This window comes from Leptosomus discolor, chromosome 9 (genome assembly GCF_034619465.1).
Source record: "Leptosomus discolor isolate bLepDis1 chromosome 9, bLepDis1.hap2, whole genome shotgun sequence".
NCBI lineage: Eukaryota > Metazoa > Chordata > Aves > Leptosomiformes > Leptosomidae > Leptosomus > Leptosomus discolor.
In genome coordinates this window covers 25,043,727-25,187,905 of record NC_141399.1, presented here as the reverse complement: position 1 = coordinate 25,187,905, position 144,179 = coordinate 25,043,727, and the positions used below count along the sequence as shown (strand labels likewise).

The 144,179-nt window shown below is 43.1% G+C and overlaps 2 protein-coding genes across 3 annotated transcripts in view; both read left to right on the top strand.

The window, feature by feature from the left end:
• Positions 1–128, top strand: part of LOC104341786 (T-cell surface glycoprotein CD1b-3) — a 5,350-nt gene extending 5,222 nt beyond the window's left edge. The window contains exon 6 of the mRNA XM_086470664.1: positions 89–128. Within this exon, the coding sequence (XP_086326790.1) occupies positions 89–128 (40 nt within the window). The remainder of the gene's footprint in view (positions 1–88) is intronic.
• Positions 129–40,210: 40,082 nt separating this feature from the next.
• BICD2 (BICD cargo adaptor 2) lies at positions 40,211–141,578 on the top strand. 2 transcript variants are annotated; one of them, XM_086470414.1, is made up of 12 exons: positions 40,211–40,450; positions 95,640–95,852; positions 99,168–99,189; positions 101,048–101,052; positions 107,318–107,335; positions 109,687–109,709; positions 119,781–119,937; positions 123,838–124,290; positions 125,272–126,291; positions 127,379–127,530; positions 139,718–139,928; positions 141,531–141,578. In XM_086470414.1, exons 1-12 carry the CDS (start codon positions 40,211–40,213, stop codon positions 141,576–141,578), a joined length of 2,562 nt encoding a protein of 853 aa, XP_086326540.1. The 2 variants fall into 2 exon arrangements, with proteins under 2 accessions (XP_086326540.1, XP_086326539.1); XM_086470413.1 differs by lacking the exons at positions 99,168–99,189; positions 101,048–101,052; positions 107,318–107,335; positions 109,687–109,709; positions 141,531–141,578 and having other exon boundaries at positions 119,785–119,937; positions 139,718–140,024.
• Positions 141,579–144,179: the final 2,601 nt, after the last annotated feature.

Below are 144,179 nucleotides of genomic sequence, written 5' to 3'. Positions count from 1 at the left end.
ATTAACACCCCTATGCATGTGGAAACTCCTGATGTGCTCTGCAAGTGACCATGAGCATATGGCATCACGTGGCTCCTGCCCACCCCAGGACAGATGGGAAGAGCCCAGATGCAGTGCAGGGGGCCTAGCCACACCCCTCATCCCAGGGCAAAACACCAGGACAGCCTCCCAACACCAACAGGGTGTCCCTGGCCCCAGACACTAGTCCTGACGGGCACCGGGTTCCCTACAAAACAGCAGGGCTCAGCCAGTGACAACACAGGCTGGGGCAGCAGTGCAGAAGGGCAAGGGAGAATCATCTTCCCCCCACTCACCCTGCTGGGGGCACATCAGCACCTCTGCACCAGATCCTGATCCCTGGGACCAAGGGATGGTGACAAGCAGGTGTGGGGCCAGCACAAAGCTTGAGGGCACAGGGAGCCCAGGCATAGAGCTGGCTGTGGGAACGGGGCTTGCCTCCCCTGTGGGAAATTCAGTCACATTGGGGCAAACCTGCCAGGTTCAGTGCTGAGGTCAGCAGCACAGAGGGGACAGAGATATCTGTGCCATGCAGGGCCAGGCACTCTGGGCATGAGTGGCAGAAAGGACATTCCTGTCACAGACAGTGGATGCAGCCCATGGCCAGGCAGCATACCCACTTGCACTGGGGGTAGAAAAGAGGGGTTGGGTCACCTGCACCACCCCAGGTGTCATGGCCATGGGAGACCACCACCTGCAGCCGGGGGAATGGCCTTGCTCCCACCAAAATTTCCCCAGCACTTGAGGCCATAGGCCAGGGTGCCCCAGCCTTCCCATCCTCCTGTATGATCCCATGAACAAGAGGCTCCCCCTTGCCTGCCCACCTCGCCTTCACCCCTCCTTGTCCTCCTTCCACTGACTCTACCCCAGCCCTGTCCCCTTCCACCAGCCCCAACGTCCCTCTCTCCCTACATATCCTCAGCCTCGTTGCTGGCCTCCTTCCTCAACCCAAACTGCTCGCTCCCTGGTTCACTTCCCCAGTCCCACCTGTCCCTCCTCTGTCCCCAGAGGTTCCTTCCTCCTCCCCACAGATCTCCGTGCCCCTAACCCGTGGTGCAAGGGCAAGGTGGGGTCCCAGGGACCCTGCACTCGTGGCTCAACACCCAGTCCAGGACCCCCAGGAGCAGCCCAAGGCCCAGCCCCAGCCTTACTGTGCCATAGTGCCCTGCCAATGGCAACCTGTACCGCACCTGATGCCACCAGGCACCAGGCAGATTCCTGGCCCTGGCCCTCCCCACCATAAGGAACAGCAGCCCAGCTGACCCACCTGGCCCAGACGCGCTCATTGTGCCCCTGTCCCTGTCCTCCCCACCCTGCCACTGTCCGTGCCACAGCCCATTTGCCAATGGTGATCCATGCTTCTCCTCGAGTCATCAGGTGCTGGGTAAATGTGGGGCAAGCTCACCGGCCTCTCACCAGCACCAGCCTATGGGGACCCCCAGTGGTCCTGTCCCAGACACCCTCCCCCAGATCCCTCCCAGCGGCCCCTGGCACCATCCAAACCCTGTCCCCCAGGGCTTCCCTCAGTCCCCCTGAACCCCAGCCACCCAGATCCAGCCCTCAGCCACCCTCACGCCCAGCACTCAGGGGCCATGGATGACCCAAGAGGGTTTCCCATCCCAGTCCTTGCCAGAACCATTCTCCCAGGCAGAGTCCGTCAGTTGCCAGCTCCAAAGGCCCCTTTCTGTCCCATCCCCTACCCTGCCGCATGTTATTCCGCTGCCATGGCATCACCCTGTGGTGCCCAGGGCTCAGGTGGTGGCCCTCTCAGCGCTGGGGGTCCTTTAGTTGGGGACTGTGAGGCTGCAACAACCTGTCCCCTTGCAGCGCCGCTCTCTGTGTGTTCTCTAAGTCCCATACCCCAGTATCCTCTGCCAGACAGAGGTGAAGGTAGCAGACAGGCGCTGCACTGCCTTTGGATCTGCAAGGAGGCAATCCCTTCCCAAGGAGTCCCGGCCTTTGCATGGGGACACTCTCCTTCCCTGAGCTGGATGAGGAGCTCAGCCCACCCTACCTGACCAAGGGGTTCTCCCACCATTGAGGACAAGCACCGTAGGCACTGTGTGGGAGATCCCAGGGGACATGGAGGAACCATGACAGCAGTCCCTTAAATACAGGAGCAGAGCGACAGCAAGGGAAAGTCCATGCAATTCTTCACCCTTGGTGGCAAGACCAGCAGCATCTGGTCCTAATGCTCACGCATGTGCTCAGCAAGCTTGACTGCATCATTGGCTTCTTCAGGCAAACCTTTGGACAGATTGTGTGTGCCTTCATAATTGGTATGTGGTAATTTAAACTTAAGCTTCTTGAACATGCCCAGCACAAGGTCCTCTGGTGCTTCTAAAAGGATATCTCAGGAATTCACCTCTCCTGCTGTCACACAATGAAACAAATACCCCAGAAAAAGGCAAGACTTTAAAAATATATTCTCTCCCAAGACCACAATGCCTTTTTTCTGCAGCCTCTGCCTTAGTCTAAAGGGCTGATGTATGGAGTCAGGTTGTGATGGAGCTGAAGCAGCACCCACACATGCCATGCATACAAACCAGAGAGAGGAGCCACAAGGCACCCAAGGAACCTCTGGGCCCTTCTGCAGGGACAGGCACTGTGGCAGGACGGGGGCTGTACCCTCCATGTTTCTGGAGGCCATGCTTAGCCCAGGAGTAGCAGTGAGTCTCTAGGACCCTTATATACAGCATCTTTCTCAGCCCAGGAGCAGTAGCAGTGCTTGGGAAGCCTTGTATGCAGCAGTGTGGCAATGAGCCAGGAGAGCAGTGGGAATCAGGGCCATGCACTCATAACACTGTGCTTAGCAGGGGTGCTCTAGTCAAGCAGCAGCATCCCCACTGACAGTATACTACTGTTAAAGAAGCACAGTTCAAACCCTAGGTTTCCAGAAGCAAATTCTCAGGCGTTGAATCTCGTAAAATAAATAACTTACTAAAATGATAAAGCAGCAGGATCAGGTCAAGCTGGGTACCTCCAGAGAGGAACACTGAAAAAATAAATCCCTGGGCATTTATACCCTTACAGTCTGTGCATCCACCCTTCACATGACCTTCACGTGCTGTTCATGCAGCCTTTGGCCCAATGGTGCTTCTGGCCTCAGATCCTCCAACACCTTCTGACTCCTTGTTCGATTCTTATTCCACTGTCTCCAGGCAGGCCATTATCTTGACTAGTTGGAGCTGCTGTTGATGTTTGTACCCTCCTTATCTTCAGGATTGTGCTGGCTCTGGAGGCTTTGACTTGCTTGAATAGATCCAAGTTCTGTACAAGTTCAGCAAATGTAGGTGAAAGTTTACAGCTTGTAGCCTAAGGCTTCAGCAACTCCAGCTACTCATGCTAAGTCAGTAAAGCTAAGCAAACAGCATACTAAACAACACAACGTTATAACTCTAAGTGATTTGTTAAAACTTACTTATTTAAGCTAAACAACTAATATCTCTTAACAACCAGCAAGGCCCTGGGATTCAGGTACACAGCTGTGTGCTCAACCAGTGCACTGGTGGAGCTCCATGGAGCAGTGGTTCCATCCCCAGGAGACTGAAACCCTCACACAAAGCAGCATTCCCATCTCTGGGGTAACGCTGGGGATGCTGGCTGACAGCAGTGTGCCCAGACGCAGTGCACCAGAGGGACTTGGGGATGCACACCTTCAGCAGTGTTTGTTTTCATCACAGGTGCACCAGCGGGTTTTGGAGCCCTTGTGCACAGAAGCTCTCACATCCCTGCCAGTCAAGATGGCTCGAGGACCTTGCATAGCATCTTTCTCAACACCACTGCAGTGGCGTGTTTCAGGAAGCCTCGTACATGGCAGTGATTCCATCAACATGAGACCGGTGATGATCAAGGACCTGGGGCCTGGCTTGTGCAGGTGACTGTGATGTCACTTGTGGCTGAGTAGCTCATAGGGCAGGAGCAGAACCCAGTTTGTGCCAGTGCTTATGATGTCACTGGTGGGTGAGTAGCTAACAAGGCAGGAGCAGTCCCCTGGCTTGTGTCATGGTTATGAGATCACTGATGACTGAGTAGCTGTTAGAGCAGGAACTGGCACCTGGCTTCTGCAGATGCTTGTGAGGTCACTTGTGGCTGAGTAGCTTCGCAGTCCTGGAGAATTGTTGCATATCTGGCTCCAGTCTGGCTGCTTCTGCAGGTGCAGCAATGGTGCAGAAATCACACCCTTTATACCAATGATTGGGGAAATTTTTATTGTACTTCTTGTGGTGAATTAAACACACATTTGTGCTTAAGTTTAGAAAGATTCAACAAACAATGCATTGGACAGCAGTGTTCTGCTAAGCTGTTCTACAAAGAACGATTCTGCCTCAAAGATACTTGTCTGCATGTCTCAGCACATGTGAGAGAAAGGCCTAACAAATGCAAAAACTACACTGCATTTTTTAAGCTAATTCAGTGCAAGGTTGTTTTGTGCAGTATGCCTATTGATCTCAGCTTGACACTTCAAACCCATCTTGGGTGAAAGCTTTTCCTACAAGTACACAGAATAATCAACCAAATTCTCTTTAACTGTCCAGTATCCTAAATACGTAATTTTGTATTAAAGCCATATTGCAAACTTGCCTAGCAGAATGTTCCTCACAAACCCAGAAAAATGCCTTTTACATCATAACTTATCACATTTTCAGGCTTGAATTAATGATTATCTTTCCTGAACTGGAAGCAATTTTGGGACTTGCCTGTGGTACTTAAGCACAACTTAAAAGAGATAATGCCAAGCATTAGGAGAGAAGCAAACACCGTGGATGAAAAACGGGGGCATAGAGATGAGCTGTGTCCTTGGAGGCAAGTCCCTACCTCCAGGATACTCTGCTGCCTGCAGCGAGTGTGCAGGGAAGGACCTGATGGCTTTCCCAGTGCAACATTTAGCTTTGATTGCTCTGTGTGAATTGTATCTGTCCTCAGCCAGGCATGCAGTAGCTTTCAGACGAGGAATGGGACTATTCCAGGGCAAAGTGAGCAATTGGGATCCCAATTCTGTTTTGTTAAAGGCAATCAGGTGAATATGTGCAGTCTGCATTGCTCATCATTTTGGTTTCTGTGCTCTTGTCTAGTTCTAATCTTGCAATGTTTTTGCTGCAGCAAAATAAAGAAAGCAGGTATTCCTCACCCATACACAGCCCTTTCCCACAGCTCAAGGTGAACAAACAAAACCTCTGGGCATATGCTGGGCAGAAGACACAGATGAGGTTCAAACCCCTGATCTTCAGTTTACAAACTGTCCTCTGCTTGGGAGAAAGAAGGAGCAAGAGGGGGGGACATTGCAGCGATGGCATTTGTCTTTCAAAATGTCCATCATTATGTGTGATGGAGTCCTGCTTTCCTGGAGATGGCTGAACACCTGCCTGCTGATGGGTAGTAGTGAATGAATTCCTTATTTTGCTTTGCTTGCACATGCAGATTTTGCTTTCCCTATTAAACTGTGTTTACCTCGACCTACAAGTTTTCTCACTTTTACCCTTCTGATCTTCCTCCTCATCCCACTGGGCAGGAGTGAGTGAGCAGTCATGTGGGGCTGAGCTGCTGGCTGGAGCTAAAACAGTGTCTCTGTCCTATGTTTAGACTAGGAATGCTTTAGAAAGAACCTTTCTTTTGGGATTTGCACAGCTCATAGTCCAGGGCAGCTGTGTCTGTGACCATGACATGGGTTTCGCTCTGTGAAGCCAAGCTATGACACAAGGGCTTTGGTCTCCCCTGTCTCCCAAGCAAAGACAGAAATAGCGTTATATTATCAAGCTCCTGTGGGACATAAAGGAAGTTTCTCAGGAAACAATTGTGTCCTGCTGCGTAGGCTTTGAACTAGCCCTGGTGAAAAAGCTGACCAGCAGATTGTCATTAGAGGACAGCTGGGCTGCAAGTGTATGTATTTCTCAAAGTTCACTTACCTGGAGGGAGGTCTGCTTTGACAGCCCTGTGACAGAATGATGTGGACTGCACAGGTGGGCATTTATAGATGTGCGTGTTCTACTTGCCAGTGGAATAATCACCTAAGGCAGAGGAGAACAGCACAGAAGCAGTGAAATTCTGGTCTTTTTCTCAAGCCAAGGAGGCAATTTCACCTGTAGCTGGCTCTCCTTAGCAGCTGCAGACAGCTGCCCACTGTCTGAAAACATATACAACTCTTTCAAGGGGTGAGCTGATTGTTTTGTACCCAGTAAGGCTGGGCAAAAAGAAAGCATGTTTGTCTTGTCTGAATGAACAGCTGGAGAAATGTTACATATGTGGTCCAGCTGCAATCTTGGTGTTTATCTTGGGAAGTCTGCAGGTGGAATATACTGGAGCCACATTCTTCCCATTCCTGGCCATGAAGAGCTCCACATAGTCACGAGGACACAGAGAGCAGATGTCTTCTGCAGGAGGTTTTGCCCCTTTAACCTGTGTAAGTGGGGCTTTGGTTTTGGTGGGATTGTGATTGAGGTAAGCTAGGAGGAAAAGCATGTGAAAGGACACCTGCATGCAACTGCATATTTAAAGCTCCTTTGCAACTAGAGGAGTTTGAGTTTCCAGCCTTGTGAAATTCCCTTCATGGGTGACTTTTTCATCCAAGAATAATACACGAGTTATACAGTGCCTTGTAGTGTCAAAGAGTAAACCCCTAAGCACAAAGGGGTTTGCAGCTGCATTGCTAAATTATCTTAAAAAGAAAGTGGCTTGCCTACCAGTATGGTTCCAGTGACTACTGGGCAGAATAAAAATAAAAACAACTTCCTGAAACAACAATGTAGGTGCCTGCTAATTAATGGTAATATCAACAATATTCTATTGTGCTGGTGCATTCTAACCCCATAAGCAATTGCTAAGCTGACTTGAAGTAAATGTAAAGAATGATTCTGTGATTTGTTTTTTTTTTCGCTTTTCCAGGAGTCCAGATGGGAAGATCACCAGCAAATGCTGCACAGTCAGTAGCTGTTACTGGTAGGAAAATGGCACCCTCCTAGCCATGGCTAAGCAGAGTTTTATAATGAAATGAAGTACATGTATGGTAGTGGTTTTCAGAAACTACTGTGGTGATATAAGCCTCTAAAAGATCATAGAATCATAAAATATCTCAAGTTGGAAGAGACCCGTAAGGACCAACTCCCTGCTCCTCGCAAGACTACTTAAAACTAAACCATATGACTAAGAGTGTCATCCAGATGCTCCCTGAAATCTAATGGGCTTGGTGCCGTGACCACTTCCCTGGGGAGCCCGTTCTAGTGACCAACTGACTTTCTCTCAGTGAAGAATCTTTTCCTAACGTCCAATCTGAACTTCCCCTGATGGAGCCTCATTCCATCTCCTCGTGTCCTATCACTAGTCACCAGAGAGAGTAGGTCAGCACCTCCCCCTCCACTGCCCCCCTTGAGGAAAGCGTAGACTGCGATGAGGTCACCCCTCAGCCTTCTCCAAGCTGAACAAGCCAAGTGACCTCAACTACTCCTCATAAGTCTTGCCCACAAGGCCTTTCACCATCTTGGTCACAACTTACTTAATGTACATTCAATTCCTGCAACCAGATCATTTATAAAAACATTAGAGTACTGGCCCTAAAATTGAGCCCTGGGAAACCACACTCTTGTGTTGTAAATTCAGTTTGCATGCAGGGATATGGTTAAAGGGATTTAGCTTTGTTACAGGGATTTAGCTTGAACATTTAAACCATGTACTGTTAGTACACAGGTGGCAGAGGCTTGGCTGGCTATGCCTAAAAAGTAGGTACAGTTTATCGTGTCCATCAAACCACAACCCCCTGATCAAGGACTGAAGCAAGAAGTGAAGAGAAGAAAGGAAGGAGCTGATGAAGTTCTGGAAGATACCCCAAGATAAGGGCAAATTGTTCAGAACGCGACAGGCTGGACCACAGTGTCTTTTAAAGACTCTTGACTATACATGGCAAATTTGAGGAGTGATTGGGACCCCTGAACGACCACCAGAAACTGTATGAGACCCCCAAGCATTCACAGATCAAGCCTCGACCATGATTCAACGTAATTCAAATTTGTTTTGAATATGTATTATCTTGATGATGAATAATGTATGTTTCTGGAACATAAATGTGACCAGCAGGTGTGCCCAGGTGTGCTTGATTTGTGGACTGATTCCACCAAGCACCTGGGCCTAAATAAAAACAATATCTCTCCTGAGTGTGTGGAATCGGCTTATTGCATACCAGGTAAAGAATCTGCTTTTAGGACAACAACACTGGTCCCTGGCCACCAGCCTGATGTAACCCCATTTACTATAACCCTTTGAGACTGTCAGCCAATTGCTCACCCAACATTTTAAAGAATTGTCTAGCTGCATGCGGGACATTTTTTCCAGAAGGATACTGTGAGAGACAGTATCAAAAGCTTTGCTAAAATCCAAAAAACCCACATCTACTGGCTTCCCTCGGTCACCTAGATGAGTGACTTTGTCATAAAAAGAAATTGTTAGTTAAACAGGACCTTCCCCTTGTTAACCCATGCTGACTGTGACCGAAGACTCCATTGTCTCTCAAGTGGTTTTCAACCCAGAATAACCTTCTCCATAATTTTACCAGCCACTAAAGTGAGACTGTAACAGGCCTGTAATTACAGGGTCATCCTTCTTTCAGGTCTTGAAAACTGGGACAACATTTGCCAGCTTCCAGTCGACTGGGATCTCTCCAGACTCCCAAGACAACTGAAAAATAATGGAGAGAGGTCCCACATTAACATCAATCATGTCTTTTGGTACCCCGGGATGAATTCCATTCAGCCCCATAGATTTATGCGCATCCAGCTGGAGCAGCAAGCCTCAAACAAGTTCAGGGTCATCTGGGAGTTTATCACCCCTCCTATCATGGTCTTCCAACACAGGGCTCCAGTTGCAAATACAGGCACAAGATAAGTACAATTGCAGACACAATTCAAGATAAAGAAACAATTAAACAAACTATTATAGATACAAGTACAGTCACAGAAGCCGTCACCCATACAATTGCAGATATGGTTACAGATACAGGTATAATTACACGTACAATTACAGATGCAAGTACACCACACAGACACAACTACATACATTTCAGATGCAGATATCACAGCATAAACCACTGCACGCATATTCAGCTACTATTGGGGATGCCTTCAGACTTTTAGTCCTCTATTCCTCCTTCTTTCATAACTTCTTTCCTCCTTCTTACCCTACATTTCCTCCTTCCTTTTCCCTTTTCCGTTTTCCCTTCCCTTCTGTTGTCCGAACAGTACTGGAGTCTGACAACATGTTACAAACAAAGCTTTATTGAGGCAGTAAGAAATAGGAGCAATAACACACCCATGCAGCCACTCACCCAATCACCAATAGCAAACACAGAACTGTAGGCGATGCTGTGGCTCCAGTGGACTGCCAGGTACATGGAACCATAGAATCACATAAGAGTTTGGAAGGGACCTTCAGAGATCATCTAGTCGAACCCCCCTGCCACGAGCAGGAACATCTATCACTAGATCAGGTTGCTCAAAGTCCTGTCCAACCTGATCTTGAACACTTCTAATAATGGGAAGTGTGCACTTCCACTTCAGCCCAGGCTGACACTAATCTTGACCTCTCTATTAGTTCATCTCTGTTAGTAACACAGATCCAGGAATGCTTCTTCTCTGGTTGGGCTGTTTTATCAACCGGATTAAGAAATAATCCTTGATGTACTCCCAAGAGACTCCTGGATTGCTTACAGCTTGTTGTGGTGCTTTTCCAGCAGATACCAGGGGGACTGAAGTCCCATTTTTAGAGGAACATGCCCTAACTCCTTCGAGACTTTTCACAGGTGTTTCCTATTGGTTTCTAACATATAAGCAGCCCTTAGCTCTTCTCTGCTACTCAAAACTCCATCCCCTCCCTCCACTGAGTGTAATTTAAATCTCCCCTGGTAAATCTGGCCAACTAGTTGACAAAGACCCTCTTGCCCTGCTTTGTCAAGTGGCTCCCAACAGCTCCCAACAGACCCAGCTTCTCAAAGGTAAATCCATGATCATAGAAATCAAAATCTTGAGTATGGCACCAGCCACACAGCCAAGCATTAACCTGCTCAATTCTTCTCCTCCTTACTCTGACTCAGAAGATGAAGAATACCACCTATGCTCCTGATCCTTTTAACATTGCTCTGCGGGACCTAAAGTCTCTTTTGATGATTCTAAGTTGTCTCCTTGCTGTGTCATTGAACCCTACATGGAATAGCAGGAGTGAATGATAATCTGTAGGCTTCATCAGGCTTGGTGTTGTGAATGCAAGCTTCTGGTAGGCAGCCAACTTCTGTAGAAAAATTCTCCAGACAGTGAATGGGTGCTTTGGCGCCTCTCAGCAAGTAATCTGCAATTACTAACACTTTATGTGCTTTTCTAGTGGCATGGGTTCTAATGCAGACAGGTCGTTGGATCAACTTGTATGGTCAGCTTTTCCTGGATTCTGTCTATTACTCAAATGCTTTTCATTCTCCAACCCCAGAGGATCGTACCTGTTGTGTAGGGGAAGTTCAGGGGAAGAAGTGTCTTTCTGTCCTGAGCAGAAACAACGGTCCAGTCTCCATCTCATGGGTTACTTGTGTCAGTCAGCTTGAGGTTGAATTCAGGCTTACATTCCCCTTGCATAGCCTGAAGGCAAGGCTGTCACTCAGCCTGGGACAGTGCACAATACCACATATCTCTCCCACTCACGTTCCTGGATACTGTGCTGCCTGTTGAGCTCCTCTTGTAATGTAGTTACTTGTTTGAAGAGGAGTTCTAGCTGGGCACATTTGCAGGTATGACTCCTGCCTTCAGGTAGCAAGGGTAGAGAGGCCTTACAGAGCGATCTTGATAGATTAGAGGAACACTGAGTAGTCATCGACCACAAGAAGTTCAACAAGGACAAATTCTGGATTCTGCACATGGGATGGTATAATCCTGGATGTACATATAGACTGGAAGACAAGAGGCTGGAGTGCTGCCCTGCAGAAAGAGATCTGGGTGTTTTGGTTGATGGTAAGCTCTATATGAGTCAACAGTGTGCCCTGGCAGCCAAAAGGGACAACTATATCTTGAGGTGCATTAAACACAGCACAGCTAACCCATTGAAAGAGTGATTGCCCCAGGTGCGGCCTCACCTTGAGTACTGTGTACGGTTTTGGGGCTCCACAATATAAGATTAATATAAAAATATTTGAATGTGCCCAAATGAGGGCAACAAAGATGGTGAATGGACTAGAGGGCATGACTTAGCAGTAACTGAGGATAGTAGATTTGTTCAGCATAGAGCAGTAGAGACTGAGAGGTGATCCCATTGCTGTCTACAACTTCCTCATGAGGGGGAACAGAGAGGGAGGTGTTGATGTCTTCGTTCTAGTCGGTCCAATGACAGGACACAACAGAATAGCTTAAAGCTGCATCAGGGAAGTTCAGACTGGCTATTAGGCTAGAGTTCTTCATTGAGAGTGTTGTCAAGCAATGGAACAAGCTCTTCAGGGAATCAGTTATGGCCCCTAGCCTGATGGGGCTCAAAAAGTGTTTGAACAACATTCTTAGTCATATGGTTTAACTTTTAGGTTGCCCTGTGTGGAGTCAGTAGTTGGACTTGATGCTTGTGGCTGCCTTCCAACTCAGTAAATTCTATGATTCTATGACAACAGCTAGGTGCTTGCTCTTTCCCTATCAGCTATTCAGCCACATATGGCATCGCAAGAACCTGAACAAGTCAAGTTTCAGCTCCTGCCCAAGTGGCTCAGCCACTGAGTCACTCTGAGTGGCTCAGCTATTCCGCCACCTGGGACATCTTGTGTACTTGCACAAGACATGCCTGCTTCACTTTAGGATGACTGTGAAGGTGACTATCTTCAGCTCAAGAAACCTCTGATATTTTAAGAAACCACACCAAAATGGCAGTAAAGCTATGGATACCTGTGCTTGTGCGTGAAGCCCAGGCTGGCAGTGGTCTTCCTGGCTTTCAAGGTGTTCCTGTGATGCTGGGTGATGGGAGTTGGAGGTACATCCTGTATCCCATTTGGAAGGGCCATCCTGTTTTTGAAAATAGGTTGGAAATTGTTTTGAAAAAGGTGTTTAGCCATGTTTCCAAGGTTGTCATGGATATATTGGAAACACCGTCAAATCAGGAGGGCTCAGCACTTGCTTATATTAAAACAAAAAGCCTTAAAAGAAAGACAGCCATGTCACACCCTTGAGAAGAAGAAAAAGAACAGCAAGCCAGGCGGGACACAGCAAAAGAAACAGAAAATCCAGAAAAAGAGGTCTTGTCCTACCACTAGAAAAGTAAATATATTTGGAAAAGGATGGCTGTCATTCCTGGCTGTTCAGAAGAATGTACCAAATCCCAGCTGGATTTGTGTGAAGTGTCCTCAGCACAGAGCAGCACTGAGAAAAGCCTATTTATTGAGGTGTCTTCACTTGCTGCTATTACAGATTCTGCACTGCTGCACTTTTCATAGCTAGATATGAGGAATATTATGTAAATCTGAACAATACCCTGCTGCATCATTGCTGCGAGACTGAAAAAGATGATGGGTCCAACCTCAGAGTCAGTGAGGCCATGGGTCTCATGAATTACCCACTGCCCTTTATTTTCAGCCAGCTGAACACTATGCTGGGGGACCAACTGAGAAGCCAGAGCAACAACTGCAACTCCTACCACACTTTCATTGAATTGCTTCTGAATTACGGCCATGACACACTGTCCATGCACTTCTCCACAGGGCTAATTCAGCTATTGCTGAGCAGCGCTTACACAGCATCAAGACCTTTTCTGCTCCTCATGCTGTCCCACCAAAGAGTGGACTTGGTGCACAAGAAGTTAGTGGGGGGGACACAGCTGGGACAGCTGATCCCAGCTGACTAAAGGGATATCCCACATGATATGATGTTGTGCTCAGTAATAAAAGCTGGGGAAAGAGGAAGGGGAGACATTTTGATGTATGATGTTTGCCTTCCCAAGTAAGAGTTATGTGTGATGGAGCCCTGCTTTCCTGGAGATGGCTGCACATCTGCCTGCTGATAGGAAGTAGTAAATTAATTCCCAGTTTTGTTTTGGTTTGCTTATGTGTGCAGCTTTTGCCTTAACTATGCTGTGAAAAATGCAGCAAAAGCCTCTCTCAAGGGAGCATTTTAATAGGATGCTCAGCGCTCAGATGTGGAAATACTTTACAATACCTTCAACGGGTGAGGGCCCATTAGTTAGTGCAACTGAGGACCTTTCTTTCTCCCATCTCCATTACATTTGCTTGCCAGGCTTGTAGGCCTGGAGATGTTCTTGATGGCTTCCCTCTTTCCCTGCCTATCCCCCTGGAGGATGTCCACAGCCAGATGATCCCACTGCAATAAATGTTCCCTCACCCCATGGACCCTCACCAGTTCGTGCAACTGGCCAGATCCGGCTCCCCTCACTGCCTCCCACACCACGCCTTGGTCAGATTGGGCTCACTGTCCGTTGCTGGCGATGGGCTCCCCCAGCCCCTCGGCTGGATGGAGGAGCCCTGTGTGTGGCTGCCACCTGCCCACACTGTGGGCATCCATGGCTGTGTCCAGGCATGGAGCTCAGCCAGTGCAGGTGCCTCGTGGGGTTTGCTGCTGGTACCACTCAGACATTTGTGTGACAGCTCTGTCCTTCTATTTGGAAAAAGCTGATCCCTGAGGCTGTGGGTTGGGATTCGGTGCGCCCCAACCCCTGGCCTGGCAGAGCCGCCCTCAGCCCTTGCCAGAGGGCTAGGCCAGTGGGCTGGGTGCAGGGCAGGCCATTTCGGGTAGAGCAGCTGCTGCTGGGCACTGGGCTGGTTCTGCCCCAACAGGGAGGCCGGGGATGTGCTGGGGGGGCATGGGGGTTGTGAGGAGGGAAGGCACTCCAGTCTTCCATGCAGAAGCAGAGGCTGGAGGTTTTGGGTCCAGCTGTCACTACTGCTGGAGCTGCTTGTCCAGCTGTCCAGGTGTGAGGGGTGGCCACCGGTTCCCGCCAGGTCTCTCGAACCTGCAGAGGGGTGCCTGTGGAGAGAGGAGCCTGCTGAGGCCCTCAGCTGCAGATGGGACACCGGGACTCTCCTGCACAGCACAGTCCAGAGCTGGCAAGGCTCAGCACCGTGGGCTGAGCTGCTGGCACACCTTGGCCAAGGGGGGCACCTGCACCTCAGGGCATCTCTGAGCAGGGAGATTCCTCCGGGAAGGCTCGCTGCTCAGGAGCAGGTGCTAGTGTGTGTCTCGTTTTCTAGGGTCATCTCATCCCCTGCTTTTCCTTGTCCTGATCTGGCTGTGCCTGTGCCTGTCGCTTCTGGGGGCTGCTCTTGTCCAGGCACAGTCACTGGGAGCTAACGCTGGCTACAGTCAGAGCAGGCTCCCGAGAAGGCAGCCTAAGAGTTAAGAGGCTAATTAAAGCATCTGACAGCAGCAGAAACCTCCTCAGAGCATTTCGGCCGACCACTAGCTCACCACTCCACAGCAGCCCGACTAGAAATGCTTTGTGGCTACGAGCAGCCATAGAAGAAAGCAATGGAGGGGGGAGGGAAGGCGGGGTTCAAATCAGCAACTCACTGCTTTCTCTTCCGCCACCACCAGTCTACAACACAGCACAGCACTATTGCAAATGTCATGTTGCAATCATGATGGCTGCTGTGCTGATCAAACAGTGCCTCAGCACATTTTGGGGACAGAATCCACTTACGGTCCTCCTGAGATTGTCATCACTTGTAGGTCTCTATCTATCCATTAGATAAAATTAATTCAGCTCTGACAAGCTCGTGGGCAGTAATTTGGCATGATCAGAACAGAAAAAAATTGCTTGTGAAGTGGAAGCTGTCCTTTTTAAGTGTACTTGTCTACCATCAATATTTGGGCTCCTGTATTAAGGCTTCTGATTATTAAGAATGTTTTAAATTAGCAATAACTAACTGCAACCATCAGCTCAGGTATGGGAGCATCAGCAGTGGGAGCAGCGGCCTTGAGGACTTCCACTGGATCAAGGCCTGACCGCAGTTTTCCACATATTGGTGGTCTAGATTCATTGCATGTTGGGATCCTCTTCTGCCTTGGTAAACTGCAGGCACTGGAAGAGGAAACGTGCAATGATATGGAACACACGTGCACATCTATGTTCCCACAGCTGAAAAGCGATATGGGTGACATTTTTGCTGAGACCTGACAGCTCTCCAAGGACAGAAAGATTCATAAATTACCTGGGCAATATCCCCAGGGCACCAAACACTTGGAAGACCTTAGGAAGGACCTTAAGTGAAAGATTCATAAATTACCTGGGCAATATCCCCAGGGCACCAAACACTTGGAAGACCTTAGGAAGGACCTTAAGTAAAATTGCATGTGGATGAACTCTTCACACATTGTGAATATTTATTCCTCTAAGGAAACAGACATCAAGAAGTTACCTCCAGGATGCGCCCAGGGCTCAGAACCAGCATCCGAGAAGGACTGCCACCCCCATCATCTAGAAGCAAGAAAATGAGAAGCATTTCCATTGCATGTTGGGCTCCACGTCTGCCTCAGTGAATTGTAGGCACTGGAAGGGAGTCAGGTAACAATGTAGGTACAGCTCATCAGCCTTTTAGCTGCTTATGAACAGAGACAGTGGTATCTTTTGGTATGTGTGTTTACCCACGCAATAGGAACAGAACTGTAAGCCTCCCCATGTGAAGCCAGAAAGCTACTTTGAGCCAAAATTACTTTTATGATTGTTTACATCTCTTGGTTACTCTTTCTGTTTGCTCCAGGCAGCTGGTAAACACTGAAACTTGTCTGAAAGCCTGTATTAAAGAGCCCAAATAGTGTTATAATTTAAATAGATACTAAGAAACTAGGGCTAGTAAGGACTGCTGATTTAACAGTGGTGAAGATGAAGACTCAGTGCATAGGTTCATGACAAAGTGCCCCGAAGTTTCAAACAGCCTTGCTGGAGCACTCTGGAGCCAAGGCCCTGTTTCCACTTCGCAGCATCTTCATCTTCACAAAGCTCATAACTCATAACAGAGCCTGGGGTGCACTGTTATGCTGGGGTGTATCACCAGTGTTGAGATGGTGAATGTTCATATAAAGGTTTGCTAGGATTTTTTTCAACTGCATTGACAGAAACAGACAGACCCAGACTGTTAATACGTACATTCACAGAATCATATAACAGTTTTGGTTGGAAAAGACCTTCAAGATCATCAAGTCCAACCTTTTTCCTAGCTCTATCAACACCACTAAACCATGTCCTTAAGTACAACATCTACCCATCTCTTAAACACCTCCAGCAATGGTGACTCCACCCATGCCCTGGGCAGGCTGTTCCAGTGCCTTTTCAGTAAAGTAACTCTTCCTAATATCCAGCCTGAATCTCCTCTGGTGCAGCTTAAGGCCATTTCCCCTCGTCCTATTGCTGAACATAGCTCCAGGGCTGGTGTCACCACCACAGTTTTGGATTTTTTGATAATGGGATGGCCTACATGGCACCAGGCCTGCTGGTGTCAGATGGGATTCACCTTTCTCAAAGGTGAAAGAGGGTCTTTGCTCAGGAGCTTGCAGGGCTCATTGACAGAGCTTTAAACTAAACTTGAAGTGGGAGGGGGATAATAGCAGGCTTGCCCATGACAAGCTGTGGGATGACACCCCATGGTTAGAGGGATGGGGTCTGGTGAGGGCACTTAGCCTGTTGCTCTGAGGCATGCTGGGTACACTGCAGCACATCTGAAGTCTTACAGAGACGAGCCAACCAGGAAACACCAGTGAAAAACCTCAAAGGATTTAAGGAGTGTTCCTCTAAGAAGGTGACATGGCCGAAAGCCCAGTTGAAGTGCCTCTACACCAATGCCTGCAGCATGGGCAAGAAACAGGAGACGTTGGAAGCTACTATGCTGCTAGAAAGCTAAGACCTGGTTGCCATTGCTGAAACCTGGTAGGACAAATTCCATGACTGGAGGGCAGCTATTGATGGCTACAGACCATTCAGAAGGGACAGGCAAGGAAGGAGGGGGGGAAGGCCTTGCCCTCTACATCAAGAAGTTGATAGAGTGTGAAGAGCTGTCTCTGAAGAATAGCCACAAACTGGTTGAAAGCTTATGGGTAAGAATTAGAGACCAAGGCAACAAAGGGAATCTTGCGGTTGGTGTCTACTACAGGCTGCCCAAGGAGAGCCTATGGACAAAACCTTCTTACTCCAACTACAGGAGGCTTTGCGCTCACAGGCTCTCATCCTGCTGGGGCACTTCAACCACCCCAACATCTGCTGGAAAAGTAGCACGGTGAGCTGTAGGCAATCCAGGAGACCCCTGGAATGCATTGAGGATAACCTCTTAAGCCAGGTGACAAACAGCCCTACCAGAGGGAATGCCATACTGGGCCTGATGGTCACCAATGCAAACAAGCTAGTCAGTGACGTCAAGATTGGAGGCAGCCTGGTCTTCAGTGGTCACTGTTGGAGTTCACAGTCCTGAGTGAAGTGGGTCAGGCAGAGTAAACCCAGGACCCTGAATTTTAGGAAAGAAAACTTCCAACTCTTCAAGGAGTTAGTCAACTGGACCCCCTGGGAGATTGCCCTCAGGGACAAGGGAGCAGAACAGAGCTGGCAGATCTTTAAGGATGCTTTCCATAGAGCACAAGAGCTCCCGATCCCCAGGTGTAAGAAATCAGGCAAGGAAGGCAAGAGACCAGCATGGCTGAGTCAAGACCTGCTGGTCAAAAAAAAAGGGCAAGAAGGAAATGCACAGGCAGTGGAAGCTGAAACAGGTCTCCTGGGAAGAGTACAAGGACACTGCCCGGTTGTGTAGGGATGGGGTCAGGAAGGCCAAGGCGCAGCTGGACCTGGACTTGGCAAGGGATGCAAAGAATAAGAAGGGCTTCTATTATGTATGTCAGCCAGAAAAGAAAGGTTAAAGAAAGTGTACCGCCCAGATGAGGAAGACTGGCAAGCTGGTAACAGCGCATCAGGAGAAGGCTGAGGTTCTCAACAACATTTTGCTTCAGTCTTCACTGGCAACCTCTCTTCCCTCACCTCTCGACTGGTGGGCCACAGGACGGGGACTGGGGAGCAAAGTCCCTCCCACTGTAAGAAGATCAGGTTCGTAACCACCTGAAGAACCTGGACCTGATGGGATGCATCCCAGTGTCCTGAGGGAACTGGCTGATGTAGTTGCCAAGCCACTCTCCACCATATTTGAAGTCATGGCAGTCAGGTGAAGTCCCTGGTGACTGGGAAAAGGGAAAGATGGCACCCGTTTTTTTAAAAGGGTAGAAAGGAGGACTCTGGAAACTACTAGCCTGTTAGCCTCACCTCTGTGTGTGGGAAAATCATGGAACAGATCCTCCTAGAAGCTATGCTAAGGCACATGGAGGACAGAGAGGTGATTTGAGACAGCCAGCATGGCTTCACCAAGGGCAAGTCCTGCCTGACCAACCTAGTGGCCTTCTCTGATGGAGTGACTACATCGGTGGACAAGGGAAGAGCTACGGATGTCATCTATCTGATTTCTGTAAAGCCTTTGACACGGTCCCCCACAAATCATTCTCTCTAAACTGGAAAGCAATGGATTTGATGGGTGGACTGTTCAGTGGATAAGGAATTGATTGGATGGTTGCATCCACAGAGCAGTGGTCCCCAGCTCGACGTCTTGATGGACATCGGTGACAAGTGGCAACCCTCAGTGTTCTGTACTGGGACAAGTGCTGTTTAGTATCTTCATCAATGAGATAGATGGTGAGATCGAGTGCACCCTCAGCAAGTTTGCAGATGACACCAAGCTAAGTGGTGTGGTTAACATGCTTGGGAGACAGGATGCCATCCAGAGGCACCTGGACAAGCTTGAGAAGTGGGCCCATGTGAACCTCATGAGGTTCAGCAACGCCAAGTACAAGGTCCTGCACCTGGGTTGGGGCAATTCCTGGTATCAATATAGGCTGGGGGATGAATGGATCGAGAGCAGCCCTGCCGAGAGGGACTTGGGCATTCTGGTGGATGAAAAACCAAATATGAGCCAGCAATGTACGCTTTCAGCCCAGAAGGCCAACCATATCCTGGGCTGCATCAAGAGCAGTGTGGCCAGCAGGTCGAGGGAGGGGATTCTGCCCCTCTACTCCGCTCTGGTGAGACTCCACCTGCAGTGCTGCACCCAGCTCTGGGGCCTCCAGCACAAGAAGGACATGAATCTGATAGAGCGGGTCCAGAGGAGGCCATGAAGATGCTCAGGGGGCTGGAGCAACTCCCCTGTGAGGACAGGCTGAGCAAATTGGGGTTGTTCACCCTGGAGAAGAGAAAGCTCGGGGGAGACCTTACAGTGGCCTTCCAGTGCTTAAAGGAGGCCTACAGGAGAGATGTGGGCTATCTTTTTAACAAGGCCTATTGCAATAGGACAAGGGATAGTGGTTTTAAACTAAGTGAGTGCAGATTCAGATTAGGTATAAGGAAGACATTTTTTATGAAGAGAGCAGTGAAACACTGGCACAGGCTGCCCAGAGAGGTGGTAGAAGCCCCATCCCTAGAAACATTCAAGATCAGGTTGGACGGGGCTCTGAGCAACCTGGTGTAGCTAAAGATATCCCTGCTTATTGCAGGGGGGTTGGACTAGATGAGCTTTAAAGGTCCCTTCCAGCCTGAACCATTCTGTGATTCTGTGATTCTATATGTTTCTGCCTCTGAAAAGACTTAACACAGAAGGATAGTGAGTGTATGACCTAGCCTCAGGTGTCAGCAGTGCTTACTGGAGAGCTGAGAAAAGAGCCTGAGCCTGCTGGTGTTTGAAAGCATGGCACACAGCTGTGAATCCCTATTCAGATATCTGAGATCATTTATTAAAAATGGGATGATAATAGGGACTGTAGAAAGCTATTTTTGCTTCAACACAGACTTTCATTTTTTCAACTACTATAATGCAAATCAGTGTAACTGAAATAGGAGCCCAAATATTCTGTCCCTTGTTCTGTTTTTCAAAGTGTCTGCAATTTCTAGTTAAGTTTTTTTGGTGCACCACTGCATTTTAGGGCTGGAAAATGTCAAAGTGATCAGATTTCAGCTGAATCAGGAGAAACATGAGCTTTAAGAGGTCATATGTGACACACTCATGGGGCTAGAATTGGGTTCCGATCTCCTCCCTTTGCAATAATTTCATACCGAAGACGGAAACCTAAATCAGCATATGCAAGCCTTCACCTCTTCTGTTAATTTAAAGGTGTACAGGAAGCAAATGCAGCACGGATCCTGCAGTGGTGATCTGCAGCAGAGCAGTAGCTTGTTCTTCACCTCAAGAGAAAGGCCTGAGATGCACAAGGGGAAGAAGTAGCGCATGTGCATTACATGAGAACTGAATGAAGGGCCATAGTTAAAGCGTGCCATTGGGTAGGTACTAGCCAATTTTTGCCAAGGCTGTTTTTGTCAGACAGGTGATACTAGGCATATCTGCTAGATGTTTCAGTTCCTTGCTTACCTGTCGTTGATAAAATGCTCTTTCTTAAAATATCAAATCCTTACTATAAGTCCAGCAAATCTAATGGATAGGTGTTTTTATGATCCGTAGAAGGGGTGACTATTTTGCTATCCATGTTTATTCATGCATGCCTCTGAACAGAACCTATGGCCAACTAGACAAAGAAAAGTGCATGCCACATGATACTTAATATGAGAGAATCTTCTGCACTATGTAGTTAAATCACTGATGCTTCCCTTTGACCACAGTTCCTGGATTACTAACCTCAATAAAATTTAATTAGAACAGCACAATAGCCGCAGAAAAAACTTGTCAAAGGGCATGAGGGCATTATAAAGTGCTGTTCCCCTTTGTAAGTCACAGTCCCTATAAAACTTGCAAATAACCTTGCAAAGGAACAGCAATGTTAAATATCAGCTTTGCATATCCTAAAAAAAAGGAGTGTTTTATATTATTTATATTTTATATTCAAGCTCTTGTGGCTAATCATGTTAATTCAGGCAATGGTTTAAGGGCTATCGAGTTAATAACAATGGGTCATCTTGCAATTACTGTCTTGAATGTTCCTGCTTAGAAAGACCTTAATTATATCTGCTCAACTTCAGAATAACTAACTGAACAAAGCTAAAATCAGGGCTTGAACTGCTTCGTTCTGTGCTCCGACTACAGAGCAGCACATCTGCTCTGTAACTAGTGCTGTGCTATTTAGGATTAGTGCAGTACTCCTGTTTACTCCAGCCAACCATACGAGAAAATGCAAGTTGTGTTTCCGTGGCTGTGCCTACAGGTAGATGCTTTCACCGCAAATAGAGTGTGAGGATTGAATGGGAAGAAAAAAAAGAGGTTGTTTACTATTCTTATGTATGTTACAATAACACAAAGACTTTTACTATTATTTGAATGTGCTCAATGTAGAGAAATAAAAGAAATGAGCTCCAGAACATTAAGTTTTTTCATGTGGAGCAATTGTGTTTGTCACCAATTAATTTTATTGCCTAAACAGAGTGCCAGTGCAATTTAGGATGTTATAGGCAAACAGGGCTCTCTGGAGAGCATGTATGCTGGCAGGGATGAGCAAGACCTTGACAAAGTAGGCAAAATATAAAGAGACAAGGTGTAAAATCTTTTTTTTGTGCTAGGATCTGAGAAATACGTGTTAGCTATGTCAGCTTATGTTCTTAAAACAAATCCATTTCTTGATGTTTTTATACAATGCATATTCATTATCCTTCTCTTGATGATTAGTTCTTTTCTCTCTTCTGATGCATATTAGCATGCAACCTCTGTCATAGTCTTCTATTGTTTCCTTTTGAGTAGGTGGTATAATTTGGGTAAGTGGTCCATGAGTCGGAGGTCTCAACCACTCCTCAAATTGACCATGTTTGGTCAAGGAACATGTCCTTGGCTCGTAGGCTCTTGGCTCGTACCTACTTTGGTCATGATTCAAAGATTATACACAATGAGTACCATAACAAATCCTGTCTTGCAGACATCTTGGACTACAACATACTGTCCTTGTTTCTGACAACTAACAGATTGGTTAATGAATACCTTAGGTCTGGAATTTTACAGGAGTATGCTAACAGCATTGGCAATACAGATTTTATTTTATATTTAATCATTTATTCCATTTGAGACTTATTTTCCCAATATAATCATTAGTCTCTCCTACTAATATTCACTAATTATAATTCTTGATATTTAAATCAAGATGGGAAAAGTAAGGGGATTTCCAAGCAATATCCTAAAATCCTAAATCTGGTGATTGCTGCAACAGCAGTGGTCAAAATCAAAGCCAGTAGCAGCTCTCGCAACTGTAATTTTGGGGGCTACACAGATGAATTTGAATGATGGAGTAAAACTGAAATCGGAAGATTTATCTCTCTTCTGTCTCTTTTTCCTCTCCCCTCTCCCCTCCTCCAAGCCAGAGGAATCTGAGCGTTTGTGCTAATACATCGGCTGATTCAGCTCTTTGGGAATTTTCCTTGTAGATGATAGAGGTCACCTTAAGTCAACTGTCAGATTCACTTGGATAAAAGACTGTTTGGAAACCAGAGGATGGAGGCACTAGCTCCCTTCAGGGACTGGGATTTGGGTTCCTTCAGGGACTGAGACTTCAGGGTGTTTTTGTTGTTGGGTTTTTTTTTTTCTGTTTGGGTTTTTTTTTAATTTCTTTTGACAATGTATGGAGGTTTCAAACAAAAGAGGACTTCAGAATACATATTGTACTTAGCAATAGCATGTTCAATTTTAATCCTCACAGTTGTGACAAACAGGGAAAGAGCATCCAACTCATTCTTGCAGTCTGCATTAAGTATGTTGATGCTGACAAACTGTCTCTCTGGGATTTACTGTGGTTGTTGTGATACAAAATTTGGAGCTTCCAAACCCCCTTGCTTTCTAACACTCCTCACCGAAGTGGGAGGCTAGGTGCGGCTGTGTAAGGATTCCGAGATGGAAACTCAAGAACAGAGTGTTATTAAGCAAGCATTCTTTATTGCAGTGCTGGGCAGAACTGGGGATGTTCCACCTTGAGTGCTCCGACAGGCTAGCAGAACACATCAATTCATATACACAAAAATCATACATATTCATCAGATTTCCTGAGAAGGGCAGTCTTATGGTGATGAGTTCCCAGAATTCATTTACACAGTCCAAGCATGCACAGTAAATTTAGGGTTAGGGTCTTTTCATCCTCCGGTGATCGCTCATAATCTTCCTTGCATTAGTTGAATCTTCCTTGCATTAGTTGAACCTTCCTTCCTGAGCTCAAGCCAAGGCTCCTTTTCTGATGCAACTTCCTCTTGTAACAAGCAGTCCTGTAGATGTTTGCTGGGGTCTCCTTAACATCTGGCATGTGTAGATAGCTTTGTCTCCTTGATATCTGGAGCTTTGTCTTCTTGGTGTCAGGCAAGATGTTATCTATTTACCAACTTTGCTCATCAAATAGCTAAAACATCCTTGTGGGGGAAAGAAAACTCAGGAAAACAAAGACACAAGTGAAACTAAACAGATCACAATGAGGCCTTAGTCAGGGATTGTCAGGGTTTAGATCTTTCAGTTATGTAGAAGAGATGGGAGAAACTTCTCTTCTAAAACCTGCTTTGGGTAGCTCCAACGTTATAACACAGTTCCTTTTTTCTCCAGAAAACACTTTGAAAAAGAGTGGGTTTTTTCTCTGACATAGGCCAAGTGTACTGAATAGCATAGAAGATTTAAAGTTCATTTTTACGTAGCCTGTAGGTCATGAATTTTCCCTGATCTACTCGTTCATCCAAACTTTGAATTAGCTTCAATGGAACTGGAGTTAGGCTTGGAAAAGATCTGGCTTAATTTTAAAAACTATTCAAGCCTATCAGCCCCACCTAAACCTCACCTTAGCATTCCTGGATGAAGCATCTGAGTTCCAAGGCATCATATCCACAGTGACCTATGCTATCAAATCAAACTTTTTTAATTTGGATACCCAGGTAGAAATCTGAGAGTTTTTCTCTGAGATGAGTTAATCCCCACCATACTGTTGCAGAAGAATTGGATACCACCATTCTAAAGAACTTTGTTATAAAACGGTGAGAATTTGAAGACGGCCTGTAGCCCAGACCTCGGTACAAAATAGCATAGATCTGCCAGACTGTCCACTAGATGGAAGTGTTATCCAGTCCCTGCATGGGGGATGTACAGGATTGCCCTTTGCAAGGGCAGAACCACCACAAAAATCCACCTCGAAGTCCCTTACTGTCTGCCTTCCCTTGACACCAGCACACTCAGCTCCAGTTTGAGCAGAGCCCAGTGAGAAGGACCCGCACAGAGACTCAGGTAGTGCTGTGTGAATGATGAGGGCAGGGAACGACACCAGCCAGTGAAAACCAAGCAGAAGACAATATTTTTTTTTCATCTTTTCCTGCTACAGTCGTCATCTGAAATCCAAGACACAGCTTTGTCCCTTTTGTCTTTTTCTGCCATTCTCTCCTCAATTATTTCTTTTTTCCTGCCCTCTTTTTTTCTTGCCTTTCAAAAGATCAAGTACCATATAAACATTGTCTTCATGGCTGTAAGGCACTGCTGGACCTGCACAGTTGCTCCTTCTGTCATAACTGCCCTGTGCTCTTCTGACACGTTTTGTGTTCCCATACTTAAATTGTTTCTCCTTTTTGATAATCCTTCCAGAAAAGCTTGGCTCTTTGAGCAATTGCTCTTACCTTTTTCTCTTTGTTAATAATCTCCACATCCTCTTTTTCCTGCACTCTTGTCTCAGGTCCGATCATGCTTACCTTCAATTGGAAATGCCCTGAGGCTAGGGAGTCTGTGTAATTACAAAAGGGATGATTAAATCTCATTATACTGAAAAAATTACAGTTAATAAAATAATGTTCTTAAGAAGCCAGGCAAATGTGTATTGAATCAATGATGCTATAGGGAGAAAGAAGAATTACTATATGACATTTTTACTTTAAAAAAAATCACTCTCAAATAAAGCTTATTTTTGTCCAAACCCTGGATAAATCCCTTATAATCTTATACTGTCTTTATTAAAAAAAAAAAACACTCTGCTTGTGGCAAGCTGCCACACAGGGTACTTTACTACAAAAGAACACCATGTGCTGCTAAAACTGTGCTTGAAACAGAATATGAGTGTTATGATTGGAAAAAAATTATAAGAGCAAGAGCCATACCCACATACAATTGAGACCATCATCAGACTAAGACAGCCTTCTTGTTAAAGGTACTACTTCAGTTATTGGCAGGGCAGATTCAACTGTCTGAGAAAGGAGCATTAAGCAGTAAGTCAAAAATGTTACTAAAGCATTTTGAAGGCTCACAATGTACTGATAAAAAAGGCTCATCCTTATCCAGTCAGTGAGGATTAACTTCAGTGACTTTACTCTAAAGTACCTCATACCCACAAACTTTTTTTTTCCTTGGATTTTTTTTTTTTTAATAACTAAATATTTGGAGGAATCATTTGGCGCTTGAACATATGATTAAACGCATTTATAGTGATGCAAGACCTACTGGCTTTCAACAAAGTAGGTGTGGAGGCATCTCTGTTCCAACGCAGCTGTTGCTTGCTGGTCAGGTCCTCGCACTTCCTCACTGCTCTGCTGAGCCCCGTCTTTTCACCTGCGTTCTGTCAGTGATGACAGGTCTTCCTAGGCAGCTGCAGGTTCCCTCCCCAAGTGTGCAACACCAGGGTTTGTCCTCTCTGACATTTGCTTTCTCACCTTCCAGTACACTGGGTTATCAGGCAGTTTCAGGGAGACCTGTCCTGGCAGCTAGGGCTGGCTGGTCTCAGGGAGACAGGAACCGCCATTGCTCTATGTGTATCTCCAAAGAGATAACATAACAAACACAAGATAGCGGATGAGTCGGGTTTAGCTGGAATAATAGTGTGTCTTGGTTTGAAAGACAGGTGTCTGCGGAGGAAGGCAGGAGCCTCCCTTGAAATGGAAAATGCAACCCCCTTCCCTCCAAATTATTATAGTTTCAAAATTAAGGGGCCTTCAGGCAAAGATATGGGGAATAGGAATAACAGTTCTTTACTAATATATATATTATATATATATATATAACACAAGGTAGGGAAAAAAAACCACAACAAACCAACCCACTGGTTTACACTGACAGAGTCAGAAATACAACCTGACACCCTGTTAGGGTGGCAGTAGCAGTCCGATAAGATGATGGCTGCAGTCCTCCTGAAGTGATGGATGTAGTTCTGTTGAAGCAGCAATCTTGTAAAAGGGTCTGGTCTTCCTCCGAAGGTCCAGTGGTAGGTAGGTAGCTCTTGTCCTCTGGAACTCCAGTGAGGGATAAAAACTCCTCTGGGAATCCCGTGGAAGAAGGCTGCTAGGGTGTTCGAGATCTCAGCTTTTATGTGGCATGGACTGCTTGGCTCCTTCCCCCCGGGCGGAGCATCTCACAATGGGATGGGGAGTCGTGAGGCAGTTCCTTAATGAGCCATTAACAGGAGATAGTCCAGAGGGGGGAGGCAGGGAGCCCCACCCAACCTGGTCTCAACAGCTCATGAAGATGGTAATAGAATACTTTTGGGGCACGTCTTACACTGTAACCTAGGACACAGTGAAACAAAGAAGCTCTGGCAAAAACGTTAACTGCAGCAGAAGGGTTTTAGGAGCATATGCAAGGTACCTGGTTATGAAGGGAAACAGATGAGATCCCACCACCAGCTGCTGCATATTTTAGATTTCCTAATTATTGCCCAAATTCTTGGGCCACCAAATTTGCACAAAAATTGTCTTCTCTCTCTTGTTTCTCTTTTTTCCTACTGTAACATCAGCACAATGAAAAGAGGGGACAGAGAGTGGAGTGGGAAATGGCTGCCACGTCACATGAAGAGACAATCCATCTCTGAGGAGCACAGAAGACTTTGTCCACATGCTGAAGTCCAAAAGGTCTGCCTGCATACAGCACAAAGCAGCAATTCCCCCTGTGCTGCCCAAGCAAAGTGCTCAGGATGTAATTCAAAATCTCACAGAGCTGTGTGGCTGCAGTAATCCTCCAGGAAAGCACAGCAGGGTGGTGAGCCCAGCCACTCCTGCTGATCCAGTGACAGGGAGACATAAAACCTGCAAAAAACAAGCATGTCCTGAGATATTTATATAGCCTAGGTATGGTCACAAACCAGGGGTCATGCAGTGAAGCCTTTGAAGTGGGAATATGAGGAATGTGAACGTGCAGAAGAAAGAATTATGGCAGCAGTTGAACTAAGGGCTTTGATGACAAAGCTCTAGTAAAGCAGGTTGTGGTCAGCTGCAAGTGTTTAATCTAAAGGTGGCATTGGGCTTTTTGAAGGTTTCTTGGACAGACAAGTAGCATGAGGGAATGGCAGAAAAGAAAAACCAAATAGAAGAGAAATTCAACTGCACAAGTATAGCTGCACAGGATCAGTCTCACTAGAAACATCGTCTATCGGCCAGGAGTGGAGAAATAGGAAAGGGCAACCTCAGCATCTGATTCTCAAAACACTCTAGTTCCACTCATTCTTAGTCATGTAGACTGTAAATAGTTCAGTGGAGTATGGGGTTTGAAGTAGGGGAACAAGGAGACCACAGTATAAAGTCTCAAGGCATCTCACAAATCTCTGACTCCCTTAGTTCTTACTGTCACCTCAGTTCTTCTCATTGGGAAATTACACTGTAACCAGCACCTGTTGCAGACCTAGGTGGAAAAACTGGGGAAAATCATCCCTTTCTTTTGCTGTTTATTTTATCAGTATTTGGGGAAATGTGGAAGTTTCAGTTCTGTCCAAGCTGAATCATTGGCATAGAAAAATCTGTAACAGTGATGTGCAGACATAGCTGTCTATAGCTAGATACTCTAGGGAGCTTGGAGCTGGCAATGTACTTACTTGTTTACAGAAGCAGTAAAAACAGACTTTTCATTTCACCCCACAAATGTTTTCTTTTCATGGAGAGTTTTGGCACACGGTAAGTGTTTGGACCGTGTAATAAATACAGCTTATATTCCCATTTTTACATTTTATTCTAACCTTGCATATAGAAGTAATGGGTTTTACATTTTTTCATTCAATTTGTCTCCTTCTACCTCATCCTTCAGTGTTTCCTTCAGAGTAACATTGGTTCTCAGGCTGAAGATGTTCATGATCCAACCTCAGCTCTTTTCTAAAGGGAATATCTGCAAGCATTTCTATGCAAATTGCAATCTTCTGGTCAGTATCTTCGAAGTGAGCAGAACTTGGGAGATGTACTTACAGTTCCCGAATATACTAATTTGTTAAAAATGTGTATGAATCTTCTAAAAGTAGGAATCCCCCTGACTTTGCCTCACCTTTCAAGGCTTGGGTGGGGAATCCATTCTCCTTTCTCCTTCCTACACTGCCACTTCAGTATTTCCTTTCTGTTTGCTTGTGCTGCAGCATCAGGACAACAGCCACAACCACTTGAGCAATCAGTTAGGAGATATTCTGAGTTTATTCTGCTGGAAAGAAGCTGTGAAGAGCAAGATATAGAAATTATATGTACCAGGCTCAGGATAATACTCTCTTTCCTCTGTTTGCTCTTTCTGGTTAGGTCAACAGGCAGTAGAGTTGGCTGGCAAGAGCTGTTGAAGCAAGGTTAGTTGTGAGCCTCCTGCTGGCATGCCTCTTCGCTAATGGCCAGAGCTCAGCTGCTGTGCACAGGAGCAGCTTTGCTTATCTTAAGGGCCAGTTTGGGGTGGTGGGGCAGCAGGTTTCTACACAGTGCGAGTCAAAAAAATGAAATGTGCTGCCTGAGTGTGCCTTTAACAGAGATGTCATCACAGTTGGCCAATTGATAGAGAGGCCATTGCATGCTAGCAATTCTGCCTAAGAGAAGGGGAAGCAGCAAAGTGGGAGATGTTACTCAGAGAGGCTGGGAGTAGCTATAGGAGACCTCATCTTCCAGTGGGATGTTGGACTGTGTTCCCTCAGATGCATCCTTCCAACCTGCTCTTCCATGACCTGGGGCTGAGCACAGGTCTTGTACCTGCTGGAAAGCCTGGAGGGGCAGCCTGTGCTGTCTGTCAAAGTCCTCTATTCCTGGACCAGGTTGTCTCCTCCAGCCTGTTCACTGTGTGCACAGCCGTTCGGTGTGTGCCTTTCAGCCAACGTTACTCAGGCAGGAATAACCTTTCTCCCAGGTCAGAGCATCTGCACTGGTTACATGCAAAGCTCCGTGAAAAGCTGTAAAACTGATGTGTTGTCTGGGAAACTGGAGCAGCAGTTAGCCTCCATGTGTTGGCCCTTTTCTTTTTTCTTTTGTACTTACAGAAGAGAAGAAAGTATATTTTGTTCCTGCTCCTGCTGCTGCAATCCATTAACTACCTTCCATTTCACAGCTGGGTGCTATTTTCCTCAGGGGAAAGCGATGCAATAAACATGCTTCAAATAATGAAAGCTCTCTACCCTGTTAATGGCTTTTTGAGTTATACCTTTGGAGAGAGATTTTCAAAGGTGCTGCACAAGGTCTGATTCCTCCCTCTACTTTTGAAATCTTTCTCTCTTCCTGTACAGGATATAGGGGTGTCTGGGTCACCCGATACAAATAACAGCAGGGTCTTGGCTTTGTCCAGCTTTCCCCTCAGATAAGTGGGCTGCAATGCCCAAGCAGATGAGTTGTTGGTGAGTACTCCCTTGAGTTACTGCTTGGCTGCTTACATCAGATCAAAAACTGGTAGGTAAAAAACTTTTTGTGGGGGAAATGTGTTGTGCTGTAGAGAAGGGAAAGGAGGTACTTTTCCTTCTCCAGAAAGCAGACAGTCATCCAACTACTAGAGAGGATAGGAGATATATTATTTGAAGAGTTCAATGAAGTTAAATTTTAGACTTGTCTCTGAAAAAAGTCACACTTTTTTCTTCGTTAAGAATACCTTTATTGCTGAGAAGAGTAATATTCTACTGACTAGATTAGGAAATTGTTATTTTATTGGATCTCCTCCTAGTTGAGTGCATTGCAACTACCTGCCAAAAAGCAGTTTCAAAGCATGTTCTCTGTACCCGGCTTATAGATGCATGTCCCAAAGTTTGCTGGATTTACTGTATATCTGCAGCTCCCACTGGCTTTAGCACTACCAAACATCCAGAGCTGGAGTGGAAATTCAAAACACAAAGCACCCAGAATCCAGAGCCTTTCCCAGAAATGAATATACATACTTCTTCGTGAAAGATGTTATACTTCAGATTTGTTACACAGCTATCCATATAAATATCAAGCTGTATAAATAGTGGCTATCTATAGTAAACATTCAAATAATCAGTATGTTGTTTTGTGACTCCTAGCTGAAGACTGGCACACAAATGCAAAGCATACTTTTCAGCAGATCATTTCCTTTCAGGGCTTTTTTATCTGCAGTTTGTATTTCATGAGTCTGACTCACCATTTTCCACAAGACAAAATGTATTTACCAGCCACTCTCAAAACCAAATTTCATATGTGGTAAGAGGGGCTCTTTCATGCTCTTAAAACAGAAATGACCCTTCCCTATACAAGTACCTTATATGAAAACAGAATGTACAGGAGCACAAGAGTTAGAATACAAACAATATAAAGTCGGTCCTGCAGTGACATTTCATTTGGTTGTGCAATGTAACAAAAGAAGGTACACTGGTTATACAATTTCCTTTAAGCTGGTTTAGTTTTAAGTTAAATGCCATGACATATGTCAAGTGCTTTTATTTGATTGTGTCAAACTGGGAGATGGTATCCCCTTCCTCATTAGACTAGCAATAGTTAAGGTGCAAAATAAAACACGGTGGTTTTTTTATTTTAATAAAACCATGTTGGCTCCTTCATGATCATGCAGACACTTAGGTAAGGAATTTTACTCATGTCAGCAAGATCTTTGAAGTTATTCAAAGATTCTATTCTGTTTGCAGAAATTGGCCTGTGGTTTGATTAATCAGTGTTGCAGTTTGAGACATACTTCTGGTCAAAACTCTGCTTTCTTTGCTCCTAGATTTGGCCTTATTTCTGACATCTCCTTATTGCTAAATGCATGTTCAAAGCCCAACTTGATGATTCCAGCTGGTTTATTTAATTTTTCTTAATGTTTATTTCTTTGCATTGAATTACACTGTCAAGCAGTGGAACAGGCTGCCCAGGGAAGTGGTTGAGCCACCATCCCTGGAGGTGTTTAAGACACGGTGCTTAGGGACATGTTTCAGTGGTGTACTTGGCAGTGCTATGTTTACAGTTGGAGTCGATGATCTTAAGGGTCTTTTCCAACCTAAATGGTTCTTTGATTCTACACTTGGAATAAATTGCCATTTTAAAGATGTTACATACAAGTACATAATTAGCTGGCCAAGTAAAACATTTGGTTTACTCTTCTCTCCACAAGAATGTCTTCAGGAAGCAATGTGACATTACTTGCCCATCTGCAACGGTCTACAGTAGGAGGAGTTTAATATTCAGTGCTAACGGGTAAGGACAAGGCTGATGGATTTAGAAATGCAGTGAGTGGCACTGCACTGTGCCAGGGACCATGTACCTTTGGGACAAAGAGGAGCTTTCCAGGTGACTGAAACCTGATCCCTTGTGTTGAGCTGAGCAAGGGGAGACAGGAAGAAAGAGATGCTCGGAAATGTGGGAAAGAAACAGAGGTTGCAAGAGCAAAACATATGGGTGAACTACTGGGGCATCTTTTTCAAGCGTGATAGATCTGGGATCTATACGGGATACCTGTATGGAAGGTATGCTTAGATGGAAACTGGAGAATGCAGGTTATGTTCTTGGCATCATGGTTTTTCATTTATGGTAGTGGACCTTCTCATAGTAACAATGGGCTATAATTATCATATAATTTGCATTCATTATTGCCTATAAGAATTGCAGGTATTCCAGTTAAGAGTAGGACCATTAACATTTCTTTTATTTGTGCTACATGTTGAATGATGATACCTGTATAAAAGTGTGAATTTCTTCATGACAGCATGATAGAGGGTTGTGGTTCTTTGGATGTGGTTTCACATCAGGCTATCACTGGCTTCCAGCTCTTCCTGTCTAACTACAAGTCTTTTTCCAGATACAGTAATGAAAGGCGTAGCTTATGCTTTGCCCAGCCTATAGCCTTTCCTGATAGAAGAAGAAAGTGAAAGCCTAATTCTATTTTTGTTTATATTTTTGCCAACAGTTTTCTTTTTTTATGTTATTAACAGCCCACCGTCGTATGAGGAGCCCTAGTCAGCTACCAGGAAAAATGGGGCACGTGCTAAGAAGAAAGCCCACCTCTTCCCTTGCATGGTTCTGGTGGCCAGTCTGCTGGGCTGACACTATGGATGGAGGCATTTAGTCCCACAGGCGTTGCTTAGGAAAAGAAGCGGCATGTCTGCTTTTCTTTTTCTATGGAATTAATTATGTCTATAGCAGCAAAGGATTTGACTGCTCTGTATAAGCATGTGCTTCTGAAGTACTGCACCTCTGGTTTGTTTATCAGTTTAAATGTAGGCTTATTCTTGTTTTTGAAGTCAGTCTGTCTGTAGAAGGGACCTGACTCTTGCTGTGCACCAGTAGTATCTCCAGCTGTATTTGTCTATAACTAGTGTGAATAGCCGCCTGCTATGCAGCCTGTGAGTGTAAACCCCTGCGAGTGTACACCCCTGCGTCTGCTTTGCAGATACACAAAAGCCACTCTGGAAAATAATTCAGACATATAAAACCGCAGTAGCTACGGAAAGTAACCCATTAAGGTCTCGTTGTTTAAATGGTTACATTTAACAAGGTGCAATTAACTTTGCGCTCTGTTTACCTGTTTTCCTGAACCTTCCCATGACGGCTCTGAACTGAGCAGTGAGGCATTTTATTATATTTTAATTGTGGATTTTATAATATCCAGTGAAAACACTGCCCATATCAACACATTAGAGTTATCCCTTTTATACATCTAACATTTTTTTAGTCGCCTGGGCTTGCCTTCTTTTGGATTTTGGGTTTTGGTTTGGTTTTTTGGTTGGTTTTGGTTTTTTTTTTGATAGCAGGTGTTTTTAATCAGTTCTGGAAAGGCAGCATTATCTGAAGGCCAGAGCAGAAGGATAGACATCAAAGGACAAAGACTAAGGTATAAATCTATTTATTTCTAACCAGATGTACAAAATAGGAACCTACTGTTACAATCTTAAATCCACACAGTAATATTTCCAAGTGCTAAAGTTGAGCCCTGCTTCAGTTACCAGCTGCTGACATTGACCACAATGATACATTTTGCTTTCATAAAACATTTTAATTAGGAATAATAAGAAGGTAATAGGAATCCAAGATATTAGTAGTTAATACAGGATTTATAGCAGATGTCAGCGAAATCTGTGAATTCTCAAAACGTGTAAGTGGAAATAACATTCTCCAAAACCCAGTACCTTTCTGTTCGGTAACTCAGTAGTTCAGTGCTAAAAGCACAGACTAATTCAGTTGGGTTCCAGAGCACGCCGTTTCCGTTACAATACCACTATCAGCGAGCTGGCTGGCTGGCAGCTTCATCCCTGCATGCTGTGACCTCTCTGTGTGCTTTTACCTCTTTCCAAAATGCAGTAACTTTGCTTCGCTACTAGCCTATGCAGCTTCACCAGCCTTCTGATTTTTTCTTTATTTAAATCTGATGCTCTTGTCATTGAGGGCCCTTATATTTATATAACAGAGGAAAATAACAATGAGCTCAGACCTAATGTGAATTATTTAGTTGATTATCTTTTAAATTAACAATATTAATGCCACAGTTAGGTTTTGCAGTGGTTTTTTTAGAAGTTTTTCCTTAATGTTATCTAGAAAATCGGCACTGAGGAATACTACGTTTAGAACAGGGCAAAATGAGTAGAGAAGGACTAACAGCCATTTCTCACCTTGTTGAGCTACTTAGCAGTGCAATGGGCATGTGGATGCAGCAGCAACAGATGTAATTTACAGCTTGGCTTCCCTGATGTGGAGAAAATGTTCTATTTTAAACTTCTGCATCATCTATTGAGTGACATTTAAGTCGTGAGGTGCCACAGCAGTGTGCTTGTTTGTGAGTAGAAAGAAACTTTTGAAAGTGACTTTTACATGAGCCTTGTCCTGAATTGAAAGCAGATCTGATGCACTTCCCAGAGGCTTGCTTTATATTAGGAACACTGGCATTGCAGGAAGATGTTCTAGCAGTGAGGAAATCATCTGACTGCAGAAATACTGCCTCGCCCTTTCTCCCAGATTAGCCCTTCAGCAAAAGTGATGGAGGAGGAGGTGCCGACAGCATCGTGGGACTCTGGCACATTGCAGGGGATTGCAGAGATGCTCTTCAAAGGCACCAAAGCTGCTCTGGTCCATTGGTGTTATAAGACCATCATCTGTGGGCCAAAACTCTGCCCCACTGTTTTTACCCACGTTACATCAATTTGGAATAATTCAACTGACTTCAGTGAAATTCCTGCAGCATGTAGCAGTGCAGCCAAAAGTAGTCTCTGGCTATGCCTGTCTCACTTCAGAGCTTATTTGAGAAGGGGGCAAATATAAAAACTTCTTTTCTCACACTAGTGAAGTAAGTAGAAACATTTCTTACTTGTACAGAGAAAAGCAAAATCTGTCCCTGATGAAGAATGTGCTGCATTTCTGTGTGTCTGCATAACTATATTACTCCCCTGCAGGTGCCCTTTGGCACCTGAGACCCTTTTGAGTTATAACAGGAAAATTAAGATGGAAGGAAAATTAAAAAAAAAAAAAAAAAAAAGAGAGAGAGAGAGAAATAGCAGTGCAATGATCTGCTTGGTTATATTGGTACACTCCACTGTGTGGGCCCTTGTTTTGCTTCAGTTTAAACATGTGCCTAAAATGATTTATCTAAAATGAAACAGGCTTGGTTTAGATCCAAAGGGTGTGTTCATCTCATCAAAAGAGAGTGAGTAATGGCAGCTCATTTATTGCTCATCGATCAGATTTGCAAAGATGATTTAAAAGGGAACATTTTCAGCAGGGTGAAGCATAAACATGATCCTTTACTGCAGTTCAGCTGAGAAGAGGTCAACCACTTGGGACGACCTGGCCCTTTCTGCAGACATCCAGGAGAAGCTTCCTCAGGTGAATGAGACCAAGGAAGAAAAATGCTGGAAATAAGAGGGCACAGCATGGTCCAGAGAAGCTGCAGGTGGCACTGAGGGAGGAGCTGGGCTTGCAGTGCAGGGGGAGTAGGAGAAAATGAGGAGATTTTTGAGGGGGGTAAAAATCCTCCCTTCCTCACTGGCTTGTTCCCTCCTGGCAGAGTAAGGAAGTATCCTGAGCATCTGCTCCATGCTACACCTGTTATTTGGACCCTCCAGCCATTCGTCTTTGGCAGCTCCTGGCAGTGGTCCAAGCTCTTATCAGGCTGGATATTCAACTGGCTCAAGGAGCAATCCCGGAGGGTTGTTGTGTTCTCCCAAATCCAGCCCAGGCATTCCATCAAATGTCCAAAGTTAAGTCGCCTCTTTCTCCTGATGCTTAGACATCTTAAGAATTAGGTTCTGTGGTGAACATCTCTTAATTCCGCTGCTCATTTCTTGCATGCACTCCAGAGTCAGAGTCAGAAAGCACTCCAGGATCTTTCTGTCAAGAACTCAGCAAAATTTTGAAAATAAATAATTTCAAGTCACTTGAGCCTTTCAGGTTCTTATTTTGAAGCATGTTTTGTTTACTAACAGTCATTACCATACCCTACCCAAACATCTAGCCCATCCCAAAGTGTTCTGACCCCTAAAGTAATATTTTTTTTCTTAAATAGAAAAGAAGAAATTTGGGACTGCTCACCAGGGTTCCTTCTGGCTGTTTCAGGGCCAGTTTAATGATTTTTTTGTTCTGATGTTCCCTATAGCTGAGTTATACACAAACGCAGTGGATAAAAGAAGAATGAAACAATGACAGGCTGTACAACTTTATTTTGCTACACTTGAACTAATCCAAAGTAAGATACAAAAAGAAAGGCATTTTTAAGAGTTCTCATGTCTGTAGTCATCCCAGATTTAGGCACAGGTAAAGTTGGCTTTCCACATTCGTTCAGCAGGGATTATCAGAAAATTCAACTTCTTCGAAGATGATTGTGCCTGCAGATACCTGAACATTCTTCAGTGCTGGATTACAGCGCCTACATGCTTTGCGGTTTGGACTCTGGTTAAATAAGACAAGCATCGCAGGGCTTTGCCTTTGCTGTGATTTTTCCACTGGGCAAAAATTTTTCTGTGGGTTAACTCCCACAAGAAGAAACACTATCCAACTTTATTTTAGTATTCAAGATGGTTCCTGTGTAAATCTATCACCTTGTGCTCGCTGATTAGCTTTAAAATCTCAGCAGGAAAAAAGACTGACAGTCTGCCACCTCCAACTATTGTGTAAGGCTTACGGCACTGTAAATGTACTTGGCCATGACACCTTGAGTCAGTGGGGTAACAGCTAAGCCTCTGCATTAATGGAGTTTGGGGACAGCAAACAGTGTCCGAAATAGGCAGTGGCCTTTGGCTATGCCCAGGAGGCAATGGACACAGGCCAGGCTGCGCTTCTGCGCTCATTATAAGCTTTTTATTATGCTGCATTGTTATCTCGAACGAAGATGGGAATCTTAGCTTTGACAATCTACTCCAGTTTTCTAAAACTGTGCAGAAATGCTTTTGAAATAGCTATAGCGATATTTATAATTGCTGCTGGATATTTGCCTTTGCATCTTGGGCAGTTTATCAAAATAATGAAGTGTGAAACCTAGCAACAAATCTTAGTTTTACGAATGACCTAGAAAACAAATAATTACCCAATGAAGTCACTTGTGCCATGACAAGCTCATCAGCTCATCTCTATTAATCCCCCAAACTGGTCAGGTCTTACAATTTACTTGTAAGCCCAGCAATATGAGGATGTGAACTGAAGCTCCATGTCCTGAGAGCAAGTCATTACATGTGGATTTCAGTTTTGGAAAGGAACGAGCACCGAAGGGTGGCTAATTTGTTTGAGTCCAGAGTTGCAGAGAAAATCCTGAGTGCAACAAAGGCTCAGAAAGTGTGAGGTGAAAGAAAACAAGCCAGTATTTGTTATTAAAAATATCTTATTGATGAACCAGTTGTGAATGGGTGGAATTAGCAATGCTACCAAGCAAGGGCAGACAAAAGAAAAACATAAAAGGAAACAGATTTGAGAAGAAATCTTAATACTATGTTTTTACATAGTGTGGATGAGAATCTGAGAGACAATGTTTTTATTTTCCTCACTTGGTACTAAAAAAGAATCAGGATGTTTAAACCCCCTAAAACCATTCGAGGTCGAACAGTGACGGTTGTGGTGGTACAGCAGCATAAATCCAGTGCAAGAGCGAAGACGCCTTTACATGAGAATTCATCCTTATGGAAATAGCATTAATTTGTTTTCACATTAATTTCATCTGGAGATGGTGAGTTATAGCTACTGCCATTTTAATGTAGGCATTTCTTAATAAACCCATGGGGGAGGCACTGTTTTGAAGGCCACCAGAGCTTGAGCAGACCAGGAGCAGGAGATGGCTCTGCCACCTTAGCTCAGCATGCCTGGGGCAGGATTTTAGGGGCAAAGGTCCCTGTCAGACCTTGGGCTGCCTCGGCATCACTCACCCTCCTTCTGGGTTTCAAGGTATTCTGAGCTGGTGCAGGATTCCCACCACAGAGCTGTATTATGGTTTGGTTTGGAAGGATTATGCTAATTTACTCCTCATTTATGATACATTTTTCTGCCTTTCTAGCACATTGGCTATGGCACATTAACTCCCAGGGACACCTGAGCTGAGGGATTAAAAGTAACTCTGAGGAAATACGACTGGCTTGAAATGTCCCTCAGTGACACTCTGCCTATCTCTTTACTGTGTTCTTCATCAGATGCACCTTCTCCCACTGAGGACACCTGTCAGAGACACCTCTCAGCATCCAAATCCAAACCTGTACAATTTTTATGAAGTAACTACCTGGATTTTAATGATCCCTTTAGGATGTAATACTAGACTTTGCCAACGCAGCACATTCTTTGGGAAAAAACAGCTGAAGACTCAGGTTTCGGGTAGAAGTTAGAAATGAGAAGGGAAAGCCAATGCAGCAGTTGTGCCCTCCAGCCGTCCCTCTTGTCCAACAGTCCATGGCTGGATCAGTGTGAGGCAGAGATACTCCCTGTGTTCTTAGCCGCTGCCAGCCTACTGCTTCTCTTAGTGGGTAACGGAAGAGAAGCGTATTTCAACAGTTTCATGTGGAATTGGGGTGCCTGGAGGTTTTGCAGTCCTGTGGCTGTATGGTTCAAATCTACTGAGGGCAACGGTGTGTTTTGCACCAGTTGGAAATGTTGTAAGATCACAGGCAGCCCCAGGTAGTGCCTAAACGTAACAGATATGGATTTTGTATGAGCTTTGGCACACGCAGTGGACACAGCTTCAGAGGAACGTGAAAACCTGACACTGTACCGACGCTGACATAATGATTACAGAGTGTGTATGTCAGTATTTTCTGGCTTAGGCCAACCGGGTATTTATTTGCTATTAACAAAAAAACTTCCCTGAGGAATTCTGAAAACAAAAAGCTAAAGGAATTTCACACACACTACCTAGGCTGAGGACATGGGCTTGCTACTTCTTAGATCCAGGTGAGTCTTTGAGGGCCACATTGGTGCTCACAGGACAAACATATCCCTGCACGTGAGGCATGGGGAGCTCCAGGTACTGTCAGGGCCCTGAAGAAAAAGTGGCCAAGGCAGTTTCATGATGAACAGGCCGTATTCAGCCATTGTTGAGTTTATTAAAGGGATAAGGGTTTGTATGTGCCATGACAGAGTGTGATGAACACAGGCAGATGTTGAAAGTAGTTTGAAAAAACCCTGCAGCAGTGAGCAAGTACATTGCTTTATGTTCTAGACCTTGTGGAGTGCTCAGACACATAATTGTTTTTATTATGTTTGGCATTTGCTTCTCAGTTCATTACCAATTGTTTTTGGCACTGGAAGAAACTCCGAGCAGTTTCTGCTGCACTGAAGGAGAGTGAAGCAGCAAGGGAGCCAGGAGAGCTCTCCTGCAGATGGGGGGGCAAAGCAGCTGCCTCCCCCACCCAGGAGTAAAGCAGAGGCACGCTCACACTGCCTTTACGGAACTGCTTAGGAATTACAACTATCAGGCCAGGAGAGTCGTTTGGCTCTGTTCAGCCTCCACCATTTTTAGAAATTAATCCTACCTGCGGTGGAGAAATGAGTATCCCAATTTCCGTGCCTCTGCCACCATATTGGACACCAATGGTGCAACACCTGATCCACGTTCCTACGGGATTGGCAACGCCTTTGTCAGGGAGGCAGTGACGTTGCCCAAGCGTTGCTGCCTCCCGTTAATGCCAGTTGAACTTGCTGTGACACTTCTCTCCCGTCAGGCAGTCTGGTGGTACGTGAGCACCTCCTCCCGTGGATGTGCTTACCCTCGGGGTGACGCTGAAGAACACGGTTTTTGTTCCCCGCCGGTGGAAGGAAAACCTCGTGAAGCAGGAACTGTACCGGAGACGTGAAACACGGGAAACAAACGAGAGGGTGCCGGCACCGGTAGCCCCCATGCTGGCCGATGGTTCCTCCCACGCCGGTGCGGCCTGTGACACTTTGAGACCCGGCCCGCGGGACCCACTGTCCGAACTGCCATTTCCCCGCCTCGCGTGGCTGCTGTCGTGCCTCCCTCGCGCAGCCCTCTCCTTTTGGGTGCTCCGCGGCTCCCGCCGCCGCCCGACTAGCAGCCGCCCCGCAAGCAACGGTGGGCGAGGGGCCAGCCGCGGGGGTGTGCCAGCGGCGGGGCGCTCGCTTCTGCATCCCCGCTCGGGCGGCACGGGGGTTAGCTCTAGCGCGGCGGCCGACGGGCCCGGCTGCTAACGGTTACACCCAGCCTTTCCCAGCGGACGCGCCCCTGCCCCCGCCGCCCCCCGCAGCACCGCTCCGCGGGCACCGCCGCCGACGCCCGGCAGGGGCCGCTCTCCTCTCCCGCCTCCGCCACCGCCCCTCGCGGTGCATGCTGGGGGTTGTGGTCCGGCGGGAGGCGCGTCCCGCGGGGCGGCGGCGGGAGCGGACTACCGGCCCCAGCGTGCCGCGGGACGCCGGGCCGGCCGTTCCTTTTGAATGATTTCACTGCGGTCGGGGCTCGGAGCGAGTTTCGCAGCGGCGGCGGCGTGGCGTGAGGGGAGCTGCAGCGCAGCGGGCGCCTCGCCAGTTGATGGCAGCCCCAGCGGGCTCTGCCATGGCCGCCCGCGGGCCGCGGCCCTGTTAGGAGCGGCAGACGGGCTGCGCGTCCGCCCTTTCGCCCGCCCGCCTCGCCAGCTGGGAGCCGGCGGCCGCCCTCGCCGCCGACATGTCGCTGGCCATGGAGGAGGAGGAGTACGCCAGGCTGGTGATGGAGTCGGAGCCCGAGTGGCTGCGGAGCGAGATCAAGCGGCTCTTCCAGGAGCTGGGCGAGACCACCCGGGAGAAGATCCAGGCGGCGGAGTACGGGCTGGCGGTGCTGGAGGAGAAGCAGCAGCTGAAGCAGCAGTACGAGGAGCTAGAGCTGGAGTACGAGACCATCCGCACCGAGATGGAGCAGCTGAAGGAGGTGAGGCGGCGGCGGGGGCCTCGGCGGCAGGTGCCCGCCCTGCGGGGCGGCCCTGGCCCGGGGCCGAGTCCGGCCGCTGTGGGTGATGAGGGCGAAGGTGGTTCGGGGAAGGCGGGAGCGGGACGGGGGTGGTGGGCTGGGGGGCCCCGGGGCTTTTGAGAGGCGGTTGGAGTGTCAGCCCACCCCCGGCAGAATTTGGAGAAGGGTGACCAGGCCTCAGTCTTGCTCCAGGCTGCGCAGTTAAACCTTTCCTTCTCCAAAATGACAGCTCTCGGGAGCGATTGACTTTCAGACTAGGCAAAAAAACCCCAACAACAACAAAACCCCCAAAACCCAACAAAAAAACCCTGAAGGCTTTTCTGCCTCAGACTCCGCTCCTGTGCCAGGGGTGTGTGGGAGGGAGGCGGGTAAATGCTTCTCTTTCTTTTCCCATCCTATCTCGCCTCAGGCTGTGTCCGGCCGGCCTCGGGGCTGCGGCGGCGAGCGGAGCCGCCTGGCTGCCCGCCGTCTCCCGGCGCGGCTCTGCCTCCCGGCCGGGGGCTCTGGCTCTGTCACCCCCCGCGGAGGGGGGCCCGGGCGGGCGGTGCGTGGCGGGGGCCGAGGCTGGGGACGGGGATGGTAACAGCCGGCGTGCCGCTGGCTGCGGTCACATACCCGCTTTTGCGGGGAGAGAGCGGTCTTGCCTTGGTGTTGATAAATTCCTTAATGCGGACCACCACGAAAATAATATAGCGGGCTTTAGTTCACACAACTTTGTTTTGGTGCAGTTCCCTGCTGCTGGGCGGCTTTTTTTTTTTTTTAAATTATTTTATTTTAGGACATTTCAGATCTAATCTGTATGGTGGAGTAAGGTTTGTCAGAAGAAATGCTGGGTTTTTTTAGGTCAACTGGCGCATAAGTTTTTCTCGTTCAAAATCTTATCCAGGTCTGGAACGCGGGAAGAGTGCTGCCTCGGGAAGAGTCCGTGCACAGATTGGTACTGGCCTGCCAGAATATGTAGGCACACGGTTAGCTCTCCTTATGAGAGCTAATCCCTTGCCAGTCTATCACATAGTATGTCCCATGGGAACTTGTTTGTCAGCCTGTACTCTTGGTCATTTTGGTGACTGTTTCTGTGCAGACGAACCCTGTGCTGCTTTTCAACTGATTCATGCCTTGCCTTGGTTGCAAAAGATCTGATACACAGCTGTAAGAGGTGAATATATGTGGATTTATTTGACCAGTGCAAACTGTATCCGACAGGTCTTTGGTTTAGCTCATTCAGTTGGAAATGGATTTGAAGTAGCATCAAAATATGCTGTTTCAAAGGGAAAGTAAATACTTGTAAATGGACTGGTACAAATTCAGTTGAACGTGTGAACACCCTCACTTCATGCATCCTGTGTGTCTTTCAGTCTTGTAACTAAAGATTTATTCTGCTTTTATTATGTTAAACACAACATAAGCAAAAAAGGTTAATTACTTTGAATTGCATGGCTATAAACTTCTTAACTAAATATCCAAGCTGAACAAATGTACCACTGTAACTAAGGCCACTTGAGACCAACAGGGTTATGGCAGTGTACAGTAGAGCAGAGATGCTACGTGGGAAGTCAAGGGTAGAGGCAGCCTTGAAAAGAAGGTGAGAGCGATAGAGTTTGTGAAAAGTCAGTAAACCCATTTGGTTGGTGGGATGGGAAACGTGGTATCAAGAGGTGAAGGGACTGGCTCAACGTCATTCAGCAAGCCAGCGCCTGAGCCATGAGTAGAAGCCAGGTTGCCTTAGTCACAGGCAGCGCTTTGTTCACTGTGCTGTGTACACTTGGGCATTACATGTTTTGGCTTTCAGCTGGAAAAAGGCTTGAAGACAACTTCTTTTCATTCTTTTAGGGCTGCAACACTTCAGAAGCTTGTGAAGGAGATTAAAAAAAAAAAAGAAACCTGCAGGATCAGCAATGATTCACTTCATTTTGCTTTTAACATTCTAAAGGTTTTGCTTTGTATGTGCATGTCCTGTTGTAATTAAGTCAAAACCTGGGAGGCAAACAATTCTGGGAGCAGCTTGAGGACTCTGCTAGTTAGCCTAGGCAGGGAAAAAGCATTGCTCCTCTAGCTTTCTTGTGATGCTGTGGGGGAATCTGGTCTACATGAGATCTTGTAAACCTTTAGCAGATGCATGAGGCATACTCTCGGAGGAGGACTTTATCTTCTTTGCTGTTTATGCAACTTCTTGCTTTTCTCAGGCACAGCTAGAGGAACATTGCATACAAGACTTGGCACCTGTCAAGCTCCAACCTAAAGGGACTCCACCTTGGGTTATCTGAGGTTGTTCTTTGGGAAGGCAGGGGATTTATGGTGGCATGTCTGACTAGAACAGGAGTGCTTTCCATCTCTTGCTTCTTCATGCAACCTTTTAAAATGCAGCAATAGATCTTGTTCCTATAGATCTTGTGTTCCTCTCTACTATATCTGGAGACCTCAGTAGCAGGAGGCCATGATATGCTGAGTGCTGTGCAGGCACACAGCAAAATTTCCTGTCCTGCTGGGTGTTGTAGATTTGGATATACTTTAATTTGTGTAATGTTATGAAGCACCCTGTATCATGTCCCTCTTCATAATGTGGGTAAATGTGCTCTGAGCATGGGAACTTTGTAGTACAGTTTGAAAGTACAGGATTTTCTGCTACAGTCATATCTTCCATAGCTTTCTGGCCGGGTTCTCCTAGCTGCCCCCTATCCCCAATTGTGGTAGAATTTCCTAGCCTTAACCTCCACAGTTTTATCCCTTTGGTAAGAGCAGATGGCATCCCGTTTTGTAAAGATGTCTGTGTACACTCAGTATTTGCAGTTCGAGGTCTCCTGGTGAAGCTGAGGAGCCTTCCTGTCCTTGCACTGAGGCTCCACACCAACCTCTTTTTAGTCAGGGTCCTTGATAAATGGTCGACTCTTCCCTGAGTTTGTCCTTTTACCTGCTTGTGTGCTGACTTGATCTCATATCTGTTGTGGTAATTTGTTCTGCGTTTTCTCTCTCATTTTCATTTGAGAGGACTAAGTTTAAATACAAACTGTCTCCCCAGGTAAACTTATCTTTGCTTTTTGTAAAAGGGAATTGATTTTGAACTTTTATAGATAAATAACAGAGTTTTCCCTAGTTCAGGGGAATAAGGTACTGGCTTTCTTGTAGTGATAATACTACATAATTTTTATTATTGTTTTTTTCCCCTCTAGGAGATGAAGTGATAGAGTTGTTTCTGTAGGTTGTGTTCAACTAGTAAGTCATCCTGTGAGCCTTTGTCTGTGATGGCACTAATTGTATAAATTATAGGGCTGCCTACCTGCCTGAGCTGGAATTTCTGTACTTATGGGGAGAATACATAGGAACAGCTCTTTGTGCGCTCTAGCTCACAAAAGTGATTGTGTGGGGATTCAGTTATTGGTGTTCCTGATGATTTGTAGGGGAATGTGGCGTGGAAGGTTAGCTTGGAAAAGGGGTTATTTGCTTTACTAAGTATTTTCGTATTGCTCTTGAGATGTCAGTTAGATTTATGTCTATTAGTGCTGTTATGAAACTGGCTGCTGTCCAAGGCTCTTTTTCAATTAGGTGGTTATATTGTATTGGTGATGGTAGGCTTGTGTTCAAATCCTTCGGAAAACATGGGCGTTATATTATGAATTATTTATTTCTGTAATAATGTCAAAATATGCAAGTAGACTTGTGACTTGTCCTTAAAGTCTAAAAAAAAGTGTCAGTACATCACAGTTAATGATTACAAGGAAGAGTGGCAATGATCTGTACATGACTCTTCATTTCTTTGTAGGGTGGCAGTGTCTCTTGTTTCTGTTTTTTCCCTATAAGGACTCCGTGTTGACTTTATGCCATGCCATGGATTCACTGTAGAGGATTCCTGGGCAGACTTGGAAGCTGTCTTTGAAAGAAACAGTTAAATAACACCTTTCTGCTTCATTTCCCGTTAAGCTAATGTGCAACTGAGGTGATGTGTCCTGGGCTGTGGTATTTGTGCTATTTGTTTGAATATACTGCTCAGGTGGAGTGTACAGTACCTGTGATCACTGATGGAAGTTTTGCTTTCCTTAATTCACTTAAATATGTTAATTGGATACGTGATACTTCATCCAAACTGGTTCAATGTTTTAACTGTGCACCTTCAAAAGTGAAGGAGAAATCGTTCCCTTTCCTGTATACCTTATATAATGCTGTGTACCTTGTAGACAGACGTTTAAGCTGGTTACTGAAGTAGCAGTGATTTTCCTCACTGGATTTATCTACTTCCAAAGCATTTTACCAATTGTGGTACTGTACTGCTGTGCTTATTTTGTGTGTAGGAACATGAGGGCAAAGAGACAAGAAATAGCTGGGCTAAAGTCACCTAACAAACCAGTGGCAGACTGGGATTAAATCCTCTGTGCTCATAGTTTAGTGCTGGATTGACCAGGTCTTTCCATTTGATCATGGTAAATAATGATATTCAGTTGTGTAGCTCTCGGGCCTCAGGTGCACCTCTGCAGCCTCCTCCTAACAAATACTCAGGTGTAATATCGATTCCTCCTGAAAGAGATGGACCGTGATGACATTTGAGATTCTCTCTAACCTTCGAGTGCTGTTAAAACCGAAGGGTTTAATGCATAAAATAAAGGAAATGGTTTTTTTAATTAGACCAGCTTAAGTGAAATTTAATTCTGCTTATACATATGTAAATCTAGACTAAAAAAAAGACAAATACAAATTGATGTTGGGGATCTGATAGCAGTTTTGCACATACTAATGGAAAATAGTTCTACTTCTGTGAACCTGTCTTGTGGATTTAATGGTGACTGTTACTTGGACTCCGACACCTGCCCACACTTGAAATGTAAGAAGAGAGCAGAACTGCTGTTTCTAGTGTAAAATCAGACTGAAAACTGTGGTTGGGGTAAGCAAAATATTCCTATGTAAGCTAAGCTTCTTATATTTTGATAAATCATAGCTGGTTTATGTTAAGAATAGAGCCACCTGTAATTTTAGTCTGATGTCTACAGTGCTATAGACACTTAGTACTGTGTTTTGGAAAAGCTACTTTTCTTATGTATCCTTATTGTGGAAAAAACAAAGCCTGAAAAGTTAAACATTCCAGTTTTTCCTGCTGTACTAGAAATAGTAACCTGTAAGGCTTCGTGTTGCTTAATTTTCTTTGCCAGTGTGGCTTGAACTGCCTTTCTTAGAAATCAGAAATAATTATTCTGAAAGTGATGATTTCAGATTATTTTCTTGTGAAATTGAGAAATTTTCTTCTCTGTCTTTTTCTGATAAAATTCACTATACCTTATTTAATAAAACAGCTGTAAGTATTTGGGTGAATGTTAAGGAACTTCTGGTGGAATTAAATTATTTAAAAAAACAAAAACAAAAACAAAACATGTTGCCACAGTAGTGGTTTTCCCTAAGATGCTGTAGTCTCAGCTGAGAGCTGGGTCTTGGTGAAACATGATGTTTTATTTTTGTTTTGTGATGCTTGTCTGTGCCTTGGCCCAGAATGAGGGCTGTCTCTGACCCTCCAGCAAACATAAGATAATTTGTTTCTAATTTTCTACATTAGATTAAACCCAAGGTTTCATGAAGGGTTGACAGTGGTAGTGCCATTGGCTACGTATTTTTTTCCCCTGGAAGCGTGGCAGTGCTGGATGTTTGCTGTCCTGGTGGAGGGGATGCAGTGAACTGCACTATGCAACTGAGCCAAATTTTCTTTATTCTTTTTCTTTTCTCTTTTTTTTTTTTTGGTTAGCAAATTTCTTTTCGTTTTCAAATTTGGTTAGTTCCCTGATTTGGGTCACAGGCGTGCTGCACATAGTTGTGCAGGTACCACCTCACCAAGAGTGTGTTACAGCAGCACCAAATAGGTGATGAGAGGAGCATCTTAAGCTGGTCTTGCTGCTGAGCTTGACAGTGAAACTGCTGCCTGAGCAGCACAAACTGTAGCTTGCACAGTGTGCGTGGGTCATTCTTGTCCGACTGCTGGGAATTAGCAGTCTTGGGGATGCTGCAGTGGCAACAGCATTATTGTGAGGTTTGTGCTATGGTAGAGGTCTGTACTGGGATGTAGTCTCTCTTGCAATGCTTTTATCTTTACCCAAATAAACTGTTCCTATTAGAGGCTCACATTTGACATCCTTCATCGTGCAGTCCCGGATGAGGGCACTTGAGAGCTGAGGCTCTGTGTGTGGGATGGAGCGTTGCCTGGCTGTTCAGAGGGCACAGCAATGAGGTCAGCAACAGGGGACAAACAGCCTCGGCAGGAGAAACATTGGATCAACTGCTGCATACTGGCAGCCTCTCTCTGCAGGTGCTGCAGGGGAAGATTTCTTCGAAGTGCTGTTGCTGAGGTATGATATGACAACCTGGAGGGCTCCTGATGGGCACCACTACGTGGTTGGTGGCCGTGTGTTCCACATCCTTGCAGCGGAAGTTTGTGCAGCCCCTGATGTGGCAGATGTCCTGCCTGGAAACTAAAAGTCTCAAATCTACAGTCTGGTGATTTGTCACATGGGGGTTTTCATGCAGCTCTGCTATATGGTCATACCCGCGGCTTCCTCATTTCAAATCACAATTCTCGCTTGCCATTTCAACATCTGCTGGAACAAACTTGCTAGTTTCAGGGGTATTAATACCCAATTTATCCTTTTGAATTTAGGACCATTTTTCTTCTAATCTGAAAGAAAATTCTAATGATTTGGAAAATTGCCTGGTTTCCCTAGGAGGGGGGCAAGTGGTTCGGAATAGCAGTTCTGAGGTCTGTGTGCTGCCCTGGAGTTAATGGGTTCACCATTTCCTCTTTCCCTCTACTGTATGTGAGGTTGTGACAAATCTGTAGCAGCGTGGGGCCGTAAGATGACTTCCAGAGGGTGATGCATCCTCCAGGCATTCATTTGCTTGCTTTCTCTGCTTTTCGCAGACCACAGAGAATTGTTTGTTCAGATCTGGTAACCCAGCAACAGAGGAATATAATGTGGTTTGAAATATGATCTGCAAAACCTTAGCAGAAGGAAGTGACATAAATAAACTTTGCCTTCCAAATGAATGCAGGAGACTCCATTTCAGAGAACAGCTGATGTTTTAAGTTAATAGCTGCAGAACTTGGCTTTTTTGTTTGTTTGTTTTCCTCTTCCTCCAGCTCTTTGTCTTCCTTCTTTCCACCTCCTGCTTTCCTTCCCCTCCTCTCTCCCAGCTGTTTTCCCTACTGTGTCTGAAATTCACACCAGGCAGTGGAGTCTGCCACCACATCCTGACATTTGTCAGACTGGCCCCACAGACACGCATCATTTTGGAGTGAGTAGATGGGACCTACCTGAAGAGTCTGCTAAAAGCTGAGGTCCATCTTGCCCATAAAACAGATGGGTTTGCCACTGGGGCTCTGGGGAAGCAGGGACACATGTAGTGACTAGAGAGTCCTTTACACAGAAAACTGCTTGGCTCTGGGGTCTGTGTGCTGGACATGGGCCTAATTGGGAATGTCTGGCCCAAACATAGTTGAAGGGCAGTGTGGGAATGGATATGATTCCTCTGCAGTCCTGTGGCCATGTTCAGCATTTGGGTTGGGGAGTGGCTGTGCCATGTTAGGACCTATACAGCTCTGGCTGAAATGAATGCCTGGTGGTGTGCTGCACTCGTGCTGTATGGCCCAGCCTCTGCAGTATGCTGCAGTGCTTTGTCTCCTTAAATCTTTTGTTTTCACCCCTTAATTGCTGCCAACGCGTAGCCTGGATCTTAGGAAGCTTACAGAGTGGTGCTGAGTGCTATGCTGTAGGCAACGTGGCAGTATTATGGTAAATTCATTAGGAAGTCTTTCCACATGTCCTGTCTGTCAGTGCTGAACAGAACTGGTCCTGTAGTTTAGCTCTTGCTCCAAGGCAGAGAAGTGTATTGACCTAATGGATGAATAAGCTTATTTCTTCAGTATTGCTACAAACCAAAAACATGTTTGAACTGCTGTCTAACCTGCCAAAATGAAACAAGTTTCATTGCTTCCTGCGCACGGAAAGTTTGTTACATCTGATTTTAGTCTTTTTCCAAGGTCAGAATCCTTTTTGTTTTCAAATGATCTATGGATGATGTTTGGAGCTTGTTTTGTTGCATGAAGAGATGACTCTAAAGTAGAAGGGATTTTCTTGCACTCCCTGCACATGAGTCTGTGTGTGTTCTGAGGGAGAGATTTGGTTGTAGTGCTCAGTGTGGCTGAATATCATGACACAAAACTGGGAGGAGTGGCTGACACACCAGAAGGCTGTGCTGCCATTCAGTGAGACCTGGACAGGCTCGAGAGCTGGACGTGGAGAAATTCAATGAACTACAACAAGGGCAAGTGTAGAGTCTTGCATCTGGGAAAGAACAACCCCATGTACCAGTCTAGGTTGGGGACTGAGCTGTTAGAGAGTAGCATAGGGGAAAGGGACCTGGGAGTCCTAGTGGACATCAGGACGACCATGAGCCAGCAATGTGCCCTCATGGCCAAGAAGGCCAATGGCGTCCTGGGGTGTATTAGAAGGGGTGTGGTCAGTAGGTCAAGAGAGGTTCTCCTCCCCCTCTACTCTGTCCTGGTGAGACTGCATCTGGAATAATGTGTCCAGTTCTGGGCCCCTCAGTTCAAGAAGGACAGGGAACTGCTTGAAAGAGTCCAGCACAGAGCCACAAAGGTGATGAAGGGGGTGGAACATCTCCCTTATGATGAAAGGCTGAGGGAGCTGGGTCACTTTAGCTTGGAGAAGAGGAGACTGAGCGGTGACCTCATTAATGTTTATAAATATGTAAAGGGTGAGTATCAGGAGGATGGAGCCGGGCTCTTTTCAGTGATGTCCAATGACAGGACAAGGGGCAGTAGGTGCAAGCTGGAGCATAGGGGGTTCCACATTAACATAAGGAAAAACTTTTTCACTGTGAGGGTGGCAGAGCACTGGAACAGGCTGCCCAGAGAGGTTGTGGAGTCTCCTTCTCTGGAGACATTCAAAACCTGCCTGGACACACTCCTGTGTGGCCTAGTCTATGTGGTCCTGCTCTGGCAGGTTGGACTAGATGATCTTTTGAGGTCCTTTCCAACCCCTAACATTCTGCGATTCTGTGACATGTCTATCATCCAGCCCAGCCCCCTCTAGCTCTTGCTACAGCTCAGCAGTGGGTGCCCTGCCAGTAGCTGTGAATAAAACTTTTTGACAGTATGATGTTAGGAAGGAAACAGAGAGAACGCATTTTCAAGCAGTCAGTATATAATTATTTTGTGATTTTCTCTGAAGTCATTTGGAGGGGACGTTTGGCCTTTGAAATGGGAATCAGCTATTGTAGGATGAATGTGACTGTCCCCAAGAGGCAATGAGCAGAAAAAAGCAGTGTCATGCAGCATGTGCCCTCAGCTTTGGTACATACTGTCAAAAGAAGAAAGATTATTTTGCCAAAACATACTTCCATAAATAAATTTTGGTCTCTGATTTAGCTGAAATCATTCAGCAGTGATCCTGATTTAAACTTTTCTCTGGCACAATTTAATCCAGTAGCTTTCTGAGACTTGTATCTATGTGAAGAAAGGCTCCAGCCTGAGTTGTATCTTAGTTGACAGTGTTCCACAGCTGTGCAACTAATTCCACTTGGCTCCCTTTTGGAAATGGTTTCATAAAGTGCTTGTTTTTAACCAAGAAGTTGTTAAAATAAAATATTCTTGGCTGTTAAAATCAGTTTAATGTTGTTCACATATATAATTTGTGAACAGGGATTGATCTGTTCATTTCCAGCTCAAATTTTCTTCTGTCTCCTTCAAATTTTATATAAATGTACATAATTTAACAGCTGTAATGTCAATAACAGTGAGGCTTGACCTATAACAAGAGGTGTAATTTTTCTGTTCATCAAATACCTATTCTTCCATGTGGTTCTGTGTGTGTCCGTCTGTGTGTTGTCATGTCCCACCCCCAACTTTTGTGGCTTCTGTCTCTGACATTTCTCACTGCAAAAGTCCATTTTACACATTTGGTAATGGTTTTCATTCTGTCACTTAGCAGTACTGAGATTTTCTCCCACATCTTTCAGCTGTGGTGGTAGGCAGAGGGTTTAAAGAAGAATTTGCATTTTGAATACAGCAACATACGTTTCATCACACTAAATATAAGAAAATGCAAACCTTTGTGCATCCTCTGAAGCATTAGTACCCTTAAGAAGGCTTTGTCCTGGCCTTGTCCTCTAGAAAAATATGCTGATTTTCTTTTCTCCCAATTATAATGGAATGATAAGCTTTGTGATCTTAAATAAATCCGAATGCTCTAGCTTTTGTCGGCCAGCTTTCTGGTCTTTCATAACAATATGGGTGGTTGTTTTTAAATTTGAATGGCTGGTTGGTTTTCAAGATGGATGAGATCCTGTCGTGTAAAAATCTGTCTTATGTGTACATAACAAGTGTAATGTGAAAGTGCAATCTTTCTTATACCGTATAGCTACATGAAATCTGCGTTGAAATAATGTCAGTGAGTTAACTGCAAGTGCATGAAAAGCAGAACATTTTGTTAAGTTGGAAAATCCCATTGCTGTGGCAGGTTTATTAGGCATTGCTTGTGTGTTTGTGGAGGCCTTTCCTCCCTGATGGGAAGGAGAAGATAAGTACAGCAGATTGCAATTTCAAGTATTACACTGGGGTTATTTTTAGTCTTGCCTCACAATTTCTTTCCTTGTGTATCTTTAATAAGAATTTTACCTTGAATCCAAACTGCTAAGATTTTTGTGTCATTGGTTTTGGCAAACATTTCTGAATTTTTTTAGTCTGCTTGTGTTAGGATATAATGGTTTTTACCTCTGGCATCAAAACCATTTCAGGTGGGCAAGAAGTCACTTATCTGTCCCCTCACGTCAACTGCAAAGGTTACATAGAGCCCATAAGGGCAGAATTGTTATTGACTTTTCCTAATTAGTAAGATCCCTCTAACATCTGATTATTCAATTGTGACAAAATCCTCTGGGACTTCAGTGGGAACAGAGACTAGTCCAGCATCACTTTGTTTCGTAGGTATGATAGTCTTGCCAGAAAAACTGATTGAAGTGAGAGGGACTTAGGAAACCATTAAGGCCTTTTTTTTCTGCAGTGTGCTGGGTTCACATGGGACATGCCAAGATCCGTGCCCTTACTTGTGCAGCAAACCTGTTCAGGGGAGACAGCTGCCCCTCTAGCCTCAAATAGTTTTTCATAGATGAAATCTGGGCTTTGTGCACTGGCTATTTATTGGCAGTGTTGCTAGTCTTAAATGCCAAGATATCAGGAATTGTGCCTTTAAAAAAAAAAATCACGCCTACAGTTTATTGAAATGAGGAAAGAGGAACGTAGAGTTAGGTTGACTTGGTTTTGTGCGCTCCTAGAGGCTTAAAAATACCTGAACTGCCCCTGCATTTTCCCCTTCTCCCGTGAAGAGGACAAATTCCTTGACTTTTAAATGCCAAATAATTTAAAACCTTGATACTCATGAGATGGTTTTGTATTTGCACGTCTGAAGTGTTAACTAAGCATCTAACCTTGTATGGATGTTTGGACTCGTAAGCCCCAGATATAAATAAATGCACACACAAAATCATGCCCTTAAGTCTGTAGCTGCTTTGAGTTTAAGGGGTGTTAAGGCTTGTGCATTCAAAGAACCTTTGTTGTAACTTTTCTAAAAACGGCAGAAAAGTGTAGTCTATGTTGTGCTCTAATTACTTACAAAATAGGAGATTTAATGGGAATGCAGATGGACCCTGAAACCTAATGACCTTTCTTCCCCAACAACAGGAAAATTACGTACTAGCATTTCCTTTGAGCTGTGCCTCGGTGTTAGGTGGGAGAGCAGGCGTGCTGCAGCATGGAAGTTCTGTAAGACACCTTCGTAAATACTTGGATTTTGTTCTGCAGTTGTAGCACCAGATTTTTGTCTTGTTTTTCTCCCTCCTTTATTTTAAATGGGTTGGGAATGTTTTATGGGCAGGAAATGGGAATGACTGTTTCGTGAGCACAGCTGTTTTAAATAAACTTAAACCAGTGGAAGGGAGTTGAACTCTCTCCTTTCGGAAACAGCCAAAAACCTCATGGAATTGGAATAGCTCTTTGCTTTTTGAAACAGCAGACTTAGTTTTTAAACTGTCCGCTTGTATCCTTAGCTTACAGCATCACAAGTTTCCTTACCGTGTCAATGAGGCTGTTAAGGATGTTTCCCTCATTAAATTTGAGAGAAAGTAAATTGAAATAAAGGGATTTTAGATTTTATGCTTTACTACTGGAGTTTAATCTTAAATTAACATGAATTCCTTTCTGAAATTCTGTTTAGGGTTGAATTTCTAGTTCTCGCTACTGTTGTTGAGGAAGAAAATATATCTAGAAATTCCAAAAATTTTATGTACTTAAGTAATAAAACTTAATGTACTTAAGCAACTCCTGATAAAACCTTAAATACAGTCCATGAGGTTAGTGCTTTCTCTCACATTTGTGCTACAGTACAGGCAATTAAATACTGAATGGATGGGACATAGCTAATTTAATGTGACCTCGGTGAACTGCATTGAGAAATCTCTTTGAACACGTCATACCTATTTGTAAACACAAATTTCCCCATGGCACACAACTAACACAATGTAGATTCCTGTTTTGCACTGGAAGTTGATAAAGCATAGATGTGTATTGAGTGTCTTGTAACAGGAGGCATCTACTTGTTTTTTTATTCCTTACTTTCTGTGTGTACACATGTATGTCTGGCAAATTCTAGCAGTATGAGAAGACTGAAGAAGCTCAAGTGTTTCTTTTTTTTGCATACAATAGCTAAACACAAGAAGAAGAGACCTTCAAGCTTCTGATCTTTTAAGAATGTATTTTGAAAGATGTTTAAGATCATTCACTTTTTCATCTGTATAATGAAAGGATGTGTAAATCATTTTCTTATGTAGATCTTGGCAGCTGCCAGTTGAGTCCGGGGAAGGGGTAAGGAGAGCAAAAATGAGATACAAACTAGCAACTGAGCTGTAACTTCACATCCTTGTTTATGCTGAGCATTATCGAAACAGTCCCCAGGACTGCTGAAACACTGTGTACAACAGAAACTTCCTGGAGCTGTGGTGATGGAGGATATTGCAGCCTAGTCTGATACCTTTCACTTTCTGCCACCCCCTTGCTCCACTAAAGTTTTGAAAAAGGTAGTGTGTCTGCTTTCCAAACACACTTTCCTGGAGAGTTTCATTGGGTCTGTGAAAGGATTTTTGAAGGCATCTTTCCCAAAGGTGAGTTGGGTAGTTGTTGAGCTGCACCTCTCGTATTCTGGCTTCTGGTCATTCTGTGCTTGCCATTGCGTGAAGGTTCGACCCTTTTGTTCAGATCCCTTCTGATTAGAGTTGTTGAATTCAATCTCTGAATTTAATATACATCTTTTTGGTAATTCAATGTGGTCTTAAAATTTCTTTGTTTAGAAGATAAAAGGGAATATGTGGAAAAGACACGTAATTTTTTTTCTCAAATGATGATGTTTCTCTCGCCCTCCTGCCTGTCCCTATATGTGTTGTGTACTCACGAGCCACGGTCTTCATGGACTTGAAAAGGATTCTCTGAGGCTGGGGTTAGTCTAAGCCAGACTGACTGGACAACAGGGTGAGTGGCAGGTAGGTCGGTCTGAGCTTACCACTCCCCACAGGAGCAAGGAGAAACTGCATTGGCTTGGTTTGACAGACATGAGCCAGCTCAAGCCTCCTTCCTGTCTTCTGGTCTTACCTTCCTGTCTAAACCCACAGGGCTTTGGTTTTGTTTTGTTACTATTGCTGCTTGTGAAATCGCTGCAGTTGGAGGGCAGAGTACTTTACGTAACCTTTATAAAGCTTCTCCTTTTTCTGTTCATGAAGGATTTTTACCAAAAGGTCTTCAGAAGTGAAGGCTTAGAGCAAAGTAAAAAAAATATTGGGAGTTTTATTTGAAATTTTAACATTACTGATCTCTTACAAGCCTGTCATATTTTTCTTAAAATGTTAGCAATTACTGTGTGTAACTGTTGCTTTCATTTGTACATGTGTGCAATGTTTTGTCTTGCATGGGTTTATTTATCTAATAAACATTACATGGTAATTTCTGTATTCATTATATTTATATTACAGCAATGCCAGGTGTACAAGCATATGCACAGTCGGCTTAAAAAGAAAATGATGAGGCTTGGCACAGGCTACTTTGTTTAAAGCATAGTTGGCAGGAAGGAATGATGTTCTGCCCCGGGACAAGGAATGTCAGACCAGACCGTAGAACTGTCTCACTGTCTGGTGACTATCTCTAAATACTAGCCAACTTCAAATGAAAGTTTATCTTTGTAAGACAGGTAAGTCAGTCAGTGGTGGAGAGCATGTTGGGTGAGCAGTGCAAGAGGGGATATTCCATTGGGAAGCTGCCACACCACAGCACGTAGCTGACTTGTAAACTGCGATGAGAGACTGTACATTCTGTATGAGAATAAGTGAGATTCACCTCGCAATGGTTCCAGACTGGGACCCCAGTTAGGAAAGGGCTCACGACATGCTGATTAGGAGCATCTGCTGGTGGGAACGTGTGTGTGCGCTAGGCTCTTCTGGCTTTCGGGTGCAAGTGGAGGGTTTGAACATAACATCTGCTACCTTGCATCTGCGGCTTTGTCAGTGGCTTCGTTTCAGCCACCTTTGACTCAAACACAATAGGCAAAATATAAGGCAGCTATTTTTGTAAGTTTCTCCTTTTAGGGGTAATAGTTCTTCTTTTTGCATGAGTACAGCCCATGTTCTCTATGTGAGTCCAACTCAGGAAGCTGTTTAAAGGTGAGCTGAAGCCAAAATATCCAAAGTAATCACTGGGAAATGAGACCGCTTGCACTTAACTGTCTGAATTAGAGCAGTGTTTGGGTAGTAGGGGTGTGTTAAAACATTTCCCCCCTCCCCCACTGGTTATAATGAAGTGTTGTTCTAAGATCCTTCAGTAATCTTAGAAATGTTTTAAGAGCACATTTGAGTCACTTGGAACAAATCCAGCTGTGGAGTTGTTTAGCTCCAGCCTCTAGTGTATTTGTGTTGCTGCAGAGCATTCCATAAAAACTACAGACTGAACCATGGCACATACATAAGTAATCACAAATACAATGTGCTGTGTTTAACTTACTTCTTCACTTTCTGTTCTTTGCCCACAGGTTGTGGAGCCTCTGTCTTTGGAGGCACTCAAAACCCAACTGGACAATGTCCTGAGCAACCTGCTGTAGGTGGCCCTGCTTTAAGCAGGAAAGTTGGACTAGGTGATCTCCAGTGGTCCCTTCCAGTCTCAACTATTCTGCGATTCTGTTATGCTGTTACTTATATATGTATGGTTTTTATGTGCTGTGCTTTATAATATGCCCCATAGTTTGGGATAGAGTTCTAAAGTTTGAACTCATTTTTATGATTCCCACCCTCCAGCTATATTTAGGCAGTGAATATTTGCTGAAGGATTGAGTAGAGTTTAGCAAGTGGAGCACATGAGTTATGTTAGTTGTTTGATTGGATTTCAGGAGGGCTGAAGGAATGCTGGCTGCTGTGACACTTGCAGCATTACTTCTTAGGAAAGGAATGCAGGAGATGGGTTGTCTTCTGTCAGTGTCAGACCTTTCACAGGCTTTATAGTTTTATTCCCACATTTAGGTTTTTGCAGTGAACCTGCTAATCGCTCTCATGTTCAGGAGCTTTGAAGCCCTCCTCTCACCCCTGCATGTGTTCTGCATCATTCTACCCTCTGTCCTTGCAAATGGCTATTTAAGTCCTAGAATGGTGTGCATGAATTATGGTCACCTTTAACTTCTGTGGGGTTCTGGGATGGGAAAAATCCTGTATTCCAGGTTTTTGACTCAAGTGAGCCATGACTGATTATACTTTCCTGTCCTCCTGGTCCCCAGTGGAGATAAGCACAGTGGAGAACTGGAGGGAAACTGTATGTAGGACTTCCGTGGCCAGTAGAATCAGGCCTGAAGGACATCTCTTAGCTTGTGACTCATCCTTTCTGAATTTTGGGAGGTTTTTAGGAAGATGAGAGCGCCTTTAGGGCTGGGATGTAGGCTTTGTGTCAGGGCTGCTGGGACAGTGGACTTGAATATCAGCTGGCCTGGAAGTTTGGATGAAAACTTTCCCGTTTAAATGTTCTGTATTTCAGTCTCTCGTGGATAAATACTAGGGTAGGTAGAGCATAGCTTTCCTGGCAGTTACATGTTTGAGACAGTCCCCCACTCAAGGACTTACAAATAAATTAACTTGATCTTATCCTCTCTGTGGAAGGAGACAAGGAAGAGAAATATCTCTAAAGATTCCTTGTTGCCTACTCATTTGACTTGGGAAACAGGCAGAAACCAAAACAACAGGAGTACAGTAAGAAATGTGGTGATGAGAGCTGCTAATATCCGCAGGTACATCTGCACAGAACGAAAGCTCTGGAGATTTACGTTAGCTGCTGGTTTGTGTACTGGTTTATAGCAGGTTCTAATCTAGCCTGTGTGGCCAAGCGCCCTAAAATATAAATGACTGTCTTGGTTTGAAAGACAGGTGTCTGGCAGGAGCCTCCCTTGAAATGGAAAGTGCAACCCCCTTCCCTCCAAATTATTATAATTTTGAAATTAACAGGCCTTCAGGCAAAGATACGGGGAATAGGAATAACAGTTCTTTACTAATATAAAAAACACAAAGCAAGGAAAAAACAAGCAACCCAGTGGTTTACACTGACAGAGTCAGAAATACAACCTGACACCCTGTTAGGGTGGCAGTAGCAGTCCGATAAGATGATGGCTGCAGTCCTCCTGAAGCGATGGATGTAGTTCTGTTGAAGCAGCGATCAGGTAAAAGAGTCTGGTCTTCCTCCGAAGGTCCAGTGGTAGGTAGGTAGCTCTTGTCCTCTGGAACTCCAGTGGGGGGAAAAGCTCCTCTGGGAATCCAGTGGAAGAAAGGCTGCTAGGGTGTTCGAGATCTCAGCTTTTATTTGGCATGGACTGCTTGGCTCCTTCCCCCCGGGCGGAGCATCTCACAATGGGATGGGGAGTCGTGAGGCAGTTCCTTGATGGGCCATTAACAGGAGATAGTCCAGAGGGGCGAGGCAGGGAGCACCGCCCCACCTGGTCTCAACAGCTCCTGAAGATGGTAATAGAATACTTTTTTTTTCCTTTTGGCACATTTTACACTGTAACCTAGGACAATGACTTATCGGGACTGAAGCAAATGGACACTTCTAATGTGATACAAAGCCTGTTAACATCAAAATTGGTCTGATATTCCCTCTGACCTCTCCATTGTTAGGGTTTGCAGGGAGCATAGTAAGGGTTTCATTCCTTTCATGCCCCCTCATTGTGTGGGACTGTAGCTGGGGAATGTGTCTTGGAATTTGGCTCATCTGGGGAGGCTTTAGGGGCTGATGAAGCCCCTGTGAGGCATCTGTTCACTTTTAAGGTTCTTGGCTCTGGGAATTGTGGCTCTGGCCTCAAAGAGCGTTTATCAACATGGTCTACCATGCCCCTTCTTGATCAGCGTGGTTGTGTATGCCCTTATTTTCACAACAGACCTGTCCTGTACTTACTCACAGTAGGCCTGAAATAGCATTAAGGTTGACACTATTTCTGTGTGCTTCACAAGGAATGTATTTTCTCATCTTATTATCATTGTTCTGTCTGGCAAGGTCATCTCCATAGAAAGTGATTAATTTGATGAAAGTATTTCTCTAGCCCTGGGCTCCTCTATTTGCTGCTTAGTACCATGCTGTGTTAGTCATGTGTTAGCTTTGTCTTGCTGCACATAATATTAGGCTTTGTATGAAGAATGTGGCCTTAATCTTCAGTGGGTCCTGCTGTACAAGGGAGTAGAGCCTCTACAAGATGTAGAGTTTATGCAGATCTGATTTTTTTTCCGTTGTCTCTTGGTTCAATGAGGCTCTAAGCTAGGTTTTACTTGTAAAAATTGCCAGACTTATCAAGAGCAGCGCAGTACTTGGTGCCTGTACTCTTCAGTGCACAGGCTTTGATTGTTTAACTCTTCCTCTTGTGTTTTAACACCAGACTTAATGCTGCCTTTGGAACTGGTGTTGCAGCAAAGCAGGGTTGCAGTGTTTTCCCATTGGTACTGATCTAGTGTCTTGAAATTTCAGGACTGGAGATGTGTATATTTCTAATTTTCTTTCTTCTTGGAGTGCAGAAAACCACTGTAATAATGGAAAAGTTATTTAACAAATTTGAGTAACATCTGTGGGGACAGCTAGAACTTCTCTTATTCCATTTCTTTAGCTTTTCTTTAACTTTGAGGCCTTCATGTGCCTGAAAACAGTGTCTGTTTATAATGCAATGAATTGCCTTGCTCAAATTCCAGCTCTAAATTTGAAATGAGCTCTTGGAGAAACAGAGAATTCTTCCTTGTAGTCTTAATAAAACGGATCTTCTTCAGTATGACACTGCATTCAAGATGGGGCACTCTGCTTCTCTCAGTTCTGTGTTGAGATTGTAGTTTGGTTTTGAATTAGTCAGGCTTTAGACATTAGTCCTGTATAGACGTGCCCAATGTTTCGTTTGGGAACAAACAGCTAGGGCAGCAGTGGCAGTGAATGCAAAGTGTAATAATATTCAAGGAAATGGTGGGGTGGGTAGCGTGCTATTAAGTGTGCCCTTAAGGACAGCCATGTGTTTGATTCTGAAAGGCTGAAGAGTGTAGCTTTAAAACTTACTTCAGTCATGACTTCTCTCTTTACCACAGTCTCTTGCTTGCTCTTCTGAAGCTGGGGAAATGTACTTTTGATCAGTTACCTCTGTGACCAGAGTAGGGCAGACATGAATGGAGAGGCATGTTACAGCAGCTCTTGAAGCTGAACACAGAGGTGTAGCTTAATGCACTACATGGCACTGTAAACATCTCGGTGTATCTGCTGTGTTCCTGCTGGGTGGCTATGTTAAATATGTATTGCATATTTGAGGTCTGGTTTCCTACCAGGCCCACTCTCTGTCTACACATAATGCCTATTACATCTTAAATGTAGTTAGTTGGCATCTGTTGGCATCAGCATCCACGTGATTGCACCAGAGCACATGGAATTGCTTCACATTTGGTCCTGGGGAGAGGGGCAGAGCAATGGACTTCATTTATGAGCATGCCAACAAGGTTATACTTTGGAGTGGTTTATTCAGCCAGATAATAATACACAAGCACTCTGAATATATAACTGCAAAAATGTATCCCTCATTAAAAAAACAAAACCAAGCAAGTCAAGATCCCACTACTGTTTGTTCTTCTAAAGTGTCTTCCAAAGTATTTTTGAGCGCAATGCCAGGCTACTTGGTGTTGAAGGGAACTTAAATGTTTAGGGAAGAATGCCCTGGGCAAATGACATGATTATTCAAGTTGGGTGTTGTTCTCAACCCACAATAGTTCAAACTAGCATGTGCTTACTTGCTGAAACCGAAGTTTAGTCATCCACTTTCTCTTCTGCAGCTTCTTGCTGAAGCTACTTACTGCTGCAGCTGAAAGAAGGTCAGACACAGTCTGCTTGCATGTGTGAAAACTAGAGAAAAAGTGTAGTTCTCACATACTGGTAAGTTTAAAACAGCACTGTTCCTTGTCCCAGCTAGGATAATTTCCCTGCCCTACATAAAGACTTAGACTGAAATAATCTCTTCTTGAATAAGAGACTTGTGTGTCTGACAGTTGCTGGTTAGCTAGATTTGGTTAATGTTTGATATTTTTAATGACTCTTGCACAGCTCTTTTGAGGGGCCATGCTTTGTGATCTTTACCTTGGAGACCAGCATGAGAGGCAAACTTTAGCCTTAGGCTAAGAAGTTGGAAGCAGTTACTGCACAAAGGGGATGAGGATAGTTGACTGCCCATTCGTATTTGAAGGGCAATGTGATTGAGCAGCTACAGGCTCCTCTCTTCCCACTCCTACTTCCTCCTGCCGTCGGTTTTGTTCCTCTTCCTCTGTTTCCTCCTGAACTCTGTTGTAGTCTCTGCCATGCGGGTTCCCTTGATCTCCCTGCTGCTGCTGTTGTCCTGTGCCACTGTCTTGACTGTCTTCTCTTACCTTTTCCTGTGGGCACATGCTCTTTGTTTCCTCCTTAAAAGATTTGCTTTCTCCCTTGCCACTGGTAGTTCTCATGGCTTCTCATCTAATCAGTCCTTTCCTAACAATTTTCTTCTCCAACTGCCAACCTCCTTGCTGAAGAGCCTCTTTCTCACCTCCCTGATTCCCCCCCATAAGTTCACATGGCTCAGCCAGCTGGGCAGCAGCATAGTCTCTCAGGCCTGTGGCTGTCAGAAATGCTAGGCACTGCCAGGCACAGGTAAGAAGTGGAGGGGGAGGAGGTTGAAGCTTGATTTAAGGCCTTGTCTATGCGTAGAGATTACTACTTTTCATTGAACTTTTTAAAAGTAAAGCTGGGTTGAGTTAAACTGTGCAGTAGGCTCCAGCATGTCCTATGCCAGCCTAAACTGGGATTATTCCAGTTCATTGTTTGAGCACAAATGTAAGACAGGCATTACTGCTGCAGCAGAATCTGTTTGAACAAGAGTCAGATTTTCCTAGACCCTGTTCTGGAAGAGCATCAGGGTTGCTCCAAATTAGATGACATTTGTAACAGACTCCTGAGTGGCTATGAGCCACTCATACTCACTTGTTTTGGCAGGGATCAGGCAACCCTACATCTGAGGTATGTTGTGCATCTGCTGCGGCAGAGCTCTTGCTGCCCCAAAATACAGCACCATGCCTCTCCCACCCTGTCACCAGGGAACGGCTGAGTGGCACAGGGGGCCGAGGTCCGTGGCGAGGTGCCTCTGCTGACCTGGCCAGACTGATACCAAAATGGAAGAAATCAGCATCTCACCTGATACGTGATCTCAGCCTGAACCAGTTGGGGCCTGGAGCTGAGCCACTGTCGGCCTGAGCCCTATGTTGTTTACATCTGAGCCCTCCAAAAGGATGCGGCTCCTCCCTGTGCAGTGTGGCAGCTTCTCTGCCCCTCTGCGCTGCTGGCTCCTCCAGATTTGCATGCCGATGAATGAGGCGTTTGTGTCTGGGCAGCTGCAGCGCCGATGGTGCCCCCTGCTTCTCCTCCCTTGCTCCACGGTCCTGGCGACCCGCTGTCCTGCCTAGGAGCTGGCTGGGGACAGCCCGGGGTGGCTGTCCTGCCTGGTGTGGTGGCCAGCTGGGGACAGCCCAGCATGGCTTTCTGCTTCTGGCCATGGAGCTGTCGCTGGCTGGTTGGAAGCTTTGCAGAATAAAGGCTTTTCATTGCTGCCTGTGTCTGCCAACTCCTATTGCAATTAAGGGGTAATCTTTTCTGAATGGTGCTAAATTAAGGCTAAATCCCTCCCTCATGCCACATAAGAGGATGAATCCCCGGTTTTCTAAAAACAGCTTATTGTTTGGGCCACTGTCCAACCGACCCGTACAACAATGGTCTGGATAACTTGTTTGTTGAGTGGACTCAAACTGTTGGTTGGTCTGTCTGCATAGATCCTACTCAGAAAATCCTGTATGGGAAATATGGAGAAGTAGAGGAGTTATTTACCACTTCCTTGTATTGCATTTGGTTTGAAACTTGGGAGAAGTTTTTGCTCACTAAAGTCCTTATCCTGGCTGCCATGGTGGTGGGGCGATGACTTTCCCTGTGACTGTATGTGGTGGGTCCATGGTGGCAGCCATCAGCTCTTCAGCCACTGGCTATGCACGGTGTAAATGTTCCATGGAAGAAAACGTCTGTGGCAGCATGCGTTGGTTTGTTTTAATCAAGGCAACTGTGAATGTAAAACCGTAGCTTAAATTATTGTTGTTTGACACAAGGCTACTGCCACAACATAAATCGTTGAGGAGGGGGGGTAACTTTTGACCTCTCTTTTGGGATTGCTGATCTGGATTAATAAACATAATATGCAACAGATTTCACCCTCTTGGAAAGGAGCGGACTGCCTTTACATCACTTAACACTAGGCTTTTATGCTTCTTTTTAGGTGAGCTGCAATGCCTGTCGGGCGAGCTGCAATTAAAAGTGTGTTTGCTTGTAAATACAGGGATTTGTTTTTTAAGAAGTACTTAAATAAGGAAATACAGTTTAGTAAGGAGGAAGGGGGCAAGAATGGGGGCATAAATTGGTGCCCAGCTCATCAGTGAATGTGCTATTGTAAAACGTATCTGGAAGCTTGCTTTTATTCCATGTTTTAACAGAAGTTCCTGGGGGGGGGGGGGGGGGGAACCAACAAACATTTGGGGAATTTCAGTGGGAAGATTCTAGCAATGTGATCTGAAATTCTGTGGTATTATAAAGTATTGTTGTATTAAATCCTCTACTGTTATATAAGATTTTTTTTTTTTTCTTCCTGTTCACTTATGACCAGATGGTTAAATGTCTGTAACATTCCTACAAAGATCAGGTCTGGTTTTGGCTTTCGTAGTATGTATACAGGCTCCTGGATTAGACGACTCCTGCAATAGTCTGGTCTCACCACAGTGGAGAAGTTGTGGTTCTTGCTTGGATGCTGGCAGATGGGTTCAAATGCATAACCTCCTCAGGCAGGTGACCTTATGTAACTGAACCTTTATAGAGATGTTGGATTATAATTAATGGCAATGAAACCTGCATCATGTTCCTACTAAGTGTGAGTTCAGAACTTGAGTCAAGAGGTGTTTACTTGTTTAGATGAGTTTTCAGTTAGCAGCTACCATCTGTAGCAAGTACCCAGAAAGCAGGCTGGACCCATGGGAAGGGCCTCTGGCTGGAGATACAGTAAAAATCTTTGACAGACATCCCATGTCTTGGAAAACAAAAAGTGAAGAGCTGGCCAAACAGCTGTGCTGTTGAAAAGTGGCCTTTGAGTTAGTCTTTGCAGCAGTTAAAAAGCAGAGTTCCCTCACATGTCCAAAATCCTAAATGAAGTTTCCTGTATGTATTTTTTTTTTTTTTAAGTCGACAATGACGTTTGTTTCTTTTTAGTGGATATGGAAGTCAGCGAGAGCGCTGCTGAGGAATGTCAACATTCCTCCCTGCTTCCTGCTGCTCCGCTCTGCTTTGCTGCAGTCTCCTGCCCTGCTGAAATCAGGGGTGTGATGAACTTGTGAGCACAAGAAAATAAAATCAGATCTATTTAGAGGATGAAAAATACTTCCTGTTTATTTATAAACAATACTTTGCTTTCACTTCATTAGTACTGCTTAAAAAGAGATGGTCTGAACTTAGCCCTTACCGCTTTTTACTGAGTTTCTGTGTATGCGGTTCCATCTTGTGTTTAACAAGCAGTTTGGGATCTGCTATTTGTGGTCTGGATTTTACATTTATCATCATGGTTGTATTTACTCTGCCGTGCAAACCACAGAGTACTGCACACCTTTACACAGTGGATGTGCAGTCATACCAGACGTGCATAAGTAGCACTTCATACCTAAGTTTACGGTTGGAAACAATTACTCATGGAGCAAGGCAGAAAAAAATTAGATTCTTATCTCTGGAAATGAAGCACATGTAATTATTTTTAAATTTGTCTGGAGGAGGGAGAAAATCAGTTTGCTAGATTTACAGGTGAAGTCTCAGTCGTCTTGGTTGGAAATGAATTCTTTAATGAAATACAACGTATATTTATATTTTGACTTGGCTATAAACAGATGTATTCCACCAGCTATTTTAAGAGCTCTAACTGCGGTCTGCTTTCAAAGACTTCAAAATTCACGGACTTAATTTACTGCCTTTTATTTCTGAATGTCTGGACCTTTGAACTAAAGTAACAACGTAGGTTTTTCAGGTTTCTTGTCTTTGATAATGTTGAACAGATTGCTAAAGCTTGATCCACTCCTTTCCTTTGTAACGTTTTTTGCAGTTTCTTGCTGTGTGTAAATCCATTATGCTGTGTGAACATCTTTATTGGTCTTCATTGGATCCTCTGTAGCGCTAGTGTCATTTCAGGTTTCTAACCTTGGCTTTGGATTCCCAAGACAGAGGTTTTCAAGACACTCTTCTGGAACTTGTTGTAATGATCTGTATTTTTGTTGATTTCTAACTGTAGTTAAACCGCTCTTAGCACGTATTAAATGTCTGCTGAGCAATTCTCTGAAGAGTATGGTAATTCCATCTTTTCTGTATTGAATCCTGCAATTTTTGATGCATCTTTTAACTTTGAAGATTTTTTTTTTTTCCCCCTAATGGTTTCCTTTTCTGTTGAGGCACTTTGCAGTTCAGCCAAGAATTTAAAAGTCTACATGTGTTTTCTTTTCTTCATAGTCCTTTAATTAACAAACCCCTTTGGCATTGCCAAAAATAAGCAGGTGCTTGTCCTGTTATCATTCAGTCATTTATTTTAAATAATTCTGGTCTCTTTTCAGTAGCCTGTGATTGTGTACAACCATCACAATTTTCAGTCTGAAGACAGCTTTTTCTTGACTCTTTCCTGTTGCTTCCTTGCTGCTGCACTGCTGGCAAGGACAGGCTACTGACTGTTGGGGGTTTTTGTAGGGTTTTTGTTGTTGTTTGGTGTTTGGTTTGTTTTGGTGTGGGTTTTTTTTTTTCTTTTTTTTTTTTCCCCTTGGAGACCCATTTTGGTTTTTATTGGGTTGTTTGTTTTTTTTTTTTTAATGACAATTCCTCTGAAATTTCTTTGAAGTCAGGAATAGACCATGTTCACAAGGCCGTCATTGTTTCTTAGATTACATCTGATTTGGAGAATTCAGAGTTTATCCTAATTTCAGACACTGGCCCTTGGTGTGATAAAGTAGCTAGACAAGGAGCCTCCCGTGGCACTTATCTTGCAAATGATGAGACTCCTTCACTTCCTTCCCTCCCCTGGGCAAAGCTTAAATCTGCCCTGGTGGAACTGAGAAGCTTCTGGATGAAAAAAAAAAAAAGTCTGTGTTTTAAACTGCTGGTTTTGAAAATCTTGAAATACATTAACAGACTTTCAATTTTCTTAGAGCTGTAGTTGCTCTCGGGTAGAAGCTCATACCACGCATCACTTGGTATATAAGCGGTTTAGCATTCAGAGCATTCAGTTCTGTTGCCGTTCTTCCGCAATCTACTTGAACCTGACTGTAATTATGGGCATCCATAAATGTGGATGTGAACATGTAAGTCATTGTCTGTGTCTGTCCTTAAATCGCGTTCTCCTAGCTAGCTGTTTAGCAATGGCAATGAAAGTGCAGTGTTTTGCCAGGAGCAGAAGCTGCAATGTCCTCGTTGCCAGTCCAAATGGCATATTGTTTGCCATAGGAGCCCATCAGGTGGAAGGTGAGCACTCTCTTGCTATGCAACAGAGATGTGGACAGGCTGGAGAGGGTCCAGAGAAGGGCCACAAAGATCATCAAAGGCCTGGGAAGCCTGCCATAAGGGGAAAGGCTGAGAGAACTGGGCTTGTTCAGCCTTGAGAAAAGAAGGCTTAGGGGAGACCTCATCACCATGTTCCAGTGTTTAAAGGGTGTCTACAAAGAAGATGGAGACTCCCTTTTTACAAGGAGTCATATGGAAAAGGTGAGGGGTAATGGGTACAAGTTAATCCTGGGGAGATTCTGATTGGACACGAGAAGAAAATTTTTCACAGTGAGAACAATCAGCTGTTAGAATAATCTCCCCAAGGAAGTGGTGGAGTCCACAGCATTGGACCCTTTTAAGATTTGGCTCGACAGGGTGCTGGGCCATCTTGTCTATATGGTGCTTTTGCCAAGAAAGATTTGACCACATGATCCTTGAGGTCCCTTCCAACCTGATATTCTATGATTACATGTATGATCTGGCATTTACCTGTGTGAGGTCAAATCTGCAGTGTGTCTGGTGTGATCAGTGGAGTCACAGCCATATAAACAAACTGCACTGAGTAAACTCTGGGACTTGAACTTTCAATGCATGGGCTGTGCTGACTGGTCTCTCTTTTGTTTTTAAAGTAAATAAAAGGAATTTGAAAAGCCATTGAGAAAATAGATTCCCCCCCGCCCCCCATCTTTGGTTGAAGGGGGTCAGTATCTAAATGAACTAATTCAGACATGCACCTCGTGCAGACACATTCTAACTCTTAACTATTTGGCTGGGAAATTGGCCGGTTTTGAGGAATGGGATCTGTTTTTTTTCTCATCAGTATTAATTATGGTGTTTAATGCAATTTGAGCAAAGACCATTATTTCCAGCTGAAGTGGCAGAAGTCACTTCTATTATTTGGTGTTTGTATTTATGGGACTGAACTTCAGGAAGACATGTCCTCCTTTGTAAGTATGGGGAAGAGCAGCTCTGAAAAATAGCTGCCGGGAGTAATCATAGCTCCAGTGATCTTTGTGCTGGCATGCCCTGTTTAATTCCTCCTGAAATCAAACAGTGGCCTCTGTCATGGAATTTCTATGAGTCTGTTGATTTTAATTTACCTTCTCCTTGTTTCCTTGTTTCCATGCTAACTTATCTGTCACCTTTTTTCTGCTTGCTTAACAGGGGCTTAAGACTGCAGGACTGATGTTGGAGGGCTTTGTGCTTTTGTTGATTGCCAGCTGATTGCTGTTACACAAGATTATTCCTGGTGTAGCTGTATTTCATAAATACAAATCCAATACCTAATAATAAACTCTTTACTATTTTGTGCACCTGTCTGCATGGTTTTTGTGTGGTTTTTTCATTCTAGCTTGTAGCTTCCTTGGCTGTTCACCTGTATTCTTCTTACTCTGACCCATTTGTGTTTCCAACAACCTTATTCCCTTGCAGTTCAGGCAGGATACATAAAATGATGTAAGCTTTAATGTCTTAATGCCAATCCATTTGGATCAATGCCATTCTGCTGTATTGGCAGGGAGGAGGACCAAGAACAGTAGGGAGACTGCCTTTGGGCTATATTTGGCTGTTGATCTCACTGTGGGCAGCATGGACTCCTGTCACAGGCATCCTGTGTGCAGAGGACAAGCTGGACATTGTCTGTAGCGAGTGACTTCGCATTGCCTCAGCTTTGATTTTGCAGTAGCTCTATGCTAGTGAAGATTTCCTTGTGTTAATAATGGCAATTTTTTTTTTGTTTGTATGCATGTTAGCCTAAAGCCTTGTGAGGGGGGCTCTCTACTTTAGGGTAGTAGATAAATTGAAAATTCATAAGACTCTGTGTTAAATTTAGATCTAACTGAAGAAAAATGAATTAGCCAAAGGGGCTGCAAGATTCTATAAAGTGACATTGTTTCGGTTGTTTGGAGGGTGCTAATTTAAGGAATGGTCACAAGGGCCTTGCATAGCTGGAAGAGTGGCAGGCACTATAAGGATCGATGCTTTTAATGGGGATCTGTAACTCGTAGAAGCAGGACCTCTGCATTCACAGGGAGTGATAATTTTTTGTAATTCTAAACAACACATGATGCTTATTAAAATCATTAAGAGCTGAAGAATGAAGACTTCGATAAATTCTTTTTAGCGCTGACCGTGGAAAGAATTATCATATGTATTGAGTGAACCTTCCTGGGTATGTCTAAGTGGTCTTACTAAAACCATCAGTGGTACAAAAATGTAGCAAGAAGTCACTACCAGAATGGCATATTTGCAAATCTGGGAAAGATTTCAAATTTACAGAGTGCCTGTTTCTTTATGTGACACAAGCAGAATCTAACTGTGTACTATTTATGAAGACTTAGGTCTCTGTTCTGATATGATCTATTTTCTATATTTGTTTTTATCAGTCTAAATCTTTACTGTCTTCTACTTACATTCTTGTAAATGGAAGCAGAACTTAAGCTCTTGGTGTAAAATTTAGGGCAGATAGTGGGAACAGGAAAGACTTTGTTCTAAAGTTGCATTTTTGAGCCAGCAATTATAGCTGGAAATGGCACGAATGATATTTGTCAATGGTTAACTACAAAGGTCCTTAAATTGCTCCTGTGACCCTTTGGAGTTATTCAGTAGGCAGAGGAAAAAAGCCTTTCTCTGGTACCATGGCACATCTAGTTAATGTGTGGCTCTGACATCCATAAGGAATTCACAAAGAACAAGGCAGGCTATCCATGCTTTAAAGACAGACCTCAGGTTTTGTTTGGTAATGTCAAGGTGGTTAATGTTATGGATGCCTCTTGTTCTGTCTGCATTTGGAATTTTGTGGCTCCTTTTGATGCTGTTACATGTCAAAGTGCTGAAGCCTTGACGTCAAGGAGATGAAAGAATGGGCTTGTGTGAATGTTGATTTCCTCAATGTATTAAAGTGTCTTGGTGTTCCTAACCAATTCTTTATCATAATTGAAGAACCCAACATCAGTGAGCAAAGCCCAGTGCTGGAAGGTTGGATTGTTTGTGGTTGCCTGTGTGATAACAGGAATTGAGGCAACTTTTGTTATTTGGTGCCAAATGTGGACACCTTTAGTATTCAGGTTGAAACTGGAAAAGTCTGAGGTCTACACACAGGGTAGGTGGGTACCTGATTATCATTCTTCAGGTAGTTGGAAAACTAGTATCTGGAAGTACAGTGATCATGTAGCTACAAAACGTAGGAAAATGAATGTGGAACCGATATAATTATTTTTTTATTTTTTTTATTTTTTTTTTTAATTTATAGTATAGAATAAGTATTTACTCTTGTCAAGAGTTGAGGCTGGGCCGGCCACTAATGAATGATAGATGCTCTCTGTTGACCCCTCTCCCCTCCCAGAAGGGAAAGGGAGAGAGAACAAGGGAGAGAGACTTTACAGTTTGGGAAAGAAAACTGAAACAGCTTTAGTGTAACAATAACAATAAAAGAAAAGATAATAAGAAAATAATGAAATTTATACACATATGTACAAAACCAATGCGAACCCAACTCCCCCCACCCTGATGATGATACGTCACCACCATGCTGCAGGGCTGGCACTGGGGCAGTCCCAGGCTGGATTCGGCAGCAGACAGGGACGGGATGCAGGAGCTGGACTCAGGCACTGGATTCAGGGCTGCACGTATTGGGATCGATGACAGAACAGACAGAGTCCTTCTCAGATGTCGGCCATCGAAGAAGAGAGAGACACCCTCGTGATCTCTCATCTTCATACTGAATATGACATATATGGGATGGAATACTCTGTTGGTCAGGTTTGGGTCACCTATCTGGTTTGCTCCTCCCTGCAGGTGCGACCTTTTACGTGCTTGTGACCCTTTTCACTTCTGGCACCCCAACATGGAGCACAAGATTTAGCAGTGACCTTCATCGCTACAAGAACAAGTATAAGCAAGGGCCTCTCTGCATACCGTTCCTTGGTACAAACTATAAACATCAGGCCTTATCACTGCTAGGAGCAGTCACTGTCTGGAAAAACATGCTGTTGTTTTCAGAAAGTGCCGTTAGTTAGAAGAGACTTAACTGAAAAGTAAAAGCACTAAAACAGAATTGGTTCTGGTTTAGCCCAAACCAGGACAACTTTCTAGCTATTCCAAGGAATGGCCCAGGGGCATAAAAAGCAAGCGGAAATCTTTCTGATTATAGTAATTGCTGATGTTCTCTAATTATTAAAACAGTATGGCACTTGAAAGGATCTGCATCAGAGGTTCCAAAGCAGCCCGTGGTACCGTCAAATCTGGGCTTTGGAGACTGTGGGTTTGCTCATAAGGTGGAAAACAAGAATTATCTTAAATAATATCTTAAATATTATCTTAAAATATCTTAAAGTATGAGAAATGTTTGAATGTTTGGAGAGAAAGAGGCACTTGCATTCTGCTCTGAAATAAGCAGCGACTGCTTTAACTCTGACAGGGCTATGTAAAAATAGCTACCAGCATGTTTGGGATGGCATGTGATGGGGCTGCTTCCTCCCTGCTGGTGGGACCCGTCGGGGGGGCTGAGCCTGTAAAGGAAGCCTTCGCTTCCTGTTTGTCAGTGTTTAAGTAATGCACCAGTGCTTCATTTTCTCCTGTATTTTGTAGTTCTCTTTCCTCCAGAAACTGTCTTGTGGAGTCATGTAGATTGAAATGCATTTGTCCTCCCTTCTTTTAATGGTGGAAAAAGCCTGTCCTTGAATCAGTTCTGACAGGGATATCGCTAGCAGTGAGACATCTGAGTATGGTGGCAAGTGCCCCAACAGTTCTTCCTCTAGCTGTATCGAGTATTGATTCAGCTGTGTGTTTCAGATGAAATGGTACACACCAGTGACTTGGCCACGTATGCTGTCACAGTTGGCAGTTGCTCTCTACTGTCTGATTGTAGAAATTGTGTTATGAGGAGAAAGCTGGGGTTTTTTTCACCTTCTTTCTTTTTAACTCAAAATAAAGGCCCAAATGTGTCTGCGTCTTAATGTTTTTGGTTTTGTTTTTTTAAAAAATGATATACAACCGTAATGGGCAATGGTAAGTGGATGTGCGGTACTTCAGTGAAGCCTGGATGTACGCTGAAAGCAAACGATGTGAAATGGAATGAAGAGACTCATCTGGAGTTTGTAAATGCTGTACTAGCTGGACACAATGGGTTATGTAATTATAATTGGATTAAATTCTCTGGGCCTTTGCTTAGGTTTGAAGTGGAAAATAAAGTTGCTATTCAGGTGTAAGGAGTTTTTAATGAGAAGGATGTTAAGATAACAAGAAAAAGTCTGGTTTTGCAGTGCAGAAATCGCTACTAATGGTGTATTTGATGATGTGCCTTGTGCAGTCTTGTGTGTGTAAGAATGATTGAAGACCATTAAGGCCAAAAAGCCTGACTAGTAGGTTTGGATTTTATAAAGCTTTCTGTGTACAAGGTAAATGAGCAGCTGAGCTCGTGTGAGCACATGTAGCTTTAACATATGCAGTAAGTGATTCCACAGTTATCATTCAGTCTCCTTTACTACTTCAGTGATTAAAAGTGTGCTTAGGTATTTTTAATAATTAGTCTGAGATATTTTTTTTTCTTCTGTTTTCCCCCAAAGTGCCTCATGTCTTGATTCATTCTGGTGCTAACAATTCACAGGAATTTATATGTGCTGGACTGTGTTTACACAACCGCATTTCTGACTCCTTGTGGACCAGAGTTTGTTTAGGAAAGACTCTTATTATTGCCACACAAGAGGAAGGCACTATCCTGTTCAACAAGCAGCAGAGCAATGAGCTTTACATTAAATTTGTTTTGCAGGATGCAACTTACTTCCTCTTGTTGTTTCTTGAGTGGGTGTGCCCACTCAGCAGGCGAGTATTGTTCTTACTCAGGGGGATTCCTCATGCAATGAGATGCTAATACCCACTAACTATTGTATTAAAAAAAGGAAAAAGTTACATGAGTATTGCTGCAGAATTTCATGCTCGATGTTAGCCATGTAGATAAAAGATCATTTGTTGGGAAGTAAAATCTTCCACAGTGTGCTACATGTCAATACTAAAGAGAATGGAACGAGGCTTCTAATGCTGTACTCTGCCTGAAGGTCGTCCTTTGGTTACCACTAATTAAAGAGGGAGTGGAAGCTGCTGCTTCTCATCCCTAAATGCTCAAACTTGCTCCCAGTTAAAACAATAGTCTTCTCAGAAAACAATAGTCTTCTCAGTTCTCTAATTGGAAATGCTGGGTTGGGGCAGAGGAGGTGAGAGAGGTTAAGTCTAATTTCTTGGGGCTGGGTGCTGAGCCAGGGAGCAGTTCGCTCAGTGCCGACTTAAATTCCTGGTTGACCTTGTAGAAGTCTGCAATTAAACATTGGTTGAATAAATGGGTTGTGTTTGTATTTAATAAGTAATCTTTCTTGTGAGAGAATGAATGTTATATCTTGTATTTTATTTTTATGCTAATTTAATAGAAAAGTGGTTCATAATATTGCAGCAACATCTTTCAATTGTTAAGTTAACCTGTCATGTTGAAGGATGTTCAGCAGTCTTTTACAGGAGTAGATGAGGAGCCCGGTACCCTGAATTTCTGCAATGTCACTTCATTTCCTCACAATGACAGTCTGTTACTTAACAGGCACCTAATGATAAGCGAGCTCTGCTGCAGAGTTGTGCTGCAGTGGTGCTCTGGAAGGACTAATCCTGCTCCACGTTAAACCACAACATTTTATAGAAAAGCAATCTAGAATTATTTTGTGTATTAATTTGGCTTTCACCAAAGAAAGTGTAAACCATTATTTTAAACTGAAGCCAGATGAAGGGCTGGACTCTTTCCTGAAGTGTGCACAAATATTCACTGTTGCATCACATCTTGGAAGATGAGTTTGGTGACCATGTGTGGGGTGGGCTGGCATCATAGGAAGTGATGTATTGTTTTGAAAAGCCTCAGCTTCCCCATAGGTACCAGATCAAAGGTGAGCTGGTGTTTGTGAATCTACTCCTGCTGCTTAGCTAAGGTTTGTGTTTGGTCCCATGGGATATTTGAGTATGGGAGAAAGAGCCTGCTCCCAAACTTGTGGAAAAGCAAGAGCTTTTGCAGTGGTGAAAAGCAAATGAGGAGCTGAGGTCTGTGTGGTTTTACTGACACCCACGTGGTGGCTGGCCACAGTCTGAGCATGGTCTGGGGCTCTGGAGGAAAACGGTGTTGGTGCTGAGTTGAAGGTTGGATGCTGCCATGGGGTGGACTCGGCCACACCTGCTTCTAGCAAGGCCACACCACACACGTTCTCTCTGCATGTGCACCAGGCTGCAGTCAAACTGTTTGCAGATGTTCAAATATAAACAAAAAAGAATTTTCTTGGGGGGGGGTGGGGGGTGGTGATGGCAATTATATGATGGCAATTATACTATTTCCATTTTGATCTAATGTGAAGGACATAATGCATCTGCTTGCTTAGTCGGCTAAGTATAACTCCTCCTGTCTTTAAATACAGTCACACATGTGTTTGAAGGACCAAGGTCTCATTTCATTTTTCTTTCATCCTCTTGCAGAAGTTTCTAGAGGTAACAAAAGTTCAACTGCTCTGTGGGAATAGCATCATGGTGCAATCCATAAGGCTAAATGTAAAAGTGCAAAATGGCACATGCATTGGGGGGGGGGAGAATGCTGATGCTAATGGTATTGAACGTTAGTTAATACTTATCTCACTGTCAAGTTATGTTCATAGGTTGAAGGTAAAGATGAGAAGGGATGACATACTGTCAGCAGAGGTACTTCTGTGATAATTTGTTCAGTTTCCAGCGATTGATCAGGCACTTGCTGAACAGCAATAGATATCTTTGTGTTTAATAGCACTTGATGAAAGTTTTCTCTTCTATGAATTTTTATAACAAAAGCTGTGTGAGGCATGTACTTAAGATAACCCTACATTGTCCTTTATGAAGTGTGTAATTTCAGTATGATGTTGTTGGATTTCAAGTAAAGAGCTCCCATTTTGAGAAACAGTGGGCTTTTTCTAAAGTTTCTAGTGTTTATTACACTCTTTGAAAGTTCATCACGTAATTTCTTGGGACTATTGATGAGCTTTGGTTATGCTTTGTGGTCAGCTGCTAGAGAGCTAGTGTAATATTTGTAGATCACTGATCTTGGTTTTCAATTTAAAAAAAAATTCAAATTTCTGCACTATCATTTTTTATGCTAGTCCTGACAGTTGCTCAGCTCAAGTGCCTGCAGAAGAGTGACAGTCTGGCAGGTCACTACTGTTTGTAATCTGTTTGCGGTCACTTCTTGATTTGTACACAGGTAAAGATGAAGACCCAATGATCTGCTTAATGGGATCAAACTGACGTTGTGAACTCATCTGTACAAACAAAGCATTCCATCAAATTTAGCAGAAGTGTTTAAAAGTCAGCAATTGATGATCAAAATCTCTGCAATGTGATTTTGGAAAGAGTGAGTTTTAGCTGTGCTTTGATACCCCAGTGGGCAGTGAAGGGCACTCTTTGCCTTCTGAGCAGAAGCCTGTAGTCTCTTCTGCTTTCAGACTACTGCATAGTGCTGATGTTCAGCAACATTAAGTCCTTATCCCACACATCTCCGTCTATGGCAGCATATTTCTTTTCTTTGAGGCCTGTTCTTGAGCTGTGCAGATGACTGCTTGCAGCAGACAAGATCATTAGTTCATTGATCAGTTATGATGCAGGGAAGAGAAAGATGCCTCAGGGTGGCTTTTAATTTTTTTTTTTCTCTTCACCCGTCAGGCTTGAAATTATCCCAAAAGGAAGACTTTTTTGTATTGACTTCTGTGTTGCTCCCCTTCACCTTTCGTCCCCTACGTGCTCTCCTTTTTATAAGCAAGCACAAATGGATACTCACCAAACCCCCCATTCCTCTCTAACTTAAGCTCAGCAAAATGCATTTGGGGCTTTCTAATTTTTCTTCCCTGCTATGGTTACAGTAATTTTTCTTACTAAAAAAAAAAAAACAACCCAAAAACCAAACCCAACCAAAACAAACCCAAAAAACCCAAACAACTAAAAAAACCCCTACACCAAACAGAACAACAAAACCAAACCTGGGATGAATGCCCATTCCAGTCACTGAAATCAACTACACCAACTGCTGGTTAGCCACTTACTTGCAGGCAGGCTTTGAAGGCAGCCGCCTTGCTGGGTGGCTTTCCCAGGAAGATGACTAATGGTGGAGGCAGCAGCAGGTTCTGATGTCATGGAGACACCATCCTGCTAATTTTCCCCAAGGCAAGACACTGGAGGCTGAGGAAATGCTCCACGCTGTCAGTAAATCTATTTTTTTTATGTCAGTAGTCGCATGTGCTTGGGAGTGACAGAGAACACATTTTCGGAAGATAGGAATGCTGATTTATAGTATGAACTGTGAAACAAAACTAGCATTTGCGTCTTCAAGGGCAGGCTGTTCCAGTGAGGGAACAGTAATGAATGAGGTACCTTGTGACCAATGTCCTTTGGCTTTTAACTCCAAGCTCTCCAGTCCCTCCCCTTGGAAGTCAGAGCTGACAGTAATGAGTACTGACAGGGCTTTGCTCACTGACAGCAAAAGGAGAGCGTATGTACCCTGAGCACATTTTGGTGCCTGTAATTGAAGGAGGGTAGGATATGCAGTGTTCTCTGCTAATTGATACAAAGCCTTCTGAAGGGAAAAAAGCCCTTGAATCTCTCTGAGTAGTTGTAAAGAATGACTGAAGGAAAATGCCTTGTTTGATTTTTGGTCTTATAACTTTTATTATTTAAAAAAAAGGACATCTTGATTAACTGCACTTTTTTATTGGGACTTTACATTCTGTTTAATTTTTGATGGATAAACCCCTTTTTCACTGGAAGAATAGCTAATGATAGCCTCCGAAAAAGGGCAGTTTTTGCAAGTCCTGCTTGACTGTCAGCAGAGAAGCAGCTGAAATGCATCTACTAGAGTGCTCCCACACTGTGAATAAGCACCTCTGTTGTGTGTTTACCCTAGTGATGGTACTGCTTCCCTGGTGCATGGACACACATGGACATAGCTGTGCTTTTCAAACTTTTTTGAAAAAAAACAAGGGATTATTTTCAGACAAGGTCTCCTGTATTGCCTTTCTTTCATATCTATGTGCTATATTATTCAATGAGTTTGAAACTAATTCCTCATCCTGAAGCGAATTACTCTTCAGGATGAGGAGGTAGATGAAACCTTCTACAGACAGCTGGAAGCAGCCTCACAATCACAGGCCCTAGTCCTCATGGGGGACTTCAGCCACCCTGATATTTGCTGGGAAAGCAACACAGTGAAACACTCATAGTCCAAGAGGTTCCTGAAAAACATTGATGATGACTTTTTGACTCAGATGGTGGAGGAACCAACAAGGAGAGGTGCGCTGCTGGACCTCATACTAACAAGCAAAGGACTGGTTGGGAATGTGAAGGCTGGGGATAGCCTTGGCTGTAGTGACTACAAGATGGTAGAGTTCAGGAATCTGCATGGAAGTAGCAGGGTAATCAGTAGGATTGCAACTCCAGACTTCAAGAGAGCTAACTTCAGCAACCTGAACGACCTACTTGGAGGGATCCCATGGGCTAGGGCTCTACAAGGTAGGGGTGCCGAGAGAGCTCGTTGCTATTCAAGCACCACTTCCTCCAAGCCCAAAACCAATGTATCCCTATGAGGAAGAAATCGAGCAAAGGAGGCAGAAGGCCTGCTTGGATGAGCAAGGAGCTCCTGGAAACACTCAAAGGGAAGAAGGAGGTTTACGACATGTGGAAAAAGGGACTGGCCACCTGGGAGGAATACAGTAATATTGTCAGAGTATGCAGGGATGCAATGAGGAAGGCTGAGGCTCATTTGGAATTAAGTGTGGCTAGGGACATCAAAGGCAACAAGAAGGGATTCTTCAAATATACCAGTAGCAAAAGGAAGACCAAGGAAAAGGTGGGCCCGTGCTGAACAAGGCAAGTGCCCTGGTGACGGAGGATATGGAGAAGGCAGTTACTGAATGCTTTCTTTGCCTCGGTCTTTACTGCTAAGGCTGGTCCTCAGGAATCCCAGAACTTGGAGGTAGGAGAGGAAGTCTGGAAGAAGGAAGACTGCTCCTTGGTTGAGGAGGGTTGGGTTAGGAATCTCTTAGCTGGACTGGACACTCACAAATCCTTGGGCGCCGATGGTATGCACCCGCAAGTGCTGAGGGAGCTGGCAGATGTTATTGCTAAGCTCTTCTCCATCATCTTTGACAGGTCATGAAGGACAGGAGAAGTACCTGAGGACTGTGGGAAAGCCAGTGTCACTCCAGTCTTCAAAAAGGGCAAAAAGGAGGATCCAGGTAACTATGGACCAGTCAGCCTCACCTCCATCCCTTGAAAGGTGATGTAACAACTCATCCTGGCTGTTGTCTCTAAACAAGTGGAGGAAATGATGATGATCAGGAGTAGTCAGCATGGATTCACCAAGGAGAAATCATGTGTGACCAACCTGATAGTCTTCTATGATGGCATGACTGGCTGGCTGGCTGGACGGGGGGAAAGCAGTGGATGTTGCCTACCTCAACTTTAGCAAAGCTTTTGATGCTGCCTCTCACCACATCCTCATAGGTGAGCTTAGGAAGTGCGGGACAGACGAATGGGCAGTGAGGTGGGTTGAGAACTGGCTGAAGAACAGAGCTCAGAGTTGTGATCAGGGGTGCTGAGTCTAGTTGAAGGCCTGTGACTAGTGGTGTTCCCCCAGGGGTCAGTACTGCGTCAGGTCCTATTCAGCATATTCATCCATGACCTGGATGAAGGGACAGAGCGCACCCTCAGCAAATTTGCTGATGACACAAAACTGGGAGGAATGGCTAACACACTAGAAGGCTGTGCTGCCATTCAGCGAGACCTGGACAGGCTGGAGAGCTGGGCAGAGAGGAACTTAATGAGGTTCAATAAGGGCAAGTCTAGGGCCCTGCACTTGGGGAGGAACAACCCCAACATTCTAGGCTGGGGTCGACCTGCTGGAGAGCAAGTCTGAGGAGAAGGACCTGGGAGTTGTGGTGGACAGAAAGTTACCCATGAGGCAGCTGTGTGCCCTTGTGGCCAAGAAGGCCAATAGTATCCTGGGGTGCATCAAGAAGAGTGTGGCCAGCAGGTTGAGGGAGGTTCTCCTCCCCCTCTACTCTGTCCTGGTGAGGCCACACCTGGAGTGCTATGTCCAGTTCTGGGCCCCCCATTTCAAGAGGGACAGGGAACTACTGGAGAGAGTCCAGTGGAGGGCCACGAAGATGATGAGGGGCTAGAGCATCTCCCCTATGAGGAAAGGCTGAGAGACCTGTGGCTCTTTAGCCTGGAGAAGAGAAGACTGAGAGGGGACCTTGTCAACACTTACGAATATCTAAAGGGCAAGAGTCAAGACAAAGGGGCCAGGCTCTTTTCAGTGGTGTCCAGTGACAGGACAGGATGGGCACAAACTGGAGCACAGGAAGTTTTGCTTGAACATGAGGAAAAACTTCTTTACTCTGAGGCTGGCAGACCACTGGAACAAGCTGCCCAGGGGGGTTGTGGTGTCTCCTTCCCTGGAGATACTCAAAACCCACCAGGATGTAGTCCTGTGTGACCTGCTGTAGGTGAGCCTGGTTTAGCAGGGAGTTGGATTAGATGATCTTTTGAGGTCCCTTCCAACCCCTGCCATTTTGCAATTCCGTGATTCTTAGTAATGTGCCTCTTGGAGGAATATGTTGTGCCTGTTCCAGTCTGCTTGTGGTGGTGCACCACACATGGTGATGTTACTGTGATAACAAAAAGGGCTGAAGCAGCGCTTGAACATCTCTGGGTGAGTAAAAGCAAGGGTTAATGCCTCATGTTCGTTCATGTGTTGAGTACGATTAGCTTCATAGAGCAGGGTTTCACTGCAGAGAAAAGGGCAGCATGGCATTTATTAAAGACTTGACATTTCAGCGTCACATGTGACTGGATGCGCAGCCTGGAAAATGGGGAGAAATGCACTTCTTGCCTGCGTTGACACTGCTGGGGGACACGCACAGATGACGTAGGTTTCACTTGAGCAGAAATGAGCATGGGGGACACCGATGTCCTATTTTTCCGCACTATTCCTTTATGAAAAGGTTCAAGGGGAAAAATAAGTGCACTTGGGTGTGTAGGCTGTAGGCAGTCAGTGCTGCCCTGTCTCTCATTTCTAACTGACAGTGCTTAATTATACCCTGCTGTGATGAGGCCTTCTGTAAGGGTCTGCGTGGCAACGTTTTGGTAGGGGGGGGGTTACAGGGGTGGTTCCTGTATGAATTTGCTAGAAATTTCCCCTATGTCAGATATAGCCAATGCCAGCCGGCTTTAAGACGGACCTGCTGCTGGCCAAGGCCAAGCCAATCAGCAACAGCGTGTTTCTCCTCTGTGATAATGTATTTAAGAGTGAAAAAAGTTGTTTCGCAGCAGTAATTGCAGCGAGTGAGAGGAGTGAGAGTATGTGAGAAACATTCTGCAGACACCAAGGTCAGTGAAGAAGGAGGGAGAGGAGGAGATGCTCCAGGCACCGGAGCCACGATTCTCCTGCGGCCTGTGGTGAAGACCATGGTGAAGCAGGCTGTCCCACTGCAGCCCATGGGCAGTGGAGCAGATGACTGCCTACACCCCGTGGAGGGCCCCCACGCCGGAGTAGGTGGATACCTGAAGGAAGCCGTGAACCCGTGGGAAGCCTGCACTGGCGCAGGCTCCTGGCAGGACCTGTGGCCTTGTGGAGAGAGAGAAGCCCATGCTGGAGCAGGTTTGCTGCTAGAGACCCCATGAGGGGGGCTCATGCTGGAGCAGTCGGTTCCTGAAGGACTGCACAGCATGAAGGAGACCCATGTTGGAGCAGTTCATGAAGAACTGAACCTGTGGGAAGACTCACGCTGGAGAAGTCATGGAGGACTTTCTCCCGTGAGGAGGACCCCACATTGGAGCAGGAGAAACGTGTGAGGAATCCTCCCCCTGAGGAGGAAAGAGTGGCAGACAACAACAGTGATGAACTGACCCTAACCCCCATTCCCTGTTTTCCCCCCTGTGCCGCTGGGAGGGAGGAGGGAGAAAAATCGGGATCAAAGTTATGCCCAGGAAAGGAGGGAGGGGTGGGGGGAAGGTGTTTTAAGATTTGGGTTTATTTCTCATTACTCCTCTCTGAGTTAATTGGCAATAAATTACATTTTTCCTTTAATCGATTCTGTTTTGCCTGTGACGGTAAATGCTGAGTGATCTCCCTGTCCCTATCTCAACCCCACAAGCCTGTTGTTTGGTTTTTTTTTCCTCTCCTATCTCCTGTCCAGTTAAGGAGGGGGAGTGATAGAGTGGCTTTGGTGGGCACCTGGCATTTTGGCCAGGGTCAACACACCACACCTTCTGACTCCAGGGCATTTGCGGTTGGGCAGGATTTGGGTAGTTTGCTGCCAGCATATTTCATGGTGTTGGATTGATCGTGTTTTCATTATGTTTTTCAAGCCCCTCTTATACTTTTGAAGATTAGCTTTTAATCTCAGAAGATTGGTTATTGAAGTAATTGTCTGAGGAATTAGGGAGGCTGGTGAATAGCAGAAATACATTGGTTTTCATGAGCATTGCGGTGTTCTTTGCAGGACATAAGATCAAATTGGAATGAAAAAAAGTACTCACTTGTATAATCACTTTCCATTCTGTCGTCTGATTCTGAGCGTAATAACGTAAATATGCTCCTTCTGTAGAACATGCTTCTGAAGGAATGGCCCTTGGCCAGTAGTGTGATCATATGGAAATATGTGGGAAACACTAGTCATGGCTCAGGGTGCAAGTCAGGAGTGAGCACAAGCTTCTCATGTTCATTATGAAGTCCCCAAGTAGGTGTTCTTCCTGGCAAACTGAGTTTATAACAAAATGAAATGAAGAAAACTTACTAATGCAGGGATTGCCTTTGAAAACTGCTGCAAAGCATAGAAGTGCTGGGGCGTTATCATGGATGAAGTTTGTCCTTCCTCCTGTATTAGCTGTGTAAATGTCTTCTTGAGATAAGCACTAGTTCAAAAATGTACTTGGGATGGTTTCACCTGTGCTTCATGTAATGGAAGAGTGCAATAGGTGAAGTATAAAACCAAAACTTGTTTATTGTGTTCCTGCCCTCCTTTTTTGTAGTTTAACTACCATCCAGTACTTCGCAGGACATTGGAACTGTTGTTTCCCTGCTATTGGTCAGGAAACTGAAGCACAAAGTGATGAGATGGCTGTCCAAACAGTCATACGACAAATTTACTGAAGAGCAGGGGATAAAACCAGTCTCCTGGAGATTCACAGCTGTAAATACTTAACTTTCTTACTTAACAAAGACTCTCTGAAGGGCAGCAATTGCAAAAATTAAATTCCACATTTAATATTAGTAAGCAGTTTTATGAGCCAGGGTGGTTTGTTTTTTTTTTCTCTGTTGTTGTTTGCTTTTTTCTTTTTCTGAGGCATGTTTCCTTTAGTCTTTGGGACGGATGAAGCTGGGATGAGGACAGGAAAATTCTGATTTTTTTTTTTGTCAGGACAGATGAAGCTTGTGGGTTTCCTCTGTGCCTGCAGCTGACCAGGCTGGAAAAAAGCCATACCTAAACACAGCGTGACCGTTGTAGGAGGATTTTCTCTCCGTTCCTTTTTTCTCACTCCTTCCTTTTCTAGTGTCAATTTTTGTACCTGTGCTAATTTTGGGTTAGATTTGTGTTGATGATCTTGTTTTATGTAAGTTGGTGTTGTCACATTATTGACCAGCATGTGAAATGAAGTCATCCTCCTGGCATCATTCTCCAATTCATTCCCTGTTCTTCAGCATATTTGATGAACAAGGAAGCCAAAAGAGACCCCAAAAGCAAATAGTGAGATGGGACTGAATTAGGTCACACAGAGGGAGTTTGTGTAGGAAGAAATGGTAGGGTGGTTTTGGTTTTTGTTTTTTGTTTTTTTGTTTTTTTTTCTGGAACTGTTTATCAAGCTATTTTGGAAAGAGATTTTTTAGTTTGTATCCAAATTTGGGTTGCCACGTATGTTGTATGTTAATAGTTTTATTGTCAGATCAGATGACTCCTTCCTCCCTGTTTTTTCTTCTGAGGTTTTTTTTTTTTTTTGAGTGTATAGATTTAATTTTGGAGAAACCTGTTTGATACTTCCTCGCAGATACCTTGATATATCACCTTTTCTGCATGTTATATACTGTCTGTTCAATGCTACGGTGACCAGGCATGGGCAGGATAGCTAGATACTACTGTGCAATAAAGTGTGCCAGCAGGAATAAATTTTCAATGTAGGTATTTGCTTGCAGGAGGCAGAGTAATGAAGTTGAACCTTGCCTGATCAGGAGACTCTGCAGGCTTTGGGTTTATTCCTTCTCTCATGTTGATTGATGTTTGACCTTGGATAAGGCCTTTAACCTCTTTGTGTCTCAGTTTCCCTCATGAAAAATGGGCTGTAACACTTCTTCCTTTCTGTTAGAGTTGAATTTCCAGGATGAGAAAGAGCGTAAAAATGTTACAGGTAACTTACAAAGCCTCAGTAAATTGCTTGTCACTTCAGTTGTTCCAGTGTCTTCTGAGAGTAGCAAAAATTCAGGGCCTATGTGTAAATCCTTACCTAGTGTTATATTTGTATATCACAGTAAACAGAGACCCTTTTGTAGTTTAATGCTCACCTTGATTATGCAGGTCATCTCCCAAAAAAATAGATCTGAGATACTAAAGTGCGCAGCATGAATTTGTTAACTTGAGCTGTCATTTTTTTCTTGCCTATATGGCATCTTGGAGATGCTTCATGCTCCTGAAGTCTTACCTTGCATGAAATCGAAAAGCTTTTTCTTAAAATGTGTTTCATTACTTACCACTCAGCATTATACCTAATGCATTCCCTTGCAGTCTGCATATGGGTGTATGTGTCACAGGTGGAACGGTACAGTGTGACAAATCAGTAACCAATTTTTGATTCTTATTCTTCATAACAGCACAGAGCTACCAGCCAGCAGTGCCTGGCTTAATGGGGAAGCTCCTATGAGTTATGCCAGGTAGGGTGACCCATTTGCAGGCCAGTCTGTGTGCAATGCAGGGCAGGTCATGTGCAGTCTGCGGGATTGCTTTTGCCATCAAGGCTGATGGCTGCTCCCAGTGGTGGCCCTCCCTGGTTTGCCTTACCAGCCTGCCTTTTGTGTTCCCCCGCCAGGGAATGGTGGGGGAAAGCTCTTGACATGTTTTCAGATTGTGTAGTCCCTTTTGGTCTGAAGGTATGGTTTCAGCAGGAATGTGGTGAATCTCGGGGTAGTTTAAAATAGCTGATGCTTACTTTTCCTCTTTGCGCTTGAGTGGAGCCATTTTGTGGGATGACACATTAAATAGATGTTTTAAACCACACAGAGCAACCTTTTCCCCTCAGCATGTTTTATCTGTATATCATGAGGAGGATAGTAGCTGCTTTGAATTTTAACATGATAATGTGATAAGGGGATGGGACAGCCTCAGAAATTTCACCTTGGGTCAAGAGCATCCAGAAATATTTGCTGCTTCATACCTAGTGTGTGGCCTTTATGAAACAAAGGGATGGTTTTGATGTGGGCAGGTATCAATATCATGAAAACATTACAATTTAGAATGTCTGAGACTAGCGGGGAATCAGTGCCAAAGAAGTAGCTACAAATGTCCAGAGAAATTTCTAGTTTCTTTCTTTAGGAAAAAAATCTCAAAATAGTACTTTTCTAGTCCTGAAGTATCTAGCTATAAAACTGGGTTGTTTTGCAGTGCGATCTTCACACTTCTTTTTGCTATAATTTTTGCGTTGTTTGGGGTATTTTTTTGTGTGTGTGGTTTTTATTTTTATTTTCTCCAAGCAGCTGTCAGCATGAACTTCTGCACCAGGGAATGAATGTTTTATGAAAAGACTGTGCCTTCACTGCTGCTTCTGCACTTGCTTAGCTCATGCTGTCTGATTTGCCTGTGCTTACTAAAGTGGTCCAAATTCAAACACTTTGCTTGCCAATGAGTCCAAGCTTTATTGTTAATGAGGGAGCAGAAGGGCAAGAAATGAAATGGCTAAGAATAATTTCCAGATTGACTCGTTGATGAGGCTTCTAGCCTTGCTGTGAGGAGAGAGTGGGTAGAGGAGCAGCTCTCCATCACATCTGCAAGGGCAGGTAAGGGAGGGCAAGGAGAGAGTGTTGGGAGAAACTAATGCTGTAGATGCTCCTCATGCTGGGTCTTGTGTGTAATCCCTTCGGAGCTCTTGGTTCACTCCTGTAAGAGGATCCAACATACCAAATCATACAAGCAATGGAAATGGAGCACTCATGCCTGTGAACAAAAGAAGTCAAGTGCTAGTGATTTTAAGTGGAGTGTCTCCTGCATTGCTCTGAGCCATTTCTGCTGCCTTCATTTAGCCTGGTTTGTCCCTCAGATTCCTGCCCCCACCCCCCCGGGGGTCGTATCAAAGGAGTATCTGTTGAGGGAGGAGAGGAGGCTATGGCCCACATCTGGCTACTAGTTCTTGTAACAGTAAGTAGAGCTGCTGCTTAGCTATTGATTTGAGGCACGACTGCATTTAGTCCTCTAGACTGTGCAGGTTAATACAGTTTAACTGTGTAGCTAACTAAGCTGACAGGCTAAATTAGACTTTTATCATCAAATCTTTTCATCCTGGTGGCACTGCACCAAAGCAATGTCTTCTAAACATAGGCTTGTTTTTTACCAAGAAAAAAAATAAAAATCCCTCTAAATCATCTGTGGAATGCCCGTCTAATCTATGAGGGAGAACATTGTGATCTTTAAGGCATTTGCATTTCTTCCTGCTGAACCTGAAACCTTGTTTAGTCCTGTAAGTCTGAAGATGACACTGATTCAGCTCGAGTGGAAACAAAGGAGCGCTGGAGCTTGACCACACTGCTGCCAGCCTGTCCCTTCTGGCTTGTTCTCTGGCATTGCCAGAACATCCCTTCTGGTCTGCTATGGCTGGTGGTTTGGGGCAGGGAAACTCTGTAGGTGACTTTTCTGCCGTGCTACCCTCGTATCTCTGAGGAGAACAAATAGGAGCCTGCATGGGAACAGAACTCGTATTGTGATATCAAAACCTCATGTTTGTTTTTGGAAGGTTTTATTTTCTTTTTTGCCCTCGGATTTCAGTCTTTTAAAAGCATTGACTTCTGTAGGGCACTTTGTTCTAGTGATATAACGGCACAAAATCCCTGTTGCGTTTGGGCTGCAGCTTGCCCAGTGCTGCTGAGGGTTTAACAACAGTGAGGTCCGTGAGATGAAGCAGGGCTCCAGTTAGAGGTGCTAGAGTGACTTAGAAGAAATGTGATGGAGCTCAGTAGCCTTGCTGGCATTAAAGACTTCGGTTTCAGTGGGGCAGCTGAGCTGACTCTTGCTGGAAGGAGGGATGAGCGTCTTCTGGGCCTGGTTCATGCACCTCCATCCGTCCATCCATCGCCTCCATCATGCCAGTGCTGCTGTCAGCCCTGGTCACCAGCTGAACGAGCTGGGAGCCAAGAGGGACTGAGTCAGTGGGAGCGCAGGATTAGGTCATGCTCAGAAGATTATGATGTTTATGGAAGCACATGAAAATGCTTGTGTCACTGCAGCTTTAGGCTTCTGATACAAGTCTGGTGTGTTCATTTAAGGACTTTGTTGAGAAACTGTTAGTCAAAGTGCTGGTCTGTTAACTGAAGAATGCATGAATGGACACTTTACAAGAGAATTTAAAATTAACATATATGAATGGAATCCATAAGAGGAATATACTTCTGCTTATTAAATTCCTTGCTCCCTGTAAGGAGGCATCAGTCTCTTCAGAACAGTGTTTTTGCACTTTGCTATCACTTTTCTAGATCATTATGGTCATAATGAATTTGTTATTATGAAAAATGTGCCATGCCGAAGCCATGAAAACCATCTTTTATTTTGAATCTGATAAACAGAAAGAATTAGGAGCTGAACTGGTGCTAAAATTTTGTGATTAAACGCAGGCTGACAATGCAGAAACATGAACAAAAAATCAAGTGGCTTTTAGTGCTAATTAATCTTCTGATGCATACTAACATATCCTGATTAGTTTAATGTTGATGAGACACATTGATAATTAAGATGAAGTAAAGCTGCTAGGAGCAAAATACAAAAACTTGTCATTTTCATGTAGGGGGAGGAGAATACCAGTATTGCATGGTACCATTTGAAAACCACTCGCAAAGGTAATTGTAGCTTGTCTGTTACCTGGCCATCTCTCCTGATGAGGAATGCTTTTCAGAATAAGGGAAGTGTATGTAAACTCAAATTGCGACTTGGGTTTACACCCATCTCTTTGGAAAAGCGCAGACTGCACTTCTGACGGTAAAACTGCCCTGTACAGATTAAACTCCCCCAAATCACAAAAAGAGGGGGGAAGGGCCAGGGGTGCTACAGGCTGGGGAGAGGTGGAGACTGAGGGGGACTTCTCATGCAGTCATTGTCACTATGGGCCTGTTTGCACCATGGTGGCTTGATTAAAGCATTTCTTCTCACGTGCTCTCTTGTGCCTATTTTTGGGGTTTTTTTTTTGCATGGCACTTCGGTATGAGATTTTAAGAGCAGCTGGTCACTGACAAAAAATGCCAAGGTTGCTGCTGAGTGTGGGCAGGGATAAGGGAGTACAAATAAATTGCCATATTGAATTGGACGTTACCTCTTCAGTCTAGCATGTCTCTGCCAAAAGACCAGCATCTAAAAAAAAAAAGACATTGGGAAGATGCAGAATTATCCTACCACCACAAGGTAGCAATCCCTAATGACTAGAGACCATCTTAAGCCCCAATTCCTGAACTTGAACAACTTTTCCAAAATGTCATCTTTGCTTCGACATTCACATATTGTCGCTGTGTTTTATGTGCAAAAATGGCCAATGCCATGCTGGTATTTTCATCCCACTGAGCTGATTCTATGTCCTGTAGCAATGTACTATGGTTTATTCTGTATAGTTTTATTGAAATAGTTGTGTCTTCCTTTTTTTACAGTAGGCATTTGATAAAAGCAAATTTGTCATCTTTCCAGAAATGCACATAACTTTCATTCCAAGCTGGATATAAAATGTTAATTGCTTTACTGCAAATACATTGCTAACACCTTGACTCTCCTTCAGTTGAAGGATTTGTGGTTAAACATTCACTTGAAGCTAGCATTTCTTTTTCTTTTTCATTGCAATGAAAGTTCTGTTTTCCCCAATTCGTTTTCAGTTACAGGTAACTGGCAGGATTGAAGAATTTATCTTTGACCTTTTTTTTTTCTTTTTCCTTTTAAGTCTCTCTTTGCTTTGTGGAATAAGCAGAGAAACATCCTCAAAATTCGATATCAGTAGTAAGAAATGCCTGCAAAAGGCTTACAATTTTCATATGCTGTTGATCTTATCCAGAGCTTGTATACCAAACATTAATGCTGTCTGGGAATCTGCGATAAGCAGAAAGCGTATAACTGTATCTGCTTTTCTAGTTCCATATTTATGCGAATAAAGCTATCTGACCCCTCAAGATAGCAAAATAACTTAGTGCAAAGAAGAAGGCTCAAACATAGCAGTTTGTGGAACAAAAGAAGGTTGGTCACCTCTGGGTTTAGGCTCTCTATAGTGGGGAAAATTAAGTCTCGGCCTCTAAAGTACATCATCTTGAAAATTTCAGTCCTAGTGTTTTGCCATGCCTAAAGCAAGCTGGAACTTGTAGGTGCTGGTTGATTTGTAATCTGGATGCTGTTTGTAATGCATGTCCGTGAAGGTGTTTTTTGAAAACCCAGGACTGCTGGAGGTAGCAACCTACTCATCAGTGGGGGACGCCGGGGCCAGGCATCATTACTATCACACATTATAAAAGGGAAATATGACCTTTTCTTAGAAGCAAAGGCATCCAGTTACCCAACATTTTGAAAAATGTTCCTAGAAGGACAGTGTTGTTTGGTATGTCCCCAGCAGTTTCAGGTGATTTCATTTGTGTGGCTCCCTGGTCCTAATCGGTATGTGAAGGCTTTGGGGGGGGGGGGGTGTTTGTATTGGTCGCTTCTCTGGTTTTTCTGTCCAGCTTGGAGTATTGCAGCTGTAACATTGGTGTTTGTGTCTTCTGCTCCCAGTATTATGCTCTGAATCTTATTTTTACGTTTTTTCCGTGTATCTACAGATACGTAAGCATCTGCAACCAGTAACACCTTTTGCATCCTGTATTTGTAGTCAGTATTAGGAAACCTAAGTTTAGTCCAGGCAACCGTAGTTCTGGATTGGCAGTGCCACAGGCTTACTGCTTTGGGCAGCAAATTGTTAAGAGGACACAAAGTGGCACATAGGTGCGGATTTCTTTTATCCCTTGTGGAAGGTGTACACCCTCAGTTCTAACCAGGCCTGTGATTGATTGATTGATTGATGCACAGGTCAGAGACTAGCTGGATGGCCATTACTTGCCTCCTGGTACTGCTTCTTTGCTCTCTCTATTGTGATGCTGTGGCATGCAGTATCACCTTTCCTTGGGAGGCTTTTTGTAGCTAAATCCAACTAAAACATGTATTTGTAAACCAGTTAAGGTTTTTGAAATGCAAGGCTTTGTGTGGATTTCTGATTTTTAGTGACATTACCATATGATCCACCTCTGTCACTGGGATGCAGGGTCACGTGCTTGCACATAGCCCTCTGTCTTGGGAATTTGTGTTTGGAGCCTGTAGGTGTCTGGGCCTCCAGAGCCCAGGATTTAGACCTCTCAGCTGAGTTTAATTCTGTCTCTTCCCACCCACTGATGACACTAGGCTTGTATATTGCCACTCTGCTCTTCCTGATGTTCGTCTTGCTTCAAAAGTTAATGGATATTTTCTATGTTGGTATTTTTCAGGCTTTCTTTATCCTTGATTAGAAACAGCAGCTTAATTTTTAGGTCTGTGAAGCGTCAGGAACAAAACCACACTGTATTTTAGTCTCTTTTTCCCCTTGCTGTCCCTTGGTGGATGTGTACAGGTTGGTTGTAGGAGCGTCCTGCTTCTCAACAGTGAACATGTGCTCTGTATAGTATGGCATGTATCTGGTTGTGGAGGACCTGAGGATTTTGTAAATACTGTAATGCAAGAAAAACCCCAAGACTAAAAAAAACAACCCCATCGTTTAGATTGTGCTCAACATCTGTTTTCACCAACTCAGAAGTCTATGTGCTCCAAGGACTGCAAGCAAGCAGGAGCTGTGCGCATGGAAAAATTTGATGATTTACTTTAATTTTACCTTATCCTCCTTTTCCTCTGCCCTTGAACTGTTTTCATTTGGCATGGACGGTATGAAAATTTGGCAGTGTAAGTGACATTCACTGGAAGATGTGCTGCTGTCCCTGTTCATCAAGGAGTCTGTTTGCTCTCTACCACCAGATGGAGAGGGAAGTTTTAGAAACACTCAAAACTTGAAGGAAAGGTTTGACATTCTTGACATGCTGAGTGAGAGAGGTGTGATAACCTCCCTGAATGTTGCCCAGAACCGAGGGTGTATTAAAATAGAGAGCTTTGTCTCTCAGCCTCCAGCCTTAACCGGCCCAGGAGATGATAAGGTGGAGCGTGGGGCATCCCTGGCTCCCTCCGAGGAGCTGTTTTTCAGTCAGGTGGTGCAACTTTAGCACAGTGTTAAAGCCACTTACAGGTTGAAAAAATCCGTGGCTAGCATTCATTTAAAAGTGTTAAAAGCAATTTACTGTTGCCTATGGGGTCTTGTGTGCTTTGTTAGGCCTTCTGTAGGCTAAGAAGGATATATTCACATTTGCAATGCTTTCACTTCGTGAGTATATGTAAATGCAGATTTTAAGCAATTACAGAGTAGGTGTTAAATGATAACACCCAGTACTCGACTCTAGGCTATGTATAAACTGGTTAAGCAAGTACCTGCATCTCCTTGAAAATCTGACCTTGGTTTCTGATGCATGTTCTAGAATATACTGAGTTTTTCTTGTGTTAATTCTCAGTTGTTTCTATCATAGCAACCAAAGAATGTGAGATAAGATGACCAAAGGAAAAAAAGAAGGTAGATTTTTCTTTAAAAAGGTCAAAGGTCGTTTTGGCTTGTATTCGGTCTGAAGAATTATACCAGCAAAATTTTTTTTTTTGGAAAAAAAAAAGTCAAAGTTGTTCACGTTTGTTACAAGCCGAAGTACTTTTTTGCATGTTACTAGGATAACACATACTGTCCAGAAGTTCATTTCTATTGTGGAGCCCTGAGCCCCTCCAAGATTTTCCTCCCTCTTTCTTAATCCTTCAAATCGTTTATAAGCAGTTGTCTTTCCCTGCCCCCCTGCTTCTTTAAATGGGGAACATTTTAGTTCAGTTTTAGATGGCAAATGAATTTGTAAGTAACTTAGCTTACAAAACTCCTTCACTGAAATATTTTTGTTGTTTTCTGTTTTCTTGGGTGCGTTCTTTAAGGGCACAGGAACCTCCTCATCATTAGGACCAAGTAAGAGGGAGGTCTTATTTCTGCTGTTTGTTTCTCTGTAATACCCCGGGGTTTGGTGGGCGGGTTGTGACTCTCTACTTGTCAGTGCATCTGCCTTAAGCAGCTGCGAGGCTTTTTCTTTGGCTTTCCATTCTTGTTCTGGTTCAGTGTGTGCCTCAACTTGCACACTAGGTAAGACAACAGGTACAGGCTGAAGTGTAGTGCACAGGGATGCAGCACAGGGCAGCCTCCAAAGCCCATAATAGTCCCTGTGCAGCATGTGGACTAGTGTCAGAGCTCAGCAGACCTTTAGGGTCTCTGTGCAGAAGTCTGTAGAGGATTCAAGATTGTGCTGGTTTTGCTTTAGCTCAGAAACAGCTCTCCTCAGCATCACTTTTTTTTTTTTTTTTTTTTTTTTTTTTTTTTTTAAAGCAGTAGCATCCTAGTATTTTGTGCTATGCTAAACTGACCAGGCTCCAGGTAGTCCATGATGAACTTCTTGGTTTCAGCAGTCTAGTTCAGGAAGTCCCAGAAAATATGGAAGCATAACCAGCATACTTTGCGTGAATTTCATGATTTTTAGGACCTGCTTCAGGCTAAGTAGAGGTCTGGAATGACAGATCAAAGAAAGAGGCGAACAAATCAGCACTGTTCTGAATTTCCACAAGGCCTAGAGTCTTGCTTTTGAGCATGACTGAGATAAATTTTTGCATCTCCCATGTCACAGCAGCTATTCTGAGAGAAGAACAACATTTGCAACTCCGAGAAGTGTGTTTCAGAGATTCTTCACATTTCACGTGATCAGTGAACATCTGCGCATGAAGGAACTTTTGGAGAAAGGTTAGCTTTAAAATCTTAACAATCTTGTTAAGAAGTATTTGATACCTAATCTTCAAGGAATCATGAATACCTTCTTCTCAAAGCTTGGAGTTTTATGTGGAGGTCTCTTTTGGTGTGATGGGTTTCATGCAAAAACTATTTTCTCACCTGTAAGATGATTGAGATGAGATTCCTCCTGCAAAATACACAGATGAATCTTTCTAATCATCAAGCCTAGGGGAAACTTTGCCTTTTACTGAATGTGTCTTTTGGAATTTGGTACTTTACATCTAGTTTAAGTGTGGTTTGATCCAGGGCTTTATTTGAAGCGAGGTGGTTTTGACTGTTTTATATAGCATTTCAGTTATTGGATGAGTCTTCCTCGTCCATTTGCTGTCCAAATTCCTTTTCCTATTTGTAATTACTGTGGAGAGTTTTGAATTCTTGAGATATAAGGCATCATCATCGGCTGAAGATTAAATTTGTAGAAGTCTCCTTGATTGTTTGCAATTAGATTTGCTGGGCTATTTAAGAATATGATAGCATGTGTTTTCTAGTCACTTTGAGTCTGCTGATGTAAGTAATGCTGCAAACACGAAAGTGGATTTAATAGCATTTTGGTTGATTATACTTATTTTGGTAAACTTTCATGAGCTTGTTCTGGTAAATTTCCCATTGTCTTCAGGGTGGCCATAATTAGCCTTTTGGCAGCATTCCCTAGTGCATTTGGGGGAGAAGGGCTGAAGGACCTAACATACTGATACAGCTGGTAGGGGATGGCAGCTTGACAAGAGAAAACTTGTCAGGGTTTCAGCTGATCTGCAGCTTTGCAGCAGCTTATTAGCAATAACCAATAATTAGCATCCAAATGATTTGGTGCATTTCTCGGGGCTTGATGAGTGCTCTTTGCAGGCTGCGCTGCCCTTGCACCGAGGAACTGTGAGCACCCTGGCTGGGAAGTGTTTCGTATTCACTTGGTCCAGCAATAAATGGCTGTACAGATGTGAGGTTGTGTGTGTTTGGGATGGAGTTGGTTTTGGTTGGTTTCATATAGCGTTACAACCAAAGGAGGGCTTTCCATCTGTCTCTCATACAGCTTTCTGAAGAGATAGATGGAAGCTAATTGTACTTTGTCCAGCAGTGTAAAGTGTTTTCCAATGTACCAATGAGCGCATCTAGCTGAGCAAATAGCAAGATAGCATTTTGGTTTGTGGACTCTTGATTTTGCTTTTGACCTGGCCTTGGGAAATCTGGAAGGAGGGAACTGTGATACTCCCTTAATAACAGCATCTTAATTAATAACAGTAATTTCTTGAGGCAGCTGTTCAGCGGAACATGATGCTTTGCAGCCCTTGCGTCCAGCAAGGTGTGTGCAAAATGACTTGTCAGAAACTCATTTATTTCCTGAAGAGATTATACTTCTAAGAGTATTATTCTGATAGAACTGTGAAAAGCTTTCTTCCCTATTTTGGTAGCTTAGTAGATTGAAATAAAGGTTTTGGAAGAGGAGGAAGAGCAGAGTAACTTTGACTTCTATTTCTGTGTTTTATATTATGTTAAAGCAAAAGTGGATGGGTAGATGCTGGACTTCTGTGTATGTGAATTTTTAGGGGTCTCATGTATATCAGTAAAAAGTCAGTTTTCCTTTTAATAGCTTGATTTAAAACAGGCCTGGGCTATAGCCATTGAAAGTAATTGCATTGCCCTGTAATTTTGCACAATTTTGTTAAAGTTAAATTTCCTGTTCCGCGCAGGTTGTTGCAATTATGAAAATGGCTTGTAGCAAGAATGTAAGAGGTCATTTCTATGTACGTACAAGAGAGGTAATGACGCTTGATTAGAATGGAGGTGCTTTTTAGATGTTCCCTTATAAATGTGCCCAGATGGAATTGTTTCAGGCTGCCTGTCCTGATGACCATGTCTGTTAAGAAGGTTTCTTGTGTTCTGTGTAGTCTCAGAGGCCACTTACTCACAGTTCTGTACCAAGCTTCCTGACCCCAAGCTGTCAAGCTAATGGTAGGGTTTCTGTTGAAACTTCACAAGCTTGCTGGTTAAGAGCAAATAACAGCCTTGCTGTGCAGAAGTAACTGGAGCCCACAAAGAATAGCGGCATCCTTTGGTAGGGGTGATCTATGAGCTTGTTTCCAGAGCTGGTCCATGTGAGCTGACATCTGCAATTCCCATTTGGTTGGGTCAGTCTTGCCATTTCGGACAAGCCATAATAAGAGGCAGTTTCTAAGAAGGGAGTCTGACTGTCTTAGGGCATGGAAAAAAAACCTGTCGAACATGAAACTTACTGAACTTCACCTTGCCTTCACCAGGGAATGGAGCTGTGGTGGAAGTCTCTAAAAACAATGAATGATAGGCAGGGGATCATGGAATAACACACCTTAAAGTCACCGAACAAAAATATGTTCTCTCTTACGAAAATGTGGGAAACTTGTAAACTGACAAAAACCTGTTATCTAAGAGTATGATTAAAAATACAGAATTTATTGCTGTAGGAATTTATTGAGACCAAAAATGCATAAACCCATGAAAAATAAGAGGATATTTTACATGGTAACAATGTTAATAGCTCTTCCAAATTTACATTAAGCATTCTGCTTCAAGGCTTAAGGCAATCCCCAACTGTGGGGAGATTATGGGGTTTCTTGCACCTTTCTCTGAAGCATCTGGGATTAACCTCTGTAGAAGACAGGATATTGGATTAAAACAAAAAAGCCCAGTCTCATCTGTGACACCAGTTCCTGTGTTCAAATACTCCCTGTCAATTGTGCTTCTGCAAAATTATGGCATTTTCTTTTCAGTTGTTAAAGAAATCCAAGGCCTAGCATTGAAAGTTTTAAGAGCAAATTAGTCGTTATTCTCGAGACTTCCTCCCTTAGCAATATTACTGTGTTCCTCGATTGAATCATGCTTGGACTCTGCTGTCTGACTGATCAGATGTGGCTTTGAGTACCCTGAGCTTCAATGTGCTGTGTGTTGGCATCCCACTAACAAGAAAACAGTGCCACATCACTGATCAAAGGGATGGCCAGAGTCCCTTTCTCTGTGCCAGAGATTTGTAATAAATGCAGGTCTATAAAAGGTGGGTCTTAGTTCTTTATGGAAAAAAGAAAGTGTGTTTAGAGAAGCTTGCATGTTTTTTGTTACCCCTTTAACATTTATGGAGATCTTAGGTATTAGGCTGTTAAGCTGCTTTGTTGAAACTCATTTGACAAGGACTTGCACAGATGGTGCTTTACTTTCTGTCTGACGCTTTTTAATTTCCCATAGGTCATCTCAGTGAATCCAGCTAGAATTTCTTCAATGGATATTTGTCTCCTGTATCTCTGACTTGCTTATCTGCAATAAAATTTAGTCTGATAGGAGTGATATGTGGGTGTCTTTAACTGTAGGCAGAGCTAGCACATTCAATCATCTGTTTCAGCCCTGGTGTATGCAATAAATACTATTAATGCATCTGGTTGAATATACAGAAGTAATAAAATACTGAAATCTGCTTCTCTTCAAAGCAGATTTTTTTTTTTTGCTCTGACAGTATATTTCTGAAGAGCTAGCAAAAGATGATTAATTGAAAATGTAATGCGTGACTAGACAAGGAGTTTTATGAGATGCTGATCTGTCCTTGACCTGGCTTAGTTCCTGATATTAATGTTGGCTATGAAAACCTGCTGTATGGACACTGGCATCCCCAAAGATGCTGTGGCACCTGAAAGCTCCAAATACATCTTGGGTTAGATTATGGTGCAGCGGTTAAAAGGTAGCATTCATTAATCTCATTGACTTTAGTCCATCTGCCAGTGTGTTACAACTATACACCCACTTAAAATGTTAAACTCTTTGCTTTTTAACATCTATTAGTGAAAGCCACTGACGAGTTTCTTAAACACAGCAGCTGGGGTGTCTGTATGGGTTGCTTGCTCACATGTTGGAGAACACTGTTAGAAGCATCACCTGGTAGAGCTTCAAGCAAAATGTAACTCCCCCGAAAGAAGCAGGAGGAGGCAAAAAATGAGAATGTCAGGTCTAAATGGAGGCAGGCTATGCTGAAGAGGTTAGATCTCTGTGACCTGCCTCTGAGTCCCTTTGCTGGCCCTCTGCTAGAGGTAATGTCTCCAAGAGTAGGCAGCAGAGCTGGTTGAGTGAGAGTCTGCTGACCTACTTCAGCCAGAATAACCCACGTTAGCTTAACCTGGTTACGGTGTAGCCCTGCTAACCTTGCTCGCTTATGGCTGCAGTGGGTTAGCAGGTTTGAGGGGGCAGTAATCTCCAGCAATGAGCAGCTGAGGGTGGTGATCTTTCTTTGGTATAGCTGCATCACAGAGACTAAGTGTGCTCCCAGCCTTAGAGATGGAACAGGCTGCTAATAAGAAATCTCTTTTCAATGATTCAGTTTTTGCGGAAGCGAATCTGACCCAACTATAGAAAACAAGTGGATGCAGAAGTGTCTGGTCGTCTTGCGGCCACCTTGTTGAAAACCAAAGTCTTGTTTTAAGAGCAGGCCCAAGTTAATACATTGTTGTTCCCTCCCACAAGGGTTTATATGAGGTTCTACTAAGTGTCCTATGCATCACAAAACACTGTTTGGGAGCTGCGTGTTACTTTCAAGAGCCCTGTGTTGGCCACTTGATAGCATCTAAAGCTCTGATTCCAGAAGAGGAGGGTGTAGGAAAAGGTTACATTGTTTTATATGAAAGAAATAAGAGGGTAAATATTTTCAGCTATTTAAAATGGAAGTTACTTATGGAAAATTCTGGGTTTACTAATAAAAGGTTTGTTTTCTGACTGTCTTAGGCTTTTGGGCAGGCCCATACCAACCACAAGAAGGTAGCAGCGGATGGAGAGAGCAGAGAGGAGACCTTAATTCAGGAATCGGCTACCAAGGAAGAGTACTACATGAAGAAGGTTATGGAGTTGCAGACAGAACTGAAGCAGCTCAGAAATGTCCTTGCCAACACCCAGTCTGAAAATGAACGTCTTAATTCTGTTGCACAGGAACTGAAAGAGGTGAGTGAAGGTGCGCAGCGCACCCCACAGCTGGTATTGTGGTTATGTCATCTTGTGCTGCGTAACCAAAATAAGGATTAATAAAATAAGGAATATCAGTTTGCAAGATTTTAGGGTGGGTTTTTTGTTGTGCTTTGTCCTTCCACCTCACCTCACTCACTTGAGCTGAGTGATGTCTGCTTAATACTGGCAGCTGCTAAGATGGGTTGTCTCTCTGAGACTTAAGCGAAGTGTTACATCCAGCTGAAGCTGTAATTCAGCGGTACAGCAAATCCAGCTTTCTGGTTCCATCCACTGAACCAGCCTGTTGTGGCCACAATGGTTCTAACCCAGTACAAATTCACTCTGCCTTGTTCAAATACCTACTAGTTCTGCAGTAACCACTGTATTGTGTCCTAGATGATTTGACAGACACATGACTGCTTGCCTGGGCCACAATGGTGCTGTGGCTACCGTACATAATTTCCCTCAGGCCAAGAACTGCTGCCCTTAAAAAGCAGAAAAATGTTTTAGTCCAAGCACAGAGATGCTTTAGATGTACTTTTTCTGCCTCATTCCCAATACAGATTTTCTTGCTGCAAAATACTGGGGGCATAATGTGCTCTTTTATCACTTTTCCCACCCTAACAAAAGGAGAGTAGTAAAGTTTGTGTTTTCTCTCATGAAAGTGATGGCTCTTACTTTTTCCTAAGTTGCTTAACTTACTACCTCAAAGTACCTTTGACCTTTTGTTGTTTTAGTATTGAAACTGCCTATTTTTGAGGGGAAATAATTGCTGAGAGATTGACTTAAGTTTAATTACCTACAAACTCTGTAGCTCAGCAGGAGTCTCTGTGGCACCTATGCAGAAAAGATTGTTTTGAGAGCTCAAACCATTGTTTAAATTTAGACTGGATGAAAGTTACAGAGACTGTAAACCACAGATGGATGTGGTAAAAAATCAGCAATTATTACTCATGAGCTTTCTTGCACCTTCCTTTGAAGTACTGGGTACTAGTCTTGTCTAGCCCTGGGATAATTGCCTGGCATCCCCTGCCAGGAGGAGAGGTTATCTAAGAACCCACATCTTAATCTCAACGTGCTCTACATGACTACAGCTGAAAATCAGAAGTGTTTAATTTCTTTAGGATTTAGTAACAAATACATGGATAATATTTGATGGCAAAATTAATGAGGAAATATGGGTTACTTCTGTGGAGATGTGGGGGTTCAATAGTACCTCTCTTTGGGGTATGACAGAGAAGGAGATTTGTGGGGCAAACTGTCCCAAGTGATCAAACAGGGAAGTCAAGCTCTTCTTTAATTTCATGGGTCCTGGCTCTGGGATAACAGAGCTGGAATCAGGCCATATGCTCTGCTTAGGAAAGGAACCAGTCCCTGCAAGCACACACACAACTCTTGTCTTTATTTCTTAACTTTAAGAACAGCTTAAAAGAAAAGCTCCCCACCCTAGAGGCAGCATCATATCCGTAATGGATTCCAAACGCTGCTCAAAACCATGCTGATCTGCAGATTTCAATCCAGCTGCCTGTGTCACTGCGGCTGAAGGTGTTTTTCCTTGAAGATACTGGCATGTTTCAGCCACCTTTGCTTGGAGCTGCATTTTTGCTTTATGCAACCCTCAGATGAGCTGTCAATTTGCAAGATTTTAGGGTGGATTTTTTGTTGTGCTTTGTCCTTCCACCTCACCCACGCGCTGTTTTGTACAAACACGCTTGACCCCAGTGAAAACTGAAGAGTGCAGGAAGAGGGGAAGTGAGTGATGTCATTTTTCTTGTGAAGATTTTAATTTTTTAAAAGACTCTTGCTTTTTTTAAGCTCTCTTCTGCTAAACAGGGGAAGGTGCATTTAGTTACTTGCCAACAATAATTAGCTGGATGTGACTGATTTTAAACTTGGAATGGAAACTGAATACAGTTAAAGAAAAACATCAAAACCTAATGATAAATAACTGGAACCTCACAGTTAGGGGTTTCTTTGCCTGTCACTTTGTATTCTCAGTGTGTGTGTTCTTTCCTTGCCTTTTTTTAGCCTAGCTTTTTCTTCTGCTGCTGGTAAGTTGTGGTGGAGTGAAGAGGTGAGGAAGAGAAAAAGAAATGGCATGAAAGCTTTAGTGTTAAAATGAAAACACCTGGGCCAGTTGACCATGTATGGTTTGGGATTCTTTTCCTCTGAAGATGCCTGTTTTGTGTATTGCATTTTGGTTTGAATTGCCTTATAATTACTAGTAGGGAACAGTGAGACTTGCCTCACTGAACAGAGATATCAGCCTTCTGGCCCACAAAAAAGCCAAGTCAATATGACCATCTTGAGGGACTTGGCTTTTCTCTCGTACTGTGCATCAAAAAGTGGCAGAAGTTCAAGTAGTTGCTATTTCACCGTTGCTGTCCAGGTAAGTGGAAATAGGAGGATATGCACAGGCCTCCTGTGATGATTTATAGATTTAATAGCATATTTAATTTGAAAGTGTTGTGCGAGGAGAACATGTTGTGGCCGTTGTAAGCTAGTGAGCAAGATGAATGTTGTGGTTTTCCCCAGTCCGTGTTGCCATGCTTAGCTTTAGCCCATCTGATGGTAAAAGTTTTATGTTGATATTAGTCCAGGGAGACTCTGTGATGTGAAGAATGCTGCTGTAGTCTGAAAGTGTTGAGGATGAAGGTGGATTATGATCTGCTGTTTGATACCGCAGAAACATAGTGGAAATTCCTTCCTTCATTTTTTCTGACTGCTGATGAAAGAAAAACTATTGTGGCTCTTCTCCATCTTGTTGTAGAGAATGCTTGTAGGCAGATCTAGCCTTTATAGTGTGTATTTTGGAAGTCCTGTATTATTGCCTGTCAAAAGAACTGACTTGCAAGATGTCTGGGGCAACAGGAAACTTCACTTCCATTGCAACCATTCTGATTTTTGATCCAGATGAGAGGAAGGATGTGGAAAATCCTTGGCTGTGTGTCCTCTAGCCAGGCAAAGGGCTTCTCCTGTCAAAATTAAAAGGAAATTTAAAAGCAAAAAAACCCAAAAGTCAGGAAATCAACTGGAGGCTGAATCTTGTCCGGCTGCAAAAGTTTTTATCTGCTGTTTTGTAGCTATTTGATAGGATACAGTTTTACTGTTGCTGGGGCTTTTTTGAAAAAATCTGTTCAGTCCTTAGTAATGGCACAAAGAGGATGGTGGAGTGCATCAGGCAGCAGCTGCTCTTGAGATGCTGCCGGCAGTAGCAGTGGTGGTGGGTGGAAACCAGATGTTGACCCACATCGGTTGGAAGCGCATTCAAGACTGTGTTTAAGATGCCATTATTCCTTTTGTACTTCTCAGGACACTTGCACAGAAGCAATGAGTGGTTTTTGGAAGGAGAAGAGTGACATTCAGTACACCTGGAGTTGCTGTAGCAGACACAAGTGGTTTTGACGCCTTCTGTTGAACTATCTAACTTTGGCCTGTTGAGACAGGCTGACAGGGTGGTTTCTGATTATGAGTTTTACTGCTGTCATTAGCTAGCTCAGCAGCTTCTGTGTCCTGGAAGAGTCACTGGAAGGAGTAATTGGTCCTGAGTAGTTGCTAATTGCTATTCATTTTTAATCTTTCATCTGTCCTGTGTTTTAGTGCCACCAAAACAGATTTCATAGGGTGATTTGGCTATGAAGTCATGAGGTAGCCATGCCCAGTATAGAGAAGCTGAAAAATAAATGAGCGATTCTTTCCCAGGATGGTAAAAGGTGTTCTGATTATGTAAACTAAAGAAGGAAATATATTTTGTTGTGTGTGCTTTTATAAGTTAAGAGAAATAGCTGACATGATGTGATACAATGTATTATGTACTAAATAGCGTATTTTAAAAAACCCACAAGTTCTGAGCAACATATGAGTAATTTTATTCCTCTAAGGCTATAAAATTAAAGCTGTTTTTCTGAGGTTTGTTCTGAAGAAACTTTTTTGTTCTGCCTTATTGTCTAATAGGCTTTATCAAGAACATGTGTGTCAATATAAAGGATAACGAGCACCATGCAGTTACCCGGCCCTGCTGTGTGCAGGGAATTCTCTCCCTTTTTCCTGTTGATAATGCTGGGATTTTCAGGTCTGTGTCGAACACAGACACAATTGTTTATCCTGGGGTATTTTTTAGTTTTGTTTTTAAGCCTAGAGAAAAGGGATATCCAGCACATAGACCTCTATAAAGATCTGTCAGTTTTATCCTCCTACCCTGTTCTCTTGCCTCACATTGGTGGAATTGGTCATGAGTTTCTTTTTCCAGAGTCTCAAGTGACTCTTAACAACCCTCATGCCCTAGTCAAATCCTGTAAATAATTTCCTTAACTAAGTTTACAGCTTATGAAGCTCACCCATACTCTCAGAATAAACCTAAAAAACTAACCAACCAGACTTACCATCTTTATTCTTCAGTGAAGACCTAGAACTTGGTCTCTGGTTGTGGGAAGCCAAATGGAGGAAAACACAGATAATTGCCGGCACTCTGATTAGAACAGCTTCAAGTGGAAGCTGATCTTCAGTCACTGGAAACAGAAGACACAGTGTATTAGATCAAGCCACTGCAACCATGGCTGCCTTACAAGTGCAGTGATGCTATTACTTGCAGTCATTTCTGGATGTCCTTGCACATAGCAATATTTCAGGTGCTTGTAGCAGCTCTCTGGGCCTTGCAGTTAAAAAATGTGAACAGAAGTGGAAGACACATTGCTGGAAAGTCCAGGACACAGTCTGTTCATAATATTTGACTGTTTTAATTGCTACCGAGTGTTTATTTTTTGGAGCCAGTGTTTCCACCGTGATAGGCCATTAAGTTGTTTGTTAGAGGTGACCCTGTCTGCTTAGAGCGATGATTGCTGACAGCTCTTCTATAAATACACCGTAATCTGATTGTTGAAGTTCTCCGGGTTTCCTTAACATTGTCAGTGAAGGAAGGGTATTCCTGAAGTTATGATTACTCTTCTCTTTCCCACTAGGATTTATAGCTAAGATGCTGAATAGTCCTTTGTGTTGCTTTCTGATTTTCCCTCCTCAAAACACTGGTAACCCATACAGGAAAATGCACAACAGATCTACCCTGCAGCCAAGGAAGGAAAGCCTACATGTTCTGCGTTCCCTGAAAGCTGTATCAGGAGCCATGCTTAAAGAAGGCATGAGTTTTATTATAGCAGACAATAAGTGGAAAAATTTTATTGTGCTCTAAATTACAGACTGTGTACTGGTAAGTGGCCAAAAGTGTGTTCAAGTAGTTTATTACCATGCATTCTAGATTTCAAGTCCTATAGTTTGTGTAGTCTTACCTGTATTTCTGTATCAAACCTTTCTTCCCTTTCTTCCATTTTTAAATAAGTGGAAGAAGGGGAGGGGATACATTTTTGATTCAATGAAATTATATGAAATTCTCAATGCTATTGCTGTAATATTTCTGGATATATTGCAAAGGTCAAAGAAACTTGAGGTAATGTTAATCATATAGCAAAAATATGCTTGTAGAACACTTATCTTCTGTACACACTTCCATGGTGTAGAGTAAACCATCTTCCCCATTCTGAATAGTGTCTAGTCTGTAGTGCTGCATGTATAGGTGAACAGCTTAGATAAGGGAAAGTGCTGAAAGAGTTATTGTCTTTCATGATAAGAATCTTGGAGAAGAGAGGAAGGAAAAATTACTTTATCTCTAGAGGTATTCTTTTCAAGTAGAAAGGACAGCAGCAGAGGAGAATTTGCAGCTTGTGGAAAGAGAAGTGTGAAGAATGGAAAAAGAGGTCAGTGATGTGAATGGCAGTAAAATGGTGTCAAATGCAGAGAGTGGGGGAAAAAAGCACATTTTTCATGGAGAATATGACTTGGAGTAATATTTGTTTTAACTGGAGTGAAGGAAGCTGAAAAGCTCTGAAAATTTATGGTAGAATTGGTTGCTGTGGAGCAAAGGATTTGGAGTTTTGGCAATGTAAGAGTTTCAGTTGCACTGAAGGAAGGTATAAATAAAGGCTTTTATAGGAAGACCCTGCCTCTAGGAGGTACAGAGAGTTGGAGACCCCATGGAGGCAGAATGAGTTGAGAGAGAAACTTGTCATGGTCAGCGGAGAAACAGGAGCAGGGACGTTGATCTAGAGAAAGAGGTGAAAAGAAAATGGAGCATTGGGGTGAGATGCTGACAAAGAGCAGGGAGAAAGCTCCTTTTGGTTAAGCTGTGGTGGTTTGGCCCTGGCCAGATGCCAGGTACCCACCAAAGCCACTCTATCACTCACCCCCTCAGCTGGACAGGGGAGAGAAAATATAACAACGGGCACGTGGGTCAGATAAAGACAGTTTAATGAAGCAAAAGCCGCGCGCGGAAGCAAAAGCAAAACAAAAGATCTTATTCTCTACTTCCCAGCAGCAGGCGATGTCCAGCCACTTCCTGGGAAGTAGGGCTCCAGTGCGTGTAGCAGTTGCTCTGGACGACAAATGCGAAACGAATGTCCCCCCCTTCTTCCTGTTTTCCCCAGCTTATATTGCTGAGCAGACGTCATGTGGTATGGAATATCCCTTTGGACAGTCTGGGTGAGCTGTCCTGGCTATATCCCCTCCCAAGTTTTTACCCACCCCCAGCCTACTGGGGAAATGTTGGGGAAGCAGCCTCGGTGCTGTGTGAGCCCAGCTCAGCAGTAGTCAAAACACTGGTGTGTTATCTAGCTACCACTGCACAGCACAGTGAGGGCTGCATCTCAGGCAGACCCATTACAGAAGCTAAACCAAAAAAAAAGCCATCTCTTCATTGCAGATATGGTGAGCTTTGCTAGAAAGCCTCTATAGTAGGGCTTTGTGGGTAGCTTTATACTTAAGCCTTGTATACCAAATGATGCTGCCTGAGTGCTGGTGTAACTACCAGTGTAATCTAGAGGAAGCCAGAGCAGTGGAGGTGGACGCAGAGGCAGGTGGACCAGTCATACAGTCACATTGTTGAAAAAAAACGAATAAACCCAAGTGAGCAGAATTGTGTAAGAGAGCTGAGTGCTTTTCATAAATTTGTATAAAACCAAGTTACAGGCTGGTGAGTTGTGGAGAAAAGGGTATTTTGTTTTTTTTAAAAAAAAAAGTACAGGATTTCCCCTGCTCTGCCTGGTGAGTTGCAAAGAGTGACCTTCTATAGTCATGTCATGTTGTGATTGTCTGGTCCACAGGCATGGCTGCAGGGTTGATAATTGCACATCACTTGCTTCCATTCCCATATGTCATATGGGAAAGGCTGCAGGGGGGTAGGTGCATTTGCACATTTTCTTTTTCACCCTGAAATCTTGTAGAAATTGTGTTTATCCGCGCTGAATCTGGGAGTAAGGCAGCAGTGTGACATGGCTTTCAGTGTAACGCTCTGGGGATAAAGGTGGTTCTCCCCCACTTCTTGTTCAAGGCGACCCTTAACTTCTAATGGAATAGCCTCTGAGCACAAAAGCTCTTGCAGAGCTGATTAGCTGCAGATTTTTAGGTCCCTTCTGGGCCCAGGTGTAATGCTCAAATAATACACCACAGCAGCATATAGAAGATATTCCTTGATTCATTGCTGGTTTTTTGAACTGTGCATACAGAAGTGTATTTAAATAATGCTAAAATACACTGTAAGAGTTATGTCTGAAGTGAGCCGTGTGGCTGTAAATCAGTTGCTAAACGTGCTCCAAATCCAAAAGTGGCTGTTTGCAGATTGGTAAAGCCCCATTTCCAAGAACAGAGCAGTGATGAGCCTGTTTTTTGAAGGCACTGAGCCCATCACGTTTAGTGTGCAGGGCTGGATTTCCTGTCCTCTACGGTTTTGAAAGAATTAGAAGGGTCACAGCATGAATAGTTTTGTTTTATTTTATTTAAAAAAACCCAAACCTGTCTTTTATCCAGTGCAGGAAATTCAAAGGCAGTGATAACAGTATGATAGCGGCGCGCTGCTGCGTGCTGGCTCAGCACATCGCAGATGGCTGCAGATGGCAGCTGTTCTCTTCCCACCTTTTTATTTTCATTGAAGTTGATTTTTATACCAACAGATTCCTTTTTTTTTAAAAAAAAAAAAAAATTGAGAGCTGAGTGAATTGTGTAAATTCAGTTGATGTGCTTTGCAAGTATTCAAGGAAGCATGTGCTTGTGATTTCTGTATTGTTGTTGTGCACTGATATATTCAGAGGAAAGATGTTAACAACAGTGTTTCTCTTGCTGTAATGGCTGCTGTCTAGAAACTCAGTGTCCAAAAATGAATTAATACTGAAAATGGGGGCATTGAAAGTCACCATTTGAACACTGTGTTTTCAGATTTTAAAGAAATATAAAATAAATTACTCTTCTTCTGACATGATAAAGATCTAAATATGATTCTCAAAGTTTCAATTAGCAGTTAAGATTCCACGATACTCTATTGTTTGGGAATTAACCTGGTAACATACTTGCTGGGGGATCTTTTCATTATTCTATTATAATTAAATTTCTGGGCTACTGTCAGTGGTGCAGTAATAGCAGGATGAGTCTTTCTTTTCAGTCCTCATGACCTTCATTATAATCTGTAGTCCACCAGGGTCTGCCCAGTGGAGGGAGAAAGTCTCTTGTACGCAGCTGTAATCTTTTAACAAATGTGAAATCAATATGCACCGTTGAATGAGTAGCTGGAAACACTCTAATCAGTGAAACAGTGGCTTGAAGTTACTTTGCAAACTGTTAATTAAAGAGGTTTCTTGGGGTTTTGCGGGAGGAGGTGGGTGCTGGGGGTTTTTTTGTGGGGTTTTTTTTGTTGTTGTTGTTGTGTCCCTGGTGGGTGAAAACTCGTGCTCTGCTGGTAGCGTGATTTTAGGATACAGAAGCCGTCAGATTGCTTTGTTTCGCCTGTGCTTGGCACTGCTTCTGCTAAAGTAGGTGACCCCTGGCAATCTGTCCAAGCAAGATTTTGGATCAGATTGGCGCTTTTTTTTGGAAACAGGAAAGAGCGTCCACACAGTATGCCTCAAAGCGGTACTGTAATATGTTTGGTAAAAAAATTCGTTTGTTTCACCTAGCAGTTCTGCGCTAACAGACTGACTCAGAACTGTACACTGAGATTTTCAAGTCACATACAGTAGGTTTTAAGAATGTGGCTTGTGACAAAGTACCGCTTGGGCAGAAGCCCACAGAGCCAGCGAGGGAGTGTGCCTGCAGTATCAGAAATAACATTGCTGTGCTGTTGTGACCCTTCTGACTGTATCAAAACCCATTGTTTTTTGGGTTTTTTTACCCTGTGTTTTGTTTTTCAAGTTTAGTTTTGATGTACTTTACTGATATTCCTCTTTATCCTTTTTTTTTAGGTGAAATAATTTTGAGGTGGTAATGTATCAAGTCTCTCTCCCCAGATCCCCATAAATGCCTACTGAATCATCTGCAGATGAAGGAGCGGGTCCAGATTTATTTAATTGACACTGCTTAGTATTCGCTCCCTTTATTTCATTAGTGAGTGTAGCCAACTCATTAACCCCTGCTACCTTTTAACATTTGATTGCCCAGAGGGAGGTGTTTGCTGCTTTAAAAGTTAAGCAGATGAGAGAGACCCTGAACCAAAGCTACTTGTCCTCTGTGTGTCAGACTGGCACTGGACTGAGCTGTCCCTGATGTGTCCAGGACTGAAGGGGAAATACTGAACAGAATAACTAGGTATTGAGTAATCGCATGCAATGAAATCCAAGCTGCTTCTGCGTGGGGTAGCTTAGGTCTGGAAGCCAGAGACATATCCTTGATTTTTCTGATCTGGGTTGTTCTGATGCTGCATTACTGCAGAGACCAAAAAGACAACTGATTTCAACCTGATAAGTACCTGTTTTGGATCTGGTTTTTGAGAATATCTGAGGAAGTTTGTGGTGTTACAGTTGTGTGGCCAATGTGAAAGTAGTCAGCAGCTCTAGGAGTGGTATTTGTTGGGACAGCTTATGGCTTACTAGCAATGTAGATGGTTGTGTCAGCACAGACACTGACAACTGCTTCCAAGAATTGGATGCTACCACTTCTACTGTCATGGTATTTTGCCCTAAAATGCAGAATCTAGAATGGAGACTTGCCCTTTTTGTGTCTTAATAATAGCGGCATATGTTCTGGTGGTTATTCTAACATAGCTGTTTAATCTTCACAATATCTCAGCCATTCGAGTTCAGACAAACTTGGACAAAAGCTCTTGTGGGAGGAAAAACTAGCATGTAGTCAATGAACATAGCTTTTTTCATGACAAAGGGACTCTTCTGTTTTGCTGCTGCCTGTTTTGCCTACATGTAGATTTTTATACAGTATAATTTTAATGTGATTTATCAAAGCAGTTCTTAGGAAAAGAGTCCTTTTTTTTTTTTTGTAGAAAAAAGGCAGTCTGTTACTCTCATATGGCCAAAGATTTTTTTTTTTTTTTTCACCCCCTGCTTTATGGAAATATAGGTCAGTGGCCTTAAACAGGCACAGAGTGCGCACTTTAAGTAAGAGTGGACAAAACAGCATCTTGCTAATAATAGGTACACAGCTTCAGTGTACTGTATTCTGCGCACAGAACTTGGCTGCTTCTTCCAAAGTGTGTCCTGCAAGGAAGAGGCTGCTGTGGCATAGATACATTCAGAACAGCTGATCCTGTGGTGGTTTTGGCTTTTCAAAGCCTCTTGTAGCTGAAGGGTAACAGTTGAGAGGCAAAAGAAGTCTCTGGAAACAGCATTTAGTCGTTATTTGACAAAGATCCAAATGCCGTGTCCCCACATCTGTTTATTTCTGTAGAATACAAGCTACATGTAACACACTGTCTGAAGTACAACTGTGAAGAGGGAAGCAGATTTCATCATTTAGTCATAATATATATGAAGTAATTGTGTTAAGTCATCAGAAAGTTATTAAAGTCTGTCCTGCTAAGTGGTAAACAAGGCTGCTGAAAGAAAATCCCAACTGCCTGGTTGGGTTGTTACACAGCAACTTCATTAAAAAAAAATTTGCACTTCGTGCAGTCCATGTGCAAAGTTGGTGTGTTGTGTGTGAAGCGTTACTAGGAAATGTTGCTGCTAGATTAGAAAACAACAACTTTGAATTGGTGTCTTGGTTTGAAAGACAGTTGTCTGCGGAGGAAGGCAGGAGCCTCCCTTGAAATGGAAAGTGCAACCCCCTTCCCTCCAAATTATTATAATTTTGAAATTAACAGGCCTTCAGGCAAAGATATGGGGAATAGGAATAACAGTTCTTTACTAATATATATGTGTGTATATATATATATATATAAAAAAAACACAAGGCAGGGAAAAACAAACAACCCAGTGGTTTACACTGACAGAGTCAGAAATACAACCTGACACCCTGTTAGGGTGGCAGTAGCAGTCCGATAAGATGCTGGCTGCAGTCCTCCTGAAGCGATGGATGTAGTTCTGTTGAAGCAGCGATCAGGTAAAAGAGTCTGGTCTTCCTCCGAAGGTCCAGTGGTAGGTAGGTAGCTCTTGTCCTCTGGAACTTCAGTGGGGGGAAAAACTCCTCTGGGAATCCAGTGGAAGAAGGCTGCTAGGGTGTTCAAAATCTCCGTTTTTATTTGGCATGGACTGCTTGGCTCCTTCCCCCCGGGCGGAGCATCTCACAATGGGATGGGGAGTCGTGAGGCAGTTCCTTGATGGGCCATTAACAGGAGATAGCCCAGGAGCGAGTTATCGATGGGTCAGGCGATAAGGCATTGTTGTGCCCATTAACAGGAGATAGTCCAGAGGGGGGAGGCAGGGAGCACCGCCCCACCTGGTCTCAACAGCTCCTGAAGATGGTAATAGAATATTTTTTTTTTCCTTTTGGCACATTTTACACTGTAACCCAGGACAATTGGGAATGCTGAGTGATTCTGGTTTGGCAGCATGAACTGTGCTAGAGCCTGACTATGCTGGTGTTAGGAACTGTTCCTGCAGCCAAACAGATGAAGACCCTGGCCGAAGCTGGCCGTTTGTGTGAGTGAAGACAGGTAGGACTATGTCATTAGCAGATCCTGCTCAGGAAGAAGGGTTAAGAAAATGGTTTTTATCCAGAATCACAGTGTAGAGTTTACTGCATCCATCAGTTGCATGGTCTCCTACAGCTGATGAGTTCTTGAATGTTTCTGACTGTCCTAGGCAGCAGAGGGAAGGCTGCTGCTTCCAAATGCATGGGGGGACCTGGTGAGCATTCCTGTGAGTTGGACCGGGGATGGGCCTAATGACTTGCACCATGTACTTCTTGTCCTTCAGATCTGCCAGGCATCTGCTTTACCTCTGCTGTACTCCGGAAGGGAGTACTATGCCTTTAAAGCGAGAATCTCTCTGTTTGTCTGTTTGTTTGGGTTTTTTTCGTAATCCAGCCTCTGTAATGCTTCCATACGATATTGTTTAATATTACAGAATTTTCCTTTATTCCATGGCATTTTCTATAAAAGAGTACCACTTCCATAATCTAAATGTAAGCAAAATCTTTCATATGCCTCTGCTGCTTATAAAGTAGTATCAGGGGTATTATTAATTTAGATGGATAACTCCTTTGGGATTTAGTTCATTAAAAATGTTTGAAGTCGTGATGGAGCTCTAAGCCAGTGGTTTTGAGATGATTGTATCTCAGTAGGATTGGGTAGTGTAAACTAAGCACTTTCCACATCCAGGAGGTGTGGCACCTTGCGAAAATAGGCCACTAATGCTGGGAGTATAAATTTAGCCAAAGCTTTCATCTCGCGCTTTACATATAAATTAGTTACGGTCAAGTTAAGTCAGTAGGAAACCTCTCATCTTTGATAGCCGTACTAACTTCGACTTTTTGTCCATATTATTTTAATTGTAAATTTCTTTTAAGTCTGACAGATTTGTGGTATCTGGTGCTGAAGTCCCATAAACTTGCTCCTAGCCTGCTGCTGCACTATGCTAGTGTTACATCTGCCCAACAAAGACTGTCACCGCTGGAAACAGTTAATGGAAACATTAAAATAGGCCTTTTAATATTAGAGTAAGAAATATGAGTAAGAAAATAAATGAGCTTGTAACAGACCTTGTAACAGAGGAGGGCAGGCTTTAATTAGCAAGGGAAACTTGTACCTAACTATTATTGAAAATACGTGGTTTGTGCACATTTCTGATGAGGCAAACTTAACGTGGGTTTGCAAAGGGACTTAACCGCGGAGTAAAATGCAGTTTTGGACTCCAGGCACAGAGCCCAGCTATAGAGTAGTTCTCTTATACCATGGAAGGGGGAGTTTTTTGGTCAGGAATTATCACAGATTGACAGAAGGATGTTAAAATCAAAACCCAAAAGTGACAACAAAACGAAGCTCGGCCAGGGAGAAAAGCGATTAGAAGTTATCAGTGGGCTAGAAAAAGTGGTTTATGGAGATAATAAAACATTAGACTTGTTTTAACTTGGTTAGGGACAAGCAAGCCTATTCAGGATGTCAACTGCTATGGTGAGAAGGAAAGGGCTGATGGCGTGAGAAGGGATTCCCTGCCACTTCCCCACGAGGATCGCTGCCTCGTCATTGCTTCTGTACCTGGGAGCATCGGCAGCAACTGCCATGCCAGCCTTTCCCAGCGTGGCAGGGGCTGGGGCAGAGAGTGTGTGGATGCAGCATGCTCACCTGCTGCCCTGTAGCCCTTTCAGTTTGGGTCAGCTCACTGGGAGAATCACAACATGTGGATCCAGCAGGCAGCGAATTGGCACCTCACTGAAAAAAAGTCCTTGTTCTGGCAAGGGCTGTTGTGGATATATTGCAAGCCATATTCCAGCAGCATGGTTGCTCTTGAGAGGAGGCCTGTCTTCCTGAAACTAGAGATGTAGGCCAATTTCTAGATAGGGAGATTGGTCTGGTTTGAGTTTGCTACCAAATTATTGTAATGGATTGCATGTGTTTGACTCTCCTAAGACACCTGGTGCATTAGAGGAGACTAGATTATATGATACTAGATTATATGCTGAGAGCTTTCAAGGATCTGAAATAAATTTCAGTAGATTAGTGTTTCGAAGTTTGCTTTGTGATCTCTTGTTCTGTAACTGCTTAGAGTCACCACAGCTTTTCCAGGCAGAGCAATATCTCCCTTGTAGGTTTTATTGCTGTTTTCTGTTAAGGAGTGCAGATATAGGGGATGACTGATGTTGGTTATTAGCTTTTAATAAGCAGTCTCAATCTGAAATATATAAAACTATGTTTGGTGACACAATATACTTTTTTTTTAATTAAATGGGACTTAGAGCTACTAGTTGAAATACATCATTGGTACTACTTTATTCCCCTAAGTGTGGGCTGTAGACAAAACCCCAGAAGAGGCAGCAAAGGCTCTTCATGCTTCTTACGTAAGTCTAGCTCATTTATTGTTCATTTTGTTTTCCTGAAAGTGTGCTTCATCTTTCCAGTCCCTTGCTGGTTTGCATCCACAGGGAAAATTGCTGCTGTTGAAGATTGAGTTCAGGTATTCCCAAGGTGTATCCAAGTTCTGCTGTCCCCCAGGGAACGACATCCCTGTGCCCTCCAAACCTGGGGGAATGATGGGAAAGCCATTGAATGTAGAGGGCTGTTGTCTCAGTTACTGAGCTCTTTTCTTCTTCCTTTTTTCAACTTGAGGGAGGTTTGTTGAAACAACCTCAATCTTGTTTCCTTAGCATCTGAAAATACAAACACAGCACACAAAACCCTTAAAAACCTGCTAGCTGAGGCTGCAGGCAGGCAGTTTTTGCTGGGTGCAGTGGTGAGTGAGGCTGCTGTTAAGCATCACTCATCTCTGCAGGTGGTTGCTTGGGGACACTTTCGGTGGAAGTGACCCTTCTTAGAGCTGCGCTTAGCTCCACCAGCCCTTCTGGAGGTAAGAGATGACACCTACCCAAAAGTTTATTGGCAGGCCTTGGAAGGGTTAAATGCTTTCTTTGTGGCAGTGAAAGACATGGAAAGCTGCCAAGCATTTAGATTTGAGATTTGAAAAGCAGCTGGAGTTTAACTGCTCTTAGCAAGCAGTTCAGTGCAAGGAGACTGTAATAAAAATGTTACACAGTGCCATTCATAACACTGTCTTTAAGTTTGGGTCAGCATTTTCCATCCAGACTCCCATGCTTGGCTGGAGCCAAGGTGCAAAGCCCACCTGCCACCGTGGCACTGCAGGAGCAGAAGCCTTGGTCTCTAAAGAAGAAGGGTGGCTGGGAATACACAGAGGGAATGGGGTCCCCTCTTGTGCTCCTGAAGCTCAAAAATGGCTCATTTTTATAGGCGATGAGATCACAGAATCACAGGCTGTTAGGGGTTGGAAGAGACCTCGAAAGATCACCTAGCTCCTGTCGGAGCAGGACCACATAGAGTAGGTCACACAGGAACATGTCCAGGTGGGTTTTGAATGTCTCTGGAGAAGGAGACTCCACAACCTCTCTGGGCAGCCTGTTCCCGTGCTGTGTCACCCTCACAATGTTTTTCATTGTGTTAATGTGGAACCTCCTATGCTCCAGCTTGCACCCATTGCCCCTTGTCCTGCCATTGGCCATCACTGGCCCAGCTCCATCCTCCTGACACTTGCCTTTTATGTATTTATGAACATTAATGAGGTAACCCCTCAGCCTCCTCTTCTCCAAGCTAAAGAGACGCGGCTCCCTCAGCCTTTCATCATAAGGGAGATGTTCCACCCCTGCTCAGAAATGAGGCCATTAACAGTAACAGACTTTCCAGTTTTAAAATGCTTTCTTTCGGATGGATTTAAAAAGTCATCCTCTGATCTCGGAGACTTACCAGTGACCCCAGCTTTTGATCACAAGTCTCATTGCAGTCATCCTAGCTGCTTCATCACCATTGATCTGTTTGTTTCTGTGAAGAAATTGCACCACTGCTGCTGCCTGGGTGGGCTTGCGCCAGTGCCAGACACCTTGTGTTTTGTGCTCAGTGGACTACTGAGCAAAGACCACCCATTTGGGTGGGCAGCTAAAGCCTGTGGGTTGGGGGGGAGGTGTATTTATCCTTGCCTGGGTTGTAGACTTGCAGCTGGAGAGCATCACTAGAGCAGGGCTGGATCCTTATACAAGGAATTTAAACAAGAGTAAGTGGCATATTGCCCTATGTGCACAGGTGTTAACCCTCCCTGTGACAAAGAAAGGGTTTGGAGGATGTGCTTTGGATTGACTCTGGGTTGGATCAAATGTTTGAACAGATAGTTGGCAAGCAATGTGTTAAGTGTTAGGACATACGTATTATAGCAAGACTTAATGCTGATTAAGTAGTTATAAGAGATTTAAGTGTCTCCAGGATACGCTGTGGTAACAGTCTCAGCTCAGGTCTCTCTAATATTGTGCAGAAATGAAATCCATGACCGTGCATTTCTTTGTTCTTCAGTCTTATAATAAGCCCATCCGTAATGTCACAGCTTCACAAAGCTTTTTAGCTAATGGTTTGCCAAAAAATCAGTAAATCTTGAGCTGACTGTGTTAGTAGGGTGGTGCCCCAGCATTAATCATAGCTAAAGAAAATCCTGAGACACATGTATCCATAGTAAGATGCTTTGTCATGGGGTATGTGTTTGGATAATGAGAGGACAGGTAAAACAAAACAAAATAAAAAAAACTCCAAACCCCCTCAAAAAACAGGCAATTGTGCACATTTGCTAACAGAGTTTCAGTGTAGCTGCATGTGTTCCATTAACTCTTCAGATCTATTGGGAGCATTATGTATAGATTATGATAAATAATTAATATGCTCTTTTCCCACTTTCTGCAGGAGAATATGTACTGTAAGTTGCCCATATTCCACCTCTTCCCTGCGATCTCTGATTTTTTTTTTTCCCTGCGGGGTATTTGTCATGGAGTTCAACCTGACCATGCTTGGGAACACTTGGCATGTCTCATGTGAAATAGAGCTCTTCAGTTCATATCTCCTAGTCCAGAAAATAAAAAGTGAGACTTCAACTTCTGCCTGAAAGAGAAATCAGGTCCAATTAACCTAGTAGCTCCAAATGCATAAAATGGGTGTACACCTGGCCCAGGTGTAGGAAAACCTCGAAAGGGAAGAGGTGAGGAACTTTTTTGGTAAGTTCTTTTAGTATTAGTTGCAGAACAACCCAAGCTGCTAACACAGCTGTTCCTGGTGCTGTATTGGGAGACTCATATCACGCTGCTGAGCTGTGCTGGGAGGGCAGAGCTGCCTGCAGTGACATTTGAGTGTAGTTTGGATCTCTGAGAGCACTAAGGACAAGTGCGGCACTGGTGGGTTTAGAGCTTCTTGCTTGCTTTTGGCTGCAGTTGCCAGTGCTGGGGTTTTTTTTTTTGGTTATGAGTTTGTTTGTTTGTTTGTTTTTTTGCTCTGTTGTTCTCACCCACGTCCCATCCTGTTCCTGGAGCAAAATGATATTTTAGAGAGGCACCTGAAAAGGGAGACTTTGACTGGGTTATGAGTCATCTCTCTCTTAGGTTTTTTTTTGGCTCAGCAATTTTTTTTCCTTTATGAAATACGATTAAAGCTTGTCTTTGCTTTGAAAACACATAAACAAAACACTATTTCTGCTGCTGCTAAGTGACCACAGTGCTCCGCCTTCCTCTTTCCTTCCCTGTTCGTATCTACCTCTGTCTGCAGTCACACCAAGGCTTAGAAAGTCAAGCAGCTTTTCAGCAGATAGACCATGTCACGGCATGACTTGCAACAAAAGACTGGAGAAGGGTCCAAATTACAGTTTAGCATAATATCTACTTTATTTTTCTCCAGTGGGCTTGTGTGAACAAGACACCAAAACCACTTGCTATAAATTCTGGAAAATACAGTCTGACCGATGCAGATAGTGACTTTCTTTACTGGTTGTGTGCTCTGTCTTTTGCAATATTTTTTTGGACATGTTTGTGTTGTAAAACACTGCTGAGAGACACGCTAATTTTTCTGTCTCTTATAAGAACTGTTTTCTTAGTAGTTTTCCACGAAGTGTCTGGAGAAGAGGACACAGGTGCTGGATACAGTTAGAAGAAACAAAGATTTTTATTCAAAGGATGGTTCATTTCTGTTGTGTAGGGCTGGAGAGGGATGTCTGTGGCTCATAAACTGAATCGAAGTATAAAAGCTATGATAGTTACCTTTGAGTAACTTGGTGACTGTCATATGTCAGTGAGAATAGTTGAATGCTGAACCAATGCCATAAACACAAGTTTGGGCTGGTAGTTGTTATGTGTTTTCATATATCTAGAAAAAAGCTGTAGGTGTAGCTGTGCCTGACTGTCAGTCTCCACCAGACTGGTTTTCATTTCCTGGTGTTCAATGGGCAGGATATGTGTGCATATTGTGATATAGCCTGAATTTTATACAGGGGTTTTTTGGGAAATACAATTGCTTTTCTTCCCAACATGAGGTTGCCTGAGCCGTGGTACCTACAGATGTTCTATTTATAAATCTTCCCTCACACAAAGGAGCAACTTAGGCTGTACCAGTACATGCACACATGATAACATAGGTGCAGGTGTGACTGGAGGCAGTTTCTCATGTGAATGAGGAAGCAGAGCCAGACCACCATGACATTTCTTCTTTGCATAAATATATAGATAAGTGGTTTTATACTGTTTTATAGTTCTTCTATTGTAAGAACAGAGTAAGTAAAATTTTAAAAATGAGAAGCTCTTGTAGCTGCTGCATCTCAGGAAGATCAGAGAGAAAAGGCCATCATCAGGAGATGCTGCTGGCCATGGGTGGCTGCTGGTCTGCCTCTCTAGCCCGAAAACATTTGCCTATTGCCAGGGTCTGCAGACAGCCTTGTCATACAGGCAATCTTTATTGCAGTAGTGAAAGTTCAGGTTTCCAAACATTTTCCTGATATATAGTAAACAATTGGATCTAATGGAACTTACCTTTTTTTCTCTCAAATAGTAGTGTTTTGTTTAATATCTGTAATTAAAAAAAAAAAAAAAAATTTAAGAGCCATGACTTGAGAAGAACAACTAGGGGCTGCATCAAGAGCAGTGTGGCCAGCAGGTCAAGGGAGGAGATTCTGCCCCTCTACTCCGCTCTGGTGAGACCCCACCTGCAGTGCTGCATCCAGCTCTGGGGCCCCTAATGTACGAAAGACACGGACCTGCTCAAGCGGGTCCAGAGGAGGGTCACGAAGATGCTCAGGTGGCTGGAGAACCTCCCTTGTGAGGACAGGCTGAGCAAGTTGGGGTTGAGAAGGCTCCGGGGAGACCTTCTAGCACCCTTCCAGTGCTTAAAGGGGGCCTGCAGGAAAGGAGGGTAGGGTCTCTTTGTCAGGGAGCGTAGTGATAGGATGAGGGGTAGTGGTTTCAAACTGAAAGAGGGGAGATTTAGATTAGGTATTAAGAAGAAGTTCTTCACTGTGAGGGTGGTGAGGCACTGGAAGAGGTTGCTCGGAGAAGCTGTGTCTTCCCCTTCCCTGGCAGTGTTTAAGGCCAGGTTGGATGGGGCTTGGAGCAACCTGGTGTGGGGGAAGTGTCCCTGCCCATGGTGGGGCGGGGGGGTGGGAACTAGATGATCTTTAAGGTCCCTTCCAACTCAAACCATTCTATGATTCCATTATTTTTTGTTTCTTATGCAATCTTAATTCGGCTCTGTTCTAGGAGTATTTTATATCCCAGCCCTTAATTATACAGTTACGTGATACTTTGCCACAGGACCCCAGTCCTCACATGTGCAAAGGAAACGCAACTGAAATCAGATGGGCAGCTATGAATTTCACACACAACTTCCAAATGCCGGTCTTTGTAGCCTAAATAATGTAACTTGTTATTGCTGTTTATGTCTAGTGATTAACCTGACGTTTTCTTTTTGTGCATAGAAAAACTTAATGGTCCATATTTTGAGTTATTAATTTCACTGTTGGTACTTAGATGATGAAGCTTTCAGGTTGGCCCTTTTGGAGTGACAATTGTGAGTATGAAGGAAGTATTCAGAAAAACATTGGCTGAAGTGCCTCCTTCAAAAAAGTGCTGAAGAAGGCGCTAAGTTACATGTCCGAGGATTAGTATTCCAAATTTTCATGCTGATATTTAATAAAATGTCTAAAACATGATGTTTTATTGATTATTTTGGTGGACTTGGTAGTGTTAGGTTAATGGTTGGACTCAATGATCTGATTTTCTTCTCCCCACAGCAACAGGATATATGTGAGTTCCCATCTTTTCTGACTGCACTCTATTTCTTCCAAAGAGTCTGCATCCTTTTTTGAATCGTTCCCATGAAGAACATAAAAGGGAATGATCATATCTAGAAATATTTATTGCATGAAGCATTAAATCTAATCCTTGAATTAGTAATAAATTTGGGCAAACTAAGTTTTGACTCTTGATGGTGATAATGATGTATAAAATTTGGTGTGAGCATGTTTACTACAGTGGGGAACCTGAACTGACCTGCGACCTCATGAGCTGGTGGAATTCAGGGTATCAGAAGCCACGCCAGTGACACAGCTTTGCTTGCAAGATCAGCCTCTGGCTAGTGACCTGGAGACTGAACTCTGATAAAGCTGTGCAGTGCCCAAAAAAGAGGAGGACATCAGCTACCTGAGATTTTTTTCTCAATTATTTTAGTTCTCAGGGTCAAATTGTATGTGACTTCATATTCTGGGGTGTGCTAGAAAAGTAGGTGTTAAGGAGCAGGCTTTTGGCAGTGATGAAGGCAATAGTTGTGGTTTTGACATGTGGGCAAGGGCAGATTCAAACTGGTCCTGAGGAAATACTTGCTATTTCTATCACTGATGCTACTGGGAGGGGTGTCCTGGTTTGGCTGGGAATCATAGGCCAGCCATGCTAGACAGGCTCAAGTCAGCCAAAGCAGCTGACCTGAGTTAGCTACAGGTGTAGCCCCTACCATAATGTCATGGTCATAAAGGGGGAAGGTTTGCTGAGGAGAAGGAGCTCCTGTGGGGTTCTTGCTGAGGCTTCTCCTCTGGCCTCTCCCAAGGATTGCTCTCCAGTCAATTGTGCCAACAGCATATTTATTTGGCTTAGTATATCTCTGTTGGTATTGGTGGTGTTTCATTAAATCTGTTTCACTTCTACCCACAGGTCTGCTCTCCTTTTTCCCTGATTCCCCTCCCTGGCTGGTGAGGGTTCAACAGGTGATAGAGCAAGTGTAACAGTTTAGCCCTGGGTACAGGCTAAACGTAGACAGGGAGTCCTTGCAGAACTCTTCTGAGGCAAAGCTGAGAGGATGAAAATGCTGAAGACAAGCTGTCCAGAAGCAGGAGCAGGGTGGTATATGGCCTTTAGATCAGTTGAAATCACTTTCAGATCACAGTCTTTTCTTGGGCAGAATGGATGGGAGGCTTTTGCGTAGCGGTAATGTTCTCTTGTTTGAGAAGTTGAGGAGTTTTGTCAAGTAGATGAACACTCAATGGGATTTATGTCTATCAATTCTCCACACAGTGGTAATGGTATTTTAAAGAGCTGTAGGATATGCGTTGGGTGGAGGTGTGACGTCGTATACCTGCGAGCCTTGGCAGCTGTGCCCTGGTGTACCAGCTCCCCTTTCTCCCCTGTGCTCGGGGGTTGCTCAGGGCAGAGGAGGAAGGATGAAGCCATTAAGCTATTGAAGCAACAAGAGTCACAGAAAGGTTCAAACTCATCGGTAGGTCAGCTCACCTTTTCTATAGACTTGAGGAGTTGTGAAACATCACCTGTGAGAACATGTGCAATGTATGTATGTCTGTCTTGGAATACATGAATACCACTTTCTGTATGGGTAATAGAAAAACCTGATCAAGGAAGGATGCAGTAGCTTCTTTTTCCGGCAGAAAAAATCCCAGCATTTGGTCAGTTGTGTGAGATGGCATGGCACCCAATTTAACCTTACAGCTTGCAAGTGTGCACATTTATTTGACAAGAAAATGCTAAGAGCAAACTGAATGTACAGCTTGCTAAACAGCCAGTAAATCTAGGTTATATCTTCCTTCCCCAGTCAGGAAACAAGGGAGCTATTTTTAAATCTGGCCTTCCTGTACACATTGAAATAGAGTGATTTTTCTTGTGCTAGACAGAACACGACAATACTTTTACATTAAATAATGAGCTCTAACTGTTGCTTGGAATTAAACAGGCAGGATTGGACAGAAACCATTCTTTCTTCAAAAAAGGCTGGCTCCAGTGATTTCTACAGGCATTGACCTCTGCAAAGATTAGATCATCCAGGGAGGAAGAGGAGCAAAGCAACCTGAATGGTGGGGACAGAAGCTCGCCAGTAGTTTTGTGGGATGTCTTCATTGCATTTCATTTACTTCTGAATGGGGAAAATTACAGATAAAGCCTCTTCAGTTTGCAATCCTAACTGTTAAGCAGTTTGGATTATCTGGCTGGAGGCTCCTTGTGCCAAAGGCAAGAGGTCTGCATTGCAGATGTTAAGGAGAAGAAGTTAAGGTGTGAATTTATGTCAGCCTGTAGCCTTCAGCTACTTGCAGCGGATCTTCTCCTGTGGCCCTGGGTTTGTGCAAAGATAGGGCAAATGCTTGCTCAGGCACAGAATATGGAATGTAGCAACTTTTCATTTGCATTGTTGTACTGTAGTGTCTAGTTTCAGCAATTAATGTTTATTTTAGCTTCTCAGTGTGCTGGGAAGTAGTGCTCTTCTCTTCATTGCTAAAAATAAGCAGACAAGGTTATATAGTGTAATCTTTGCCTGGCACATGATGGAGCTGTCATTTAAATGTATTGGTCTTAACAATTGCAGGTGATTCTGTGTGTTCAGAATGTGCCAGATTCGAGTCTTGGCATATGCTCCTGCCTCAAATGTTTCCTTTATCCCTTACTTTTCTGTAGGCGTCTGTTGATACCTATGTAATATTACTTCTGTGTATTTCTGCTGCACACTCACAAGAGGACCGAAACCATATCTTACACATTGCTGACATTCTTGTTTCTAACCAGCAGTGGAGAACATTAAGGGAATCTGAGTCTGTATACCAGAGAGTGGAGCTTTCTTGGCTAGGCTGCTGGATAGGTGAAACCAGAAATAAGAGACCACAACCTAACTAGCTGAATGAATAGGCATTCTCTTTTACGAGCTCACATTTGTTTTGTGCTGTTTTAAACTGTTTGGAAAACGATCCTGTCACTTCACAGGTACAGCTGCAAAAATATCTGGATGCTATTTTCATAGGCAACTGTATTGCCTATTTGCCTATCTCTGAAGATATTTCTGTTAATGTTTTAGAACATGTTTTTCACTTTGATTTAATTAAATATTTAAAGAGGTAGTTTGAAGGAAAGTAATGTTGGAAAAAATAAGAGCTAATTACAGTGAGCCATTCACATAGCTACATGTGTGCTAGCTCGATTTATCTAAGTGTCTATGCGTATCCACAAAAGATCTAAAGATCACACTACACCAATATATGGATTTTTACTTCCTATCTATCCTGAAACGATAATGGTGGGGTTTTTTGTTTGTTTGTTTTGGAAGCCTTTCTTTAAGGTCTTGCGTAAGTCTTGGGGCTGAGGGGAGGGAACATTTTATAGGTCAACCACAGTTGATGTTTCTTTCTACCTGGGATCTTAGACTTCATTTGAACTTTAACTCAGTTTCTTTCTCCAAAAGGATTCATTAGAACATATTTCCAAATTATTGCACTAGGCATAAAGAAAAGGGCATAAAGAAGAGGTCTGTTGAAAAGCAGAGGCAAATACATGTCCAAATAAGTACATTTGGAGTCATCTGAATCTGTCTTTCTCTTGTGAAAAGTATTAACAGATTCAGGCCTTGACTTCTGATCTGGAAGACTTTTGTCTGTGGCTTACAGTCAGTGAGACAACATAGGGTATGAGTGCTGGTTTCCTTGCTTGCTCATTAACTTTTCTTTGAGTCAAGGATGAGAATTTGTAAGAGAAGCAAGAAAACAAAATCTGATTATTGTGTAAATGACTGGGTTTTCTGTAATTTCATTTTGGGGAGTGGGGGGAGACAGTTTCTGTTTGAATACAGTCTAATTGATTAGTGCTTGTAAGAAAAGATAAAATTTTGAAATTTAATTGTAGCTGACCAAATCAGCATAATTTTGGGGTTTCTTTGTTTTTCCAGGTCAGTCAGAATGTGGAGATCCAAAGGGCCCGTCTGCGAGACAATATTAAGGAATATAAATTCCGAGAAGCACGTTTGCTGCAAGACTACACTGAGCTTGAAGAGGAAAACATCTGTCTCCAGAAACAAGTGTCTGTCCTGAAGCAAAATCAGGCAAGTTTTTCAAAATAGTGAGCATTACTTTGGTAGCCCTAGTTGATTCCTTTGTTAAGGCATGGTTCTGTCTTGTTTGAACATCCAACCCCTTCTTTTCTGTGTTTGTACTCTTTTTGAGACTATGAGTTTTATCTCTTAGTAGATGAGCTCTTACCTCTCAAGAGTTGTCCCAAAATGTTTAAGTCCTTTCTGACTATGTAAGTCCTAAGACTTACTGCTTCTGCTTTGACCTCCAAGTCCTTCCGTTGTCTTCTCTCTCTTTGATGGAAGTGAAATCTCTACCAGTCTGCTTTGTTACTTGGTTTAGTCTTTTTGCCACACTAGTTTTTCAGTGTCTCTTTGCAATACTCTCCATCCATCCATCCATCTATCCATCCTCTTCTACAGTATCTGTAACTGGGTGTATTTCTGAACATGTGTTTTTATTGCTACTTAGTGCTTATTATCTCTCCAGTTCTGTACTCCTCCTCTTCTAGCTACTTTCATTAAATACAGTTATAGTTGCTCTATACTGCCAGACGTGTGTGACTGCTCATTTGAAAAGACACATTTAATTGCAATGTTCCAGCTATTTTCAGAATTTTAGAAAACTTCTTGGAACAACTCAAGAATTTCCCTAAGTTATCATTTGTGGAGGTAGTTAGATCAGATGTGGTCTTTGGCATGGTTCACCTATCTTCACCTATCAACTGAGGACATGCTTTTTTATTCTTCAGGTACCTGTCAGTCTCATTGTATAAATAAAACTCAAGGTTCAATTAAGAAAATGGTATAATATTCCTGAAATAAAAGCTCATGAAGAAAACAGTAGAGTTAATACCATCTATTGTAGTGAGTATATAACAGAAGCTTATTAGGAACTCCTTCAGTCTTCTGAATGAAAGCTACCCTACCAAGTGAGGCATTTGGGATATTGAATATTTGTTTATCTCCAGGTGTGTCTTGGTTTGAAAAGACAGGTCTCTGTGGAGGAAGGCAGGATCCTCCCTTGAAATGGAGAGTGCAACCCCCTTCCCTCCAAACTATTATAATTTTGAAATTAACGGGCCTTCAGGCAAAGATATGGGGAATAGGAATAACAATTCTTTACTAATATATATATATATATATAACACAAGGCAGGGAAAAACAAACAACCCACTGGTTTACACTGACAGAGTCAGGAATACAACCTGACACCCTGTTAGGGTGGCAGTAGCAGTCCGATAAGATGCTGGCTGCAGTCCTCCTGAAGTGATGGATGTAGTTCTGTGGAAGCAGCGATCAGGTAAAAGAGTCTGGTCTTCCTCCGAAGGTCCAGTGGTCGGCAGGTAGCTCTTGTCCTCTGGAACTCCAGTGGGGGGAAAAGCTCCTCTGGGAATCCAGTGGAAGAAGGCTGCTAGGGTGTTCAAAATCTCCGTTTTTATTTGGCATGGACTGCTTGGCTCCTTGCCCCCCCCCCCCCGGGCGGAGCATCTCACAATGGGATGGGGAGTCGTGAGGCAGTTCCTTGATGGGCCATTAACAGGAGATAGCCCAGGAGCGAGTTACCGATGGGTCAGGCGATAAGGCATTGTTGTGCCCAGTAACAGGAGATAGTCCAGAGGGGGGAGGCAGGGAGCACCGCCCCACCTGGTCTCAACAGCTCCTGAAGATGGTAATAGAATACTTTTTTTTTTTCTTTTGGCACATTTTACACTGTAACCCAGGACAAGGTGAAACTCCATGTCAGTGTTTATCACTCTGGCTTCACTGATGCACCAAAAATGGGGTTCCAGGTTGGACCTGTTCTCACCTGAATGTATTTGTCTAATTACACTGTTTTGGGTGCCCTGACATCATGTGGTAGGGATGAAGGGTCTATTACGTTCTAGATGCAGACTGGAAGAGATAGGTTGGTTTTTACTATGTAGTTGGTTACTCTTGGGTTTTTATGGGGGTTTTGTCTCATTCATTGTATTCAGAGGAGCAAGTGAAAGTTCCCAGTTCCATGTTCACATTCTAAAATAACGATATTCAAGAATGCTGTCATTCTGGGCTGACCCAAATTTAACCTCAGATAGAATCACAGAATGGTTTGGGTTGGAAGGGACCTTAAAGATCATGTAGTTCCAACCCCCTGTCACAGGCAGGGACACCTTCCACTAGGCCAGATTGCTCCAAGCCCCATCCAGCCTGGCCTTGAACACTGCCAGGGGTCAGCCATAGCTGCTCTGGGCAATCTGTGCCAGTGTCTCAACCCTCATGGTGAAGAACTTCTTTCTCATCTAAATCTCCCCTCTTTCAGTTTGAAACCATTACCCCCTCATCCTATCACTATGCTCCCTGATCAAGAGTCCTTCCCCACCTTTCCTGCAGGCCCCCCTTAAGAACTGGAAGGCCACTATAAGGTCTCCCTGGAGCCTTCTCTTCTCCAGGCTGAACAACCCCAGCTCTCTCAGCCTGTCCTCACAGGAGAGTTGCTCCAGCCTCCTGAGCATCTTCGTGACCCTGCTCTGGACCCGCTCAAGCAGGTCCATGTCCTTCTTGTGCGGGGAGCCCCAGAGCTGGATGCTGCACTTCAAGTGGGGTCTCACCAGAGTGGAGTAGAGGGGCAGAATCTTCTCCCTCGACCTGCTGGCCACACTGCTCTTGATGCAGCCCAGGGTGCAATTGGCTTTCTGGGCTGCAAGTGCACGTTGCTGGGTTGTATTCAGTTTTTCATCCACCAGCACCCCCAAGTCCTTCTCCGCAGGGCTGATCTTGATCCACTCGTCGCCCAGTCTGTATCTGAATGCTATCTTGTTAGTTGCAAGTAATTATTGACTACTGTGTTTGTTCTGGAGCCTTTGAAAATAGTCTGCAATCTTAAATATTTGAGCTCAGTGGACATGTATAGAACCAAGAGCTAATTCTTTTCATGGCAATGGGTTGTTTCATTTTCTACCTTGTCCTAATCCTACTGGATTAATTTTATTAAGCCTTACTTGTCCTACTAACGTAACTAGAAGAAGCCATCAAGTTTTCCCAGGCTTAACTTGCAAAGGTGAATTCATGCGGTTGGTTCCTGGTTTTTAAATCAGGTGCTTCTGCACTACCAGATTGGGTGTATGTTGGCATTTAAAATTCCTTCAGCAGTTGACAAAAATAGACAGGGTCATATATCATCGGGTATGTTTTCCTTTCTTTTGAGGCAAGGAAAAGGTATTCTTTAGGCTTTTTTTTTCCCCAAGAGATTAAAAATTTTACACTAATAATTGGTGTTCATAATTCCAGTGCAAGAGATTTTAAAAAAATGCAATTTTACAGGTAAAAACTTGGAGCATGCCATTAAATTTCATGTAGCAGCATTATGAGTCTGAAGTGTGGGGTCTGAATTGTTGCACTCTTGAGATGTGTTGAAATGGTGGTGACAGAAATGATAAAACATTTTATTTTGAATGCATAAAAGCAGAGTTTGATTGCTAGATGCATCCCAACAGTTTTAAGCCCAATGCTGTATTCTAAGAGCAGTGCAGCAGAGTGTCGGAAGCATTGCTTTGCAATGCTGGGTTTTGGAAATGTTGAGCTTGAATTTGTGGGAAGGTTGACCAGGGAATTTGTTAATCAATCAGAGCAAGAGTTTGCATAATGTGCTAGGAAACCTTGGTTTATGATGCCTCTGTATCACACACTGTATTTCCCAACTGTCTTAATTAAGCTGGAATAGATCAGCTTATTCGATGATTTGCTTAGCAATTTTATTCTGTGGTCTCTGTGAAGGTAAATTATGCAGTGTTTACAGTCATAGTGCCAAAACTAGATGCCAGAACTGAAAAAATTATTCTGTTCTCACCATATTTAGTGAAATTGAACATTCAGAAATAAGATTAGTTGGTGCCTTGAAGGCAGACATATTCATTAGGGTTTTTTTTTTCCCCTCCATTTGCGTATTTCCAGGTGGAGTTTGAAGGCCTGAAACATGAAATCAAAAGGCTTGAAGAGGAAACCGAATTTCTCAACAGCCAGCTAGAAGATGCCATACGGCTGAAGGAGATCTCTGAACGCCAGCTCGAGGAGGCCTTAGAGACGCTGAAGACAGAGCGGGAACAGAAGAACAATCTTCGTAAGGAGCTCTCTCACTACATGAACATCAATGACTCCATGTACAACAGCCACCTGAACATCTCTTTGGATGGACTGAAGTTCAGTGATGAAGCCACAGAGCCCAATAATGATGAAATCATGAACGGATTTGAACAAAACTGCCTCAGCAAACTCAGCAATGGCAAGAATAGTACATCAACACCCAAGAAAAATGAAAGCTTCCCTCCAGCCCCAAGTCTGGTTTCAGATCTTCTGAGTGAATTAAACATTTCTGAAATCCAGAAGCTGAAACAACAGCTTGTACAGGTAATGGATTTCCTAAACAGCTGGGTACTTCCAAATAGCTGTTAGAGTTTATTTGGGTTCTAATTCCAGTCTTTTCAGCATCTCACTTGGCCACCGTACAGTATGAACTATATTTGTAAAGGCTCAGATTGATTTAAAACTTGAGGGTGTTAAATGTTTGTCAGTGGAAAACCATAGCTTTTTGGGTTTTTTAATACAAAGAAGCTAGCAGTCGTGTTCCATGTTTGAAGGAAAGTTGTAATGCATCTTCTGTGCAGTATGTGCTGTGTCTACTTCATTATGTTACTAGCAAGAAAGATGGTATTTTGCTCAAAAATTGATAGTTACTCCAGTCATCTTCATCAGAAGTTTTGTACACCATAGGTATTTTCTGTAGTTAGTTCAAAGAACGTGAAGTTTTAACCAAGCTTCCTGTGTTCCATTTGTGCTATTGGGAGGTTGGTGAATTTGAAACAAGCTACATATTCGTGTTGCCTAGAAATGTTTTAAAGTTTTGTCAAGCATTTTTTGAGTTCTTAATTTCTATAAGAAAAACCCTTTGTGGAAAAAAATTGTTGGATTTTTTCAAAATGAGAATTTTCAGAGGAGAAACTTTAGAAGTTTCATTATTTCTGAGTCTTTCATAAAGCTCCAATATTCCACCATAGACTAGCTGTATGTTTTCTAATATTTATGTAGTAATTTGCAAGATAACAGTAAACTTTAGCTTATCTTCAGCTGAAAGGATGTTTTCATAATAGGACCATCAGCTATGGAAGCAATGTGTAAAAATGTGCATTTTGAAGTGGAAATAAAAAAGAATTGACAAGGAACGCCGTGCTTGAGGTAGTTTTAGAATAAATTAAACAGCCTTTTCCATAATGTGCAAGTGGTTAGATTTCTGTAACCATATGGACCTCGGCCAAGTTGCTGTCTCTTATAATAAAACCATTTAAGTGATGCAGTTCCCTTTACCTAGATGTGTGTGTTCATGGATTTCAGATGGAAAGAGAAAAGGTGAACTTATTGACAACGCTCCAGGAATCTCAGAAGCAGCTGGAAAATACACGGGGGGCCCTCTCGGAGCAGCATGAGAAAGTTGGCAGACTCACAGAAAACCTGAACGCAATGAAGAAGCTCCAGGTCAGCAAGGAACGTCAGTCTGCCCTTGACAATGAGAAGGACCGGGACAGCCACGAAGATGGAGACTATTATGAAGTTGACATCAATGGGCCAGAGATCCTGGAGTGCAAGTACAAAGTGGCTGTGGCAGAGATTACTGACCTAAAAGAAGAGCTCAAAAATCTTAAGGCCAAATGCAAAGAATGTGAGACTAAGTATGAGGAAGAGAAGAGCAGAAATGAGACTGAGAGCCAAGCTCTCACTGAAAAGATCACCTCACTAGAAAAATCCAGTAGGCACGATAGAGAACAGGTGGCCAGACTGGAGAAGGAGCTGAAGAAAGTCAGTGATGTTGCCGGAGAGACACAGGGCAGCCTCAGCGTGGCCCAAGATGAACTAGTCACCTTCAGTGAAGAACTGGCCAATTTATATCACCATGTCTGCATGTGCAACAATGAAACTCCAAACAGAGTGATGCTGGATTACTACAAGGAAGGTAAAGGTGGACGCAGTAGTCCAGAGACCAAGGGAAGAAGGTCTCCCATTCTTCTTTCTAAAGGGCTGTTAACTATAGAGTTAGGAAAGGCAGAGAGTGGAAGCGGTGACAGCAGCCCATCTCCAGTGTCATCTCTGCCATCTCCTGTGTCAGATCCTCGGAAGGAACCAATGAACATTTACAACCTGATCGCTATAATCCGGGATCAGATCAAACACCTGCAAGCTGCTGTGGACAGAACAACCGAGTTGTCCAGGCAGCGTGTTGCCACTCAAGAACTTGGGCCAGTGGTGGACAAAGATAAGGAAGCTCTCATGGAAGAAATCCTGAAGTTGAAGTCCCTGCTGAGCACCAAGAGAGAACAGATAGCAACTCTGAGAACTGTGCTGAAGGCCAACAAACAGGTAACTAGGTCTTACAGATGGGTATGTTATAGTGTCAGGGAACGAGGTCATAAACACAAGGGAATTTATCTTTGAGGTCATACTGCCATACCCTCAACTCAGTGAGGCTTTTGTTCCTGGTACTTGTTTGGTACAAGGCTGAAGCAGGCTGTTTCATTAGAGGCATGCAGCTGTCCTACTGTAAAGCTGAGCTCTGGGGCTTTAACTGACTTTTGCTTGTCACATACTCCTGAGACTTTATGTGAAGCTAATGGTAGCTTCAGTCTACTGCCTGTCTGAATTATGTCAGATTATATTTAATGTAAGAAACCTAATATGAAGAGGTAAATCTTATTTTCTACTTGAAAGATTTCTAGTAGTTACCCTTAAAAGAGTTCTTAAGTACTCTTTTCTCTCAAATTGCAAAATAAAAGAAAGCCTTCCAAGATTAGGATACGATATAAGAACATGGTCAAAATAACAGGCGTGAAAGGTAAAATTAGGCTTTGGGGATTGGGCTGTGCCATTTGATACACATTAGCAGTGCAGTAGATGAAACTAACTGCCATTAAGACGCTGTGTGACGTGCTTGATTGTCTCCTCTAAAGTTAAAGTAATGCAAATTGAAGTTGTCTTAAAAAAAAAAAATAGTAGTATAGTGTTTAAGAAATATATACATACTTTCAGTTTTCTTTTGCATTTTTAGTAAAAGTGTCCCAATATGCAAGACAGGCAAAATGCTGTAAGGGTTAGAGAACTGTGTAAGTGATTGACAGAAGTGTTTAAATATAGAGATACTAAATAGACTATTTTGTTCTTTGTATTGAAGTATGTAAAGTTTAATTTCTTTTAGTAGTTGGAGACAGATGTCACTAAATGTATGTTCTGTAACATCCCAGGTGCTGCTGCATGGTTAATGGGAGTAGGAGACCAATATGTCCAATCTATTTCCAGTGTTCAAAAATGAAATTTTATTTAATCTATATGAGAGAAGTTGACCAGAAGTAAATGTTTCATTATGTGAACAGTGATTAGAAGTCTCTTAGCCATCTGCTTTGTGAGGAGTTTCATTAACTAGTATGTTTCTGTTGTTCTTGGTAAACAATAGACTGCAGAGGTAGCCCTTGCCAACTTAAAAAGCAAGTATGAAAATGAGAAAGCTATGGTTACGGAGACAATGATGAAGCTGCGAAATGAGCTGAAGGCTTTGAAAGAAGATGCTGCTACCTTCTCTTCCCTGAGAGCAATGTTTGCTACAAGGTAAAGAACATGTGAACTCTGCAAAATGTCATTGCTTGCTTATGTGGGGGAAGAGCTGAACATCCTGCCTACCTACCCATGCAGAGAGTGGCAGGGTGGGATGGCTGTTTCCAAGTTTGTTGCTTACAGTTTTTGTCTGCAGTATGTTCTGATTGATGAGGCAAATGCCAGGGATATAGTATGTTGCTACAAAACAAGAAGTTGTTGTGGCAGTATTTGTTTAATTTGGGTGTGAGATTATCCCTGGTTCTTGAAGCCATTAACTCTGAGGAGTGACATTTAACAACGCAAAATGAGCGTTTATTACGCAATGGAGAAGTGACTCTGCTTGACCTGTAATGATCCAGAAAAAAGCGAAGATTTTGCAAACATCTTATTATTCTTAGGCTGTCCATCCTGCAGTTGGCATCTGTCATTTCATTTACCTGTGTGAGCTGATTTGGCTTGCATATGTCTTTGGAACTTGCTTCTGCTTCTTAGTTGTGTTAGCTCCATGGTGTGAACAGACAAAAAATACCTGCTGATGTGTCATGTGCTGTAGAGGTAATAAATGCTATTTTGATCTGCATGATGCTTACTGATACTGTCATTGATTTCTTCTTTAAGTCTACACATTTTTTTTGAGGAACGTTGAGGCAACAACATCATGTTACAAAATCCAGGTCTGCTTTGCAGCTAAGGAACATTCAGTTGGCTCCTGTGTGGAGATGAACCTGGGAATCAGAAAAAGAAAAATCTTTATCTAAAAGTTGTCAGTCCCAGCTTGGTGGGATTCACAGGGACACCCCTGGCAATGTTCCTTTGCCCTCGTATTCCATGCATTGCCTAAAGAAGACAGAGAAGAGAGATTGCACAGGATGTTGTTAGTGTAACTTAGACACTTGCTTTTAAGCTGACCCAAGGGAATGGGAGAGTCTCTATGTGCTGTGTGCTGCTTCGTCCTTTGCCTTCTCTGGACACTTTAACAAAACAAAACAGGAAAGGTTTTCTTTCTGTCATCTGCTAAAAAGTACCATAGTAAGGAGTCACGAGTGTGCTTTTGAGGATTCCTGAGGCTTTTCTGTATGGTCTTTTGTGGGAGTGGCTCTGCAGCAGCTCTTATGTTCCTTGAGTAATCTTAGGCTTCCTGGTGACTCAGACTTTCTCAGCAGTGTCTGTGCATGTGAGTAAACATGGAAAGGAGAAATGGGTACCAATGAATGCTGAAGGTTGAATTGTGGCAGCTCATTATGCTAGAGAAAGAAATGCCCTATACAATCTGGATTTGTCCTACTTTCTTTCCTCTCTCCTTTTCTGGAGTGTAATTAATATGCAGAAATTGCAGTCTCTTTGTTAGCTGTAGATCAGCTTGCAGAGAAAAAGCATGCTATTAACTTTCAGTTATTTTTCCTAGGTGCAGATAGGAAATTGCATGTAGCTGCAGTATGTTTTCCCTACACATTGATTTTCCTGCCTCCATGTGGAAGTGGGAGAGACTGTGAACTGGTTTGGAGAGGAAGAATTGTCAGAGAAATGCCAGAGTGGTAATTATCTCTCTGCCTTCCTCTTGTAGTATCTAGAGCTTAATCTTGTCCTTTTACTGGGAAGACAATAATGAATATTCCTCAGATGGGGAAAATGGAGGCAGAATAAAGGTTTTTCTGAAAGCAACAAACTTGAGCTCTGTCCTGGTGCTCTCATAGGGAGTTGTGGGTGATGAGAGGCAGGAGTGAGCTCCATTTGGGGATGCACAACAGACTCCCCTGCCTAAATGAGCAATTGTAATTTCTGAACTTGTGCTTCACTTAGTATCCATAGTGAAAAAAATAAGGGACTAGGAGCAAAGGAGGACTTAAAAAAGCTGAGGATGGAGTGAGTGGAGACATGGACCACTGAGACTTTCTTTCATGTTGTGAATGCTTGCATTCCTGATTGTTGCACGACGGATAAGCAGCTGGGCCTTGTATTTTGCATCTAGCCTGAGACAGTGGCAGCTGCACAGAGCGTGAAAAATTGCTTCTTTCTGCCAGTGTTTCAGATGCCACAATAGCGATCGTGACCTATTACTGAAGGTAGGGTACTGTCAACCCTTCCCTCCCTGATCTCTGGTCAGAGAGGATTAGTAGCTTGGTGGTTAGCCAAGTGCATTCCTCTGTCAGTGGTTGTCTCCGTTTCAGTAAGGTAGGTTTGAGAGTGGTGTTCCTAGGTGCTTTGGTGAATATAACCTCAAAGGCTGTTTTGGAGTCTGATTTTTAGGTGTGTTTCAAATATCAGAAGTATATAACAGCCCAATTTGTCTTCACCGTCGCAAACCACCTGCTAATGGAGTGCCTCTTAACAGTCTACAGTAAGTTGTGTTTCTTCTCTGGCCAAGTGGTTTGTATCAACAGAAAGTAATAACAAGTGATGGGGCCTTTACCCCACCGTGTTTGTTCCAGTGTTGTGTTCGAGCGTGAGATGAAGCAGGCTGCTGCACACCGAAACCTGTTTTCCACAGAAAGATGCCCACTTTGTAGGACGCAAGAGAGCTGTAACGATACGTGAGGCTTGAAGGCTGGGCATGAATACAGTAACTGACCTAATTTCCTTTTTAAAGTAGGTTAATCACACTAGTGTGACGATACTACCAACTATTTTTAATAAGTAATGAAAATACAGTACGACCTCAGCCTGGAGACAAAGGCAGGCTGGCAAAACACAGATTAACAGCTTCCAGCACCAAGGGACTGCTGCAGCACTCTAGACAACACCGTACGCCTAAAATTAAGCTGTCATACAAAGGAATAGATCAAGGTATGCATAATGTACTATAGACGTACATGCACTAGCTGTCCTGTGAAAGTCCAGTTTTTCTTATTCAACACACCATATCCCTGTTGTATGTACAAACAGACTGAAAGCACTGGAATTCAGATTAAAATCTGTCCTGGAGAGCTGAAAATGGAATTTGTCTGCTTAGTTAGACTGTAATAGGTATTTATGCACCACTGTACTGTGATCAAACATTTTGAGGTTTCATTAGTAAACTCTCTCTTCAGAAAAAGACACAATCACTTCTCCATTTAAAATCTGAACAGAAGCTGAACATCTTTCTTGTTTTACTTTGTCAAGGAGGTTTGCACTTGCTAACAGGCAGCTTGGGTGCTGCAAAACATAAATAAACAAGGTCTGACAATGATGCAGCACATATTCATTAGGATGCAGCCTTCAGCTTTATGATTCGATGTGAAGTGGTACTTTATGGGTGCCGACTGGCTCCTGTACTTTGCCTGCTGTGTGGAGCAGCTGTTTGAAAGAGCATTTCCCAAAATAATCTTTCTCAAAATTCATCATAGGAAATGGTTACTGTATATAACTGGTTACTGTTTCAAGAGGGTTATGTAAGTATTTACTTAGGAATTTAGAACAGAGTAGCTTGTATTGATGAGATTGATCATTGTAAAGAAAGCAGTTACTTTTACAGTACACTTGCAACATTGAAATACAATAATACCTGAGTATGTTCTGTATTTTAAAGAATAAATCCTTGCAAAAGAAAATATGGCTTCACACAAACCACTCGTGTTAGAATTTTTACTGCAGACAGTATAAACTAATAATTAATTTGTTTTCAAATAAAATCTTCAATAGAAATTTCCAAAAGGCAAACTAAGTCTTTAAAATACAGTGTTCACTCTGAGAGTTTGAGCTGTCTCTGAGTTTTTAACTGCATCTCTATAACAAAAAAGTGTAAAGGGCACATATTTGCCATTAACTCGTTTCGCTCAGGTCTTTGTTCAAGTCTATATGAATCAAGGGACTACTTTCAAAGTGTTATTGAGTATTTATTGAGTTTGATGGGACCAACGCCCTACGTTAACAGCATCAAGTAAGGAAAAAGCAGTGAGTGAGAACAGGAGTTCCCAGACTAGAGGTAGATACCACTAGTGGTATTCAGGCCACGTCGAAGTGGTGCGTAGGCAGCACAGAGCCAGAAGTTGCTGCTGTTTGTTCCTGGCAAAAATATTTTAACCTCCAAAAATATTTTATGGTAGGTTTAATTTTTTTTTTAACTCTCATTTAGTAGGTTGAGAAACTGGAAAGATCTTTTTATATATATATACAAAACAATATAAATCCCTACTTAAGTGTGAGGAGGGCGGGTTAGTAGCAAGTTTAAGTTAAATTAATTCATCTTCCTCTAAAATATTGCCAGAAGAAAGACTAGTTCCTTTCTTTGCTAGACAAAGAGCTTCTTCCAAGTGCTTTGAGGAAACTTGAAGTGAATGTGTCCTGTTTTCTTATGATTTGGGGTGGGAGTGAAGCGCGGTTTCCTTGTCTTGTAGGTCAAGATCCATTTCTAGATTGCCCATAAGCAATTTGTCATTCAAACTTGCAAGCACATTAGAGCTTACCTTTATCGAAACAGATGAGAAAAAAACAGCTTGGAAATTAAGCTCGAGGCTTGTTTAGCTTAACTTTTCAGTAAGGAAGGAGGCAGTAAGAAGACTGTAGGTTTCTGCTAGTTGTTTGGCGAACACGTCCGAATCTGCAGTTTCCAGAGTATGCTGTAAGTGACAATGAAGCATAGGTACACAGATTCATCAACTAGCAATTCAGGTTGAAGTCCTTAAAGCGTGGTTAGATGAAGAGCAGGAGGTCAGTGTGGCCATCGCTTTGCGGCCAAGAAAAGTGTACCGAGAAAAGCTTGTTGTGGATTGGACAAGAAGGCGGTTTAAACACAGTTTTGCATTTTAAAAAGCAAAGGTTATTTTATTTTGTTATGCTAGTCTTTTCCTTGAGTTTGATTTGCTAGAATTTGAGTAAGCATCCTTTCAAAAATTCCACTGAATATAGCAAATGGCAGAAACCATACACAATGAAAGTTTAGCATGGTTTTTCACCTTTCTCTTCCCTGTATTTTTTTTTCTGCTGTTCTTCTTTCTTTTGATATAGCCTGCAAGTCTCTTTAACTTGCATGTTAAGTACTACATGCACTCATGGGAGGACACATAATCTTTTCTCTCTAGAAGTACCTCCTGTGTGACAGGTTACAGCCAAACTCTTGCAGTGGATGGAGTTAAGCAGGCTAAAAACAGCCAAGCTGCCTCCTTGCTGGCTTCTTTGCTCAAGGTCAGGCAACAAAACCAAACAATTATATTCATATGAAGTTGCATTTGTCCTAATAAACCCTGACAGACTTAAACTGGCTCTGAGAAGTGACTTAGGATACATTTTTACTCCTCTGATTAAAGACATGAGTTTCTCAACTTTGCTGTTCCTGTTTTTTTTCCAGAGCCTCGGAACAAGGAAGGATCGTAAGAAAACAGACATTTCTCATCCCTCTAAAATAAAGATAGAACAGTAATTAAGAAATCTAGCAGAAGCAGAAGGCTTTGAAAAGCAGAGAACAAATGTGCCTAGATATGATTAGTGGCTATCCCCATGTTCCATTGTTTCATAAACTGCAGAGTTTGTCTCTCCCTTTATTTACAACAAGTCAACAAGGGGACAAGTGGCAAGTTTAGAACGTACTGGAAAGACTGACAGCATTACATGAGACTAAAATTACAAGGTAGTGCTTGCGATAAAGAAACAAAGTCATGATTAGACACAAGAAACTAGCAGGTAGCTGTTGTTCATTAATGGAGAAAAGGTGTTTCGAATGAGTACAGAATACATACAGTTCAGAATCATACAAGCTGTCAGTTTTCCAAGTATCTGAAGTGCTTGGGAAAATACTCTTGTGTTCATGGATACCAAAGGCCTGCAGAATATAAAGGAGTTTAAATTCATGCAGAGAACAGAGCAGTCCTCTCAGGACTGAGAATTATAGGTAATGGGCCTTCATACTGGACTCTGCACAGTAGAAGCATTCAACTTCTCTAAAAATACCCCTTAGGATAAATGCTCAGAAGAGCCAGGCACAGAAAATGTGACGTTGAAAATTTCCAGAATGGGATTCCCAGATGGGAGTAACAGCATTTGCCTCCTATTCCTGGTGCTAGATCTAGAGGTGATGAATTATGTCTGGAGAGAAAATCTCTGGGCTGCCAGCACCCACGTGAGAGCAAGGAGACATCCAGACAGTACAAAGGCATTTGACTATCTTACAGGCATGCCGCAAAAAACATGAGTGATGTCTTGCATATAGTCACGTTTATAACACTGCTGTGCCTGCTCTAGACTCAGAATGTGTCTGGCAATTAAAGTATCTGCTACAGGTAATGCAGGATATATTGAGACTCAGCCTTGGTGAACGTGCCCCTTGTAGATGGACCCTGGACCTGGGTTGCCACAAGGAGTTTGCGCTCTTCTCCCAGATATTTTTCAAAGTGGCTAATTCCTATGCGCTGTGGTACTTTGTTTGAATGCCTGCTGTTAAGGAAAGTAAAACACAGGAGGTGTTCCTGTGATAGAATAATAGTGGTGCTGTAGAAATATTCAGAGTAAAGACAATGCCAGCTCTTCTGTAGCTTGTCTGCCCTTTTGGTTTTAATCAAAATCAAAAGTGAGTTACTTTAAAATACCTCACACTGGAGACTACTGCAGCAGCAGTTATTTACATCCATGGTGTTTTAGGTAGGCTAGTCTTGGCTTCATTTGGCAATTAATAGGAAGTGTCGGTGCTCATGTCAAAAAACAAAGCATGTGCACAGCTTCAGTGGTATAGGGTAGAGAAGGATAGAGAGTTCAGGATTAGATCCTCCACCCATTGCTACCCCCTTCAGTGAAGAACTGGGAAAAACGTCCTGCCTGTGCGATAGCTTTAAACTTACTTCTAGTGTGGTGGCATAGGATTGTTAATTTCAACCTTTAAATATATAAAAAAGGAGGTTTTCTTTTTGAATTCTAGGAGGAAGGAATTTGCCATAAAAGTTTGATCTCTCCTTGGGAGTTTTTATGAGTGGAAATTTGGAAGAGCTGTAGAGTCCAGCAACATGGGGCTGATTGTTCCCTCTCAGTGCAGGAGATAATTCTTCCCATATGTTTCAAACTATAAGAGAGATTTGTGGTCTGATTGCTTTCTTTAATAGCTTTTACTAATGGACATTGATTACACGTGGCTGATTATGAACAAGCTGGAAAACTATAGCTGGTTATAAACTATTCTCCATTCTTAGTGAAAATCACAATGATTTATATGAAAAAAGGCCACAGCATTTATTCCTTTCAAATATGCAGCTCAGATGAGTTTTCAGTGCAAAGTATTGAGGAAGTAATTACAAATTAGCAGTTGGCTAAGGTTTCCATAGATATTCCCTTGAAGATGGTTATCTATAATGCTAAACTGCCTAAATCTGGGGTGTTCTTTCTTCTGCCTTCTTCAGGATTTGTACTTTATTTTGTTCTTCAGAGATTCTTGAAGTACACATTACTGGAGTTTGGATCTGTGTATTTTACAACTGCAAACCAAGGCGAGAGATTGCCTTAACATACTTCCTAAAAGTGTCTAAAAGATGTTGACCTAGCAGAGACCTTGGTCCTGCAGGCAGGTCTGTGCAAGTTCTGTCTGGTGCACATGGCCAACTTGCCTGCTTGGAGTATGTGTATGTGGGGTTCCGCTTTTTAATACTCCTGCTTCAACAACTTTTCAAAAAACAACTGTATTTGGTTTTATGAATATGCAAAACTCTATCCAGCATGAGTTCCTTCAGAGGAGACCAGCTCAGACAGATTGGGGGAGATAATAGTTGTGATCTAGTTTCTGAAGGCATGTCTGTTTTTTGCTGTCAATCTCTAGTAGCAACCTTTCGTGTTCTTCCACTTAAAAATCCAAATCATGGATAGACTGGCTCAAGCTTGCCCTTGGCGCTGAGGAGCACAGCTCTGTGGTGCATCGTGGGGCTTGTCTGCGTTTGCCAGACAACGCAGAGGCCACCCTGTGAAAGGAGAGTGAGTAGCTTTGTTACGGCTGTAGTCTTCTTCTGGGTGCTCCCCCTTTGGTAATACAAAATTGTTGCTTTCTCTGCAGATGATCTGGTTTTCACCAGGGGCTGGGGTAAGGGGGAGGTGGGGGAAAGGTGTTAAAATTCAGTCTTTAATACCAATTTCTAATATAAAGATTCAGTTTGAAATAGCAGGTGGCTAATATCTCTTATAGCTGAACACAGTCAGTGCTCATTTACATGTAATTTTAACTGCTTCTCTGCTAATATCTTTCCCAGTCTTTAATAAAGCTGAAAAATTGTGATTTTAATCCTCCATGTTTTAATTTCTTATGTAGGTTGACAATTTAATCTCTCGAGGTAGAAGTTAAAGTAGTTGATACTTTTCTCAAAAGGCCTCCTTCAGTCACATCTGTCTTGCTTTCTTGAAAGTTGTCATATGGTCGTCATATTGATTGCACAGGAGGAGGGGGGAAGTCTAATTATACCCAGGTGCATTTTGGTTACATCACTTTTTTTTTCTGGAATCAGATCTTGATTCAGTAGTGAATTTAGCTATAAATGTTATTAAATATAGGACATGCTAAAGCTTAAATAAAATGATACGTAGAAATAAGACACAACTGGTGTTTGTGGGATGCAGCTTTTGAAAATGAGACAACCTATTGTTATATTTTTTCAATAGTTTGGCTTCAGATAGTGGTTTAGAGGATTTAATTTTTATTTCTCATCATTATATTTAACATTCAGGATATATATTTCCTCTGCGTAGATGTTTGTTTTAGGTGGTGTTGCTTTTAAAAAATCTAGTTGATGTTTCCTTAAACTCCTTTTTTGTTGTTGTTGTTAATTATCAGTCATAAGAAGATAGACAACCTCAAAGCCTTCTGTGCACTATCCACTTTAAACTGTGGATGTGTAAATGTAAAACAATTAGCTTATGCTAATTTCACATTCTCCTTTAAAGTGTGAAAGCTCAGTTAGTTATTCAAAGTTTGTTTTTGGTTTTTTTTTTTTAAAAAAGGCATTTTCTGTTCTGACCTTCAAATGATTTTTGTATTGAGTATGAGGTAGCTCAGCACATGGCAAATGAAATTGTCAAATTGTTGTATCTGCAAAGCAGTGAAAACACAAATATATATGCTGCCAGAGCTCCCACTGCCTGCCTTTGTTTTAGAAAATTAAATTGGGAGTCAGTGAACATCAGGAAGGAAGAAAGGAAATAGGGCAGATCCCAGTCCACCTGAGCGTGCAATGTCTACATCCACTTCTAGGAAACTTTTCAACCCTCACTTCTTCTGTTTGAGTGAACAGTGGCTGTATTTTGCATAGTGCGGTGTTCCTCTGAACCTGAACAGTCATGCTTGCATCAGGGGAGGGTTTGGTTTTCAGGCTGTATCATTTCATTTGACATTGAAAACAGGTTCAGGGTGCACGACTGTGTGTAGTCATGGTAGTTAACAGCCCTGCCTCTCCCCAGTCCTTTCCCATATAGTAGAGAACAGTTACTCAGGTACAGTAAAAACTGCAGCTGTATGTATGCTACTGATAACACTTCCTTTTTGTTGGAAAGGAAGGAAAAACTCCCTGCGTAGAGTTTAATGGGGGAAAAAAAAAATCTAGTTTAGCATTTGAAATAGTGAATGCCTTGTAATTTGATGTTTTAAACCTTTGTGCTAACAAAGGTTTATGAGATAGTGACCTTTTGGAGTCAAAATCATGGCTTTAATTATAGTTTGGCTCACGTGCAAATGACTTTACTGCCTTCTAGACTCTGACAAGCATTTGTCTGTGTTACCAGTCAGCTATCGGGTTTGGCACAACTGGCTGTGTTTGATCAAGAGGCATTTGACTACTATCAGAAACATTTTGAGAACAGGATTAAGGGACATTAGCAAGACCATGTGGGAAGTCCCTACTCTGCTTTACTGCAATGGTTTTGTTTTCTTTTCATCATCTCTTTTTTTTTTTCTAAATGGGGTGTAGGGGGCGAGAAATCTGCCACTCTTGCCTTGACTGGCCTTGATTAGCACCTCTCTGGTGGAATTCGAATGAGTAGACAGACTGCAGAAATCTTGATACTGCTTCACTGAGCTTAAAATGTTGAGGCTAAATTAACTTCCTGTTCCATACAGAAACAGTGGATACGTTTCAATTCACGAGGAAGGAGCTGGGAAAGGGAGGAAAACAACTTCCCCATAATTTCACCTTGCCCAAATCTGGGCGGGTTATACTGAGAATGAATCAAGGGTAATGGGGGCAGATCACTCCAGTGCCAGATCATATTTTGCTGAAGCAATCATATTACATTCCTCAAGGAGTTGGTAACACTTTCTGGACATTGCCCTAGTTTGCTGTAGTGAAGCTTTGAAGGAACCAGGTTTGAGGTATGAATAGAAAAGAAAGGAGAAAGGTAACTTGTGATATAACCAGATGTGCTTTTCATCTCAAATGCCATAAGCGTGTTTGAAGACTGGAGGGAAACCCCGTAGCACTCAGGTCTCCCAGTAATCTTGACTCTGTGCCTTGCTCCCACCCCCAAGTGAAGAAAATAAGTCACCAACACTGTAGAGCAACACGGCACAGGGTTAGCAGCAATGCTGTGAGCTATTTATTTCAGTAGCCATGCCTGTGTTTTGGAGCTGGTGCCACCTTCTATAAGTGGGGAGGACTGCTATGCCCACAAGATTTATTTTTGTCTTTTCAGACTTCCTAGGGCTGTTTCAGTCTGTGTTCCTCTCTAGTGCTGGTGGTAAACAGGATGAGATCTGGCCTTAGTATGCTTCCACTCACTGAGGATTGGTTTTGCCTTGTAACGTCCATCTGGCTATGACAAGAAGAGGGTGGGTGCTAGGCTTCTAGCAAGTTTGACATTCCTGGTTTTGTTTTTTAAAATGAGGAATCCCTCACATGCTGGTTTTTCATGTTGCTCCACAGTATGAGAGAGACTGTGATGAGCTCAAGAGCAGGATGCACAGAGATTTGAGATGATAGGTTCCCACTGACAATAGCAGCCCTAAACTCAAAACCACCTTGTATGCTAAGCTGCATTGCAATTGTAGTTCATGCAGGTGTTATATGAATATTTCTGGGTTATTGTTTAATCTCTATATGCATTCAAAAATAAAATTCTATTTATTCCTTTCCCTCTTTCTCTTTCCAGGCAAATAGAATTAGGGATATAGGCCTAGTCCTGCTATTTGAAGTCAAGGAGAGCAAAATTGGGGACTCTATAGAATAAGCACAACTGATGAATCTGCATGTAAATGCAGTTTTATTTTGTGGTGGGTTTTTTTCTTCAGTCTCCTTTTTGTTGCTTAACAATGATAAATGTTCCTTAAAGTCAGAGGCTTTTCCATTTTGATGTTAAAAGGAACTTCTTTGCTGATATTTTTGCTTTTATGAAGAAGTTGTATTTTACAGATGTGGCTATTGTAAATTCCAGCTGGTACCTATGAATATGTATTTTTCTACTCATACACGTAACTGGTCTTCTGTGTGCAGTAAATATGCATCTACATGTAAATACATGAATTTTTTAAATTGTTCATAATGCACTGTGCAAGTTAAGTAGCTTCCAAGCTCTGTGGAAGTGACTGTGGATGAAATAGCTTGCAGGCATTCATAAAGCTTCCCCCACAGGGTTCCCCATAACACTCAGTTCCTTTGTTTAATCATTTTAAAATTAAGTTTTGATTATGAAAACAATTATATAAAGGCCATTTGCTATAGAGAAAACAGTTAATAAAACACTATAGAACTTTTACATCAGTAGGTTAAAGTAGAATTATGAAAATGAGTGGTTTTAACAATGCTGTTCAGTCATCACTGGAAATTTGTTATTTGGGCTCTAGTGTAAGGTAACAAACTGCAACGTTCAGGTGCTCATCAAGTGATATTAATAGCTATTATAGTAATGGTCATTTTACAGCACTCCTACTGTTCCCCTCAGACTCCCTTTCCAGCCTAAACCTTAGAACCCTTGTGATCTCTGCAAGTAGGGACAAATATAATTTGACTGCATTGTTCTACTCACTATGGAAGGACATCTTACTGATCTTTAGACATGAGTACTTTGGTATCAGGATCCATACTTTCATTAGCTAAAGATGCTCTTTAATATACTATGTCTTGAAAGGCATGAACGCAAGTGTGGGATTGTCAGAACCCCAGTGAAAAGTAGTGGTGATTTTCTACAGGTTTGGTTGAAGTTCCTATTTACAAGAGCATGTATGCAAGCAACTGCAAAGCTATCATTCTGCTAATATCGGCTGGACACAAGGGATTCGTGTTTTATAGATGGAAACAGGATTGCTAAAGATTGATGTATTTCATTGCAGATGTGACGAATATGTCACACAGCTGGATGAAATGCAGCGGCAGCTTGCAGCAGCTGAGGATGAGAAGAAGACTCTGAACTCCTTGCTTCGGATGGCTATCCAGCAGAAACTGGCATTGACTCAGCGCCTGGAACATTTGGAGCTAGACCACGAGCAGTCCAAAAGGGTGCGCACAAAATCCACTTCCAAAGCCAAGAGCAGTAACCCTAGTGTAAGTCATATTCGGTCCTGCGGAGACAGGTCTGAAGGATCTGTCCTTAACAACCAGGTTTTTTGTAGTGAGAAATATAAAATCTATTGTGACTAGGACAGGCGTGTAGAAAAATCATATTATACATCTTATTTTATGCTGTAACTGTCAGCGTAAATCCCCACTATCTAATGTCGCAGTGAGTTGACTTGTACTAGTATGTTGTTGAACCAGGTAATACAAATTGTATTATGGTGGTCTTAACTGTAACTAATTGTTAAGTATGGGGATGCTATTAACAAGTTAATAGTGGAAAGGAATTAGCTTTGTCCACAATTAACATGTATGGGTTTTGCTGTTTATGGTAAGTGTTAAAAGAGTACACCCGATATAATAGTATATCTGGTGCTGCTAATCATAGTTTGCATAGCACAAATGTGATCCTTTCTCCAGGGTTGCAGCATTCTTCAATAAATGCTTTTGCAGGCAGAAACAAACAGAAAACCTTCCTTGTTATTGTGGCTTAAGAAGTGGTGAAAAGTAAATGTTAAATTTAGAGGTATGTCTTGAAAATGCAGAGCATTTTGAAACTGGAACCAAACTTGATTTGCCTATTGTGGCAGATATTAAGAACTTGCTGTCATATCACCACTGACCAAAGTTCTAAAGCTTTTATAGTCTATAAAAGCTAGGAAAAAAAGCTTGGTAGGGTACATTATTTACACATTGCTTCCGTCTTTTCAGAGGGTTAACCAGAAGAAACTTGCACATTTATATTAAAAATATGCAATATTTACCCCATCTGATATAAAACTTAAAATTTTAAGAATTGGGATCTTACCTGGTAGACAGTTCCACTTTAAGAAGTTGTGCTGTGGCAAAGTGTCGTGTCCTGAAGATCTTTGTGGTCTCATGTTGCTCCTTGCAAGCATAACACTTTGGGAAGAATGTGTTTTATATATTACTGTAGCCACACAATGTATATGTGTAGAATTAATGTGACTATGGTGTAGTATTGTCAGTCACAAAACAGTTTTTCTCAGCTTTCAGTATTAATCTAAATAGGATAGTTCTTCAGAGCTCTGATCATTTTTTTTAAATACACAAAAGATATTGCATTCCTTATGCAAGCACATGTTTCACAGGGCTCTACATTATAGGCACAGGAAATTGAACCAGATCATCCTGCTAATAATTACTTACGAAGTAGCTTAGTATGCTGATCTTTAGAAACACATAAACTTTTGTCTGCTCTTGAACTTTTAAGGGGCCTTTTTAGCCACTTCATTACAATATGTTTGATAACATAAAAGTGTACTTCATAATTGGTGCCTATATAAGAGAAAAAGATTGAAAATGTTGCTTCTAAAATTGTGGAAAATTTGTGGAGCACAACAAGGCACACTTTTTTCTTTAAACCAGAGTTTTAAAGTGCCTAGCCTCAAACTATATTTTAATGTAAAGCCCTGTTCATTTTGTACTCTTTCAAATAATTTTGTATGCCTATAGTATTACTAAAAGCAATGCGAGACTGCACAGTTGTCTGCTTGATAGTGATGTTTGATAAAGCCATTCTAATATTCCTGATGTGGTACTGCTTCATCTCACTACCATTTCTTATAGATGATCAGCAGCTTGCTTCCTGTGCATTGCCGCTCTGCCTATAAGTAGTCAGGAGATATCACAGTGCTAATATAAGGTAATAAGGAGCACAGCTTGTTTTCCCAGTGAAGGGAAACCACATGGGATTTTGGCTTCCCAGGTATTACAGGGAGGGAGCGAAGGAAAAAAAAAAAAAAAAAAAAAAAAAAGACTTCTAAATTCATACAATGAGACTTTAAACAAATGAAGTTGTAAAAACCTCGCTACAAAGCTGGGAAACATCAGGATGCCACAGTCCAGTGCCAGAATTGCATTTACCAGTATTGAGAGGAGTGAAAACTCCAAGTGATTGAAGTCGAATATGTTGCTCAAACATCACTGCTTGAGAAGCTAAAACAAATAGCAATTCTGGCTTTGGGATCTAGGCCCCGTGCATCTATTATTACTTTTTTTTAGAAAACACTGAATTCTCCTGAATTTGAGCTTTAATATTGCTAAATAGCAGGTTTGATATTTTAGAAGCGAGACATCTTTTAACAATTTTCAATTCTGCTTTTCTCTTCTTTGCTGCACAGTCTTCCAAAAGGCCTTTATTCTTCTCATTCCTGCATTAAGTATAATTTTAAAATACTTTGTAAAAGCAGGCATTTGAGTACTAACTTTCTCTGCTCCAATAGAAACAGTTACAGTTTTGCTTCCACTATGGTAGGGAGCTTCAATGCAGTTTTCACTCGTTCCATGTCTCTAATAGTGGTGTTTTTGCAAAATACTAATAGTGAAAAGGTAAATTGGAGAAACTACTAGACTGCATTGTTCATTTTTTTCAAATTAACTGGAACTTCCTGCAAAGATTTCAGTGTTACCAGACAGTGACTATTAGTATCAGTCTTGGCCCATGTTTTCAGTTCCTAATACAAACGATGTTTCTGTTAGCCCAGTAGTCTTAGTCATTTCCATCTTCATTTATTTCAGTGCACCTTTAAAAAACACAAAAGCCAACCTGACTGCTATGTGAGCATGTCAGGGTTATGGTTTAACTTCCTATAGCACCTGTTGTAAAAAGAAATGAGGAATGGTGGTAAAGGTGACTTGATCCTGCTGTTTGTGGTTTTAGATAATATTTAAGATTGAGTCTTGTAATTCTTGATTAACAATTTCTTGAAATGTACGTTTGCTGTAAGTCTTTCATATCACTTTCAATGGGTTGGGATAAAGCATGGAAAATTTCTTAAGCCGTCACCTACCTCTGCCAGCAGGCTCTTCTGAATGATATTCTCTGCATTGGCCTGCATGATACACTGACCTGCATGTTTCTGGAGAACCTAAAGCTTCACTGAAAATGTTTATTGCACACTCATTGCTGTTAATTTGTGCTTGAACAGCAAAGCTTTATTCAGTACTTGTAAGAATCTTTCTTTCTGCAAAGCTATTGCTTCCAAGCTAAACCCATAAAGCGTTGTTTCATGGGCTTAGAAGGCATCTGCAAGCTAAAATGGCTGCTTCTACCCCAGTAAGCTAACAGACACGCTCGACCAACTAACCTGCTTTTGCAGCACATTCTGTTAAGTTTTCAGTTCTTTAATTGAGAAATAAATACTGTGTTTTTTTTTTTTCTAATGCTATTTTATTTTTCCCTTTTTCAGCCGTAGAGTAGTCCCTGGAGAAGGCCTTTCCAACAGTGCAACAGCATTTCTTAGCCTCTCTCATTGTGGTTAAAAGTGGTAGCCCATTGCACAAAGAATGGAAACCACTGACCTGATCCTAACTTTTGAAAACACCTTTCCCTATATATTACCTGAAACTTCCCTTTTATGTCTGAAGCTATAAAACAAATGAGCTTTACCTATAAGTGCTGCCGCAGTAAGAAAACTTACAAGTGCTGAAGAACCTACTTCAAATGTAATGATCACCATATTAGTTGATGATCTACTAGAAATGTTTGGATGAGGGAATTTCTCATTTCATTGCAGATGCTCTTTTTTTAAATCTGATTGTTAAACCTGTGCACTTTTGATATTTTTCTTTAGCTTCTTTAATTCCTTATGTAGAAGAGTTTATATAAATGCAGTGGTTTGTGCTCATAGTATCTCCAATTTGGGCTCGTGATTTTTGAATTCTACATCAGCATGTGGCAGAGATTTTTTGGGGGCTCTAAACTGTGGTTAGAAAAGAGTTTCAACAAAAAGCAGGAGCTCTGCTAAACTGTGTGCTGTGCTTCAGCAGCTTTTTTATTATTATAAAATGTTAAGCTTTATATGTTTAAATTACTGATTTTTTTTTTTTAACTGCCATGTTCATTAAGAAATCCAGGGTATTCAAATTCTGGGGTTTTTTTCATATTGTATTATTATTCTTAGGAATAGTTCAATGTAACAAGAAGAAAACTTGACTTTGCTCTGGTTAAAACAGTAATAGGCACTTGAAAAATATTAAATAAGTAGTATAACCTATAAATTCCAGAATTCCTGGGTTTTAGAAAGTTGAAGTATTATTGATTAACAGAATTTTATACAACTATACCAGTTAAATTCCAAATTGGAATTGTTTTGTTACTTTTTCATTTTATTGTGCCAAATTGTGGTACATTTAGAAAGAAAAATTCTAAAGTTGTCAATGATAGGGTGTTATATATCAGCACCGTTCTGTCATTAATTATTGCCAGTAGTGCCT

Bases quoted from the DNA above. Each gene is read 5' to 3' on its own strand.
- BICD2 (XM_086470414.1), top strand. From the start codon at position 40,211: ATGTCGCTGGCCATGGAGGAGGAGGAGTACGCCAGGCTGGTGATGGAG. The intron at 126,292-127,378 runs GTAACTAGGTCT...GGTAAACAATAG, and splicing joins TGCTGAAGGCCAACAAACAG to ACTGCAGAGGTAGCCCTTGC. The intron at 127,531-139,717 runs GTAAAGAACATG...ATTTCATTGCAG, and splicing joins AGAGCAATGTTTGCTACAAG to ATGTGACGAATATGTCACAC.